General features: G+C 47.0%; 2 protein-coding genes across 3 annotated transcripts in view; both read right to left on the reverse strand.

The window, feature by feature from the left end:
* Positions 1 to 1768: 1768 nt before the first annotated feature.
* On the reverse strand, positions 1769 to 72760 carry LOC144000371 (uncharacterized). 2 transcript variants are annotated; one of them, XM_077494171.1, is made up of 12 exons: positions 72629 to 72760; positions 66040 to 66305; positions 56459 to 56644; positions 54631 to 54719; positions 47250 to 47628; positions 38121 to 38294; positions 31154 to 31804; positions 24887 to 25063; positions 20620 to 20690; positions 10343 to 10700; positions 6592 to 6768; positions 1769 to 2920 (listed from the first exon to the last, which is right to left on the reverse strand). In XM_077494171.1, the coding sequence occupies exons 1-12, from the start codon at positions 72661 to 72663 to the stop codon at positions 2127 to 2129; spliced, it is 3357 nt and encodes a 1118-aa protein (XP_077350297.1). In that variant the 5' UTR covers positions 72664 to 72760; the 3' UTR covers positions 1769 to 2126. The 2 variants fall into 2 exon arrangements, with proteins under 2 accessions (XP_077350297.1, XP_077350296.1); XM_077494170.1 differs by having other exon boundaries at positions 66040 to 66308.
* A 19079-nt stretch (positions 72761 to 91839) lies between these two features.
* The window catches only part of LOC144000372 (uncharacterized), a 55110-nt gene continuing 2770 nt past the window's right edge, over positions 91840 to 144179 (reverse strand). Inside the window, exons 2-4 of the mRNA XM_077494172.1 lie at positions 101404 to 101527; positions 97865 to 97938; positions 91840 to 96363 (exon numbers count right to left, since the gene is read on the reverse strand). Of these exons, the coding sequence (XP_077350298.1) occupies positions 95831 to 96363; positions 97865 to 97938; positions 101404 to 101527 (731 nt within the window). The 3' untranslated portion in view covers positions 91840 to 95830. The remainder of the gene's footprint in view (positions 96364 to 97864; positions 97939 to 101403; positions 101528 to 144179) is intronic.

Below are 144179 nucleotides of genomic sequence, written 5' to 3' on the forward strand. Positions count from 1 at the left end.
TCACCGATCCGTGCAAGGGGTCGATCCTGACCCCTTATCACATGATCAGCTGTCAGCCAATGACAGCTGATCATGTGATATAACGGAGCCGGTAATCGGCTAGTATTCCTCCTCGCGCTGACAGCGCGAGGAGAAAAAAAAAAAGCCGATCACCGGCGGCCGTGATCGGGACATCAGTCCCGATCACGGCCAGCAATTCAAGCGACCATCTGCCCCCTGCCAGTGCCCACCTGCCCCCCGCAGTGCCATCCTGAATAAAAGTAAGTGCCCCCCGGCAGTGCCACCCAGCAGTGCCCATAGTGCCACCCAGCAGTGCCCACAGTGCCACCCAGCAGTGCCCACAGTGCCACCCAGCAGTGCCACCCACAGTGCCACCCACAGTGCCCACAATCTGCCTCAAAGGTGCTGCACCCCAGTGCCTCCCATCCGTGCCCAGCAGTGCCTCCCATCCGTGCCCAGCAGTGTCGCCCATCAGTGCCCAGCAGTGCCACCTATCAGAGCCACCTATCAGTGCCACCTATCAGTGGTACCTATCAGTGCCCATCCGTGCCACCCATCCGTGCCATCTTTTTAGAACAAACTATTAAAACATGATTTTTTTTTTTTTATTTATTTTTTTTTTTTTGTTTGTTTAGCAAAAAATAAAACTCCCACAGTGCCATACATCAGTACCCACAGTGCCATACATCAGTGCCCACAGGGCCACCTATCAGTGCCCACAATCTGCCTCAAAAACATTGCTTCACCTCAGTGCCACATATCCGTGCCCATCAGTGTCATCTACCAGTGCCCATCAGTGCCGCCCATCAGTGCCCAGCAGTGCCACCTATCAGAGCCACCTATCAGAGCCACCTATCAGTGCCCATCAGTCCCATCTATCAGTGCCCCTTAGTGCCACCCATCAGTGCTGTCTTATCTGTGCCTATCCGTGCCACCTTATCTGTGCCTATTAGTGTCGCCTTAACTGTGCCTATCAGTGCCCACCAGTGCCGCCTATCAGTGCCCACCAGTGCCGCCTCATCAGCGCATTTCAATGAAGGAGAAAAATTACCTGTTTGCAAAATTTTATAACAAACTATTAAACATAATTTTTTTATTTTTTTTTATTTTGCATCTTTTTTTGTTTGTTTAGCAAAAAATAAATCTCCCAGCTGTAATTAAATACCACCAAAAGAAAGCTCTATTTGTGGGAAAAAAATGATAAAAATTTCATTTGGGTACAGTGTTGTATGCCCGCGCAATTGTCATTCAAAGTGCATCAGCGCTGAAAGCTGAAAATTGGTCTGGGACTGAGGGGGGTTTAAGTGCCCAGTAAGCAAGTGGTTAAAGAACAAAAATAGGCTTTAGTAGCCCTTTAAGGGGATCCTGCTGCTTTTCTCATCAGAAAACTGAGAGAGCACCGGGTGATTACAATGAACCAGGCCCTTCCATTCAGAATCAGTCTGCATAAACAGACAACTATTTCTTCAGAAGGAGACTGTTTGTTTGTTTTTGTTATTTTGCTAAAGAAAAGTGGAGTTATTGTTTAACTGCAGCATAAAAAAATAAGCTCTCCTGTCTGTCTTACAGGACCGTACTGAAATAGGAAGAAATTCTGGACAGCCACACTCCAAAAATTGCCTCTTATTCAAGAAACAGGACCAAAAGATACAAGCCACAGCAGAACGGATGGATGAACTGACGCGTTTCACACTACAAACATCGCTTATAGCTATGATTAAGCACTGTTTGTAGTATGAAACGCATCGGTTCATATGTCCGTTCTGCTGTGGCATGTATTTTTCGATCCTGTTTCTTGAATAAAAGGCAATTTGTTGAGTGCGGCTGTCCAGAATTTCTTCCTATTTCATTGCTGTATGCATTGCCAGCACCTGTGGCTTCTAAACTGGAGAAGAGGTTTCATTTTCGGCTGACCTACCTGAAGCGGTGGTATTCCCTTCCCTACAGGGCTGTACTGTGTAACTGAGTTTTTTTTTTAAATATTAGGACTGGATGGACATAGAGTATAGACAAACACTTTGTAATTAAAACTGCCCCCCCCCCCCCGTATGGGCATTTTATTTGGGTGTTTGGTTGGAGTTCAGAGCCTGGATGGTGAGGACCCATCACATCTACTGTACTCTTCACTATTCCTGGCATTTGCATCTACTAGGAAAATTTTGACAACTCTTTATCTCCTCACTCTGCCTCTGTAATTTGCGATCCTTCTCATTTATAATGTCCTGAATTTTGGTTAGTAGCTCATTCAAATCTTCTGTTTTCTGCAGATGTTCTTTCAAATGATGTCCTTTCTCTGGAAATCTCTCGTGTCCTTGAGGTGGAGTCTCATGGCCATGTCCCCCTTCCTCTCCCTCCTGGGGTAATACATTCATTCCTATTTCTTCCCCTTTGGTTTCTCGCCATTGTAGCAAATTCTCTCTCTCCCCTGTCTCCTCCCCATGCCCATCAATGTTTCCTTCTTCCCTCTGGATTATGTTCTTCATCTTTTCTACTGACCAAGTCAATAAACGGAGTGAGTTCTCTAGTTCTTTGATCTCCTTCTCTTCTTGGGAAAGTGCGACTTGTCTTGGTTCTCGGTTTTCCTGCTGCGAATCGTTCCTTTTCTTGTTGGGGGCACTGAGCAAGTCAGGAGAGGGAGCTTCTGCAATCGAACGTGTTTCGTCCATGGAATTGGTTCTCTCACTGGACAATGTCCTGGATCTCTTAGGTTGCGGTTCTGCGGTATCACTGTTCTGGGATGTAATCTGACCGTCAACAGATCCTGAACAGGAAGGTGAAGAATTCTCGGTGGACACTTGATCTGATGTTATTCTGTTCTCAAAAACCTCAACACAATATCCGCGAGTTTTCACTGAGGATTCCCTTTCTCTGGAAGGTGCTGCTTGATGCTCTGTGTCTTGGCCGTTGTGTTTGGCTTGACCTGAATAAAAAGAAGGAAGAAAGATGGAAGATTAGATCTATCTATCTAGCTATGCTTTTATTCTCAACAGTCATTAAATCATTGCTCAGTCCATCTGGTGCAGTTACCTGAAATTCGTTTTTTTATTACAAATCGTCACATGTCAATTGAAATCAGACTTGCAGTGGGTGTGGCACTGTGTAAACTGATGGGCAGGAGCCGGATGTATCAAATTAGACCCGTGTTTTGCCCATGCAAGGAAAATCAACAGACTTTATTTATTTTTGTCATCTCCAGCAGAACAAACTCACCTTTCACTCTGAAGCTTCTCTAAGCCCTTGTACACACGGGCCGGACATTCTGACAACCAAATCCGTTGGATTTTGTCCGACGGATTTTGTCGGAAACTGTTGCATACACACGGTCAGACAAAGTTGTCGGAAAATCCGATCGTTCAGAACGTGATGACGTTATTTCGTTACGACGGGACTACGTTCAGGCTAGTAGCCAATAGCTCTGGTCTAGGAATTTGATCTGAGCATGCGTGGCACTTTGTCCAATCGGAATTCTCTACAAACGATCAGACAAAGTCCAAGTGGACCATGTTGTCGGAAAAGTTTATAGCCCTGCTCTAAAACTTTGTTGGTCGGATATTCCGAAGGAAACAGTCCAGTGGAGCCCACACAGGGTCGGATTATCCGACAACGTGGTCAGATCAGACATTTTCCGTCCTTGTGAATGTCCGACCGTGTGTACAAGGGCTAATACTGAGTATAATTCCCCTGTGGAAGGACACGTGACCCTGTGTCGACACGCGTAGGGGAGGGGCGAGGATGGTGAAGGGACCCTTACGAGGATAAAGTAGTCTGTGGGAAGATAGCGGTGTATGTGGCTTTGGGGGAACATGTAACACTCACGTCTGTTAGATTCTGGTGCACTGGAAGCACCAGCACTATGTGAGCACTCAATTTTTAACCAGTTCCCGACCAGCGCACGCCGATGTACGTCGGCAGAATGGCACGGGCAGGCATATCGGCATACAGATACGTCCATTTTTATATGCCGCCCTGCCATCGCGTACGTGCCGCCAGCGGCACGCTCTTGTGCCGGTCGGGACCGCCGTGAGTCCAGTTGAGGGTCCCGCGGACTCGATCGCCACGGGGATACCTGTGATCGTCTCATGGGAGGCTGAATGGGGAGATGCCATTATAAACAGCATCTCCCCGTTCTGCCTAGCAACAAGTGACGCTGATCTCTGCTCCATGTGATTGGAGCAGAGATCAGTGTTCACTAACACAAAACCTAGCCCCCCACAGTTAGTAACACACCCCACAAGGAATACTTAACCCCTACACTGCCACCCACTGGTTAACCTCTTCACTGCCAGTGTCATTTACACAGGAATCACTGCATTTATATAGCACTGATTGCTGTATAAATGACAATGGTCTCAAAAATGTGTCAAAAATGTCCGATGTGTCCGCCATAAAGTCGCAGTCACAATAAAAATCACTGATCGCCGCCATTACTAGTAAAAAAAAAATAATAATAAAAAAAATGGCATAAAACTATCCCCTATTTTGTAAACACTATAACTTTTGCGCAAACCAATCAATAATCGCTTATTGCGATTTTTTTTACCAAAAATATGTAGAAGAATACGTATCGGCCTAAACTGAGGGAAAAAAATGTTTTTTTTATATATTTTTGGGGGATATTTATTATAACAAAAAGTAAAAAATAATATGTTTTTTTTCAAAATTGTCGCTCAATTTTTGTTTATAGTGCAAAAAATAAAAACCGCAGAGGTGATCAAATACCACCAAAAGAAAGCTCTATTTGTGGAGAAAAAAAATACGTCAATTTTGTTTGGGAGCCACATCACACGACCGCGCAATTGTCAGTTCAAGCGACGCAGTGCCGAATCGCAAAAAGTGCTCTGGTCTTTGGCCAGCAAAATGGTCCGGGGCTGAAAGTAGTTAATACATGTATAAATAAAGTCATTGTTTAATGATACAAGCACTATTGTAGCCTTTCTTTACCCATATGTACCCTGATATTATCTACTGACGGGAAAGCTACTTTATGGAAGAGTACAGGATTCTGGAGATCTAGATCAACTTGATTTAGCCCTGGAGAGGCTAACAAGTGCTGTTTGACCAGTGGCGGCCCGTAATGCGGGGCTCAGGGGCCTAATCCATGCACCCGGCCCCCTAATCTACATGCGGGATGCCGGATTAGAGGCTCTAATAGGCTTCAAAAAAGGGGTGGAATGGGCCCCCCGGCCCACCCAGTTGTGTTACAATAACAAATTAGGCTCAAGACGTGGGTCCTGAGACCACTCACCCGACTGACCGAGAGGAGAAGCAATCCTATTGGCCGCCGAGGAATAGGAGAAGCAGGGGAAGCCGCCGTAAGCCACCAGGAGGAGGAGACGCTGACTAGCGAAGGCGCTGCCTGCGACCTAGATGGGGTAAGTGCAGGGCTGACCGACCAACAGGTGGGGTGGGCGGTGCCTGTGACCTCAACCGACCGGGGGGGGTGGCCGTGGGGCTGGGTGTGTTTGACCAAGCTTAATTGTGAGGTCACACAGGTCGAGGTGAGGATACATCTACCAGGGGAGGGGGAGGGGGAGCACCAGTGGGGTGGTACATCATTTGGTTTTTGCAGTACAAATGGAGGAATTGGATCAAGAAGTCCTCATTTTCGTGATTCGTTGATGGGCTCACGTCACACAAGGATTATACTGTATTTCCTTTTTTTAACACCAATAACTGCATGTTTTTTTTTTTTTTTGCTCAGTAAATTGATATTATATTGATATCATATAAGCTGTCACTATTGATTTAGCATTTTGTTATCTATTCAGATTTATGTATTGATTGGTAAGCACATCGCTGCCCTTATATTGATTTGTTTTTATCACATACACATGTATACGGGATTGTGACTAATGAGACAAGGGGGAAAAAAAAAACAACACATTTCTTACCCACTTAAGGACCGGGGGGGTTTGCCTTCCTCTGGATCAGCTGTGGGTATAGAATTGGGTATATGGGATTGTATGATATACTTTAAATAAGTTAATAAATTAATAAAATATTTTTTTAATGGTTGAACTGGATACTGGACCTGGTTATATAAATAATTAGCTGCTGGATTGCTGTAGCAAAATGGATCCTGCTTTTCAGGGGGGGGGGGGGGGGGGGTCGTCCTGCTCTGGATCAGCTGTGGGTATAGAATTGATTTTATGGGATTGTATGTTATATTTTATTTCATTTATTTATTTTTTTTTATTTTTTTTAATGGTTGAACTGGATACTGGATCTGGTTATATAAATAATTAGCTGCTGGATTGCTTTAGCAAATTGAATCTTTCTTTTTTGGGGGGGGGGGGGGGGGGTGGTTTCGCCTTCCTCTGGATCAGCTGTGGGTATAGGATCGGGTATATGGGATTGTATGATATTTTTTATTTATTTTTTTATTTTTTTTTAATGGTTGAACTGGATACTGGATCTGGTTTCGCCTTCCTCTGGATCAGCTGTGGGAATAGGATTGGGTATATGGGATTGTATGATATTTTTTATTTTATTTATTTATTTTTTTATGGTTGAACTGGATGGACTTGTGTCTTTTTTCAACCTGACTAACTATGTAACTAACTATATAAGCGATTACATCTGAAAACTCACTTCTCTGTATGATTTCTCTTATTGCCTCCAGTCTCCCCACGCATTTCTCTTCTTCTGTGAATAGAAACAAATCCTTGGCATAGGTAGGAATACTGGGCTGATTTTCCAGTATCTCTTCCTTCTCTTCAGGCTTGTTGCTCTTCAAGTCATCCGCTACCACAACCACGTTTTCTCTTCCTGGAATAGAGAACAAAACGCGTTTCATTATATTTAGAAAGACGTAAAAAAAAAAACCCCAAAGTTATTAGCACGGATCTCAATTTAAAGTATAAAAGGAACACCTGGTCTGGGACCCCGAAGCGTTCTGGCCCTGGGATCGCACTAATGCCGCGTTCACACGCGATCGGACATTTCCAACAACAAAATCCATGTTTTTTTTTCCCAACAGATGTTGGCTCAAATTTCCGAACGTTAAGAACGCGGTGACGTACAACGAGCCGAAAAGATTGAAGTTCAATGGCCGGTGCGGCTCTTCTGCTTGATTCTGAGCATGCGTGGAATTTTGTGCGTCGGAATTGTCTACACATGATCGGAATTTCCGACAACGGATTTTGTTGTCTGAAAATTTGGAATCCAAATCTCAAATTTTGTTTGTCGGAAATTCCGACCAGGAAAATATCTGATGGAGCCTACACATGGTCGGAATTTACGACAACAAGATCCCATCGAACATTTGTTGTCGGAAATTCCGACCATGTGTGTACATGGAATAATGTTAGGCTAAAGAAAGGTAAAAACAAGGCATTCGATATTATATATCATTTTTAAGTGGGGTCAGTCAAATTAACGCCGGTCATAGTACCTGTGGTTTGGCAGCTCTCAACAAAACATGGACTCTCATTGGGGAGAGGCTGACCCACATTTGATAAATTCCCCATATATGCAGTCTAAAAGAGCGTGCCAAACAAATGTCCAAGAGTCTAAAATCTTTTAATGATGAAATTAGTTCACAGCAGGAAAACACAAAACATCCAACATATTTGGATGGGGGGGGGGGGGTCAAAATATCACCTTCTCTGAGCTGGCCACTCACTCAGCTGTCGGCTAATTGCCAGCTCCTTTCTTTCCACAATTACTCAGCTGTTGATGTTATACTGCTCTTAAGTCCTGCCTACTTAAAGCGGAGTTCCACCCTAAAGTGGAACTTCCGCTCATTGAAACCCTCCCCCCCTCCGGTGTCACAGTTGGCACCTTTCAGGGGGGAGGGGGTGCAGATACCTGTATAAGACAGAGCCATAAGCCTCTTCCTGTCCTGCCGCACTGTCTTCTGGGGGACACATGGGTCCCAGAGACAGTGCGGAGCATTCTCATTGCGCTACACGGCTCGCGCATGCGCAATAGGGAACAGGGAAGTGAAGCCGCAATGCTTCACTTCCTGATTCCCTCACCTAGAATGGGGGCGGCAGCAGCCGAGAGCCGAGCAATTGATCGCCCTCGGCTGCCGACATCGCTGGACTCCAGGAAAGGCGAGTGTCCATTTATTAAAAGTCAGCAGCTGTAGTATTTGTAGCTGCTGGCTTTTAATAAAAAAGTTTCGGGTGGACTCCCTCTTTAAGCCGTCCAGTCCAGAGGATCTCTGCCTTCGCCTTGGTCACATCCCAGAAACTATCTTCTGTGATCCTGTTCAAGACTTGCTTTGCTGACATCCATTCTGGCTCCAGATCCTGCTTGCTGTTCCACTATATTGATCCCTGACTTCTGGCTTGGGTGACTATTCATTCCGGTTACTGAACTCTGGCTGTTTTGACTACGTTTGTTTTTTTTATTTTTATTATTAAACAAGTGTGATTTAACTGTACTTCTGTCTCGGCCTGATTTCATGGTTTCTGACACATAGAGACTCAAGCTGTTCTTAATCCTTTACACCAGTGGTCTCCAAACTTGCTTGCCTTTATCCAGCCCTTGGGGCACTATTACTCCAAATGCCACCAACAATGGGGCATAATTCTTCCCTCTAATATCAAAGATGGGGCACTGTTCACTCAAACTGTCAGATCATCGCTTCCAGGTTTCCACAGTCCAGAGCCAATCAAAGCCGATCTGGGTAATGTTTGTCTCTCCAATCAGTCAGCGCATTCGCAGGCTGGTCGTTTTTGGTCTCCCAGTGGGACGGGAGAGCCGGGGAGAAAGTAGCGGAAGGCAGCAGGTTCCCTCCCACTGCTTATAAAAGCAATTCGGAGGCTAGTTAGCTGCTAGGTTTGCTTTTACAAGAGAGCTGACTGACGGCTCTAAAAAAAACAGCATTGGGGTGATACCTACAGCTGTAGGCATCAACCCAGTATAACCACCCAAAGTCCAACAACATATGGGTACGGGTCCGGATGTGTGTATATGTATGTATAATAAATATATATATATATATATATATATATATATATATATATATATATGTGCAGTAAAACCTTGGATTGAGAGTAACTTGGTTTGAGGGCGTTTTGCAAGACAAGCAACATTTTTAAATAATTTTTTACTTGATATACAAGCGATGTCTTGATATACAAGTAGCGTCATGTCACAACTGAGTATAAAAGAGAAGAGAGGCGCCACTAAGTGTAGAAATCTGGATACATTTATTGAAGGTACCACATTTAGCAACTCACATGGTTGATGATTAAAAAGTATGCAGGCATCCGGGTTAAAGCTGTCCACATAGACCATCCTCCGCACCACCATCAGTGTCATCCCTTCTACGCTGCGCTCCACGAGCGGTTCAAGGCTCACTTTCAGATCACTGTACTGCAGGGTAGTCTTCCCGGTCACGATTGCAGACTGACAGCAGTGAGAGCCGCCGCGGGGATGGTCTATGCGGACAGCTTTACCCCGGATGCCTGCACACTTAGATGTGCCTGTTTTAATTATCAACCATGTGAGTTACCAAATGTTGTACCTTCATGAAATGTAACCATATTGCTACACTTAGAGGCGCCTCTCTCCTCTTTTATACTCTGTAGCGCATGCTGGATTTTGCTTCTAATGCCCCATACACAGGATCGGACATTCCACCAGCAAAAGTCCGATGAGAGCTTTTGGTCGGAAAGTGCGACCGTGTGTGTACGCTCCATCTGACTTTTGCTGGCGGAATTCCAGCCAGCAAAAGATTGAGAGCAGGTTCTCTATTTTTCGGTCGGAAAAAGTTTCGATCGGAAATCCCAATCTTCTGTACCAATTCCTACGCATGCTCGGAAACAATTCCACGCATGCTCGGAAACAATTCCACGCATGCTCGGAAGCATTGAACCTCATTTTAGCTCGTCGTAGTGTTGTACATCACCGCGTTCTTGATGGTCGAAAGTTCCGAGGACGTTTGTGTGACTGTGTGTAGGCAAGACAAGCTTGAGCGGAATTCTGTCGGAAAAACCATCCAAGATTTTTCAGAGGGAAAATCCGTTCGTGTGTGCGGGGCATAATCCCCTTGTGGAGGCTTCCATTTGTGGATGGACTTTTTACGGTTACACATCGCTATAATCTTTTTATACGGACTATAAACTGAAGGACCTATGAAGAAATGGGCGTGGAGCGAAGCAACTGAGATTCCATGATTTCTTATGGGGAAATTCGCTTTGATATACGAGCGCTTTGGATTACAAGCATGTTTCCCGGGAACGAATTATGCTCCCAATCCAAGGATTTACTGTATAAATCAATACTTTAGCCCTACTATAATGAATGGTAGGTCTTTAAGGTTGGATAAGCATGAGGGACTCGGTGGTAAGAACATCCTTAACATTTTGCTAAGATAATGAGCACTCACCCAGGGAATGTGACATGTTCCGGAGCTCGCCGTCATACAGGGAGTTTGCGACGTCGGTGATGTTGAGTCTTCCATGCTTTAGCGTGTGATACAGAATACCAAACTGGCACGTTTCCAGTCCTGAACTGAACGTCTTATAATCATTGGTTATGCAGACCGCTTTGATGTCAAGCGATCTCCTGCGGTCCGGTGCCTTCAGCCTGTCAAGAAGCCAGGTGTAATTACTTTCGGCGCACCTGGAGAAGATGCCGATCCGGTATGGTCTACTCGGTTTGCCTGATGTAGAGCCAGCTGCAGGAGGCCCCGTACATTCCCATTTATTATTCTTTTTTGTGCCAATATTCTCAGAATCACCTGACTTGATACAAGAAAAAAAAAATAAGTTGAAGCTTTTTTTTAACCACTTAAAGAGGAAGTAAACCCTGATGGGTGTTACTTCCTCTTTGATTCCCTGCAAAGGCAAAGCATAATGGACTACTATGCATCGCATCGCATCGCATAGTAGTCCATTATGTGTCACTTACCTGACACAGGAGCCAGCGAAGTCACCGCTGTCCCCTGTAGTCCGGCGCATCCATCTTCTCGGTGGGGTCTCGCAGCTCCGCCGCTGTCATTCAGCGAAGCGGCGATGATGTCACTCCCACGCATGCGCACGGGAGCCGACACGCGCGGCAGCTCAGTGCGCCTGCGCGCCGCAGTCTACGGCGCATGCGCCGTAGACAGCGGTGCCTGTCTTCGGGCAAATATCTCCTAAACCGTATAGGTTTAGGAGATATTTCTTGGAGATATTTCTTGGACCTACAGGTAAGCCTTAATCTAGGCTTACCTGTAGGTCAAAGTGGTTTGTAAGGGTTTACAACCACTTTAAGGACCAGGCCTCTTTTTCAGACTCGGTGTTTACATGTTTAAAACAGTTTTTTGGGGTTTTTTTTGCGAAAAAATTACTTAGAACCCCCAAACATTATATATTGTTTATTTGTTTTTCTAACACCCTAGGGAATAAAATGGTGGTCATTGCAATACTTTTTTTCACACCGTATTTACGCAGCAGTCTAATGCCCTTATACACACGGTCGGACATTCCGACCACAAAATCCGTCAGATTTTTTCCAACGGATTTTGTCCGAAACTGGTGTTGCATACACACACAGTCGGACAAAGTTGTCGGAAAATCTGATCATTCAAAACATGGTGACGTTCATTGCGTTACGACAGGACTACGTAGAGGCTAGTAGCCAATAGCTTTGGTCTCGTAATTTGATCTGAGCATGCGTGGCACTTTGTTCGGTCGGAATTCTCTACAAACAATCAGAAAAAGTCCGATTGGATTTTTTTTTGTCAGAAAATTTTTGATCCCGCTCTCAAATTTTTTCCCGGCAGAATTTCCGACAGAAAAAGTCAGACAGAGCCCACACATGATCGGATTTTCCGACAATATAATCCGATCGGATCTTCTCCGTCGGAATTTACGACCGTGTGTACAGGGCATTACAAGCGCACTTTTTTTCGGAACAAAATTCACTTTTTTCTGAATAAAAAAATAAGACAGCAGTAAAATTAGCCCAATTTTTTTTTTTATATTGTGAAAGATAATGTTACGCCATGTAAATTGATACCCGACATGTCACGCTTCAAAGTTGTCGTGAAATGGCGTCAAACTTTTACCCTCAAAAATCTCCATAAGCGACATTTAAAAAATTCTTTGTGTTTGCCCTTGTACACACGGTCGGAGATTTCGACAACCAAATCTGTCGGATTTTGTCCGAAACTGTTACATACACACGGTCGGACAAAGTTGTCGAAAAATCCGATCTTTCAGAACGTGATGACGTAATTTCGTTGCAATGGGACTACGTTCAGGCTAGTAGCCAATAGCTTTGATGTAGGAATTTGATCTGAGCATGCGTGGCACTTTGTCTGATCAAAATTCTCTACACATAATCGGAGTATGTCCGAACGGAGCATTTTGTCGGAAAATATTTCCAACAAGTTGGAAAATTGGGTCCGATGGATATTCAGACGGAAACAGTCCGATGCAGACCACACACAGTCGGATTATCCGACAACACGGTCCGATAGGACACATTCCGTCGGAATCTCCGACCATGTGTACAAGAGCTTACAGAGGAGCTAGAATTATTGCTCTCGCTCTACTGATCGCGGCGATACCTCACATGTGTGGTTTGACAACCGTTTTCATATGTGGGCGCTATTCACGTATGCGTTCGCTTCTGCGTGCAAGCTCGTCGGGACGGGGTGTTTTTTTTTTCTTATTTATTTTACTTTATTTTATTTATTTTTACACTGTTTTTTTTTTTTTTTTTTTTAATTGGATCACTTTTATTCCTATTACAAGGAATGTAAACATGCCTTGTAATAGAAAAAAGCATGACAGGTTCTCTTAAATATGAGATCTGGGGGGTCAAAAAAGTCCTCACATTTCATATTTGGACTTAAATGCAAAAAGAAAAAAAAAATTTCATTTGCAAAAAAATCACATTGAAAAAATGTGCCTTTAAGAGGTATGGTGCGGAACTGATGTTTTGGCTATGGTACGGAGATGGGTGGGGGGACATCTTAGCCTCACTCGTCTCCATACCACAGACATGACAGGTCCCGATCGCCTCCGCCGCTACCGACGGCTCCGGTAAGTGGCAGGAGGGGGGGTGGCATCTCTCCCGCCTCCGATAACGGTGATTTTGCGGTGAACCCGCCACAGAGACCACCGTTATCGTACACACGACCGGCACCTGAAGAGACAGATATCTCGGTTGTGGCAGCAGCTGCTTCCGTTACTGAGATATCCCTCTTCAAAAAAATGGACGTACATCGGCGTGCGCCGGTCGTAAAGTAGTTAAAAAAAAAAACAATTTAATAAGTTTTAATGTGCAAAAACAAAATATAATATCCAATCGTTTGGTCAAATATAAAAGATGATGTTCAGTTGAGTAAAGACAAACCAAACGTGTCACGCTTTAAAATTGCGCCAAGCGACTGTGCCTAAAAATCTCCATAGGCGACGCGTTAAAGTTTAGAGTTACGCAGGAGGTCCGGTGCTGGAATTATTGCTCTGGCCAGTGATTAGGGATGAGCCGAACACCCCCCCGGTTCGGTTCGCACCAGAACTTTCGAACGGACCCCAAATTCGTACGAACGTTAGAACCCCATTGAAGTCTATGGGACTCGAACGTTCGAAATTAAAAGTGGTAATTTTAACGGCTAATATACAAGATGCTGTCCTAAAAAGGGTTTGGGGACCTGACTCCTGCCCCAGGTGACATGGGTCAATGCAAATAAAAGTTTTAAAAACGGCCGTTTTGGCGGGAGCACTGATTTTAATGACGATTAAAGTGGAAAAAAAAGTGAAATACTCCTTTAAATATGGTGCCTGGGGGGTGTCTGTAGTATGCCTGTGAAGTGCCACGTGTTTCCCGTGTTTAGAACAGTCCCTGCACAAAATGACATTAAATGGAAATAACGTCATTTAAAACTGCTTGCGGTTTTAATGTTATATCTGCTTCCTGCAATATGGTTGAAAATCATTGAGAAAAATGGCATGGGTAGCCCTCCCTGCCCATTACCAGCCCCTTTAGGTCTTGTACGCATATTAAGGGGAACCCCATACCCATATTAAAAAAAGGAAATGCGTGTGGCCCCCAGGCCCTATATACTCAGAACAGCAGTATACAGGCGGTGCAAACAAGACAGGGACTGTGTAGGTTTGTTGTGTTAAGTTGAATCTGTTTGTAATTTTCAACTGGTACATTTTTAAAGTGTAGCTCCAGTCAAAAAAAAAAAAAAATTTAAGCTTTTTGGAAAACATAGGGAAGGGTTATCACCCCTGTATAATTTGTTTTGTCGTCCATATTTTTTCATCTCACTTGCTGTTGTCTCCTTGCGTTTGCAAGTAGGAGATGTTTGTAAGTTGGATGTTTGAAAGTAGGGGCCTGCCCTATATGCTCTGCAGAAATGGCGGAACAAGGTGTTGGTTTTGCCACAACATTGTAAGCCCTCAAAGTGACTCTTGGTGGGCGCTGGAGCGCCCTGCTGTGAACGATTATATCAAGAATTGTAATTACATGCCATTGTTGAACAGTGGTAGAAAAATTGACCTTTGGTGGTTGTGGTGCTGGTGCCACAACACTATAAGTCCTCACAGTTACTCTGGGTGGGCACAGGAACGGGCCCTCCTGTGAAATATTATATCAAGAATTGTAATTACATGTCCCTGTTAAACAGGGGCAGAAAAATTGGGCCTTAGGCACTGGTGCTGGTGCCACCACACTGCAACCTCTCCCATATACTCTAGTTTTATTGCAGGAATTAGACCTGCTGCAAAGCATTGCATCAAAAATTGTACTTAAATGCCCCTGTTAAACAGGGGCAGAAAAATTGGGCTGATGGCATCACCCAGAAACAGAAATGTTCTTCCAACATATCAGCGGAGGAGGAAGAGGATAGACAATCAACATAACAGGACAGTCACTCAGCATCAGCATAGGCAGTCTTGAAGGGATGTGGTATTTCAAAAAAAATTATTCGGTTACATCAGCTTCAGGTGCTTGGTAGCTGTGGGTGATCCAAGACTGATTCATCTTGATGAAGGTCAGTCGATCAACTGATTCGTTGGACAGGCGCACCCTGTGATCGGTAACAAAGCCACCAGCAGCACTGAAGGTACATTCCGAAAGAACGCTGGATGCAGGACAGGCCAGTAGCTCAATTGCATACTGTGCAAGCTCTGGCCAGTGATCCATCCTCAAGACCCAGTAAGCCAGAGGATTTTCGGTGGGAAAGGTGTCAAAATCTGACCTTACCCCTAGGTATTCCTGCACCATGTAAATCAGACGCTGGCGATGGGTGCTGGAACCGATCATACCTTGGGGCTGCGGACTAAAAAATTGTCTGAAAGCATCAGTCAGAGGGCCACCTTCTCGACCGCTCCTTCTGACCGATGCCTCAGCAACACGTCGTCCAGGACCAGGAGTTTGTAACCTCCCAGTCTCTGGGAACGCGTCGCACAGACCTTTCTGCAAGGCCTCCCGGAGATGTCTCATTCTCTGCTCTTTCTGCGACGGCAAGATAAGGTCGGCAACCTTACCCTTGTACCGTGGATCAAGGAGAGTGGCCAGCCAGTAATGGTCCCTCTCCTTGATCCGAAGAATACGAGGATCCTTCCGCAGGCTTTGCAGGATCAGGAAGGCCATGCAGCGTAGGTTAGCTGAGGCATTCGGTCCGGAGTCCTCTGGGTCACTAAGGACAACATGATCTGCAGCTACCTCCTCCCAGCCACGTACAAGTCCACGTGTTACTTGGGACTGTAAATCATCTCTACAAGACTGCTGCTGCTGATGCTGAGTGCCAGCCTCCACCTCCATGCTGACACAATCATCCTCCTCCTCCTCCTCTTCCTCCTCATCCTCTTCCTGTGTGATGGGTGGCACAGCAGGAACACTGTCTGGATAAAGGGGGCCTTGAGAGGCAAGGAAGTCCTCCTCTTCCTGCCTCTGTTCTGCCTCAAGTGCCCTGTCCATTATTCCACGCAGCGTATGCTCCAAGAGGTGGACAAGAGGTACAGTGTCACTGATGCATGCACTGTCACTGCTCACCATCCTTGTGGCCTCCTCAAACGGTGACAGGACAGTGCATGCATCCCTGATCATGCCCCACTGGCGTGGTGAGAAAAATCCGAGCTCCCCTGACCCTGTCCTGGTGCCGTAGTCGCACAGATACTCATTGATGGCCCTCTGCTGCGTGTGCAGCCGCTGCAGCATGGCCAATGTTGAGTTCCATCTGGTGGGCATGTCACATATAAGGCGGTTCTTGGGCAGGTTCAACTCCTTTTGGAGCTCAGCCAGCCGAGCACAGGCATTAAATGATCGGCGGAAATGCACACAGACTTTCCTGGCCTGCTTCAGGACATCCTGTAAGCCTGGTTACCTGCCCAAGAACCGCTGCACCACCAGGTTAAGGACGTGAGCTACACAGGGCACATGGGTCAGTTTTCCCTGTCGGAGGGCGGAGAGGAGGTTGGTGCCATTGTCGCAAACCACCATTCCTGGCTTAAGCTGGCGTGGCGTCAACCACCTCTCGGCCTGCCCCTGCAGAGCTGACAAAACATCCGCCCCAGTGTGGCTCCTGTCCCCAAAATAAACCAGCGCAAGCACGGCATGGCATCGTTTTGCCTGCGTACTTGCGTAGCCCCTGGAAAGCCTACGGAGCACCGCTGGTTCTGAGGACAGAGCACTGGAAGAGGCCATGGAGGAAGAAGAAGAGGAGGGGGTGGAGGAGAGAGGTGTGTCACAACCAATAGTAGCATTTTGGAGGCGTGGTGGCGGAACAACCTCCAACACTACTGCACCTTGTCCTGCATCCTTCCCAGCTTCCAGAAGAGTGACCCAAGAGTGAAAGACAGGTAACGTCCCTGTCCATGCCTGCTGGACCATGAGTCAGCGGTAATATGCACCTTACCGCTGACCGCCCTGTCCAGCGAGGAAAGGACATTGCCTTCCACATGCCGGTAGAGAGCTGGAATCGCCTTCCGTGAGAAAAAGTGGCGTTTGGGGACCTGCCACTGAGGAACCGCACATTGTACAAACTCACGGAAGGGGGCCGAGTCTACCAACTGAAAAGGCAGTAGTTGAAGTGCTAGCAATTTAGCCAAGCTAGCATTCAACCGCTGGGCATGTGGATGGCTGGGAGTAAACTTCTTTCGCCAGTCCAGCAGCTGGGGCAGGGACATTTGCCTGCTATAATCGGACGTGGGTGTACTGCTAGCAGAGTGCTCGGAAGCACTTGGCTGTGACACACCTAATTCTACACCTTTATTCCTTTCAGAGCAGGTTTCAGAGAGGACTGAAGGTCTAGTGGGGTTGGAGATGCCAGCTGATGAGGAGCAAGGAGAGGTCCGCTTTGTTCTTTGGTGTGGGTCTTTGAGGTACGCTTGCCAACGAGCTGCATGGCAGGTCAACATATGTCTGGTCAAGCATGTGGTGCCCAAGCGGCTGAAGTTTTGGCCACGTGAGATACGCTTGAGACATATGTTGAAAATAGCAGCGGTGCGATCTGATGCACTCGTCTCAAATAAGGCCCACACCAAAGAACTTTTAGCATAACGTGCAGAGGCAGCGCCCTGCACAGGCGGAGCTCTGCGGTGTGATTCAGTCGGTGTGCTGCCCCTAAGCTGGCCCCCGGAGGGCATCCTGCCTCGTTGGACATGTGCCTCCTCCTCCTCCTCCTCCTCTCTCCTACCAGGCACCCACGTGGAGTCAGTGCCCTCATCATCCCCTCCATCTTCATCGCTGTAGCAAACCTGGCAGTATGCTGCAGCTTGTGGAACATGACTGCCAGATTGCTGTCCTTCTTGAGCATCCCCTCTCTCTGCATTCACGCTACTGCCTTCCTCTAGCTGAGTATCATCATCAGAGCCCACCAAACACTGGGCATCCTCCTGGAGCATGTACCCAACACTGTGCTCAAAGAGTTCAGGAGACTCCTCAGGAGGACGTGGTGGGTCTAGGGAAGGAGTCACTGATGATGACATTGAGAGGAGGGAAGGCGATGCGTTGGCAGCTGCTTTGCTAGTACCCTGAGACTGGGTGAGAGAGGATGAGGAGGATGAAGAGGGCTTGGTCATCCACTCTACCAAGTCGTTGGCATGTTGCGGCTCAACATGTCCAGCTGCCGAAAAGAAGGACAAGCGTGTCCCATGGCCACGTGCTGATGACAATGCACCGCGTCCACGACCAGCACTGTTGTCTCTAGACACAGAGCCTGCTTGCCCTCTTTTATCGGCTCGCACCTGTCTGCCTCTCCTTGCTGGCCTTCCAGACATGGTAATGGCCTGAAGGGAGTTGGGTAAAAAAGCAGTTGGGTAGTGTATATTGTGCTAGAGGCACACAACACCCACTAACTCCTGCAGATGCCTTTATTATAGAACACCAGAGATAAAGGGGTATATACAGATGTATACTGTGCTGTGCTGGAGGCACACACAACTTCCAATAATTCCTGCAGATGGCAATTGGGCTCAAATAGAGAACAGCTATGTAGGTGGATATAGTGGTGTGTACTGGGTACAGAGCACGCAGACAGCACGCATCTCCTAACACTACTGACTGCAAGCTCTATTATAAAAGATAGATCACTAGCTATATAGGTGAGGTGAATATAGCGGTGTATACTGCGGTCAGGGCTCGCAGACAACAACCACTACACAACAGCAAGATCGAAAATCGTCCGAAAACGATCTGTGTATACTGTGTTGAAGGTACACAGAACATCCACTGCTTCAGACGCCAACACACTACACAAGGCCGCCGCGCTGGCGGCCTTATATAGTGTGGGGCGTGCACTACACAGCCTGAACTATGATTGGCCACAGGCATCCTGCCTGTGGCCAATCATGGCTCTCCTCGCTGCTGGCGCTGTGATTGGCCAAGCATGCGGGGTCACAGTGCATGCTTGGCCAATCATGAGCCAGCAATGCACTGTGCCATCGCAGTGCATTGTGGGCCGTGAGCGCCACATGAATTTGGCGCGAACGGACCAAAACGTTCGGACTTCGCCAAACGGGCGAACAGCCGATGTTCGAGTCGAACGTATGTGGCCATCTTGGAGGTGTGTTTGGGGTGGTTATCATGTTGGAATACTGCCCTGCGGCCCAGTCTCTGAAGGGAGGGGATCATGCTCTGCTTCAGTATGTCACAGTACATGTTGGCATTCATGGTCCCCTCAATGATCTGTAGCCCCCCAGTGCCGGCAGCACTCATGCAGCCCCAGACCATGACACTCCCACCACCATGCCTGACTGTAGACAAGACACACTTGTCTTTGTCCTCCTCACCTGGTTGCCGCCACACACGCTTGTCACCATCTGACCCAAATAAGTTTATCTTGGTCTCATCAGACCACAGGACATGGTTCCAGTAATCCATCTCCTTAGTCTGCTTGTCTTCAGCAAACTGTTTGCGGGATTTCTTCTGCATCATCTTTAGAAGAGGCTTCCTTCTGGGATGACAGCCATACAGACCAATTTGATGCAGTGTGCGGCGTATGGTCTGATCACTGACAGGCTGACCCCCCACCCCTACAACCTCTGCAGAAATGCTGGCAGCACTCATACATCTATTTCCTAAAGACAAACTCCAGATATGACGCTGATCACGTGACCTCAACTCCTTTGGTCGAACATGACGAGGCCTGTTCAGAGTGGAACCTGTCCTGTTAAACTGCTGTATGGTCTTTGCAGCTCAGTTTCAGGGTCTTGGCAATCTTCTTATAGCCTAGGCCATCTTTATGTAGAGCAGTATTGAGTTTTTTAGATCCTCAGAGAGTTCTTTGCCACGAGGCGCCATGTTGAACTTCCAGTGACCAGTATGAGAGAGTGAGAGCGATAACGCCAAATTTAACACACCTGCTCCCCATTCACACCTGAGACCTTGTAACGCTAACAAGTCACATGACACTGGGGAGGGAAAATGGCTAATTGGGCCCAATTTGGACATTTTCACTAAGCCCTTGTACACACGGTTGGAGAATCTGTCGGAATGAGTCTTATCGGACCACGTCGTCAGATAATCCGACTGTGTGTGGTATGCATTGGACTGATTCCGTCCAAATCTCCGTCCGACCCAATTTTCCAACATGTTGGAAATATTCCCCAACCAACTGGGCCGGACGGACCTAATCCGATCATGTGTAGAGCATTTTGATCGGACAAAGTGCCACGCATGCTCAGATCAAATTCCTACATCAAAGCTATTGGCTACTAGCCTGAGCGTAGTCCCATCGTAATGAAATTACGTAATCACGTTCTGAATGATCGGATTTTTCGACAACTTGGCCAGACCGTGTGTATGCAACAGTTTCGGACACAATCCGTCAGACTAAATCCGACGGGCAAAATCCGACGGATTTGGTTGGCAAAATCTTCGACCGTGTGTACGTGGGCTTAGGGCTGTACTGGCTTTTGTTGCCAGAGGTTTAGACATTAATGGCTGCGTGTTGAGTTATTTTGAGGGGACAGGAAATTTACACTGTTATACAAGCTGTACACTCACTACTTTACATTGTAGACAAGTGTCATTTCTTCAGTGTTGTCACATGAAAAGATAGAAGAAAAGATTTACAAAAATGTGATTGATGGGGTGTACTTACTTTTGTGAAATACTGTATATAAAAAAAAAAAAAATTAAATAAAAGAAAGATAAAAATGGCTGCAATATTCATGCGGTTCACACTCATTATAAATGAAAAGGATGAAGTCCGATACATACAGATCTGGATCCTGTTGAAGTTATAGAAAAAATTCCTCCAGAGCTTTCCTCCCGTTGAGATCTCCTCACACCTAATGTGGACAAACAGATCGATCAACAACACGACCACCTCAACAAACAAATAAAAATTGGACGATTTCTATGATGTTAAAGTTTAACCACTTCAGGTTGGGGATGAATTTGAGCGGAGACTGAGGCCGCGTACACACGCGCGGACTGTTCACTCAACTAAGTTCCTCAAACAGTTTGAGAAACAGTCCGCTCAAAATTTGCATGAACGGACTTGACCACACACGACGAACGAACAGTCCACTGAAACCTTGCGCGATGACGTATACAGCACGTACGACGGGACGAGAAATTCGACGTCCAATACACTGCAATGCAACCTTCGCCTTGAAAATCCTTTCTGAGCATGCGCGCAACTTAGTTTGTCGAACAAGCCTACACACGAGGGGACTGTCCGCTGAAACCAAGTTTCGGCGGACACTCTAACGGAAATTCCGAAAAACTTGGTTCAGCAGACTGTTCGCTGAAACTGTCCGCTGAAGCCCACACACGAGCGGACTGTCCGCCGAAACACTGTTCAGCGGACTAAGTTGGGCGAACAGTCCGCCCGTGTGTACGCGGCCTGAGAGCCAGGCCTTCTCGCCCAACATCGGTGCCTGACCTCACAAATGCTCTTCTGGAAGAATGGTCAAACATTCCCATAGACACCCTCCTAAACCTTGTGGACGGCCTTCCCAGAAGAGTTGAAGCTGTTATAGCGGCAAAGGGCCAACTCCACATTGAAGCCTACGGACTAAGACTGGGAGGCTTGTAAAGGCAGGTGTCCCAATACATTTGGTAATATAGTGCATATGTGTATATATGAATTCTCAACCAGGCAGGTTGAGGGGCTCCAGGGAATTTGCTTATTTGGGAGGAAACTGGCTTTTCAGTTTCCTCATTATTTGAGAAAATCCTTTTTGGGACCTGGAGGCCGGGGATTTCGCAGCGATCCGGGTGGGATCAAATCCCCAGTCCTGGGTCCTGATTTTGTGAGCCACCAGCACACTGACTGGGCTATTTGTAGACACCTGACCATGGTTCTGGGCTCCACCATCCCGAGGAGTCAAGGCTTGCAAGGGAGAAGCCAGAGAGTGCCAGGTGTGCACTGTGAAAGCCAGAGACACAAGCCTGAGGTCGCTGACAGAAGTCAGGAGGGCTCCATGTGAGAGCCTGAGCAGCGGTGCTGCTGCTAAAGAGAGCCAGGTGGCTTGGTATTCTTGCGTGCAATGTTGCATGTGTAAGCCAGGAGGCTGAACAGGGCCGGGACAAGGGGTGGGCAGGAGGTGCAGCTGCCCTGGGCACTGTGGTATTATGTGAGGGGGGGGGCACCACAAGGAAATTGTGGGAGGGGATTTGTGTTGGAAAGGGGGAATTGGGGGGCAGCAGGGAGTATTGTTCTAGGAGGGGAAATTTGGAGGTATTCTAAAATGTAGGTGAAGGAGGAACAGAGGGAAGACGATTTTGTGCTAGGAGGGATGATTGGGGCGCTTTGTGCTAGAAAGGGGGGGGGGGGGGGTTTGCAGTGGGGTTATTGGGAGGGGCAATTTTAGAGGTAGATAATTTGTGCTAGGAGGAGTGATTTTTTTTGGGGGGAGGCACTTGAATTGGGGGGATTTGGGGGATGGGGGTTAAGATTTGTGCTGGGAGGGGGATTTCAGCAGGGGAGCAGATTTGCACTGGGGGGGTGAAAAAGATTAGTGCTCAATTTGTTTGTTTTTTTGTTTTGGGGGGATTTTTGATGACACATAATGCTCATGCACCTTGGGGCTGGGGGAAGCAGTTTGGCATGTTTGCCCCGGGCTCTGGGTGACCTTGTCCCGACACTGAGGCTGAATATCCTTTTATTTGGCGCTGATGGTGAAAACCCCCTGCGAGGGAAAAAAGTTTTGTTTTAATTTCTGGAACTTTGTTTGATCTTCTTTAACCACTTCCCGCCCGGCCTATAACAGAATGATGGGTGGGAAGTGGTTCTGTTATCCTGACTGGGCATCATATGACGTCCAGCAGGATAACATGCCGGCGCGCGACCCCGGGGGCACGCAGCGTTCGTGAGCGCGGCGTGTCGGTTTGACACCCCACATCTCCGATCGTGATAAGAAGCCTCTGTCAGAGGCTTCTTACCACGTGATCAGCTGTGACCAATCACAGCTGATCATCGCGAGAACCAGGAAGTGCCGATAAACGCCATTTCTCGGTTCTCGCTGACAGGGAGAGCCAATCGGTGGCTCTCCCTGTCAGAGGGGGGGGTCTGTGCTGACAATCAATACTTTGATTATCAGCACAGCCACCCACAAAGTGCCAATTGGTGCCCAGTCCGTGCCCCATCACAACCCCCTGCCAGTGCCCAATAAAGTGACAATCAGTGCCCACCACGGTGCAAATCAGTGCCCACCATAGTGCCAGTGTCCATCACAGTGCCAATCAATGCCCAGCATTAACACCTGTCATGACATGTGAAGGACCTAACCCACAGTCACTTCAGCCACCCGTTAAACATAATATTTAACCCCTCCAAAACCCCCACAAATGACATGACGAGATTTTGGAGTAAATGGCCTTGACGGCCTTTTATTAACAACTAACTAAATAACATTTTAAATAACTCTTAACCAACTTTTATATACTATTAGGGTCTTTTGAGGGAAACACCCACCACTGGTCACTGCGCCAAACTTCTTTTAACTTTAGGCCTCCGGTCGCAAGCCCCCGGACCTGGAGACGGTACTCAACTTTCGCAGTGACCTACCTTTTACCCCTTCCTGGTTAACCCCTCGTTAACCGGAAGGTACCTGATCACCCCCATCCACAGATGGGTACCACCCATGTTAACCCCATCCCACAGATGGGTACCAACCATGTTAACCCCCATCCCACAGATGGGTACCAACCATGTTAACCCCCATCCCACATATGGGTACCAACCATGTTAACCCCCATCCCACAGATGGGTACCAACCATGTTAACCCCCATCCCACAGATGGGTACCAACCATGTTAACCCCCATCCCACATATGGGTACCAACCATGTTAACCCCCATCCCACAGATGGGTACCAACCATGTTAACCCCATACCACAGATGGGTACCAACCATGTTATATCTGCATATAACATCCATATTCTCCTCCTCCAAAGCCCCAACCACTGCACAAGCTGTCCTTACTGCCCCTATTATAATTAACTATACTCGGGAGGGCGGGTGGGAATCTTCTCCTCCGCCGCTCACTAATGACGTCACTCCCCTTCCTTCCTCATAGCTTCCTGACTTGAGCGCCTCCCCTTCTTCGGCCACTCCCCCTTTCTTAAAGGGGACAACTTTTTCTCTGGAAAGCATGACTGTGCTTGTCCACACCTGTCATGCCGTCCCTACGCCAATCCTTTCCTCTCCTTCTGCTCCGGGACTCTCTGTACCTGCCAAATCAGTGCTGCCCATCAGTGCTATCTATTAGTGTCCATCAATGTCACCTGTCAGTGCCAATCAGTGCCGCCTATCAATAGCAATCAGTGCCACCTGTCAGTGCTGCCTGTCAGTACTCAATGCCACCTGTCAGTGCCCTTCAGTGCCATCTGTCAGTGCCCATCAGTGGCACCTATCAGTGCCCATCAGTGCTGCATATCAGTGCCGACTATCAGTGCCCATCAATTCCACATATCAGTCCCTCCTCATCAGTGCCCACCAGTGTCACCTTATCAGTGCCCATCAGTGTCACCTTATCAGTGCCCACCAGTGTCACCTTATCAGTGCCCACCAGTGTCACCTTATCAGTGCCCATCAGTGTCACCTTATCAGTGCCCTTCAGTGAAGGACAAAACAAAATGTTATAACAGAAACTAAAGAAAAACTTTTTCTTTCCAAAAATTTCAGTCTTTTTTAGTTTGTTGAGCAAAAAATAAAAACCTCAGAGGTGATCGAATACCACCGAAAGGAAAATCTATTTGTGGGAACAAAATTATAAAAATTTAGTTTGGGTACAGTGTAGCACGACCGCGCAATTGTCATTCAAAATGCTACAGCGCTGAAAGCTCAAAATTGTCCTGGGCATGAAGGGGCAAAAGTGCCCGGTATTGACATGGTTAATAAAAGTAGGCCAGCAGGCCCTGAAAAGGAAATATTTGTGTGGACTGTTCTCGCTGGCGGGGGGCGCTACACTTCAGTTAACCCCAAACCTTACACTGGTTATATAAACCATACGGGCGATTCTATCAGAAGACTCACTTCTCTGTATAATGTCTTTTATTGTCTCCAGACTCCTCCGGCATTTCTCATGTTGTGTGAATAGGAACAAATCCTTGGCATCGGTATGAATTCTGGGCTGCTCTCTCAGTATCCTCTCCTTATCTCCAGTCTCGTTGCTCTTCAAGTCGTCAACTACCACAATCACGTTTTCTCTTCCTGGAATAGAGAACAAAGTAGGTTTTATTATACTCACAAGGGAATAGAAAAGAAAGTCATTAGCATGCAGCTCAGTTTTAAACCAAATAAAACACCTGGTCTGGGATATTGAATCGTTTTAGCGAGGGGTAGGGATGAGCCGAACACCCCCCCCCCCCCCCCCCCCCCGGTTTGGTTCGCACCAGAACATTCGAACGGACTGAAAATTCCTACCCTATTGAAGTCTATGGGACCCAAAGGTTGGAAATGAGCACTTTTGATTTCGAAAGGATAATATGCAAGTTATGCAACAGACAACACCAGCAATAAGGGGTATCTTCAGGTGTATATTGTGCTGGGCTGGAGGCACACAACACCCACTTTAACTCCTGCAGATGCCTTTATTATAGAACACCAGCAATAAAGGGTAGATACAGGTGTATACTGCACTGGAGGCACACAACACCCACTAACTCCTGCAGATGGCTGTATTAGAGAACACCAGCAATAAATGGTAGATACAGGTGTATACTGTGCTGGAGGCACACAACACCCACTAACTCCTGCAGATGGCTGTATTAGAGAACAACAGCAATAAAGGGTAGATACAGGTGTATACTGTGCTGGAGGCACACAACACCCACAAACTCCTGCAGATGCCTGTATTAGAGAACACCAGCAATAAAGGGTAGATACAGGTGTATACTGCGCTAGAGACACACAACACCCACAAACTCCTGCAGATGCCTGTATTAGAGAACACCAGCAATAAAGGGTAGATACAGGTGTATACTGCACTGGAGGCACACAACACCCACTAACTCCTGCAGATGCCTGTATTAGAGAACACCAGCAATAAAGGGTAGATACAGGTGTATACTGCACTGGAAGCACACAACACCAACTAACTCCTGCAGATGGCTGTATTAGAGAACACTAGCAATAAAGGGTAGATACAGGTGTATACTGTGCTGGAGGCACACAACACCCACTAACTCCTGCAGATGGCTGTATTAGAGAACAACAGCAATAAAGGGTAGATACAGGTGTATACTGCACTGGAGGCACACAGCACCCACTAAATCCTGCAGATGGCTGAGAAAAGAACACACTGTCCCTGCCTATCTAGCTCTTTCCCTGCACGCCAACACACTACACAAGGCCACCGCGCTGGCAGCCTTGTATAGTGTGGGGCGTGTACTAAACCCCCTGAGCTATAATTAGCCACAGGCACCCTGCCTGTGGCCAATTATGGCTCTCCTCGCTGCCGGTGCTGTGATTGGCCAAGCATGCGGGGTCATAGTGCATGCTTGGCCAATCACTAGCTAGCAATGCACTGCGATGGCGCAGTGCATTGTGGGCCGTTCGTTCCACACAACTTTGGTGTGAACGGTCCACAAAGATCTGAATTCGCCAAACAGACGAACAGCCGATGTTCCAGTCGAACATGCAGGGCCGTCTTTAATATTGATTGGACCCTGGGCAAAAGTTTTCTTGGGCCCCTCCATGCAATTTCACTCTCCACCTGCTCTGAGACATACAATAAATAGCAGCTAGACTTAAAATCAGTTTACTGTATCAGATTAGGCAGAAATTGTGATTGGTTGCCAGAGGTTACAGCATATCAATACTGCTTACTGACTGGTTGCTAGAGGTTACAGCACATCATCTCCTCACTGCAGGGGAGCATGTTATACATATGTATGCCGCCTTTATTTACATATCAATGCTGCCAGCCACAGTTATTTACATATGAATTCCAGTTATTTACATGTAAACACAGGGTCTGCATCTGAACACAACAATAGGGCAGAGCTGGGCAGTACTATTAGCAGCAATTCACGCTGAGATATCAGGACACAGCACAGAACTAAAACTTCAAGGGACAAGGGAATTTAAACTGGGATAGTTGGCAAGTATGAGGCAGCTGCTATGGGCCCCACAACAATGACAGGGCCCAGGGCAGCTGCCCCTTTTGCCCTGCCTTAAAGACGGCCCTGCGAACATGCATTCGAATCGAACACCGAGCTCATCCCTAGCGAGGGGATGTAACAGATGTTGGCCTAAAGAAAGGTGGGGACGGGTCGCCGGAAATTACATTTTTAGTTGCTCATTCAGATTGTTACTGTACACAATAGCTCTGGTTTATCAGCTCTCCACAAAAGAGAAACACCCATTGGGAAGAGGGGAGGGGGGGGGGGGGGGGTAACCCAGAGTTGGGAATCACCATATATGCGGTTTTAAATAGAGTGTCCGTCAAGAGCATGTATTTGTGTAAAGCTCTTGTTCCTTGGCAGCTACTGGTCTCAGTCCAGCATACTGGTTTTGGCTGAGCTGCTCCCTGTCTGACTGTTCACCTGTAGGGTGATTGTTGTAGACACATTCTCTGGTTGGAGACCAAACCTGTTTTAAGCTTACCAAGTCCTAAAGCCTCGTACACACGATCAGACTTTTCTGACAACAAAACCGTGGAATTTTGCTCAAAGGGTGTTGGCTCCAACTTGTCTTGCATACACACGGTCACACAAATGTTGACCACCAATTACGAACGTAGTGACGTACAAGACGTACGTGATATCTCCATTACGAACACTAGTTTTACAAGACTGAGCACTTGCGGCTCGTCCTTGCTTTCCGAGCATGCATGTTTGTACTTTGGACTTTTGTCCAACGGACTTATGTACACATGATCGTAAAGTCTGACAACACACATTTGTTGGCGGAAAATTTGTGAGCATGCCAACATTTGTTGGCGGAAAGTCCGACAACAAATGTCCAATGGAGCATACACATGGTCGGATTTACCGCCAATGGGCTCACATCCAACATTTCCCATTGGAAAATCCAATCGTTTGTACGCCCCATTAGTGTCATGCTTGTAATAGTGTCTGCAACACATGTTTCAAGCTCCTTGTTTACCTGCCTCGTTCCCGTACCTTGGTCTATAACTTCACTTGATCCCCACCCTGCCTTCTAATTTGAATTTCCATGTTATCAGCCTCAGATTGGACTTTGGAATACCCTCTGAACTCTGCTTGCCTTTTGACCGCAGATTTGACCCTAATTATCCTCCAAATATTGAACCCTGACTGTCACTGAACCACTCTGCCAGGCTGCCAACCGCAAGTACTTATCTGCTGTGCTTAGATCGCACCTGCCCCGGCTTGGTAGCTGGAACTGGACCACATGGCACCAAGCCAGGGTGCCCCCATCAAGATACAGCTTCCTCCACTCTGTAACCAGATATTATAACTGAATATTGCATCCAAAAACTAGAGGGCACTAGCTTAGGTGCAAACTAGAACTGACTTTATTGTAAATTCACACAGAATTTATACCACACAAAATCAGGTAAGAGCTTGATCACATTATCCTAAACAATGCAAACTGTAAACAGTAATATCAGTACACCTGTAATTGGGAGCAGACCACTGTAATATGAAGTAGCAGACTTTATCTCCACCACTGCAGGCTACTCCTGGTCCCCTCTAGTGCTCGGCTCAGGTTATCTGCATCACACTCTTGAGCTCTGAAGGAGAGCATTGTGGAATTTGTAGTCTTCTGCACAGCTATGATCCTTTGCAAACTACATCTAGCAGCAAGCCACCCTCTCCAGGGGAGAATTACGAGAGAAGATATAAAGGAGTCTCCCAGCAGACCCGCACTCTCTTCTTTTTGGGATCCATTGCGTGAGCACCAGTCAGGGCCGTCTTTAATATTGATTGGACCCTGGGCAAAAATTTTCTTGGGGCCCCTCCCCCCATGCAGTTTCGCTCTCCACCTGCTCTGACACCTGAGACAGACAATAAATAGCAGCTAGTAGCTCTGGTTGCCAGAGGTTACAGTGTATCATTACCGCTCACTGACTGGTTGCCAGTGGTTACAATGTATCATTATCGCTCACTGACTGGTCGCCAAAGGTACAGCACATATTACGGCTCACTGATTAGTTGCTAGAGGTTACAGCACATGATTTTTGCTTGTTGATTGGTTGCTAGAGATTACTGTGGATATGACCTCAGGGGGGCATTATATACATATCAATGCTGCCGTCCACCTCTATTTACATATGAATTCCGGTAATTTACATGTAAATCATCTGTACACCACAATAGGGCAGAGCTTTAGTAGCAGCAATTCACACTGAGATATCAGGACATAGTACGGGACTAAAACTTCAAGGGACAAGGGGATTTAAACCAGGATATTTGGCAAGTGTGAGGCAGCTGCTTTGGGCCCCACAACAATGACAAGGCCCCGGGCAGCTGCCCCTTTTGCCCTGCCTTAAAAACGGCCCTGGCACCAGTCCCGCAGCCCAGCTGTGGGAGTTGCAGTCTACTTCAGCGCCAGGTGCCACCTCTGTTCCTGCCCAAGAGGACCTACTGCACATCGCCACGCCAGAGACCTTCTGTGCCCCTTGCTGACATTTGGGGGACAGCACAGTGGGTGACAGCGCAGGACAATGAATCCACAACTGACTGAACCATCGCATCCAGCTCCCTGCTGGATGGTGAACAGACGATGCATCGATGTGAACGTCAGCTGTCCTCAGGACCTGATGAGCGGACTCATGCCCAAATCCTCCCCTGCCTGCTAGTAACATAATACACTTGGACACTTTGCCATACCTAACATTTCCCCTGCTGATTATTGTACCCTTGTGTTATCCTCTGAGGATTCCATGTTCACATCCTGAGCTCCAACGCTGCTGGAGAAGACAGACCTCAGGCCTAATATTTTGACTACTACTCTTCTAGCCTTTGAAGGGAAGGTTGACTGGTTTTTACAGATTCAAGGTGTTCTTCAACCTTCACACCATTGTGAATTAACTCTAAGCCCTTGTACACACGGTCGGAGATTCCGACAACCAAACCCATCGGAGTAATTCCGACGGATTACTTCCGGAAGAGGTCAGGAAGTCATGTTGCATACACACGGTTGGACTAAGTTGTCGGAAAATCCGATTGTACATAACGTGATGACGTTATTTCGTTACGACGGGACTACGCTCAGGCAAGTAGCCAATAGCTTTGGTCTAGGAATTTGATCTGAGCATGCGTGGCACTTTGTCCGTCAGAGTAGGCTACACATGATCGGAGTATGTCCGATTGGAGCATTTTGTCTGAAAATTTTACCGGCAAGTTGGAAAACTTGGTCCGTCGGATATTCCGATGGAAACAGTCTGATGGAGACCACACACAGTCGGAATATCCGACAAAATGGTCCGATAGGACACATTCCGACGGAATCTCCAACCGTGTGTACAAGGGCTAATGATGTAATCTTAAGAGTCCTACCAAATGCAAACCTAAACCTTGATGAAGGAGGGGTTTGCCTGACCCCTGACCCTTGACCCCCTGACCCTGAAATACATTGACTATTTTGTGTTTCCCTGCTGTGGACTAATTTTCCTATCATGATTCTGGAGTCTTGGACCTTTGTGCGCTTGGCTCTCTCATTAGACTGTATATACTGATGGTAGAATTTCATAAAGGGACCATCCTTTGCACATAAACATTTTTACTCGGTGTCCTCCCTTCTCATTTGATTGACAGCGGGATTTAGTAAAACAATTGGCTGATAAAAGAGCACAAGAGAGAGGATCAGAGAGGGATAAAATCAACCTATTACACGTTGGGTTTCAAACAAAAAAATGAAGGAAGTCCCTATGGAGAACTTCCAGCGAGGGCATGATTATATCACTTCCTTCAGATGGTAGCACCACCATCATCACTTCCCTCTAAAACGTAGAAACATGGCCTATGGATAATATGAAATATGGGTAATAAAATGGTAACATAGATTAGCAAGTATTATTATTATTATTATTATTATACAGGATTTATATAGGGCCGATATTTTACAACATTAGGGTAGACATTACAATACAATACAATTCAAGACAGGGGGAATCAGAGGGCCCTGCTCGTTAGAGCTTACAAATATGGAAGCATGCACAATTTTGAACTTGCAATTGTAGAGTGTTGGCATTAAAAAATATGTACACTTTATTTCTGCTATAATGACCTGCGGATTTTGAAGGTTGGACAGACATGAGGGACCCAGAGGTGAAAACACACTTAAATCTTTGCTAGGATAATGAGCACTCACCAAGGAGATTTGACATGTCCTGGAGCTCTTCATTGTACAAGGAATGTGCGACGTCAGTGATGTTGAGTCTTCCATGCTTTTTTGTGTGATACAGAATGGCGAACCGGCAGGTTTGCAGTCCTGAACGGAATGTTTTATAATCATTAGTTATGTAGACTGACTTGATCTCAAGCGATCTCATGCGACCATCTGCCTTCAGACTGCTGATAAGCCATGCGTAATTACTTTCTGCCGACCTCGAGAAGATACCGATCTGATATGAAGGAGGTGGTGACTGACTTGGCTTAATTAGTGTGGTAATCCATGCAAATTGCCCTTTACCATTCTTTACGATGTCACTATTTTCCATATCACCTGACTTGGAAAATCTTGGCTGATCATGTTTTTGTTCTATGGAATTGGTTTGCCCTCTGGTCAATAATTTCTCGGGTCTCTTGGATTCTGGTCCTGTATTATAGCTTTCCTGAGATTTTGTCTTATGGCTAAAAGACCCTGAATGGGAAGGTGAGGGGTCCCAGGTGTGCCCTTGGTCTGGTGTTATTCTGTTCTCATGCCCATCAACAGAATATCCAGGATTTTTATTGGAAGATTCCCTTTCTCTGGAAGGTCCTGCTTGATGTTCTATGTCTGGGCCATTGTGTTTGGCTTGACCTGAATAAAAAGAAAGAAGAAAGGTGGAAAAATTAATTAACTCTATCTATAATTTAATTCTCTTATGTCCTTCAAAAGTCATGAAATCATTGGTTAGTCCATCTGGTGCAAATTAATCAGAAGAATTGGCTGCAAACCATTGTAAAGTTGCTTAAATAATTTTATTCCATCACCGCTCCAGATGAAGGCAACATTTCAACACAATACACAGAGTAACTGCTGTTATGTTTGTAGCACTGACCCCCGAAGGAGCTGCTGGTTTTATTTGGGCCTACCGTTACCTCACCTGCTCTCCTCTCCGTCTCAGGGGTCCCGTTGGAAAGTAGCCCAAATGATGTTGAATCTGACACTAATGCCGCGTACACACGACCGGACTTTTTGACAGCAAAGGTCCGACGGAACGAGTCCGTCGGACAATTCGATCTTGTGTGGGCTCCATCAAACCTTTGCTTGCCAAAAATCCGGCGGACTTTAGAAATAGAACATGTTTTAAATGTTTCCACCGGAACTCCACCGGGCCGAGAAATCCGTTCGTGTGTATGCTAGTCGGACGGATAAAAACCGACGCTAGGGCAGCTATTGGCTACTGGCTATGAACTTCCTTATTCTAGTCCGGTCGTATGTCATCACTTTCAAATCCATTGGACTTTGGTGTGATTGTGTGTGGCCAAGTCCGTTCATTCGGAAAGTCCGTCAGAACTCCGCCGAAAGTCTGTCGGAAAGACCGCCGGACCTAGTCCCTCGGAAAGTCTGGTCATGTGTACACGGCATTAGTCCTTTTTTTAACATTTATTCAGGATAAGCACAAAAGTCCTTCAATAGGGGGTCAGAGGATAAAGGGGGAGTTCAGGCACCTGGTAAATGCGGATTAGAGGTATCGGTCAGATCCAGAGGTCAAACAGCTCCACAGACTGGATCCAGCAATCACCGGATAGGCCCCTCTCACTTGACCTAGCAGCCGATGAGATGCTCAACAAAGTCTCTGCCACAGACTTGTGAATTAAACTTAAAAAATCTTGAGAGTTTAGATGAACTACCATACAGTACCAGATTCTTTCAGCTGACCCGGCGAAACTGTATGGGTGTTGATCTGGGTTGCATCCTCTAAATGAGTTTCCAGACTCCTCCAGAGACACCAGCCTTGCGCTCAGTCCTCTACCAGAAAAGTCATCCCCTGGATCCTCCAGTTTTCTTGGCTTCTCCCTGCAGGCAAGACAGCACAGGACCACCCCTGGATCAGTAGGGCCCAAGACTTTTCTGGGCCTACTCTCTCAGTTGCAGAGCCTAGGACCAGCCAGCCCCGAGGCGCAGGACCATGTTTCCAGACTCCTCCAGAGACACCAGCCTTGCGCTCAGTCCTCTACCAGAAAAGTCCTCCCCTGGATCCTCAGTTTTCTTGGCTTCTCAGTGCAGGCAAGACAGTGCAGGACCACCCCTGGATCAGTAGGGCCCAAGACTTTTCTGGGCCTACTCTCTCAGTTGCAGAGCCTCAGACCAGCCAGCCCCGAGGAGCAGGACCATGCGACACAGACCCCAGGCCAGGAGGGCCATGAGGTCGGGATAGCGGGCCCCGCAAAAGAACCACCAAAAATGGTGTCGGTACCTTAAATACCCTCTCCCAGAATGCACAGCAGGGAAGACACTCCCACTGAGCTATTGCTGAGCAAGAGGTGGTATTCAATACATTCAGCCTGCTGCATTTCCATAGCGGCGGTGACAGCGACATCTATGGTCAAGTGGGAACGAGTGCAGCCCAGCTGGACTGGTACGGAAAGCCAGAACATTTAGGAAAAATTAGCCTGAGCCAACTGCAGCTTCAGACAACTAAATTTGAAAAAATAATAGCGTCTGCCCATTAGGAGCAGGGAGCTATATGCTGATGTGCTGTCTTCATTTAGAGCGGTGATGGAATAAAATGGTTTAAGCAGCTTTACAGGGCAGTGCAGTCAATTTTTCTTATTCTGCGTGGCTGTGGCAAGCCAAAGCGAGCAGTCTAGACACGTGCAATGCGTTTCGGTCCCAATACAAATTTGGATGAATTTTTGGTTATTCTAAAATCCGGGTGTATGTAATGAAATAGTACCGAATTTAGACAAAATCAATAAAAATTTGCTTTGGTTATTCATTTTCTAATGAATTCTAATTTTTCAGAAAGATTAGAATTCAGATTGGTTGAAAAACGATCGACCGATTAAAATTCTATGTAAAGATAAAGAATGCCAGCATTTGCCCGGCAATAAAAAAAGTAAAAAAAAATACAGCGTAGGGTCCACCCAGTCATGTGATGTCAGAAGGGGGTGATGTAACCCCGGTGGCCCCGCCCCTTGCCTATATAATAACTGTCAAAGTGCAGAGTGGGCAGATGGCAGGAGGTCTCCCAGGAGCGTTTATTTTTTCAATTTTTTCAGGTCCAGTGGCTGTCGTGATTGATGCTGGATTTACATTGAGTAATACTATTTTTTTTATTTTTGAATAAAGGATTTGTTAGAAAAATTTTTTGCTGTGGTTCTTACTTTTTGACACTTTTTTGGTGAATGGATAGAGGTACGGTGTACCCGATACCCATTCACATGGGGGGGGGAGGCAGGGATCTGGGGGCCTCCTTGTTAAAAGGGGGCTTCCCGGAGTCTGATACCCCCCCCGCCCACAGTCCCAGACAGCCACAGTCCAGGGTTCAACATGGGGACAAGGTGCTTTGGGGTGGGGGGAGGCAGAGAGACCAAAGAACAATCTAGGGGTTTCTTTTTGTTTTCTGTTTTTTATTGGTAACAATGACCTTGGATAGGAGCATTGGATACCCCAACAAACTGTAAAACTGAAAAACTTGAGGATTCCTCAACATCTGGCTGCACTGCGCAAAAATAAATGTCCCACTGGATTTCTATGCTGTTGCTGACCTGTACTCCTATCCAGAGTTAAAAGCTGCAGACAGTCACTATTCTTCAGCACCTGGATCATCTTCCACAGGACAGCTGGACTCTTTCCCATCAACTTCCTCCTGGCTTTTTCTGGTGAGCTTCTCCAAACCTTGATCTCTGGACATGGATTTGCAAATAGGCCCCCTAGATAAACCTACCTGAGACCTCTGTGTCTTCCAGAAGACTTCCTCTAGGATCCTGCATCAAGAACAGAGCCCCTGCACTGGCTCCTCCTGCACAACTGGACCCAGGAACCCCGTATCTTGCTAGATCAGGCCTTAGACTATTTATGGTCTTACTCACCACCTACTGGCACACCGCCCGAGTCCCATATTTAGGCTGCATGTGTGACGGACTGGGGTTTATATGGTCACAAAACAGACACCCCAAAGCAAAGTACATATTCATTTTTTTTTTTATATCTCCCTTCTATTCTATTAATAACCAGTAGATGGCAGAGAAGGTACACAAACAGAGTCTATATAAGGCCACACACCATGTGACTGGAAATTAAACTACTTCCAGCCATAAAGTCAGTGGTCATATCTCATGCTGTTTGTGTGATTCTTTGCAGGTATGTACTCTAAATCGTTCCTAATCTGTATTAACCTGTGATAGAAAGATTCCTAAACATCTTGAGCAGATGCAGAAAAAGTCTCAGCAGATTTTATGCTATAGTTTTGCTGTAATTAGAAGTGTAGAACAGCATGTGTCAGAAACAAGTGAAAAGTGCATAAGAACATGAAAATACTGCATTAGTCAGAACAAATGTCTATGATAAGCACTAAACCTTTCTAAATAGGTATATTTAAACCTGATTTATTGAAAATGGCATAGATTTATAGAAGCACATGTTTTCTGTTATTTAATATAGAAAAACCTATTGTATGTAAAGCTTATGTATTGCATCATACAGACATGCAATGTGCACCATCTAGTGGTTAAAAAAGAATACTACCATGATAATATTTGTATTAAAGCAATACATTGCCAGTATGATTATTGCACACTTAAAGTGTACCAGAGAGATAAAGATAATTATCTATAACACTGAATAACAGGGATATATATGTTATTAAAATATAGTAATGTTCATTGTTATAACTACGTTTTAAAATACTTTAGTTAAAATCGGTATTATATATATTGTTAATGGTTATAAACATGTGACTATAAAATGTAAAAGATGTATTGTTATGTAAAATTAAACTACTTCCAGCCATAAAGTCAGTGGTCATATCTCATGCTGTTTGTGTGATTCTTTGCAGTCCACGCCAAGCTGATCACCTTATCTCATTGCGTCTACAATCATCGGCTCTCTTAATTCACATTTTGAGGCCGGTAACACATGCCCTATACTTCATCCCACTATGTTTCTAGAATCCTCTAGAAGAAGAGTGTCAAATGGGCGGCCCTCCACCTGTTGCAGAACTACAAGTTCCATCATGCCTCTACCTCTGGGAGTCATGCTTGTAATGGTTAGCCCTGCAATGCCTCATGGGACATGTAATTGGCAACAGCTGGAGGGTTGCAGTTGGACACCTGTACTCTAAAAGAAGGGGAGGCAACAGAGCAGCAGCCTGTGTGAAACAATGAGCAGCCCTAAGTAATCAACCCCTACTCTACTGATTACAGGGGAGCCAAACTAAAGGGATTGTAAAGTGAATTTTTTTTTTTTTTAAATAACAAACGTTATACTTACCTCCACTGTGCAGCTCATTTTGCACAGAGTGGCCCCGAACCTGCTCTTCTGGGGTCCCTCGGCGGCTGTCTCTGTTTCCTCCCGCAGGTGCTTCTCACGTTCATGTGAGCTCCCTCGCATGGTGAGAAGCATCTGCGGGCACGCTCCCGTGATACAGCCGGCGACTATAGCCGCTCGCTGTATCACACGGCCCCGCCCCCGGCGCTCCACGTCAGTGGATGTGATTGACAGCAGCGCGAGCCAATGGCTGCGCTGCTTTCCATCCATCCACTCCAGCCAATCAGCGGCCAGGCTGAACGGTGGAAAGGATGTCGAGGGCGAGCGCAGGACTTTCGATGGGTGAGGTAAGTAGAATGGGGGGGCTGGGGGCGCCGACACTGTCAGATGTTTTTTCACCTTAATGCATAGAATGCATTAAGGTGAAAAAACATTTACCTTTACAACCCCTTAAGTTTACCTAGCAGCCTACTCTACACTAGGAGGGTGCTACATAATAGACATGTGCCAATTAGTTTAGTCCCGAATTCATGGTTTACCAAATTTCAGCAAATTAATTAATTCCAAAATTTCATCATTTACGGATTTTCGAATTTCAGACTTTTGAAATGTTCTGATTTCCAAGTTTCGAATTCCAAATTTTCAAAGTTTCGGAAATTTAAATTTTGAAGATTCGGAAATTTCCAAAATTTTAAATTTCCAAAATGTTAAATTTATGAAATTTAACAGAAATTTAGAATTTATGAAATTACAGATTTTCCTAAAATTTTCGATATTACGAAACTCAGAAATAAGAATGAAAATCTGAAGAGAATCTGAGAGAACAAAAACCCCAAAATTTGAAAACCCGAAAATCTGAAATAATAACTAACTGATAATAACTTAACTATTGCTAACTATTAAATTATAGGTAATTTCCTTTCAAAATTTGGTTGTTAGTGAACTTAACAAATACAAATTTTTTCAAAGTTACAAATTATCCAATATAACAAATGCCGCAGCTAAATGAATGTAATGTAACAAATTAATAATAATAAAAACGTTATTATCAATATTTATTATTAATTTGTTCCGTTCCATTTGTTTATATGCAACATTCGTTAGTCAATAACTTCAGATAAATTTGTATTCGTTACGTTCACTAACAGCCAAATTTGAAAGGAAATTCCAATACCTATAATTTAATAGTTAGTTATTAGTTAGGTATTATTTCAAATTTTCAGACTTTGCTTTTTTAAATTGACGGGTTTTAATTTTTATTTTCGGATTTTCAAATTTTTGGATTTTTTAATTCCGAATTTTCTAAAAAATCGGAAATGAGAAAATTGGGAAACTTGTAAATTCAAAAATTTGGATTTTCAAATTCCAGAATTTCCGAATTTACCAAATTCCGAAAAAAAAAAAAATGAATGAAATAAAAATGAAAACAAATACATTTTTCAGCAGTGCACATGTCTACTACATAACATATGTAAAAATATCCCCAAAATATAAAGAACAATTTACAAAGCAAAATGCGAAAGTTGTTTTTATTTTCAAGCAACAATTGTAAATCTTGCATCGTAATCGCTCCTGCTGAAAATGCTGCATTCATCCCTATTGTTCCCATTATCATAGAGTAGAGCAGGTGAGATATTCTGGTAGTAGGATGGAGGACACTGTATATAAACAGTATGAATGATTTTATGTTAGAACTTACGTTTCTGTATCATTTCTTTTATTGTCTTTAGACTGTCTGTGTATTTCTTGTTTTCTGTAAATAGGAACAAATCCTTGGCATAGGTATATATACTGGGCTGGCGTGTCAGTATATGTTCCTTATCTGCAGACTCGCCGCTCAGGTCATCAGCTACCACAATCACGTTTTCTCTTCCTGGAATAGAGAAAAAAAATTTGATTTCATTATATTTATAAGGAAATAACAAACAAAAACAAAGTCATTAGCATGCAAGCTCAATTTTAATCAAAATGGAACACCTGGTCTGGGAGCTCCGGCGGGTCATAAAGGAAAGGGAAAGGCACCTCTAAGTGCAGTGGATACGAAATTTATTACATGTACAATGGGATTAAAAACACTTACCAGATAGGACGAGGTCATAGGCATATAATAATTAGTCCTAATACGGAACACTGTAGTCATTGCCTGTCTGGGGGGGGGGGAGAGAGAGAGAGAGAGAGCCGTTCTACAGCTGTCCGAGTCCCTGGTGACATGGATTGGTGAGGAGGTGAAGATGTGATGAGGTGGCCCGGGTTCTGGAACCAAGATGGAAAGGCCGCTGTAACATCAGGTGAAGGTGTGGTTGGCGGCGCATGCTCTGAAACGCGTTACCACCCACCACCTTCACCTGATGTTACAGCGGCCATTCCATCTTGGTTCCTGAACCCGGGCCACCTCATCACATCTTCACCTCCTCACCAATCCATGTCACCAGAGACTCGGACAGCTGCAGAACGGCTTTCTCTCCCCCAGACAAGCGAGGATTACAGCGATCCGCAGGAGGATCAATCACTATATGCCTATGACCTCTTACTTTCTTGTAAGTGTTTTTAATCCGATTGTACCTGTAATAAATCTTTTAACCACTTCACTTAGAGGCGCCCTTCTCTTTCTGTTATGACCCTGCAGAGCTGCTTCTTCACTAAAAAGTGCTGCCTTCAGTGCCATCACTAGTGATGGGCGAACAGTTCGCCCGGCGGTCGTTTTGCGGCGAATTTCAGCTGTTCGCGGTCCGCCCGTTCGGCGGACTATTGGCCCTGTTCGCCCAGCGGACTTCCGTGTTTTTACTGTGTAAAGGAACTTTGACCTGATGACACATCCATCATGGGGTACAGGACAGCCAATTGAGACATGACAGCACATGGACACTTGGACATTCCCCCTAACTTATAAATACACCCGATCCGGTGGCCATTTTACATTCTTTCTTCTGTCACTATAGGGAGAGGTTGCTGTTTGGAGCAGGGAGAGATAAATCGCTAGCTATTTGGTACACAAAAGTTCTTTTCAGGACTGGTATAGGTGTTAGGTGTATATAGGTTTGCTGTGCTACTGATTGTTGCAGCAGCCTGAGTGTCTTTTGTCAGTTTAGAGAAAGGGACAGGGCGCTGTATGCTGCTGTTGTAGGGACAGCCAGATTAGTCATCATCATTAGCTGTTACTATCAGGTCCACAAAAGTGCTATCCCAGTAACCAGTTATTGTTCCAGTAGCCTCTGTTTTGCCATTTTATATAGGGACAGGCAGGAAGCAGTGTGTCAGGCAGTGAGGGTCAGTTTAAACAGTAGCTGTTACTATTAGTTCCACAAAGGTTCTTTTCAGGACTGGTATCAGTGGTATGGTAATAGGCTTATATAGAAAGAATATTATACTTGACTGCTGCCCTTCTGCTGCAGTCTGCTAATCAGTCACAACTCACTTGTTCCACAAAGCTCTTTATCAGGACTGGTAACTTGGTCTGTGTAGGGTGCTACAGTACATAGGGTTGAGTGAGGTACAGTCTGCCATTCTATAAGGACTGGTATCGGTCCACAATACATAGGGTTGAGGTGCACTACTGCTGACCGCTGCCCTATACTGCAGCAGTCCTTCATCGGTATAGGGACTGACGTACAGTCTGCTAATCAGTCACACACAACCTACTTGGTCCACAAAGGTCCTTATAAGGACTGGTAACTTGGTGTAGGGTGCTACAGTACATAGGGTTGAGTGAGGTACAGTCTGCTATTCTATAAGGACTGGTATCGGTCCACAATACATAGGGTTGAGGTGCACTACTGCTAACCGCTGCCCTATACTGCAGCAGTCCTTCAGCAGTATAGGGACTGATGTACAGTCTGCTAATCAGTCACACACAACCTACTTGGTCCACAAAGGTCCTTATAAGGACTGGTAACTTGGTGTAGGGTGCTACAGTACATAGGGTTGAGTGAGGTACAGTCTGCTATTCTATAAGGACTGGTATCGGTCCACAATACATAGGGTTGAGGTGCACTACTGCTAACCGCTGCCCTATACTGCAGCAGTCCTTCAGCAGTATAGGGACTGATGTACAGTCTGCTAATCAGTCACACACAACCTACTTGGTCCACAAAGGTCCTTATAAGGACTGGTAACTTGGTGTAGGGTGCTACAGTACATAGGGTTGAGTGAGGTACAGTCTGCTATTCTATAAGGACTGGTATCGGTCCACAATACATAGGGTTGAGGTGCACTAATGCTAACCGCTGCCCTATACTGCAGCAGTCCTTCAGCAGTATAGGGACTGACGTACAGTCTGCTAATCACTCACAACCAACCTACTTGGTCCACAAAAGTCCTTATAAGGAATGGTAAGGTATATAGGGTGCTACAGTACATAGGGTTGAGTGAGGTACAGTCTGCTATTCTATAAGGACTGGTATTGGTCCACAATACATAGGGTTGAGGTGCACTACTGCTGACCGCTGCCCTATACTGCAGCAGTCCTTCAGCAGTATAGGGACTGATGTACAGTCTGCTAATCAGTCACACACAACCTACTTGGTCCACAAAAGTCCTTATAAGGACTGGTAAGGTATATAGGGTGCTACAGTATATAGGGTTGAGTGAGGTACAGTCTGCTATTTTATAAGGACTGGTATCGGTCCACAATACATAGGGTTGAGGTGCACTACTGCTGACCGCTGCCCTATATTGCAGCAGTCCTTCATCGGTATAGGGACTGAGAGTTTTGTCACAGGGTCATTTAAAAAATGACAGGCAGAGGAAGAGGCAGGCCCTTCCGCAGGGGTGGTAGGGGTAGGGCAGGAGCAACAGGCTTGAGCCAAAGTGGGAAGTTGCAGAAGGTGCGTTCAATTACTTTAAAGGACGCACCAGACTTGGTTGAGTGGCTCAGTCAGCCTTACTCTTCTGCACCCTTCTCATCCTCTCGATCTGCACCCTCTTCTTCACTCTCTGCTATGTGCACCCCCAAAGACACTACCACCAACAACACCACCACCAGCACATACCTTCCGCTTGAGTCACAGGAATTATTTTCCGATCCATATCAAGAGGACATTTCTGATGCGCAGCCACTCTTGGTATTGGATCAGGAAGAGGAGGTAGCAACAACCGCTACTCAGCAGTCTGACGACAGTACCCAGATCAGCCCAAGGAGGAGGTTGGTCCCCGGTGGTGCTGCCTACTCCAAGATCTCTACTTATAGCGGTGGGGAAGGTGACGTTGATGATGACGTGTCTAGTGATGTCACGTGCCCACAAGAGAGGAAGAGGAGGGGAGTTCAGAGGGAGATATGGACCAGCAGATAGGGAGGAGAAGCAGGAATAACTTACACTGCACAGGAGGGACAAAGCAGACTGCAAATGTATCAGGAGCGAGTCATCGACCATGTACGGTCACATCTGGCGCTCCCAGGACACCGGCACATGGCTCCGCAGTGTGGGCTTTTTTTAACGTGTCCGCTGCTGACAATAGCGTTGCCATCTGCAATCTTTGCAGTCAACGCATTAGTCGCGGTAAGCCCAACACTCACCTAGGGACGACCGCCTTAAGAAGGCACATGAGCAGCCATCACCGAGCCGAGTGGGAGCAATGGAACACACAAAGCCACACTGCAGGCTCTCACCGTCCAGCCTCGTCTTCTACTTCTCCTTCTCCTCTCTCCTCACAATTGTCCTCCACTCCACCTTCCATCACGCCAAGCTCACGTTTTTCTGCAAAAAGGCAGGCTTCCGTGGGCCTAATGTTCGAGCGTAAAAAAATTATGACGCCGGATAACCCTCTTGCCCAACGGTTGATGGCTGGCTTGTCAGAACTCATAGCCCGCCAACTACTTCCATATAAACTGGTGGACTCGGAGGCCTTTCGCAAATTTGTGGCCATTGGAGCACCACAATGGAAGGTCCCAGGAAGGAAGTATTTCTCAGAGAAGGGCATCCCAGAGCTATATGACCATGTTCAGCGGCAAGTGAATGTATCTCTGGCACACAGTTTTGGTGCCAAGATACATCAAGATACATCTGACTACAGACACGTGGTCTAGCAAACACGGGCAGGGAAGGTATATCACTTTTACTGCCCACTGGGTGAACCTTCTGACGGCCGTCAAGCATGTAACCCGTGGCACCCGTGTAGATTTGGTTTTACCACCACGGATTGCATGCAGGCCTGACTCTTCTTCTCTTCCTCCTCCTACTCCATCCTCCTCCCTCTCCTCCTCAGCTGATTCCTCCTTTTCCGCTGCTAGCGTCTCTTCCGCTGCACAGCCCAAGCTCCCCAGAACCTATTCCACATGCCAGGTGAGACATTGCCATGCCGTGCTGTGTCTGTTGTGCCTGGAAGCCAAGAGCCACACTGGCCCGGCACTCCTTTCAGCTTTGCGTTCACAGGCTAAGACCGCTCAATTTGACAGTTGGTAAAGTGGTGTGTGACAACGGTGCCAATCTGCTTAGCGCATTGAAACAGGGCAAAATCATGCACGTGCCATGCATGGCACACGTCTTAAACTTGGTCATGCAGCGATTCCTTGTCAAATACCCTGGGGTCCAGGACATCTTGCGGCAGGCAAGGAAAATCTTGGCCCATTTCAGAAGATCTTACACGGCCATGGCTCGCCTTGCTGACATTCAGCGGCGACACAATCTGCCGGTCAGACGTCTTATTTGCGATTGCCCCACGCGATGGAACTCAACCTTCTATATGCTTGATAGGCTGCTCCAGCAGAAACGTGCAGTTAATCTCTACCTGTATGAACTCTGCGGCAGAAACGGTTCTGGGTAGCTGGGGTTTTTTTCACCGCGCCAGTGGCTACTCATGCGCGACGCATGCAGACTTCTGCGGCCATTTGAGGAGATCACCAAACTGGTCAGTCGCAGCCATGGCGCCATCAGTGACATGGTACCTTATGCCTTCTTTATGGAGCGTGCATTGCGTCGTGTCATTGATCAAGCTGTGGAGGAGCAGGAGCGGGAAGATGAGGAAGTCGCAATGCTGGATGAATTCCCAGGGGGGGCTACTCTATCTGAGACAAGTGAACAACAGGAGTCTGAAGAGGAGTCAGAGGAGGATGGTGCCGGGGCGGATGAGGAGGAGCAAGAAGAGCATGCTTTAAACCTTTCTGGGATCCCTGTTGTGCGTGGATGGGGAGAGGAGAATGAAGAGGACGACATTATCCTGGATGATGAGCAGGAGCCAGGCCACCACACCGCTTCCAGTTTAGTGCAAATGGGGGCCTTCATGCTCCAGTGTTTTAATAGGGACCCCCGTATAAAAAGCATAAGGATCAAGGATCAGTACTGGGTGGCAACGTACTTAGACCTCCGGTACAAACACAAAATGGCGGAAATGTTACCGCCGTCACAGAGGGCTGTCAGAATGCAGCACTTCCAGGCCTTGCTTCGAGAAATGCTGCATTCTGCCTTTGCGTGCGCTGGCAGAGGAGCAATTCCCACTCCCAGAGAAGGAGTTGCGGGTACCAATCCAACAGCACCTGCAAGAAGAGGCCGGTTTGAAGATGTGTTGGTGACTTCGGATATGAGGTCATTCTTTCAGCCGACCCATCGACAGGTGTCACCCGGATCCAGCATCAGGGAACGCCTAGACCGTCCGGTGTCCGACTACATCGGGTTAACGGCCGATGTGGACGCTCTGAGGAGTGATGAACCCCTGGACTACTGGGTGGGCAGGCTTGACCTCTGGCCAGAGCTTGCCCAATTTGCAAACGAACTGTTGGCTTGCCCCTCATCCAGTGTCCTGTCCGAAAGGACGTTCAGCGCAGCAGGGGGGATCGTGACCGATAAGCGTACTCGCCTAGCTCACGACAGTGTTAACTACTTCACATTTCTAAAAATGAATGAGGCATGGATCTCAGAGGAATTCAATACATGTGACCAGTAGACCATGTATATGTCTATAAACAATTTTTTTAATCAAGCACACAGACCTTCTTTCTTCATTTGGCTCACTTCCTTGTCCCAAAAAAGCACACCGTACTATATGCCCCTACCCTCCTCTTTGAAGAGGTTGAGCGGTGTCATATTTCTACTGGGGCTGCTTATTATGAGGGGCTCACACCATCCCTATGCTATGCTGACATCCTCCTGGGCCTGCTTATTATGAGGGGCTCACACCATCCCTGTGCTGTGCTGACTTCCTCCTGGGGCTGCTTATTATGAGGGGCTCACACCATCCCTGTGCTGTGCTGACTTACTCCTGGGGCTGCTTATTATGAGGGGCTCACACCATCCCTGTGCTGTGCTGACATCCTCCTGGGACTGCTTATTATGAGGGGCTCACACCATCCCTGTGCTATGCTGACATCCTCCTGGGCCTGCTAATTATGAGGGGCTCACACCATCCCTGTGCTATGCTCATTATGAGGGGCTCCCACCATCCCTGTGCTATGCTGACTTCCTCCTGGGGCTGATTACGGTGAAGGTGTCAGTGCTGTATATCACGGTGCTGATGTCAGTGCTCTCTGTCACGGTGCTGCTGTCAGTGCTGTATATCACGGTGCTGGTGTGAGTGCTTTATGTCACAGTGCTGATGTCAGTGCTCTCTATCACGGTGCTGCTGTCAGTGCTGTATATCACGGTGCTGGTGTGAGTGCTTTATGTCACGGTGCTGATGTCAGTGCTCTCTATCACGGTGCTGTTGTCAGATGACTCTATCACGGTGCAGGTGTCATTGCTGTATGTCATGTTGCTGGTGATCATCTCCTGCTCCCTCTTCTTTGCCTACCCTGGTCCCTGACCTTCCGTCTCCTCCATTGCCTTCATGCGCTCCACAGTCCTGAATTGTCACAACAATTTCCCATATAAAAAAAGAATGCTTGTAGTTGTCGATCCCAGATTCACCTCATACATGTGTTGTGTCATTGGCCATGTGGTGGGACTATGTTTGCACAGCTAATAATTATTTTGTGGCTGAAAATTTGACCTATAGGTTTGCGAAGTTCGCCTCCCATTGAAGTCAATGGGGCCCGCCGCGAACGTTACGGTTCGCGAACTATCGGCCGCGTTCGCGGTCCGCGTTCGCGAAACGTCCCGTCGGAAGTTCGTCCATCACTAGCCATCACTCCACCAATACTAAAGACCGGATACCCAGCCTCACCAGAGCACCCTCAACTCTCCACCGCTACTAAGGACCCAATACCCAGCCTCACCAGAGCGCTCTCATCTCTCCACCGCTACTAAGGACCCGATACCCAGCCTCACAAGAGCACCCTCATCTCTCCACCGCTACTAAGGACCAGATACCCAACCTCCCTCAGAGTGCCCTCATCTCTCCACTGCTACTAAGGACCAGATACCCAGCCTCACCAGAGCAGCCTCATCTCTCCAAAGCTACTAAGGACCCGATACCCAGCCTCACAAGAGCACCCTCATCTCTCCACCGCTACTAAGGACCAGATACCCAGCCTCCCTCAGAGTGCCCTCATCTCTCCACCGCTACTAAGGACCAGATACCCAGTCTCCCTCAGAGTGCCCTCATCTCTCCACCGCTACTAAGGACCAGATACCCAGCCTCACCAGAGCGCCCTCATCTCTCCACCACTACTAAGGACCAGATACCCAACCTCCCTCAGAGTGCCCTCATCTCTCCACTGCTACTAAGGACCAGATACCCAGCCTCACCAGAGCACCCTCATCTCTCCACCGCTACTAAGGACTGTATACCCAGCCTCTCTCAGAGCGCCCTCATCTCCCCACTGCTACTAAGGACTGGATACCCAGCCTCACCAGAGCGCCCTCATCTCACCACCGCTACTAAGGACCAGATGCCCAGCCTCACCAGAGCGCCCTCATCTCTCCACCGCTACTAAGTACCAGATACACAGCCTCACCAGAGTGCCCTCATCTCTCCGCTGCTACTAAGAACCAGAAACCCAGCCTCACCAGAGCGCCTTCATCTGTCCAACGCTACTAAGGACCAGATACCCAGCCTTATCAGAGTGCCCTCATCTCTCCACTGCTACTAAGGACCAGATACCCAGCCTCACCAGAGTGCTCTCATCTCTCCACTGCTACTAAGGCCCGGATACCCAGCCTCACCAGAGTGCCCTCATCTCTCCACTGCTACTAAGGACCGGATACCTAGCCTCACCAGAGTGCCCTCATCTCTCCATTGCTACTAAGGACCAGATACCCAGCCTCACCAGAGTGCCCTCATCTCTCCACCGCTACTAAGGATCGGATACCCAGCCTCACCAGAGTGCCCTCATCTCTCCACCGCTACTAAGTACCAGATACACAGCCTCACCAGAGTGCCCTCATCTCTCCACCGCTACTAAGGACCAGATACCCAGCCTTATCAGAGTGCCCTCATCTCTCCACTGCTACTAAGGACCAGATACCCAGCCTCACCAGAGTGCTCTCATCTCTCCACTGCTACTAAGGCCCGGATACCCAGCCTCACCAGAGTGCCCTCATCTCTCCACTGCTACTAAGGACCGGATACCTAGCCTCACCAGAGTGCCCTCATCTCTCCATTGCTACTAAGGACCAGATACCCAGCCTCACCAGAGTGCCCTCATTTCTCCACCGCTACTAAGGATCGGATACCCAGCCTCACCAGAGTGCCCTCATCTCTCCACTGCTACTAAGGACCAGATACCCAGCCTCACCAGAGCGCCCTTATCTCTCCCTCTTTTCAAAAGGTAACACAGATTACCAAGTATGGAAGCATGAACAATTCTGTTTTAATCAATTAATTAATCAATTTTAGATTGTTGGCATAAAAACATATACACACTTTAGTTCTGCTATAATGACTGGTGGATCTTAAGGGTTGGACAGACATGGCGGACTCAGAGGTGAAAACACAATTTTTTAGGATAATGAGCACTCACCGAGGTCCTTTGACATGTGCCGGAGCTCTTTGTCATACAAGGAATCTGTGACATCAGTAATGTTGAGTTGTCCATGCTTTTTTGTGTGATACAGAATGGCAAACTGGCATGTTTCCAGTCCTGAACAGAACGTTTTATAATCATTAGTTATGTAGACTGATTTGATGACAAGCGATCTCCTGAGATCATTGTTCAGACTATTGATAAGCCATCTGTAGTTACTTTCTGCCGACCTCGAGAAGATGCCGATCTGATATGGAGACTGACTTAGCTTCAAAAATGGAAATGAGTTACGTTTACCAATTGTGGAATCAGGGTCACAACGTGTGCGTTCCCCTGTACCATTGTTTTTGGAGTCGCTATTCCCAGTATCACCTGACTTAATAAAAGAAAAAAAATGTTGTTATTGTCTGAATAGTATAAATGGATACATTTATTAAATGATCTTCTTACTATCGGCTCGAGGAATAATTGATATCAGTGTGAAAGCAGCATGATGACTTCATTGTCCTACACCATAAAGTGGACCTGAACTCAAAAAATAATATAACAAACAGACACCAGAGGGTACAAAGCTAAACGTCAAATTAATAGTGCATTTAATAAAGACAATGGTCACTCACCATTCTGAAAGATTAGGGAGTATGTAGTAAGACAGTGATGGCGAACCTTGGCACCCCAGATGTTTTGGAACTACATTTCCCATGATGCTCATGCACTCTGCAGTGTAGTGGAGCATCATGGGCAGAGGCGGCTCTCTAATTAGGCAAATTAGGCGATTGCCTAAGGCCCCGCAGTCTCAAGGGCCTCGCAATCGACTAATTTGCCTGTGATCAATGCGGTGGCAGCAAGTGCGGGGATCGGGACAGTAGAGTCCTCTAGGTGGCGCAGCGTCTGGATGACAGACGGCATGAGGGCGGCATGTCCATGTGGGACCCTCACCTGAGCTTCTCTCTTGTGCCGCTCACCAGACCTCTCCTCCGCACCTGCCTCCTATTTGGTTCTGGAGTTGGGGGGGGGGGGGGGTTGCTGAAAAACCACCCAGCTGGATAGTCCCACCATGAGTGTGAAGAGGGAGGAACTCTTATGCTGCCGACCAGAGGAAAGGTGAGTGCCCATGCCGTGCAGCCTTCCCTGTGTGCCTGAATAGGAGGAGCGGTGGGGAGACTGCACATAGATAGTGGAATTGATTTTTCCATATTACTCCATACAGCCGCTGAATGTCTGCAGGGAGGAGAGGTGATCATTCAGCGGTTGCATGGAGGAATATGGAAAAATCAATTCCACTATCTATGTGCAGTCTCCCCACCGCTCCTATCTAACTTTTTCTGCATCCCCCGTACTCTCCGGCCCCTCCTTGTACTCCCTGGCTCTGCCCCTCTGTGCGCTCCCTGGCCCCGCCCCTCCTGCTCTCCAGTCCCTCCGTGTGCTCACTGGCTCCGCCCCTTCTTGTACTCCCTTTCTCCACGCATACTGCTCTTCAGCCCCTCCCTTTGCTCCCTGGCTCCACCCCTCCTGCTCTCCAGCCCATTCTTGTCCTCCCTGGCTCCACCCCCATTTCGCCAGCACCCCCTGCTCTCCAATTCTTTCTGCCTCCCCTCTCAAGCTCCCCCCCAGCACTCTTCACCCCCCACCCTTAGCACTATCTGGCCCCCAGCACTCCCCGCCCCCCACCCCCCAGCAATCTTTGGCCCCCACCCCCTATCACTCTCTGGCCCCCAGCACTCTCTGCCCCCACCCCCAGTAATCTCTGGCCCCCACCCCCAGCACTCTCTGGCCCCCAGCACTCTCCGCCCCCACCCCCCAGTACTCTCTGGCCCCCCACCCCCCTGCAATCTCTGGCCCCCACCCCCCAGCACTCTCTGGCCCCCAGCACTCCCTTCCCCCACCCCCAGTAATCTCTGGCCCCCACCCCCAGCACTCTCTGGCCCCCAGCACTCTCTGCCCCCCACCCCCCAGTACTCTCTGGCCCCCAGCACTCTCCGCCCCCCACCCCCAAGCATTATCTGGCCCCCAGCACTCTCCGTCCCCCACCCAAAGCATTCTCTGGAGCCCAGCACTCTCCACCCCCCACCCTGAGCATTCTCTGGCCCCCAGCACTCTCTGCCCCCCAGCATTCTCTGGCCCCCAGCACTCTCCGCCCCCCACCCCTCAGCACTCTCCGGTCCCCACGCCCCAGCACTCTCCGGTCCCCACCCCCCAGCACTCTCCGGTCCCCACCCCCTAGCACTCTACAGCTTCTCCCTGCTCTTTGCCCCCCCAGGGGCTACAGACAGGGACAGATCTCTAGATCTCTCTCACCCCCTTTCCCTCACCCCCCCCTCTTTCTCACTTCCCCCTCTCTCTTATCCCCTCTCTCCCCCTCTATCTTTCTCTCCCTCCCCCCTCTCTCTTACCCCTCTCCCTCCCCCCCTCTTTCTCTTACCCCCCTCTCCCTCCCCCTCTCTCACCACACTCCTCTCTCACCACACTCCTCTCTCTTACCCCTTCCCAAAACTCTCTCTCTCCCTTACCCCTTCCCACCCCTCTCTCTCTCCCTTCCCTCCCTCTCTACCTTCTCTCCCTTCTCTCCCTTCCCTCCCTTCTCTACCTGCCCTCCCTTCTCTACCTTCTCTCCCTCTCTCCCTTCCCTCGCTCTCTCCCCTCCCTCGCTCTCTCCCCTCCCTCGCTCTCTCCCCTCGCTCTCTCCCCTCCTTCTCTCCCTTCCCTCCCTCTCTACCTTCCCTCCCTTCTCTCCCTCCCACTCTCCCTTTCTTCCCTCCCTCTCTCCCTTGCCTCCCTCTCTCCCTCTGCTTCCCTCCCTCTCTCCTCTCTCTGCCTTCCTCCCCTTCCCTCTCTTCTCCCTTGCTTCCCTCTCTATCTACCTTCCCTCCCTCTCTCCCTACCTTCCCTCCCTCTCTACCTTCCTTCCTTCCCTCCCTCTCTCCCTTCCTTCCCTCTCTCCCTTCCTTCCCTCTCTCCCTTCCCTCCCTCTCTTCCCTCCCTCTCTCCCTTGCCTCCCTCTCGCCTCTCTTCCCTCCCTCCCTCTCTCCTCCCCCTCTCTCTCTCTCTCCTCCCTCTCTCTCCCCCTCCCCCCTCTCCTCTTTCCACCACTCTCTCCCCTTTTGTGCACCCTTTATCTACCCCGCTCTCACCCCCCTCTCACTCACAATGTCTTGCTCGCCTCCCCCTCTCTCTCTTTCCCACCCCCTATCTCTCACAATTTCTCTCTTCCCCTCCCCTCTCTCTCCTCTCCTCTCTGTCTCCCTTCCCCACTCTTGCTCCCCCTGCACTGTGCTGGGATCCCCCCGCTCTACTTCCTCTGCGGATATGGAATGGCTCAGTGACATCTCCTCCCCATTCTCCCAAGACACAGGAAATTCTTAGAGGGGTTGCCACCTTGGTGGGCCCCAGATGTTTTAATGGCTGCATATGTCTGATGGGTGAGGAGGGTGCCCTGGAAGTGGTGCAGATGAACTGTTTGCTAGATCTGTGCATCTTTTTGCAGCCATTTTTATTGCTTGAATTTTTTTCCCATTATGGGCGTGATTGGGGCCTCATGTGTAAGTTTTGCCTAAGGCCTCACAAATCCTAGAGCCGCCTCTGAATGGGAAATGTAGTTCCAAAACATCTGGAGTGCCAAGGTTCACCATCACTGTAGTAAGACCATGAGGGTCAGCTTTGACGTCTCCTTCACTGTTCACCTTCAGGTCAAGTTATGGCTTGACAACAAACCCATAGGATTCGAAACATGTAGCCACGCCCCCTCATCTTCTCCCGCCATGTGACATAATTTGCCGTGTTCCCCCGCTGTCATCCAGATCTATTCATGTTGGCTTGAGAAGCTTCTGGCATTGATTCTCCCCCACATCTTGACGGTAAAAGTGACCACAAAGCCAACCCTCACTAACTTACTACATGCTCTCTCTTTCCCTAGGTTTGTAAGTGACCATTTGTCTTCTATTTTATGTGTATAATGTTTTATTGAAAATAGGTTTTCAAAAATCAACAATAAAAGGTATTCAAGTGATGAAAGACATGTTGTATATGTATATGATTAAGCTCACTATTGAGTAAGCGACAAGTGTGGTAGGGAAACATATATGAGTAAGTACAATTCAGAAAAGAATTATGGATTAGGCAACAAAAGTGAGGGTTGAAACTCAAGAATGTCAAGTGCAAGGTCTCAGTACTTAGCTGAATTCTAGGATTTCATCTCCTTTGTAAAAAGCGAAGGCACACCATGAGGTGCATGACATCTTCTGGACTTATCTCCATTATACATATCTGACAGGTTCATAGTTCTCCAGGAAGACGAAGATGCATCCTTTGGATCTCTGCATGCTCAACTGTAGAGTTGCTGTAGCGGCTATGCCTGCCCCTTCCCGCATCCTGCCCAGTCACAGAAGCCTTGATATTACATGAACACATTTTCAAAATACAAAGGCTTCTGTGAATGGGCAGCATAGGGGAGGGATGGGCAGAGCTGCTGTGTGTCTGCTTCTCTCCTCTCAGATCCTGTAGTGTCTTTCAAGAGATGTCCAGAAGACGTCCAGGATATGTCTTGTACCTCGTTGAACTTAACTCATAGGGGTTAATGTACTAAAGGCAAATAGACTGTGCACTTTGCAAAGTGTAGTTGCTTCAGAGCTTAGTAAATGAGGAAGAGCTCTGTTGACTTCCATCATCCAATCATATGCAAGCAAAAATGCATTTTTTTTATATTTCCCTTGCACGTGATTGGATATCCTTTACAAGTTGAACCTTTACCTCATTTAATAAGCTCTGAAGCAACTGCACTTGCCTTTAGTAAATCAACCCCATAGTGTGCCTTCACCTTTTACAAAGTGGCTGAATTCCTGGAATTCAGCCTTAACATGTCATGTTTGTTGTCTTATCTGTTTTTGTTGTTCAATCAATAATGGGGAAAGGATAAGCTGCACAAATATTGGTGACTAGTTATTTCCTTCTGTCTACATTTAGAGCACAGCTTCCTCTATATGGGTCATCATTAAAACCCCATCCAGTCACTCAAACACCCCATTATCCTTTAACTCCACAGTATGGGAACAGAAAAAGACTGCTGTGATTACCGTATTTATCGGTGTATAACACGCACTTTTTCCCCCTTAAAATCAGGGGAAAATCGTGGGTGAGTGTTATATGCCGATCCCACGCGATCCCCAGCTGATTGTAAGTGGAGGAGCGAGCCGCCGACATACACATAGCCGAGTGTCACGCCCAGACCCACCCTATGATGGACATAACACAGGGACTGGGCGTGACGGTGAGCGGAGCCGAGTCTAGCCGAGTACACTCGGCTATGATCTTGGCGGCTCTCGGCTACTCTCGGCTACGCAATCCCACCATTGGACCTGTGTTATGTCCATCATAGGGCGGGACTGCGAGAAGAGCCAAGAGACGTCGAGAGCCACCGAGCGCCGCTGAGATACACAGGACATCCAGCTCTGTATCTCGGCGGTGCCATTTTTAAACAGGAACGCTGCAATGACACTGGAGCAATGACATTGGAGAAAGGCTACACTGACAAGGCTGCACTGACAAGGCTGCACTGACAAGGCTACACTGACAAGGCTGCACTGACAAGGCTGCACTGACAAGGCTGCAAATGACACTGACAAGGCTGCATTGATGGGCATTTAAATGTAAGTTTTTTTCCTTAAACCTCCCTCCTAAAAGTTTTTTTTTCCTTTTAAATTCCCTCCTAAACTTGGTGTGCGTGTTATACGCCAGCGCGTGTTATACGCCGATAAATACGGTACATCCCTAACCTAATTGGCTAAAACATTCTATTTGCCTGTTTGGTGGATTGTTACGTGGAATGCAAGCTACAAACTTCCCCCCCTCGTTGCTTGCACATCTTATGTGTGAACTTTGCCATGTTGTATATTGTGTACGGATTATTGTTCGTTTCCAATTGTGGAGCAAAACTCCATACCCCTCAATTCAACCCATGGAGCAACAAAAATTTCAAAGATGTTAAAGTGTCAAAAAAACAAAAACAAAACAAAAAACATCTTTAGTGTATCTCTACAATACATGCTGTGACGGGACAGGGCCACATCGCATTGTAGAAAGAGGCTGGAGGCACCCGGGGTTCTTATCCATACAGGGTGAGGGGAGGCATGTCTCATAGGGAGGAAAGGGGATTAGTAAATCCTGGAGCTCCTTAGAGACTTGGGGGGTGAAGTCTCCAATGTTGTGCCAGTAGCTAGCATTTTGATTGGTCAAATGTGAAAGAGCCCTTATGCAATAGTTTAGGACTACCCCCCCCCCCCCCCCCCCCCATGACCCTTGAGAGATTAGTAAATGCAGTGTCCTCTGGGATTAGTCAATCCCGGTATTGTTTCCTGGAGCTTGGAGGCTTCTAAGAGACTTGAGAAGGATGAAGTCTTCAATCTTGGGTCTGCCAGTATCCAGCACTTTAATTGGGCAGTAGAGTACAGCCCTGGAGTGCTGATGGGGCACTATTCCTCCCACTGACACCAATGATGGGGCACTATTCCTCTCACTGACACCAAATGATGGGGCACTATTCCTCCCACTGACACAAATGATGGGACACTATTCCTCCCACTGATACCAATTATGGGGCACTATTTCTCCCACTGATATCAATGATGAGGCACTATTGCTCCCAATGACACCAATGATGGGGCACTATTCCTTCCACTGACACCAAGGATGGGGCACTATTCCTCCCACTGATATCAGTGATGGGGCACTATTCCTCCCACCGACACCAATGATGGGACACTATTCCTCCCACTGACACCAATGATAGGGCACTATTCCTCCCAATGATATCAACAATAGGGCACTAATCCTCCCACTGACACAGATGATGGGCACTGTTCCTCCCACTGATACCAATTATGGGGCACTATTCCTCCCACTAATAACAAAGATGAAGCACTGTCCTGCCCCTTTAAAGTCTCAAGAACAGTAAACTGGCCCTTTTGCTTAGAAAGTTTGGAGACTTCTGGTTTAGATAAACAGACTTGGCACCATCTTGGCATGAACGGTGATTTGTTTAAGCCCTCATTCACATCTGTGCACGGGAAGAACATGCATACAATTGCACACGTTCCTGCAGTTCATACAAATGCCATCCTTAAGGACACCCCAAAATGAATTGGCTTCCCGAACACGCTGCACCAAATGCATGGAAAAACATGCATACAAACGCACATGGGAGAACCCAGGATAATGTAGAAACAGAAATAATGTCTTTCTGTACTGAATGGGGCCTGATGGTATTTAGCAGGAATCGGTAGCACTGATGGCAAGCCTTAAAGGTTTGCGCAATTTCTGCCTTTCATCGCCATACACTTTATTCTTATTATCTTCATAAAAGAAAAGGGTGACGTCTCATACATACAGATCTGGAAAACATTGAAGATAGAGAAGGTAGAGAAGGTAGAGAGGAAAGGAATCCACTGCTCTCCTTCTTCTGAGATGTCTTCACACCTAATGTGGATAAAACACAAAGATATCACCAACATGACAGTCTCAACAAACAACAAAAACTGGACAATGTACACCCCCATCAACACGCTACTGAGCTACAATGGCTATATCCGTGTCTACTCACGGCTCTGCAGAGCATACTGAAAACCTGGACTTTTCTCGTCTACCCCTAGGGTTACAGCTATCACAGAGGAACCGAAAATCGCTTCTATATCTTGAAAAGCTGGACACCATTAATCAAAATGTTATCAAGGAAGGAGGTGGTATGGTTGAACAATGGAATGGGCCTACATGCCAATAAATCTAAAGAGAACTCCCCCCTTACGGGACTTTAATTGCCCAAATGACAAAAACGTCAAAATAAAGTGTGGAAAAGTTATACAAAATCAATTGAAATATAAAACAATGAAAGTGGCTAATAACATCAAAAGTCAACATGAATAACAAGGGAACATTGGAATATGAAGGCTCTAGAGCGGTCACAGGACTACCAAGATGGCAGTCACCATGGTAGAACATCCAGATGGCACCAGATCTCTAGAGCGGTCACAGGACTACCGTGATGGGAGTCACCATGGTAGAACATCCAGATGGCACCAGATCTCTAGAGCGGTCACAGGACTACCGTGATGGGAGTCACCATGGTAGAACATCCAGACAGCACCAGATCTCTAGAGCGGTCACAGGACTACCGTGATGGGAGTCACCATGGTAGAACATCCAGACGGCACCAGATCTCTAGAGCGGTCACAGGACTACCGTGATGGGAGTCACCATGGTAGAACATCCAGACAGCACCAGATCTCTAGAGCGGTCACAGGGCTACCGTGATGGGAGTCACCATGGTAGAACATCCAGACGGCACCAGATCTCTAGAGCGGTCACAGGACTACCGTGATGGGAGTCACCATGGCAAACCATCCAGACGGCACCCTAGAAGTGGGTGTGGTCTCCATGTTCTGCCATGGTGACTCCCATCACGGTAGTCCTGTGACCGCTCTAGAGATCTGGTGCCGTCTGGATGTTCTGCCATGATGACTCCTATCACGGTAGTCCTGTGACTGCTCTAGAGCCTTCATGTTCCAATGTTCCCTTGTTATCCATGTTGGCTTTTGATGTTATTAGCCACTTTCATTGTTTTATATTTCAATCCATTTTGTATAACTTTTTCACACTTTATTTTGACGTTTTTTCATTTGGGCCAATAAAGTCCCACAAGGTGGAGTTCTCTCCATATTCTTTTTTCAAAATTTTGGACAAGTAAGGTGGTAAGGTGGCAGGTCCTCCAGTAGCAAGGGGGCAAGGGGGGGGGGGGGTCGCTCCCTCCCGAGCTGTCCATCTCCCATAGCAACCGGGATCAGACTCTCTGTCGGGTCCAGGGCATTAATGAGCGTGCTCCGCATGCAAGGTACCCCCGTTAGCAAGGGCACAGATGACCCCGCCCACTAGTTGAATGAGAACTTTTATATACAAGATGGAAGGATCTACTAGGTGATGTCATTGGTCATACATGGACATGATCATATATGGTAAAGGACGTCACTGACACTTGTCCTCGGACTGAACCCTTAGCTCATCCCCACTGAACAACCTGGAATTTTTATCACTTATTATAAGAAATATTCCGACTAGAAAATCTCTGCCATTATGGAGCTGGACAAAACAACCATGTGAAGATAGCTTCAGTTTTCGTCAGTCAGCTCCATTATTTGTTCAGCACACTGAAATATACATTTTACCTTCTGAAAGAGCTGTACAAAATTCTGTTAGTTTCTTTCTTGCTGTTTCAGATTTATTTTTTTCAGGAATGAGGATGAGATGAGAGGACAGGCGGTCCAGGGATGTCTGTGTCCTCAGGATTCTCCTTCTCTCTTCTTCACTGATATCATCCATATCATCCAACAGAACCACCACCTTCTCTTTGCCTAGAGGAACACAGCACAAGGGGATGTTAGTCCAGAATTTCAGTGCTGAACACAACAAAGCATGTCCAAAAAATATCCTGGACCTCAGATCTATCTCTATTTCTAATCCTATAATGCCGCGTACACACGGCTGGATTTTCCAATGGGAAATGTTGGATGTGAGCAATGTTGCCGAAAAGCCCGACCGTGTGCACGCTGCTCCATCGAACATTTGCTGTCGGACTTTCTGCCAACAAATGTTTGCTATCAAATTTTCTGCCAACAAAACTTTTTTTGTCAGAATTTCAAGCAGAAGGAGCCGCACCGGCTACTGAACTTCCTTTTTCTCGGCTGGTCGTAAGGCTTGTATGGCACCCAGGGCAGGACTTACCATTGGGCTTGACTGGGCTCAAGCCCATGGGCCCCGCTCAATAGGGGGCCCTGCTGAGATACATAGCAAAGTGTACTCGGCTCGGCTGCACCCACAGTCATGCCCAGTCCTGCCCTATGATGGACATAACACAGGGAATGGGCATGACTGTGAGCCAAGCCAAGTACACTCGGCTACTCTTGGCTCCGCTCGGGACTGCGAGAGGACCTGGAAGCCACCGAGAGGATCCAAGAGCCACGAGAGCCGCCGAGAGGACCCGAGAGCCATTTTTAAACTTCAAGGCTGCAATGACATTGGGGCAAGAATGCAGATGGATGGGCAAGGCTGCAGATGGACACTGACAAGGCTGCATTGATGAGCATTTAAATGTAAGTTTTTTCCTTAAACTTCCCTCCTAAAAGTTTTTTCCTTAAAATTCCCTCCTAAACTTGGGGTGCGTGTTATACACCGATAAATACGTTAATATATAGAAGGTAGGGCCCGAAAATTACTCAAGCCCAGGGGCCTCCACCACCCTAAGTCCTGCCCTGATGGCACCGCGTTCCCGTGGCCAACATTTTTGTAACCATGTGTATGCAAGACAAATTGGAGCCAACACCCTTCGAACAAAAATCCACGGTTCTGTTGGCGCAAAGTCCAATCGTGTGTACGCGGCATAACTGACCTTTATCCCTCACCAGAATCCATACTTCCTGCGCCTAGACCTTATGCCTTGTGCTGCCACCATTCTACCCCAGTTGACTATTGACCCCTGACTAGCTGAACTGCCATTAACAAGATTGAACCATATAGTCATAAAAGAAAAGATGAGGCTGAAGTTGTGAAGAAGGTGAAGTAGGCAGTTCAACTTCACCCACTCTGCCTCAGTATACTTAGATCAATGACCAGAGGACCGGTCCATCACCGGTTGTTGTCCAGGTGTATAGACCCAGAGCAGGTAAATTGTAAGTTGACAATAGACTATTCCACCAACAAAAATGCACAAACTTTGCAGCCAATGAGGGCCCTGATGGTCAGCCAGAACTAATTTACTATACATGGTAATGCCTTACTAACAGTCAGTAATGTGATGGCTGGATGCATGTGTGCCATCCCTGGGTGTGTCCTGTGTTGTCTATGTAGGGATCTGTCTCTGTTCTTCACCCAAACCCCAACATTTAATCTTACCCTTAAAATAAACCTTTGCCACTTAATACAATCCTTATGTTAGCCTTCAACCCAACTCAAACACCTAACTCTGACCAAAGACCCAGGAGAGGGGAAAAGAAAGGGGAAGAGAGAACCGGAGGAGACAAGAGGAGGAGAGAATGAGAGATAAGATTTGGGAAAGGGGGGCGTGGCTTGCCGGCTTGTGCTGATGGCTGACTGATTCCTCTGCTCCGCAGGAACCCAGCCATAGCGACAGTTTAAACGAATACTGAGAGAGGGAAAAACACCCACGGACCATCCGAAGGCTCCTCACAGCAAGCGAACATGCTTAAACGACGAAAAAGATCCTCTTTGCCTAAAAAACTCACGGACTATTTCCCCTCACCTGAAGCGCTGAGCAGCCAAAATGGCGGCGGCGGCGGCCGAGATTCCTCAGCGCGGTCCTCCTCCTCACAGACGCCTCAGAGCTCACTGCTGCCTTCGGGACCTCAGAGTCTCCATACCGCACAGGGTGAGTGTTCCCCACCTAACTCTCCCACAACCTCCAGCCCTGCTAAATCCAGGCTCAGGACGGAAGAGCCATTACAACCCCCCTCAGCTCCCAGCCTGTCCTCCCTCCCCTCACTGCAACAGGCCTCAGTGTTAGAGACTTTCCCTGCCTCAGATCAACCTCTGTCTGAAAGCACCATGAAGAACATGCTGCTATCTCTGAGGCAGACACTGTACTCTGATATATCCTCAGCAGTCTCATCCCTTTCTATTGTAGTGCAGCAACATGATAATGCTATCACACATATAGAGAATAAATTGGGAGACATGCTTACTGCACATAATGATTTGGTTGACGGATTTGCAGACCATGAAGATGAACTACAAGCAATCAACCTTAAAATCGCAGATTTGGAAGATCGTTCCAGAAGGAACAATATTAAATTCCGCAATGTCCCAGAATCGATCCAACAATCCGAGCTCATACAATTTATACAATCTATGATGCAGGCTCTTCTACCTGACCTGACTGCCCGAGATCTGGAAATTGACAGAGCGCACAGAATCCCCAAGCCATCACATCTTCCTGACTCCACTCCTAGGGATGTATTGGCGCGCATCCACTTTTTTTCTGTCAAAGACAGAATCCTAAACGCAGCCAAACGAGCAACGAATCTTCCTGACCCCTTCACTAACATTGCATTGTATGCAGATCTCTCTAAAGCAACGATGGATAATCGCAGACAGCTGGCGACCATCACAAAAGCACTTCGAAATCATAATATACCCTATAAATGGGGCTTCCCTACTAAGCTTCTTATCACGCACCAAAACAAAACCCATGCAGTGCGTACCCTCCCTATGGGGCTTTCTCTCCTGAAACAATGGCGTATCATCCCAGAAGACTTGCCGATCCCCTATGCCCAAATGCCGACTCTTATGGAAACCGGAGGAGACCCTTCTGATGGACATCCAGCGTAAAGTTACCCCTCTCTACTAAACAATTATGGCTGGCTAACTGCAGCATTCCTATCCAGCACCTGCCTGCCTGTTCAGAGATCCCTGTCCCACGTTGTGGACATAAGATCTCTCTACCCCACTTTTTTTTTGCAGTAGTGTCTGCACATTGAGCTCAGACCCTTTTTTTTGTTACTGGGCTCTCATTTTTTAACCCCTATCCCTCATTCATACCTAGCACCAGTTACCCTTCTTTCACTTCCCCTAACAAGTTACATCAGGCACCTAGCACTATAAAGTACAGCGTATTCCTCACATAGCCGGATTGGCAATAACAGCCCAACATATTTTACTACTCCACACTTCTTTACAATACTAAGCATGGCTTTCAAACTAGTCTCTATCAACGCTAGGGGCCTAAACTCCCCACAAAAAAGATCTGCACTCATTAAAGAGGCTACCAACCAAAAGGCTGACATCCTCTTAGTACAAGAGACTCATTTTGCTGCTGCAAAATCGCCTACACTCAAGATGAAAAATTATGACCATATTATCTTAGCCTCAGGACCGAAGAAGAGAAATGGTGTCCTCACTGCTATACGAAACACTGTACAGTTTACGCTACATCAATCAATTGTCGATCCACAAGGCAGATTCCTAATTATCATCTGTGACATTAACCAAATTACCTACACCCTGGTAAATGTATACGGTCCAAATACACATCAACTACGATTCCATAACCGATTGTATAAAAAAGTCACGCAAATTCGGAAGGGGAGGCTCCTCATAGGCGGAGACTTTAACATTATTGGGGATTCCTCTCTGGACACTACCTCCACGCCTAAAACCCAACGCTCCACCCTAAATCCCTTTCTTCATGCAAACGATCTTTATGATCCTTGGAGGTGCCAACACAGCAATGAACGGGACTTCTCCTACTTCTCCTCATCCCAACTTTCCTATTCCAGAATTGACTTCTTTGTTGTTGATAGACTCACTTTGCAAGATATAACGAAATCTGAGATTGGCAGTATCACATGGTCGGACCACGCACCTGTCTCCCTCTTTGTGGGAAACTGTAGACTTAAAACTGCTCGATTGTGGAGACTTGACTCTTCTCTCCTCTCGGATCCCAAGGTTATTCAACTTCTCACTACTGAACACCAACTGTATTTCCAAGCCAATGATCAACCGCATACTGATAAGTTTGTACTGTGGTCAGCCTATAAAGCTTACATGCGTGGCATCCTAATTAAGCTACATAGTAATGTTAAATACCAGAGGTCAAAGCAAGTTGACGAGGTCCTCCGTCACATTGCTCTCCTAGAACATCAAAACAAACAGAAACCCTCCCAAAAATTGACTAATGAGCTCCTAGAACAGAGGCAGAAACTCCGATCTCTTTTACTTTCCAAATTTGAGCACAACCTCAAATTTACCAAAGCCAAATACTACGCCTTAGGCAATAAAGCTGGTGCTCTACTAGCCAGACAGGTCAAAGCCCAACGCCTTAAAAATAAGATAAGTTCCCTCAGGCACCCTTCCTCCGACACACTCTTGACAAATCCTCAGGATATAGCTAATGCCTTTAGCGACTATTACTCTTCGCTTTACAACTTGTCTGACGATGTAGATACCCCTCAACCAAATGACCAAATTATCCAAAATTTTCTATCCTCACTGGATCTTCCGACTATAAATAGCCACCAACTAGAGGAGCTCTCCCGTCCATTCTCCTTAGATGAAACCCTAAAGGCCATCAACTCTCTTCCGCTTCACAAATCTCCGGGTGAAGACGGATACACTAATGAATTCTATAAATCTTTTGCCTCCATTATTGCTCCCCATCTTACGGACCTCTTCAACTTTGCTGCCACCTCTGGTTCTCTACCGGTAGATATGCTGCGTTCCACCATCACCACTATCCCCAAACCGGAAAAAGACCACACCTCCACAAAAAATTACAGACCTATCTCTCTCCTCAACACCGATATAAAATTATTTGCTAAAATTATTGCTTCCAGACTTGTAGATTATCTTCCCGACCTTGTACACCCTGATCAAGTTGGCTTTATGCCAGACAGACAAGCCCCGGACGCCACTAGACGGGTTCTTAACCTGATTCACCAAGTCACCCAAACTCGAACGCCTTCTCTGTTGTTGTCACTAGACGCAGAGAAGGCGTTCGACAGGGTACATTGGGGCTTCCTCAGAGAAGTACTAGCCAAATTTGGCATCACAGGATGGTTCCAAGCGGCCATACTCTCATTATACTCAAACCCTTCAGCCAGAGTACTGACTAATGGTACTCTTTCTAATCCCTTTAAGATTTCTAATGGTACTCGCCAAGGATGCCCGCTCTCCCCTCTCATCTTTGCCCTAATAATGGAACCCCTTGCGGCAAAGATTAGAGCAGACAAACGCATCTCCGGAATTATACATAAAGACACTGAACATAAAATCAGCCTCTTTGCTGATGATGTCATTTTAATGGTCACGAACCCTACTATCTCCATGCCTGCAATCCAAGACATCATTAGCCAATTTAGCTCGGCCTCCTTTTACAAACTTAATGCTTCTAAATCCTTAATCCTTCCACTTAATCTCTCACATGGACAACAATCTCTCTTAGAGAGTAATCTCCCCTACTCCTGGACTAAAAGCTCCCTCCCATATCTCGGAATAAATTTGGCCCCTACTCTGTCCCAACTCTATGACCTTAATTATCGTGCCTTCCAAAAACGGCTACCCCAAATATTGAATCAACTGCGCACAACTGGTCTCTCCAAACTTGGTCGTATAGCATCCTTTAAAATGCTTATTCTCCCTAAACTACTTTATCTTTTTAGGACCGTAATATCACCAATACCCCAATCCTTCTTCACCTCCATTCAAAAACAAATCTCCAGATTTGTATGGGACAATAAACCACCTAGATGTGCCCAATATATCCTAACTAGACATCACAGAAAAGGAGGGACCAGCCTTCCTAATATTCAGAACTATTATTACGCCTCCATTTTAGACCAACTATACTATTGGTGGCACCCAAATCCTAATAAGGCTTGGTCTGTTTTAGAATCCTTGTCATTCCATCCTAATACTTTGCATGAATCTCTGATCGCTATTTCGGCAGGCTTCCCTCTTCTTTCAACTCATAAATCCCCAGCCATAATGGCCTCTTTAACAGTCTGGAAAAAAGTCACCCAGATGAAAATCTTAGATCAACCATGTCACCTACTACAAATTCCACTTAGATCGATACTGTCACAAATACCTAACATAAATTTAAGCAACTGGTTGAAACGTAAAATATCTACTCTATCAGATCTATACCACACTAACCACAATTTGAAAACCTTCACTACTCTCCAAAATGAATTTGGCCTTCCCGACGATGAAACCTTCACATATATTAGGATCTCACACCTCCTTCGCCAAGCCAACTTTTCTACAGTACTGACTTTCCCTGAGAAATTCCACAACTTTTACACCAATTCAACATACCCTAAACGCGGTATTTCATTGATGTACTCTACTTTGAATGATAATCGGCCTTACTCGCAAATACCGTCTCTATCCAGATGGATGGACGAACTAAACACTAAGGTCACACCTGACATGTGGACACGTGCCTTTAGATACACTTACACAGCCTCCCGCTGCTCTAATCATTGGGAATCATATCAAAAAACACTCCATAGATGGTATCTCACACCTTATCGTCTCTCTAAATTCTTCCCTGATCATCCTTCTACCTGTTGGAGATCATGTGGAAGTACCGGTACCATAGCGCACATTCTATGGTTCTGCAAATCTTTGAGCTCCTTCTGGAAACAAATTTTTGCCTTGATATCCAACCTGTCACAAATCCCTACACTCCCCGAGCCATCATTGGCTCTTCTACACCTCGGCGTTGACAAATTTCCAACACATACACGAGTTGTGATTATCCACCTACTCCTTGCAGCGAAATTGAACATAACTAAACTTTGGAAAGCCTCTTCTTCTCCTTCTCTCACACACACAATTGCAGACCTAAACTTTCAATGTGAGATGGAAAAGATAATAGCTCGAAAACAATTAAGTATGAAAAAGTTTTTTTCTGACTGGCGTATTTGGCTTTCACACCCGAAATGTACGGTAACTGCATAATTTTAGATCTTACTTGCTATTCCTTATAAATATTATTGTCCGACTGATGTACTTTCCTTTGTAACCATTCCTCCCTGATGTATCCATTATATTTCCTAACTGGTGCTCTCCTACCTGTACTCTTTCCCCCTTTCCCCCCGACTGGAGATATTATATTTATACTCTCTTGTTCTAATGCCTATACCAAATTCTATTTTAACTAGTTTGCATAATTGACTAGCTATGTGTTACTTTACTCTACTGTATATGATCTGTATTTGTTTTCTCTAGTCGGAACATCTGTTAAGCTGTTACAATTGTTTATCTTGTTTCAAATACTGAAAATCAATAAAGAAATATTGAAAAGAAAGATTTGGGAAAGGGAGAGGAGGGTTGGAGAGAGGAGAATTAAAAAAAAAATGGAGAGCAGGAGAGGGAAGGGTGTGTGGTGAGGGAAGGATAGGTAATGAGAGAAAAGAAGGAGAAGGAACTAGAGAGAAGAGGAGAACATGGGAAGGAGGCAGGGCCGTCTTTAATATTAATTGGGCCCTGGGCAAAAAATTTTTTAGGGCCCCCCCCCCCCATGCAATTTCACTCTCCACTTTCTCTGAGACATACAATAAATAGCAGCTAGACTTAAAATCAGTTTACTGTATTAGATCAGGCAGCAATTGCGATTAGTTGCCAGAGGTTACAGCATATCATTACTGCTTACTGACTGGTTGCTAGAGGTTACAGCACTCCTTAAGGCTCACTAATTAGTTGCTAGAGGTTACAGCACATGATTTCTGCTTGTTGATTGGCTGCTAGAGATTACTGTACAGTAATACCGCTCACTGGATGCTATTGGTTACAGCACATCATCTCCTCACTGCACGGGGGCATGATATACATATGAATGCTGCCTTTATTTACATATCAATGCTGTTGGCCTCAGCTATTTACATATGCATGTCACTGCTATTTACATATGAATGCTGGTTATTTACATGTAAACACAGGGTCTGCAGGTGAGTCATCTGTACACAACAATAGGGCAGAGCTGGGCAGCATTAGTAGCAGCACTTCACACTGAGATATCAGGACACAGCACAGGATTAAAGCTTCAAGGGACAAGGGAATGTAAACTGGGATAGTTGGCAAGTATGGGGCAGCTGCTTTGGGCCCCACAACAATGACAGGGCCCAGGGCAGCTGCCCCTTTTGCCCTGCCTTAAAGACGGAAGGAGGGGTGGCGAGGGAGGGTTACGGGAGAGGGTGGTGAGATGAGAGAAGAAGGGAGGAGAGAGGAAGGTAAAGAAGAGCAAGGAAGGAGAGAAGAGGATGGAAGAGAAGAGGAAGGGAAAAAGAGAAGAGGAAAGGAGAGAAGGAAAGAATGAGAGATAATAGATGGGAAGGGGAAAGAAGGGAAGGAGAGGAGGATAAAAAAGGGAAAGGAAATAAGGGAAGGGTGTGTGGTGAGGAAAGGATAGGTAATGAGAGAAAAGAAGGAGAAGGAACTAGAGAGAAGAGGAGAACATGGGAAGGAGGGGTGGCGAGGGAGGGTTACGGGAGAGGGGGGGTGAGATGAGAGAAGAAGAAGGGAGGAGAGAGGAAGTTAAAGAAGACCAAGGAAGGAGAAAAGAGGATGGAAGAGAAGAGTAAGGGAAAAAGAGAAGAGGAAAGGAGAGAAGGAAAGAATGAGAGATAATAGATGGGAAGGGGAAAGAAGGGAAGGAGAGGAGGATAAAAAAGGGAAAGGAAAAAAGGGAAGGGTGTGTGGTGAGGGAAAAAGAGGTAAAGATGGAAAAGAAAAAGAATGAACTAGAGAGAAGAGGAGAGCATGGGAAGAAGGGGACGGGGGGGGGGGTTAGGAGATGAGAAGAGAAGAAGGAAGGAGAGGAGACAGAAAGAAGATGATAAGAAAAGGAAGTGAGAGGAGGGGAAGAGTGGAGAGAAGAATAGAGAGGAGACTGACCAAAACAGACCCAACCCCAATCAAAAACCTAGAAGAAGAGAAAAATGGGAGGGGGGGGTGGAGGGCCGGAGATAAAAAGGAGTAGATGGGAGATAATTAGAGATAACAGGTGGGAATGGATGAGGAGGGAAAGAAGAGAGACAGGGGATGGAAGGGCAATGGGCAAAAAAAAAATACATTGGATAATCGGGGTAAAGCAAGACCTCCTCCTGTGTGTTTTTGGGTCAGTGATGGGAAATACTGGTTGTCCAGCTTTTTCGGAATGAGCAGTCAGCAGTGGCAATCTCCATGTTTTTCTTAGGAAATTTGACCACTTTGTACAAGTTGTGTCCCTTACCCAGTTTATTATTCAAATATTGAAGTTCTTCTTCATATAAAGCTCCCTCCACATCGGTGATATTAACCCGTCCGTGCTGTTTGGTGTGATAGAGAATGACGGCAGAACACGCATTCACGATCTCCTTCCAGTCATCTCTGTTGTCGTTGGTGATGGGAAGATGTACCACGTCAACGTGATCAGGATATTCCCTCGTGATGAAGTCCTGTAACCATCGAAAGCTATTCTCAGGCACCCTGGTGGTGATCCCCACCACATGCTTCATCCTGCTGTACCGTAAATGTATTTTATTATTACTGACAGAGCATATTCCAGAATACACAGTGTTTTACAAACCATAGAAAGCAGATTAGACGACATACAAGAAATTCCCCATTATAGTCCTGGTGAGATTCCAGAGCTGCTGGACAGCAATTCTAGCCGTAGATTGTTCCATAACAAAAAGATTGTTAATATTGATTCTGATGTATTATAAAATCAGGCACATAATATTCTCTTCTCTTATTTACATAGATGCTGCTTATTGCTGTTTTAAAGGGAAAAATAACTTCAATTTGTTTTATTAACCACTTGACCACCGGGCACTTAACCCCCCTTAATAACCAGACCAATTTTCAGTTTTCGGTGCTCTCACATTTTGAATGACAATTACTCAGTCATGCAACATTGTACCTATTTGAAATTTTTGTACTTTTTTTCACAAAAAAAAGAGCTTTCTTCTGGTGGTATTTAATCACCGCTGTTTTTTTTTTTTTTTTTTGCGCTATAAAAGAAAAAAGACCAAAAAATTCTGTAAAAAAATAATTTTTCTTTGTTTCTGTTATAAAATTTTGCAAATTAGTAATTGTTAATTAACATTAAGCTGGGGAGGGAAGGCTCATTGATGGAGGTGGGGAGGAAAGGGTCGCTGATGGGGGGTGGAGGGAATGCTTATTGATGGAGGTGGGGTGGGAAGGCTCATTGATGGGGGGTGGAGGGAATGCTTATTGACGGAGGTGGGGCGGGTAGCTCATTGATGGAGGTGGGGGGGGTAGCTCATTGATGGAGGTGGGGGGGTAGGCTCATTAAAGAAGGTGGGGAAGGAAAGGCTCATTGATGGAGGTGGAGAGGGAAGGCTCATTGATGGAGGTGGAGAGGGAAGGCTCATTGATGGAGGTGGGGAGGGAATGCTCATTGATGAGGATGGGGAGAAAAGGCTTGTTGATGTAGGTGGGGGAGTGGGAAGACTCATCGATGGCAGTGGGATGGAAGGCTCATTGATGGAGCTGGGGAGGGAAGGTTCATTGATGAGGGTGGGGCGAAGACTCATTGATGGAGGTGGAGAGGGAAGGCTCATTGATGGAGGTGGGGAGGGAAGGTTCATTGATGGAGGTGGGGGAGAGGGAAGGCTCACTGATGAGGATGGGTAGAAAAGGCTTGTTGATGGAGGTGGGGGAGAGGGAAGCCTCATCGATGGTGGTGGGATTGAAAGCTCATTGATGGAGGTTGGGGGGAGGCTCATTGATGGAGGTGGGGAAGGAAAGCTCATTGATGGAGCTGGGGAGGGAAAGCTCATTGATGAGGGTGGGGGGAAGACTCATTGATGGAGGTGGAAAGGGAAGGCTCATTGATGGCTCTGGGGAGGGAAGGATCATTGATGAGGGTGGGGGGAAGACTCATTGATGGAGGTGGAGAGGGAAGGCTCATTGATGGCGGTGGGGAGGGAAGGTTCTTTGATGAGGGTGGGGAGAGAAGGTTCATTGATGGAGGTGGGGGAGTGGGAAGGCTCATTGATGGAGGTGGGGAGGGAAGGCTCATTCATGGAGATGGGGAGGGAAGGCTCATTCATGGAGATGGGGAGGGAGGGCTATTTGATGAAAGTTGAGAGGGAAGGCTCATTGATGGAAGATATGGTGGAGTCTCATTGATGGAGGTGGGGGAGGGAAGGCTCATTCTTATTATACAGGATTTATATTGCGCCAATAGTTTATGCAGAGCTTTACAATATAAAGGGGGGCAATACAATTACAATACAGTTCAATACAGAAGGAATAGAAGGGCCCTGCTCATGGAGCTTACAATCTAAAAGCAGGGGGAGGATGGTACAAAAGGTAATAGCTGCAGGGGATGATCTGATGGAGGTGACTCGTGTACAGTTCTTAGATGGAGGTGGAGGTGGGGTAGACTTCCCTGAATAAGTGAGTTATCAGGAATCACCTAAAGGCGGACAGGGTAGGGGCTGACTGGACATACTGGGGCTGGGAGTTCCAGAGAATGGGAGAGGCTCTGGAGAAGTCCAGGTGAGCAAGTGAGGAGGTAACAAGGGAGCTAGAAAGCAGGTAGTCCTGGGAGCAGCAGAGAGGGCTCTTTGGCAATATCTGCAGATGAGGTTGGTGATGTAGCTGGGGGGGATGTTTTGGATGGCTTTGTACGTTGTGGTTAGTATTTGGAAATTTTTATGGTGGGGGAGGGGAAGCCAATGAAGGAATTGGCAGAGAGGAGCAGCAGTCATGGATCGGTTAGTGAGGTGTATTAGACTAGCAGCAGCAGCATTCATAATAGACTGAAGGGGGGAGGAGCCTGTATAAAGTTTGGCTACTGAGGAGGGCGCTGCAGTAGTCAAGGCAGGAAATAACCAAGGAGTGAATACGTTGTTTCGTGGTGTTGTTAGTCAGGAAGGGGAAAATTCTGGAAATGTTGCGGAGTTTAAGGCGGCAAGAAGTAGCCAGTGATTGGATGTGGGGGTTGTAGGAGAGGTCAGAGTTTAGAATTACACCCAGCACCCTGACCTGTGGGGAGGGTCCAATGGTTGTGCCGTTGATCTCATTGGTAAAGTAACATGGAGGGGATCGGGGAGGAGTAAATATTACAAGTTCAGCTTTAGACAGATTGAGTTTGAGGAAATGATGTGACATCCATAACGAGATGATGCTCAGTAAGTGTGTGATATGTGAGGAGATTGATGGGGTGAGTTGAGGCGTTGAGAGACATATCTGAGTGTCATGACAGTAGAGGTGGTATTGGAAACCATGGAAGGTTATCAGCTGGCCCAAATATAGAGAGAGAATAGGAGGGGCCCAAGGACGGAACCTTGGGGTACCCCAACAGAGAGAGGAAGAGGAGAGGAGCAGATGTTGTTGTATGTGACACTGAAAGTTTGCTGACATAGGTAGGAGGAGAATCAGCAAAGAGCAGAATAACAGAGGCCAAGGGAAGTGGAGTTCTTTTTTTTTTTTGTAAAATATAAAATATGATGTTACGTCGAGTAAATAGATACCAAACATGCCACACTTTAACCACTTGCCGTCCGCACTATAGCCGAATGACAACCAGAGCATGAGGAGAAAGAAAAAATGGTCATCGGCTTATGTTCAAGGGACATCGGTCCCGAAGAGGAAGGAGGCACATCTTCCTCCTCTGTGCACACCAGTACCAGTGCCACCTTCCAGTGCCCACAGTGCCACCTATCAATGCCCACCAGTGGTGCCAATCAGTGCCACTTAGCAGTGCTGCCTATCAGTGTAACCGATCAATGCCTATTATTGCCACCCATCACTGCCACCCATCAGTGCCGCCTCATCAGCGTACATCAATGAAGGAGAAAAATTACCGGTTTGCAAAATGTTATAACAAAATCTAAAAAAGATATATATATATATATATATATATTTTTTTTTTTTTTTTTAACAAAAAATAAAAACCGCAGAGGTGATCAAATACCACCAAAAGAAATCTCTATTTGTGGGAACAAAATGATAAAAATGATCCAAATTTATTTTGGGTACAGTGTTGTATGACCGCTGTTCTGCACATATTTTTCATAGTAATATGTGCTATGTGCTGTTACCGATTATACTGCAATGTTAGCTTCACGTTGCTGCCATCTAGTGGTCAGAGTTAGTTATTATTTTGCCACAGCTTGACAGGAAGTGGTATTTTCTTCACAGTGAAAGGTAGTAACCTTTAACCTGGAAATGTATTTCCTTCATTTCATGATTGGTCCTTGATCCAAGCCGACTGCACGCTGTACAGCTCTTATCTATTCCTGGACTAATGGTGGAATTGTCTGCGAGTGCTTTCACTGATAGTGAGGCTGCTGTATAATGTTGTAATGTACTGACACATATGATTGTTTATGCTCATGTTGTAGTTTTACAACGTTATTCTTAAAAAAAAAGAATACATACAGATCTGATGTCTCACGTTTCTTGACTTCTGAATTATTGTTAAGCTGTCTGACTAGTGTTATACAACAGTTCAATAATGCGAAGCAGAACAACCGCGCAATTGTCATTCAAAGTGCAACAGCGCTGAAAGCTGAAAATGGGTCTGGACAGGAGGGGGGGGGGGGGGGGGTTTAAGTGTCCGGTAAGCAAGTGGTTAAAATTTGTGCACACACACCCATTGCAACAAACCATGTAGTATATAAATGCTGTGTAAATTGATGGCGCTATATAAGTACCTAAAATGAATACATATAATTAAATAAATATATTATATGTATCCTTCATGCTTCAAAATATTTTAAAATTGTATTTAGTATAAAAACAAAAGTGTTTTGAAAATAAATAAATAATTCTTTCAGTTATTTTCTATACTTTTTTATTTTTTTTATGTCGTTGTGATATTTAGGAGTTTGATTGCAATCCAATGTTGCTGTCTGCAATACAGATAATAGCAATGAGGGGGTCTCATTGGGATTTAACTCTGATTTCAGGATCATCTCTCTCTATTAGTTTTAGCATTTAGTAAGGATCAGTTCACACCACAGAAACGCAGTCCGGGTGCGTTCCGGGTGCTTTTCTACATCTGCTTTTTTGATGTGTTTTTGATGCAGTCCAGTGCATCCCCCCCTCCCCCTTTTTTTTCCTTAACCTTAAATAAGAACATGGGTGTTCCAGTGCCTTTTTGGTGCGTTTAGGCGCGTTCCAGTGATTTTTATTTTCAATGCTTTTTACAGCGTTACAGTACGGTCCAGCGCAGGAAAAATGCAGCATGTTCTACCATTTTTTTTGGAAGTGGAATGCACTGGTGTGAACCATGCCATTGAAAACCATATAACCTACTTTCCATGCATTTTTGATGCAGAAAAAAAAAAACGCACTGGACTGCACGTGGTGTGAACTGGCCCTACATAAGTGTGTTGCAGTGCGTTTTTGGTGCATTTAGGTTCATTCGGTGTGTTTTTGATGCATTTTATAGTGTTCCAGTACAGTCCAGGATAGAAAAAAATGCAGCATGTTCTACTATTTTTTTTTTTTGGGGAAGTGGAACGCACTGGTGTGAACTATTCCATAACCATATAACCTACTTTCCATGTGTTTTTGATGCAGAAAAAAAAACGCACTGGACTGCATGTGGTGTGAACTGGCCCTACATAAGTGTGTTGCAGTGCGTTTTTGGTTAATTTAGGTGCACCAAACTCGGGTGATCACCGATCCGAGTAAGGGGCCGGTCCCAGCCCCTTACCATGTGATCAGCTGTCAGCCAATGACAGCTGATCACATGATCAGAACAAAAGCTCGGTGATCGTTTTGTTTTTCTCCTCACGCTGACGGCGGAGGAGAAAAAAAAAAAGCCGATCACCGGCTCATCTTAAAGGGACATCGGTCCCGAAATGGAAGAGGCAATTATGCCTCAAAAATTGAACCACCTATCAATGCCCACCAGTGGTGCCAATCAGCGCCACCTAGAAGTGCTGCTGATCAGTATAACTGATCAGTGCCCATCACTGCCACCTCATCAGCGTACATCAGTGACGGACAAAAATTACCTGTTTTAAAATTTTATAACAAAATAATTTTTTTTTTTTTTTTTATTCTGTCTTTTTAAATTTTTTAACAAAAAATGAAAATTGCACAGGTGATCAAATACCACCAAAAGCTCTATTTGGGGTAAAAAAAGTGATAAAAAATTTCATGTGGGTACAGTGTTGTATGACCGCGCAATTGTCGTTCAGAGTGTGACACCGCTGAAAGCTGAAAATTGGTCTGGGCATGAGGGGGGTTTAAGTGCCCGGTAAGCAAGAGGTTAAATAGATCAAAAACTTGTATTGAAAAAGGCAAAATGCATCTGCAACCTGCATCCTGCATGAGTCTGAAAGTAGAGAGTGTCACATCTGGTGCAGATGATGCACGTCAGCCAATCGGCTTTCAACTTCAGTTTGATCAATGAAGCTTTGACAATAAAACCTGGAAGCTGATTGGTTTCTAGGAAGAGCTGCACCCGATTTTACACTCTCCATTTCTAGTAAATCCCCCCCCCCCCAATATAACAATGATTTGGACTCTTCCGGGGAGAGTGATGTTTCTTTATACATTCAGCAATCTGCTGGAGCTCCTTTCCCGGGGAACGATCGGCATTAAATACAACCAATCAGCACCCAGCTGGAGGAAGCCCACATCTACTGGGACTGAGGAGTTCATGTGATTGTCTGTCTGTTTTTTCTTTTCTGGGGGGAAGTAAAATTGTGGCCTTTAGTCGGAGTTGCTGACAGTACAAGAAATTCCCACTGACAATGTGTACAGGCCTGATCAGAGTTCTCCCCTCCCCCTCTCCCCCTCCCCCTCCTCTATATACAGTTATACAGAGAGCAGATACAATGTCTTACCTTTGAGTAATCTGTGACCAAAGGTTCCAACTCATCTCTGTCTGGATGATCTGTCAGTCTGTGTCCTTCTGTCCGTCTCCTCGTATTGTTCTGTCTGTCTTCTGTACGGATCTCTTCCTCCACTTACTTTCACTTTTACTTTAGTTTCAAATTCTGCGTCATGTCTGCCCCTCCCCCATAGAAGGGTGTGGAGTGTCAGTATGATAACGCTCACTGACACTGTAATGAAGGTGTACGCAACTTTATATTATTATATCATTGTATTATTATATCATTGTATTATTGTATTATTATATCATTGTATCATTGTATCATTGTATTATTATATCATTGTATCATTGTATCATTGTATTATTATATCATTGTATCATTGTATTATTGTATCATTGTATTATTGTATCATTGTATCATTGTATCATTGTATTATTGTATCATTGTATTATTATATAATTGTATTATTATATCATTGTATTATTGTATTATTATATCATTGTATTATTATATCATTGTATCATTGTATTATTGTATTATTGTATTATTATATCATTGTATTATTATATCATTGTATCATTGTATTATTGTATTATTATATCATTGTATCATTGTATTATTATATCATTGTATTATTATATCATTGTATTATTGTATTATTATATCATTGTATCATTGTATTATTGTATTATTGTATCATTGTATTATTATATCATTGTATTATTGTATTATTATATCATTGTATCATTGTATTATTGTATTATTATATCATTGTATTATTATATCATTGTATTATTGTATTATTATATCATTGTATCATTGTATTATTATATCATTGTATTATTATATCATTGTATTATTGTATTATTATATCATTGTATCATTGTATTATTGTATTATTGTATCATTGTATTATTATATCATTGTATTATTGTATTATTATATCATTGTATCATTGTATTATTGTATTATTATATCATTGTATTATTATATCATTGTATTATTATATCATTGTATTATTGTATTATTGTATCATTGTATTATTGTATTATTGTATTATTATATCATTGTATTATTATATCATTGTATCATTGTATTATTGTATTATTATATCATTGTATTATTGTATTATTATATCATTGTATCATTGTATTATTATATCATTGTATTATTATATCATTGTATTATTGTATTATTATATCATTGTATTATTGTATTATTGTATTATTATATCATTGTATTATTATATCATTGTATCATTGTATTATTGTATTATTATATCATTGTATTATTGTATTATTATATCATTGTATCATTGTATTATTATATCATTGTATTATTGTATTATTATATCATTGTATCATTGTATTATTGTATTATTGTATCATTGTATCATTGTATCATTGTATTATTGTATCATTGTATTATTATATCATTGTATCATTGTATTATTGTATCATTGTATCATTGTATCATTGTATTATTGTATCATTATATCATTGTATCATTGTATCATTGTATTATTGTATCATTGTATTATTATATCATTGTATTATTATATCATTGTATTATTATATCATTGTATCATTGTATCATTGTATTATTGTATCATTGTATCATTGTATTATTGTATCATTGTATCATTGTATTATTGTATCATTGTATCATTGTATCATTGTATTATTATATCATTGTATTATTATATCATTGTATTATTGTATCATTGTATCATTGTATCATTGTATTATTGTATCATTGTATCATTGTATCATTGTATTATTGTATCATTGTATTATTGTATTATTGTATTATTATATCATTGTATTATTGTATTATTATATCATTGTATTATTATATCATTGTATCATTGTATTATTATATCATTGTATTATTGTATTATTATATCATTGTATTATTGTATTATTATATCATTGTATTATTATATCATTGTATCATTGTATTATTATATCATTGTATCATTGTATTATTGTATTATTGTATTATTATATCATTGTATTATTGTATTATTGTATCATTGTATTATTGTATTATTATATCATTGTATTATTATATCATTGTATCATTGTATTATTATATCATTGTATCATTGTATTATTGTATCATTGTATTATTATATCATTGTATCATTGTATTATTGTATCATTGTATCATTGTATCATTGTATTATTATATCATTGTATCATTGTATTATTGTATTATTGTATCATTGTATCATTGTATTATTGTATCATTGTATCATTGTATCATTGTATCATTGTACCATTGTATTATTATATCGTATTATTATATTATTGTATCATTATATTTTTGTATCATTATATCATTGTATCACTGTATTCTTGTATCATTGATATTATTACATCATTGTATTATTATATTGTATCATTATATTATTGTATTATTATATAATTGTATCATTATTATATCGTCATATCATTGTATCGTTATTTATTTGATTATATCATTGAATTCTTATATCATCCTATCATTGTATCATTATTTTATTGTAATAGGCCCCTTTCACACAAGCTTTCTGATAAGGTCTTCCTGTCCCCTTCTCTGGTGGACCTGATTGGACTCTCCATTCACCCCATGCAGTGGCAGATGCTGCCATCCACCGCTATCTGATCCAATCCTATCTGTGAAATCCAGATGGATGGTGGTCCTATTTACCATCCGTCTGGAGTATCGGATGGGAATGAGAGGAGAACACGGGAAGCGTCACATAAGTGTCTAGAGTGTTCTTGCTATTAAAATCTGTCTACAACAGTTCACTGTCATCCTCCCCGGACACATTGCCCCTCCCCCTCACTACACACAGAATCAGATCTCGTTCCCTACAACCCTGGCAAACAGACAATACCAGAAGCCTCAAAAAACGTAGGCTCCCGAGCTGCTCCCATCCTTTGCAACTCTCTACCCCAAACTGACTATCGCCTAATCTACCCATCTTTAATGCCTTACAACCCTTCTCTTTAACCACTTTAGCCCTGGAAGGATTTAACTCCTTAATGACCAGACCATTTTTTGCGATACCGCACTGCGTCGCTTTAACTGACAATTTTGCGGTCATGCAATGCTGTACCCAAACAAAACTGACATCCTTTCTTTCCCACAAATAGAGATTTCTTTTGGTGGTATTTGATCAGTTTTTTTTTTGCACTATAAACAAAAAAAGAGCGACAATTTTGCTTGCTTCTACATGTTTCGCTCTGGTTCGGCTTCATCAGGACATTTTAAGTACCAGGGGCCTAACTGTTTTAAAGGAGAAAATGACAAATCACATAAATGTGCAAACTAAAACAAAAGCATTTACATTTTCAATGATTGGCCTGCAAGTTCACTCTCACCACTACCGAATGGTGGCCATCCCATGCCTAGAGTGTGAACTTAGCCTAAGGGCCTGTTCACACCAGAACTTGTGTAGGAACCTGCGTCCTGTGCACATTTCCCACACAATGTTCAAACTGCTTTGGGTGTGCGATCTGCTACAGGTGTCAATTTATTCCTAACAACATCCGAAACATGGATCATAAAAACAGTGTTTGCCTGCACCAGATCACAGCTAGGATAGAGCAGGGGTGGGGCTGAACTGCGCTCTGTGTGTGAATGAAAATGTAGAACAGTGACTCGAATGCACAGCGAAAAAAGACAGATTGAAACAGTTCAGGCTCAAGCTGGCTGTTCAACGTGATAACGTCACAAGTTATGCTCCACTGACGCGTTTCCCCATAGAAGGCATCGACTGGGAACGGATCTCCGTTTTTCTTTGGAACATACTACACCATAAAGCCTTCCTCTGTTCTCTCAGCATTGGGGCCATTTGATATTTTTGTTGGGGGGGGGGGTCGGCTGTCAGTTAGGCTGTACAGGGCCCCGTGATTTCTAACAGCAGCCCTGATCAGTGTACTCTGATGGTGAGGAAGGCTCCTCACTGTCAGAATACAAAAGCACAGCAGGGAGGATTCTACCATTCACCTAGATTTTTTTTTGGGGGGGTGGCAAACAACCACTTCTGGCACTTACCCCATCTAGGTTGCAGGCTCCTATGGGTGGTGGGCAGCGGCCAGGCTGTGGGCTCCTATGGATAGGTTGTGAGATCCTACAGGCGGTGGGCAGTATGCAGGTTGCCGGGTCCTACGGGCGGGTTGCAGGCTCCTACAGGTGGCGGGCAGTGTGCAAGTTGCCGGGTCCTACGGGTGGGTTGCATGTTCCTACAGGCGGCGGGCAGTATGCAGGTTGCGGGCTCCTTCGGACAGGTTGCAGGCTCCTACAGGTGGCGCGCAGTGTGCAAGTTGCCGGGTCCTACGGGTGGGTTGCAGGTTCCTACAGGTGGCGGGCAGTATGCAGGTTGCGGGCTCCTTCGGACGGGTTGCAGGCTCCTACAGGTGGCGGTCGGTGTGCAAGTTGCCGGGTCCTATGGGTGGGTTGCAGGTTCCTACAGGCGGCGGGCACCATGCAGGTTGCAGGCTCCTATGGGCAGGTTATGGGCTCCTACAGGCAGCGTGCAGGTTGGGGGCTCCTACAGACGGGTTGCGGGCTCCTACAGGCAGCGGGTAGCGTGCAGGTGGCAGGCTCCTACAGATGAGTTGTGGGATCGTACAGGCAGGCTCCTACAGGCGGCGGGCAGTGTGCAGGTTGCCGGGTCCTACGGGCGGGTTGCAGGTTCCTACAGGCGGCGGGCAGCATGCAGGTTGCAGGCTAGTACGGGCAGGTTGTGGGTTCCTACAGGCGGCGGGCAGCGTTAAGGTTGTGGGCTCCTATGGGCAGGTTATGGGCTCCTACAGGCGGCGGGCAGCGTTCAGGTTGTGGGCTCCTATGGGCAGGTTATGGGCTCCTACAGGCGGCGGGCAGCGTGTAGGTTGCAGGCTCCTACAGATGAGTTATGGGATCGTACAGACAGTGGGCAGGTTGCGGGCTCCAAAAGTGGCGGGGCGGCGGGTGGGTTGCAGGTTTCTACAGACGGGTTGTGGGATTGTACAGGCAGCGGGTGGGTTGGGGGCTCCTTTCGGGCAGGGCAGTGGCTCCTGTGTCTTCTCCTCCTCTTCTGCGTCATTGTGGCTTCCGCCGTACGACTCCTCCCTCCTTCTCCTAGGCATCCAATAGAATATTGAATATCAAGATTGGTTTTCTCAAGCATAGCCTTTCCAACCATTATGCCCTGAAACAAAACTGTAATCCTGAAGACACCACCTTTTGGGGTATTGACAAAAGTTCTGGCCATTGGAGGGGGAGTAATATGGTTAGGGGGTTCTCCAGGTTATAAACCAGGTGGATCTATCAAGCCCAAACCTTCACTCCTTTTGGAATGTATGTTGAATGGGATAGCAACTCCTTTATTAATAATAGTTTTAGATTTTAATTTTATTTATTTACATTTTTCATTTTACTTTTTTGTATTGTAATCGCATTACCATCTAGAGAAGTGTCTGATAGACATGTGTTATTGTCTCTGCATAGCGACTGGTTTCTATTTTAGTTAAAAAAAAAAAAAAAGTCCTATTTTCTCTGTATTAACCACTTCAGCCTCGGACCAATAAACACCTTAAGGACCAGAGGTCTTTTTACAATTTCGCACTGCACTGCTTTAACTGGTAATTGCGCGATCATGCAATATTGCACCCAAACGAAATTTGCGTCCTTTTCTTCCCACAAATAGAGCTTTCTTTTGATGGTATTTGATTGCCTCTGCGATTTTTATTTTTTGCGATATAAATGGAAAAAGAGCGAAAATTTTGAAAAAAAATGATATTTTCTTCTTTTTGTTATAAGAAAAATCGAATAAACTAAATTTTAGTTATACATTGAGGGCAAAATTTATTCAGCCACATGTCTTTAGTAAAAAAAATGTCAATAAGCGTATATTTTTTGGTTTGCGCAAAAGTTATAGCGTCTACAAACTAGAGTACATTTTCTGGAATTTACACAGCTTTTAATTTATGACTGCCTATCTCATTTCTTGAGGTGCTAAAATGGCAGGGCAGTACAAACCCCCCCCAAATGACCCCATTTTGGAAAGTAGACACCCCAAGGAAACTGCTGATGGGTATGTTGAGCCCATTGAATATTTATTTTTTTTGTCCTAAGGGATTGAATAATGACTAAAAAAAATAAAAAATAAAAAATGTACAAAAAGTTGTCACTAAATGATATATTGCTCACACATGCCATGGTTATATGTGGAATTGCACCCCAAAATATATTCCGCTACTTCTCCCGAGTACGGGGATACCACATGTGTGGGACTTTTTGGGAGTCTAGTCGCGCACGGCATCCCGAAAACCAATCACCACCTTCAGGATTTCTAAGGGTGCAAATTTTTGATTTCACCCCTCACTACCTATCACAGTTTCGAAGGCCATAAAAAGCCAAAATAGCACAAAACCCCCCAAAATGACCCCATTTTGGAAAGTAGACACCCCAAGCTATTTACTGAGAGGCATGTTGAGTCCATGGAATATTTTAGATTTTGCCACAAGTTGCGGGAATATTACAAACTTTTTTTTTTTTGCACAAAGTTGTCACTAAATGATATATTGCTCACACATGCTATGGGCATATGTGAAATGACACCCCAAAATACATTCTGCTGCTTCTCCTGAGTACAGGGATACCACATGTGTGGGACTTTTTGGGAGCCTAGCCGCGTACGGGACCCCGAAATCCAAGCACCGCCTTCAGGATTTCTAAGGGCATAATTTTTTTATTTTACTCCTCACTACCTATCACTACCTATCACAGTTTTGACGGCCATAAAATGCCAAGATGGCACAAAACCCCCCCAAATGACCCCATTTTGGAAAGTAGACACCCCAAGGAAACTGCTGATGGGTATGTTGAGCCCATTGAATATTTATTTTTTTTGTCCTAAGGGATTGAATAATGACTAAAAAAAAAAAAAAAAAAAAAATGTACAAAAAGTTGTCACTAAATGATATATTGCTCACACATGCCATGGTTATATGTGGAATTGCACCCCAAAATATATTCAGCTACTTCTCCCGAGTATGGGGATACCACATGTGTGGGACTTTTTGGGAGTCTAGTCGCGTACGGCACCCCAAAAACCAATCACCACCTTCAGGATTTCTAAGGGTGCAAAGGCCATAAAATGCCAAAATAGCACAAAACCCCCCCAAATTACCCCATTTTGGAAAGTAGACACCCCAAGCTATTTACTGAGAGTCATGTTGTCTGAACGAAAAAAAAGAGATTGATCGGTGGGTATGCCCACCATTAGATACCTCCCTTCATCCACCCACTTCTAATGATGGACATACATGCACCATTTATATATGCCGAAGCATGGGGGCATCCTCCCGCAAAAAAGTTATGCCGCGTACATACGTTCAAACTTTTCCATGGGCAAGCCCCCTGTCGGAATTTTGACCGTATGTACGCGGCATTAGGAGCAAAATCACTCCTCCACCCCTTATGCCCCCATGCTTCGGCATATATGCTCTTTTTTAACTGTGGTGGTGAAATCACCGCCTACAGCACTGGAGTCACGGCTTTATGTATCGTGGGAGCAAACGCTGTTGCTGTCAAGATAAATAAATCCGCGCTGCAGCTGAATGGCGTACCTGCTAAGCAAATTATGGTTAACGTTAAAACAAAGTAACATCCCAGTAAAACCTTACCATACCATACCTGCAAAGCAATTGCCAAAAAAAACTGTAAAAAATAAAACATTTTTTAACACAACCTGTGCCTAAAATATATATATGCCGAAGCATGGGGGCATCCTCCCGCAAAAAAGTTATGCCGCGTACATACGTTCAAACTTTTCCACGGGCAAGCCCTCCGTCGGAATTTTGACCGCTGTTGCTGTCAAGATAAATAAATCCACGCTGCAGCTGAATGGCGTACCTGAAAACATGAAAAATGGTTAACAATAACACAGTAAACAGTAAAGTATAAAAAATTTGAGAGAAGAGAGAGAGAGAGAGAGAGAGAGAGAGAGAGAGAACAATAAAACGACAACTATTTTTGGTTTTTATATTTTATATTTTTTTTGGTTTTTTTATTTTACTTTTTTTTTTTTTTTTTTTATACACTTTTTTTTGAACTGTAAACTGTAACTGTAACGGTTCGGGTCTCTCAAAATGCAATGGCATCTTGGGAGACCCTGTGTAAGTGTGCCTAGCCTGTGAAATGCTGTACCCTACGCTAATACTTCACTAGTGTGTGGTAGCGTTCAAAACACTCACCCTGACAAAGACCAGGATTGCCAGGACAGCGTGGACAATAAGAACGGGTGTCACGCCTATATCCGCGCTTGCTACAGACACAACATCTTTTTTGGGGGGCTCGTTGGGTAGGGGTACTCGGGAGGACATAAGAATAATGCCTCTCATACAGCCGGCTTACTGCATTTGGTTGGGAATGGTGAGGTACAGAACCGTCTGGAAACAGAAGCTCTGTGACAACCTCTCTTTGGAAGAAAAGAAAGGTTAATGTTCCGCCTGAAGCTTTGTATAGCACAAAAGCATTCAGCAAAGCCAATTGAAATAAGTAAGCAGACACTTTTTTGTACCAGCGTCTGGTCTTACGGGAAGTTAGATACAGCGCTAACATCTGGTCATTGAGGTCCACCCCTCCCATATTTTTGTTATATTCGTGGACACAGAGGGGTTTCTCCACAATACCAGTCGCCGTAGAAATTTGGACCGTCGTGTCTGCATGAAGGGAGGTAAGAACGAAAACATTCTTATTATGCCTCCACTTCATAGCGAGCAAATTATTACACCGATAGCAGGCTCTCTCCCCCAGCCTAAGACGGGAATCTACAAGCCGCTGGGGAAAGCCCTGGCGATTAGGTCGCACGGTGCCACATGCTCCAATCTGATGATCAAATAAATGACTAAACAGTGGCACGCTGGTGTAATAGTTGTCCACGTACAAGTGGTACCCCTTTCCGAATAAGGGTGACACCAATTTCCACACTATCTTGCCAGCGCTTCCTATGTAATCAGGGCAGTTCTCCGGCTCTACGTAACTATCTTTACCCTCATAAACCATAAAGCTCCATGCATAGCCTGTGGCCCTGTCACAGCACTTATAGAGCTTGACCCCGTATCTGGTACGCTTGTTGGGAATGTACTGTTTGAATGACAAGCGACCAGTAAACTTAACCAGGGACTCATCAACGCAGACAACTTTTTGGGGAGTAAACAAGTCTGCAAAACGTTGGTTGAAGTGGTTTATGAGGGGCCGAATTTTGTAGAGCCGATCGTATTCAGGGTCTCCACGTGGACGACAAAGTTCATTGTCACTGAAGTGCAAGAACCGCAAGATCTGCTCATATCGTGCCCTGGGCATGGAGTTAGAGAACAGGGGCATGTGGTCAGCCGGATGCGTGGACCAATAAGCCCGCATCCGCATAAATTTATGTGTGCCCATGTTGAGGGAAAGGCCCAGAAACGACTTAAATTCGGAAACCGTAACTGGTTTCCAATCTCTGGCAAGAGACGGCAACTGGGGATTAGCGGCGATGCGTTGACCAGCATATAAATTGGTTTGGTCCACAATAGATCTATAGAGATCTTCCGTGAAATACAGAGAATAAAAATCGAGTGGCGTAAAATCATCTGTATCCACCTGAATACCGGGTTGGGCAGTGAATGGGGGAAGTACGGGTTCTGCAGAAGTGGTGGGGACCCAATTGGGATAGGCGAATTCTGCAGGAAGGGCACTATGGGTATGACGGGCCTGTCTTTGTCTTCTTCTTCTTGGTGGCAGCGGGACACTACTTGTGCTTGCCACCTCGCCAGCTTGAACTGCACTTATGGGACTCGCCACGTCACCACGTGATACTGCAGTGCTGGATGTACGCCCAGGGTGTACTAGGCCGCTGGTGCTTGCCAGTTCACCAAAAGGATGAGCGGCGCTAGTACTGGCTCTATACTCCATACGAGGGACTTGCGGTTCCTGCACCTCAACAACATCAGAAAATCGGGGTCGGGTACGCCTGACAATAGCAGGGACCTCTTCTTCGTCGTCAGAGCTATCTGACATGGAGGCGCTGTCCTCTACAGGTTCGTATTCTGAGCCTGATTCTGACAGATCAGTGTCTTCCTCTTCACTATCTGTCATGCTCAGAAACGTGTAGGCCTCTTCACTAGTGTACCTTCGCTTTGCCATTTTGGGCTCTAAATTTAGGGGTACAGTAGTGAGACTCACAGGTAAAAAAGCACCTAGCCTGTCAGCGACTGTATAAAACGCTACCAAAAAAAAACTGTTAGCGATCGCAGGGATCAGGCCTGACTCTGCGAACGCTGCAGTTATGTGTGTTGTGTTTTGTAAGTGACAGTGATCGATTGATACTGCACTTGGGTGGGCTGGGCTGGGCTGGGCTGGGCAGAGGGGCAAAACGCAGGTGCTAGCAGGTATCTGGGCTGATCCTGCTAACAATGCATTTTTTTAGAACCCTAAATTGCTGGGCACGCTAGTATAGATCTGATCAGATCAGATATTGATCTGTTCGGATACTATACCACTAAGGGAGGTGTATGCTTTGCGCGTGGGTGTTAGCGGTGCTGGCACTAACCTAGCACTGCCTGGGGCGACGCAGACCCTTTCTGACCCTAAAACCAAATTTATATCACCCGCCGGGTGATCAGGGGGTTAAACCTTTATTAGGTAATAAATGGCGGGTGCCCTGATGCTATAAAAAGCGAACTACCAAACCAGCGTCACCCGTAACACTTATACGGTGATCACTGGTGAAAGGGTTAACTAAGGGCAATCAGGGGTTAAAACCTTTATTGGGTATTTATATGGGGGTACCTGAAGCTTTATAAAAAGCTGACGGGGAACCTAAATAACTAAATAACTAACTGGCTAACCAGCGTCACCAGTGACACTTATGCAGCGATCGCTGGTGAAAGGGTTAACTCTAGGGGCAATCAAAGGGTTAAAACCTTTATTAGGTTATATATCGGGGTACCTAACGGTATAAAAACCTGGCGTTGAACCTAAAAAAAAACTAGCTTCCTAGCGGGACCAGTGACACTATTGCAGCGATCAGAAAAACGATCGCTTAGTGACACTGGTAAAAGAGGGTGAAAGGGTTAACTGGGAGGGCAATCAAGGGGTTAAACCTTTATTAGGGGGGGGTAGGGGGCTACCCTGGACCTAAAGGGGCCTAACACTAGCTGCCCTGACACTTTTTACAGTCACAACTGACACTAAATGTAGTGATCAATAAATAAATGAACACTGCATTAGTGACACTGTGACTGGGGGGGGGCAGGGGGCCGATCGGGGGGGTGATCGGGGGGTGACTGGGGTGAAATGTGTGCCTGTGTGTACCTATGTGTCAGTGGACTGTTGGTGCACTTACTTGGACGTCTTCACTCCTCGCTGTCCGGTTCAAAAAGACCGCCACGAGGAGTGTGACATCACTTCCTCCTCCTGTGTTTACATTTTCACAGGGGAGGAAGTTCGTCACTGGCCAGGAGCGATCGAGAGGGGATGGGCGGAAACCAACGGCCATCCCCTCATCGCCGATCGCTCCGGCACCGAAAGGGACCGCCGTATCTAGCGGGAGGGGGTCCGATCGGACCCCCCACCCGCTAGAAGGCATTCACGTACATTTACGTGATTATGCCTGCCTGTGCCATTGTGTTGACGTACATTGGCAATACGGCGGTCCTGAAGTGGTTAAGATAGTCTCTATTATTTGTGGATGTAATGTTGTGTTTCCACCACAAGATGTCGCCGCTTCCTATTTTCTCAGTGTACTGTAAATACTGATATTAATCTTTTTATCGATATTTTTTTATACTCTATTTTGTTAATTTTATCAGTAGGTATTTGTTGTGCTTTTTCTATTTCCGGAATGCAATGTAATTCCAGTCTGTGAAGCGCATCTGATTTCCGGTATTTTGGTTGGTCCGTCCCCTATAAATAAGTCCCTTCACACGCCCTAACCACGCCCCTGATGACGCATTCTTAAGTCGAAGCGTCGGGTGGAGCTAAGGACGTATGACGCGGGTCGCTGACCAGAGACACAGCAGCCATCTTGTCGGTTTCTACATGCTTGGCGGTTCTTTCAATTATGTGAGAGCACCGACTTTTTTATTTAATAAATCTTTTATCTGGATGTCTGCACAATGAGCGTTTTTAATTTTTTTATGTATTCATGTGGATGCTGGAGCTTGAAGTTTTAAACTGAATTGAACTGATTGAAGCAGCTCTTGGGTTCCTTTTGATCATTGGGAGAGGAATAGGTTAAAGTGTCAGTGGAGTGGATCAATCGGTGCAGAGGGACTGCTGGGGCCATTAATCAGTACTTCAGAGACTGGGCCGCAGGGCAGTATTCCAACATGATAACCACCCCAAACACACCTCCAAGACCACCACTGCCTTCCTAAAGAAGCTGAGGGTGAAGGTGATGGACTGGCCAAGCATGTCTCCAGACCTAAACCCTATTGAGCATCTGTGGGGCATCCTCAAACGGAAGGTGGAGGAGCGCAAGGTCTCCAACATCCACCAGCTCTGTGATGTCATCATGGGGGAGGGGAAGAGAACTTCAGTGGTGACCTGTGAAGCTCTGCTGACCTCCATGCCCAAGAGGGTGAAGGCAGTGCTGGAAAATAATGGTGGCCACACAAAATATTGACACTTTGGGCCCAATTCGGACATTTTCACTTAGGGGTGTACTGACTTTTGTTGCCAGCGGTTTAGACATTAATGGCTGTGTGTTGAGTTATTTTGAGGGGACAGGAAATTTACACTGTTATACAAGCTGTACACTCACTACTTTACGTGTTATTTCTTCCGTCTTGTCACATGAAAAGATTTACACAAAATGTGAGGGGTGTACTCACTTTTGTGAGATACTGTACATTGTGTGTACCCTACACATTGACGGTAAGGGTCAGTTGATTTGGGTGTTGGTGGCGGCTATTTTATCCGCTTTATCCGATTCTTGATGAAGATCCTTGATTCAATTGTCTTCTCGTTTTTTTGTGGTTGTAAACCCTTACAGAATACCTTGACCTACAGGTAAGCCTAGATTAAGGCTTACCTGTAGGTCTAAGGCCGCGTACACACGGGCGGATTGTCTGCCCAACTAAGTACGGCAGACAGTCTGACAGACTGTCCGCCGTACTTTTTAATGAACGGACTTGACCACACACGACGAACGAACAGTCCGCTGAAAAGTTGCGCGATGACGTGTACAGCACATACGACGGGATGAAAAATACGACGTCCAATACACTGCAATGCAACTTTCGGCCGTGTAAATCCTTTCTGAGCATGCGCCATACTTAGTCCGTCCAACATGCCTACTCACGAGCGGACTGTCCGCTGAAACCAAGTCTGGACGGACAAAATTACGGAAATTCCGTAAGAATTTGTTCGTCAGACAGTCCGCTCAAACAGTCCGCTGAAGCCCACACACGAGCGGATTGTCCGCTGAACTTTGTTTCAGCGGACTTAGTTGGGCAGACAGTCCGCCCGTGTGTACGCGGCCTTAGAAATATCTCCTAAACCTACACGGTTAAAGCGGGAGTTCCGCCATTTTTTTTTTTAAAAGCCAGCAGATACAAATACTGCAGCTGCTGACTTTTAAAATATGGACACTTACCCGCCCAGCGCGCCCGCGATGTCGCCACCCGAAGCCGATCTCTCAATCGTCTCTCGGGTGCTGCTGCCGCAATAAGGATGGTCCCCGCTGTCTCTGGGATCCGTGTGTTTCCCAGAAGACAGTGGGGGGACCTGCGGAAAGGGGCGTAGATTCTGCGGAAAGGGGCGTAGATTCTGCAGATATCTAGGCCGGAAGTGGATTCAGATACCTGTACTGTACAGGTACCTACACCCCCCTCCCCCCTGAAAGGTGCCAATTGTGGCACCGGAGGGGGGGAGGGTTCCAATGAGCGGAAGTTCCACTTTGGTGTGGAGCTCCACTTTAAGGAGATATTTTCCAAAAACCGAGCAGCGATATCTATGACCAATGAGTGCCGTAGACAACGGCGCAGGCGCACTGAGCACATTGAACGCCCGAAGATGCCGTCAATGACGGCTCCCGCGTGCTTGCGCCGGAGTGACATCATCGTGGCTTCAGCCAGTCACAGCGCCAGAGCTGCTATACCCGGAAGACACTCGGGGTATCATGGCGGAAACGGTGGAGGTGGCCGAGGATTGCTGTGGGGGCTTCCATCTCAGGTAAATAATTCATAATGAGCTAGTATGCTATACATACTAGCTCATTATGCCTTTGCCTTGGGTGTCATATTTTTTTTGGGGGGGGGGGGACTTTACTTCCTCTTTAAGTGCTACACCTTTCTATTTTTTTACCTGTCCTTTCAGCCAATCGGGTGATTGGTCTCACGGCCTGTTTCCTGAATGGCCGGGATAAGGATCAGTGTGGCGATAGTGAATATTCATTTGCTATTGTCACACAACTGGGTGGGATTGGGAGGCAGTGCTCTGCGCCCCAAGCCTACCCTTTTTTTGAAGCCTATTAGAGCCTCAGGCTCTAATCACGTGCTTCAAATAAACAATCCATGCGTTCGACGCCCTGTATGTAGATCAGGGGGCCATACGCTTGGATGGGGGGGGGGGCGACGCCCATGCGCCCCTAATGGATGGGCAGTCGCTGTTCAGCTTGCTGGCTGAAAGAGAAAAACTGAATGACCAGCTTAACTCTGAGGCTCCATTCACACCGGTGATTGAGATTACCGCAAATTTGATTCTTGTTGCGGCTTTCAGTGGCTGACAGCCCCGTTCACTATAACGGCACGTCTCTGGTGGCTTCAGCTATCCTCACAGCCAGTGATTACCGCAGATAGGCTGTGCAGAGAGATGCAAATAGCTTTGGCCACCAGCGTCGTTGTAGGTAACGGACTGGCGACCACACTTAGCCACTGCGAGCCACAATGGGAACCAAAAGTTTCACTGCAATTTGCACTGGTCTTATTAGCTGCTGTGAAAGTAGCCTAAATATTCCTAGAGCCATCCCCCGCCGCTTTCCTATCCAGCATTTTTATCCAGTCTGGTCCAGTCATGTGATCTTACAGTTCTGGCTCACCTGTTCCAGAGAGCAGCTGCTGCAGGGTAGGGAAGGGAGTTCTAACAATGGCTGGGATGTGGAAGCCTATGGGCAGTGGCGTCGGGAGGGGGGGGGGCTGGGGGGATGGAGCCCCGAATGGGTCCCCAAAAAGCCCTGGGTCTCAGGTTTGCACCATTCTATTGTTAGCCCCGAGCACCGACTGATCTGATCGCGAGTGCTGCCGAGTGACATAGCAGGTCCCGCCTTTTGGAGCCTGCAGCGCCTATGATGGACGTCCCACTTGTCCAATGCCGGAAACGCGGGATGTGTGACCTCCATCATAGGCGATGTAGGTTCCAGGAGGCGGGAATTAAAATGCGTCCGCCACGCCACTTCTCTGTGAGATCCTCGCTCGTCACTCGGGTGGGCAACTCTCCTCTCCTCCTCTGGCTGCCTGCTGTGATGATGATGGGCACTGCACACTGCACACCACAGCTGAGCTGAGCTGAGCTGCTGCAGGACACATGAAGTCTGTCACCTGGTCAGGTAGGTCAGTGTATGTATGTCACTACCGTCAGCGTATGTGTGTCAGGTAGGTAGGTTAGTGTATGTCAGGTAGGTAGGTTAGTGTATGTATGGCAGGTAGGTAGGTCAGTGTATGTCAGGTAGGTAGGTCAGTGCATGTATGTCAGTGCAATGGTCAGTGTGTCAGGCAGGTGAGTTTAGTGGTCAGCATTGATGGGCAAAGGTAAGCCAGGCAGCAATTGAGCTTACCCCCCACAACACAACCCCACTGCCCAGCCAAAAAACCCAGCGCCACTACCATGCCCCCCCATGGATTTTGGACTGAAGCCCCTGGTCTTTTTGCCACCTAGCAATGCCCCTGCCTATGGGTGACATCACTGTTTCCAGAACCCCCACATTTGTCAAATGCTCCTTTACACAGGGGAGCTGGAGCCTACATAGTAACATAGTTACATATTTAGTAAGGTTGAATAAAGACACCAGTCCAACCTGAGTGAGTGTCTACAATTGTCCCTATCCCTGTACATTGCACACTCACATCGGTCCCTATCCTCAAGGTTCCAACAATACAAGGTCCCCATTCATATACTAGGTCCAATTTTGGACAGAAGACAATTAACCTACCTGCATGTCTTTGGAGTGTGGGAGGAAACCGGTGTACCCGGAGGAAACCCACACAGCCACAGGGAGAACATGCAAACTCCAGGCAGGTAGTGTCATGGTTGGGATTCAAACCAGCGACCCTTTTTACTGCTAGGTGAGAGTGCTAACCACTACACCACTGTGCCGTCCAGCTTCTGGATCATGTGATTAGACCGGAATAAAAAAGGTAAGTACACATCCCTTTTTTTGCAGGGTATTCAGGAGAGGTAGGAGGAAGGGGTAGGAAATATTTATAAGAATAATTCAATGTAAGCTTTACTGCCTGTTTAAATTCACACCAGTAGTGGTCCACAGTAAAAAAAAACACATCATCAATAAACCGTGGCCATGTTAGATCTCATGTTAGTGTGTAAAAGTAAACCTAGTAGGATGGCTGTACCCGGCTTATAACAGACTGCTGTAAAAAGTAAAAGCTTTCTCCCTAGTGGTCTACTAACCACTTCCCACCTGCAGTATAGTAAAATGATGACGATATCATATGATAGCGCCCCAGAACCGCCACTCTCACACGCCCATGGGGGTACGTGGTGCAGCGGTTGCGCCGTGTTCCTAGGACACAGCGCAACCCTGATCTCGGTAAAGAGCCAATGATGCGACTCTTTAACCATGTGATCGGCTGTGTCCAATCAGAGCCGGTCGCATGTAAACAAGGAAGTGCCGTTTATTGGCTCTCCTCAGCTCCCCACAGTGTGGGGAGAGGAGAGCTGATTAGACATGTGCACTGCCAAAAAATGTGTTTGTTTTTGATTTATTTGTTTTTTGTTTCTTTCGGAAATTCCAAAATTCTAAAAGATTGAAAATTCAAAAAATTCGTAAATTTGTAAATTAAAAAATTTGAAATTTTGTTTGATTGTTCAAACACCTGTTATATGTCTCATGCTTTGTATGAAAACTTTGTTCAATAAAACTCTTATGGAATAAAAAAATATAGAAATTTTGGAATTCAGAAATTCAAAACTTCAGAATTTTGAAAATTAGTTTCATTTGTTTTTTGTTTTGTTTTTGGAAATTCAAAAATTAGAAAAAGTTGAAAATTCAAAAAATTCATAAATTTGTAAATTCGTAAATTGGAAAATTCATATATTTGATATTTCAGAATTCGGAAATATGTGAATTAGTAAATTCAAAAATTTGTAAATTCGTCATTTTCAAAAATTTGAGATTTCAGAATTCAGAAATTCGGAATTTCAAAAATGTGAAAATTCGGAAATCCAAAAATTCTACATTCTGAAAATAAGAAAGGAAAATCCAAAAATTAGAAAGAACGAATATCCAAATATCCAAAAATTAGAAAAAATAACTAACTAACTATCTAATAATAACTATTCAATTATAGGTATTGGAATTTCCTATCAAATTTGGCTGTTAATGAATGTAACAAATACAAATTTATCTGAAGTTACGAATTATATGAAATAAAGAATGTTGTATATAAACAAATGGAACAAAACAAAATAATAAATATTAAATTATTATTATGATTGTTATTTATTATTATTAATTTGTTACATTCCATTCTAAATGAGATGTGGCATTCGTTATTACGGATAAGTCGTCATTTCTGATAAATTTTTATTTGTTATGTTCACTAACAGCCAAATTTGACAGGAAAATCCAACACCCATACTTTAATAGTTAGTAATAGTTAAATCATTATTACTTAGTTATTATTTCAAATTTTCGAGTTTTAGTTTTTTTTTAAATTTTCATATTTTTGTTCCTTTTTTCTGAGTTTCGTTCTTTTGAATTTTCAGATTTTAATTCTTATTTTTGGATTTACGAATTTACAAATTTTTGAACTACCGGACCTTCAAATTTCCCAATTTCCAAATTTACAATTTCCAAATTTTCCAATTTGAGAATTTTCGGATTTTCGAATTTTCATATTTGCGACCGTTGAATTTCTGAAATTTTTAATTTTGGCATTTCCGAATTTTGGATTTTTCAAATTTACAAATATTCTGAAAAATTCGGAATTTCGGAAATTTCCAAATTAACAAATTTGTCTACATTCGTTAAAAAACAAACAAAACCAATTGCACATGTCTAGAGACGATCAGCGGCATCTCGTCACAGGGGAGACCTGTACAGATCATCAGTGCCCGCTCATCAGTGCCACCCATCAGTGCCCATTAGTGCTGCCCATCAGTGCCGCCTATCCATGCCACCTGTCAGTGCCCATCAGATTTGCTTATTAGTACTCATTAGTGCCACATATCAGTGAGACCTTTTAGTGCCCATCAGTGTGGCATATTAGTGCCTCCTCATCAGTGCCACCTAATCAGAGAGATGCAGCCTATCAGTGCCCATCAGTGCAGAAGAAAACCATGCTTATTTTCAAATTTAACTGACAGAAACTAAGAAAAACCTTTGTATTTGTGTGAAAAAAATGATAAAAATGTCATATGGTTGCAGTATTGCATGACCGTGTAATTGTGAGACAGCACTGAAAGCTGAAAAATGGCCTGGGCGGGAGGGGGTTGAAAGTGCCCAGTAGACAAGTGGTTAATCATTCTACTGACAGTGTTCTGTTGTGCCTCTTCGATAAGAGAATGTACCTGTTGGTCCTTCAGAAATCCAGTACCATCCAGTATTCTCTGCAATGGTATTTCCTGAAGTGGGATCAGCCATTCCTAATTCATGTCTGGGGTCTACAGACCACCCCCTAATGTTCAGAGATAAGGAGAGGAGGAGATGTTCTGTAATCCTACCCTAGGCTGACAACACTCTTGAGTTGTAGATGCCGTGTCCTACATGAATGTTGTCACCCTAGGACAGCAAATGTGTTACTGGCAAGATTACCGGGTGAAGAATAAAGATAAAACACCCTAAAAAATGCAGGAAAACTAATGCAGCCACCACATCTAAAGACTGGTATTCTGCAATAGATGACTTTTGTTGTGGGGTTTGGATATCCTTTAAGTCTTCTCATCGGAGACACATGTCCGATTTTTGTGACCCATCTTCATGGAAGGCTCAGGAGGGATCAGAGTCGGGTTGCATTCAGAGATGAGAGACCATAAAAGTTTATTTTCATCAGCAAAGATCACTTTTCACATCAACTATTTTCAACCTATTTTCAACCTAATACACGTCTCTACAAATCACACCAGACATAATAAAAAATACTTTTTCACATCAACTATTTACAGCTTAATGAAGACATAACATGAATTAAATAAAGAACGCACCACAATACATGACGACGCATCAATACTTTAGGTCAATCAACCAACAACAACCAATGGGATTTCACTTTGTTCTGCCAAAAACTGTCCCTCCATCAGATAGTGTCCGCCCCGTACTGCGCAGGTGCAGTGCTTGTGCGGTACGGAGGACAAGGAGATGCCGAAAGTCTCCGAAGAAGAACGGCGCCTGCTCACTGAGTCCAGGTTGAAGCCCCACCATCCAAGTGGACATACGGTAGCACATAGTAACACTTCGCTTGCCACGCTTCGGGCACGGCCTCGCTTGGCTCAGCTATTTTTTATTCTAACTCTACTTGTCCACTTGGATGGTTGGGCTTGAACCTGGACTCACTGGCAAGGCGCCGTTCATCTTCAGAGGTGTTCGGCGTCTCCTTGTCCTCCGTACTGCGCGAGCGCAGTACAGGGGCGGACACTATCCGATGGGGGACAGAATTCGACACATCACCGGCTCAGTGACAGGTGAAATCTTATTGGTTGGTTTGTGTTACTCCACTGCAGATAATATTTTGCTTTTGTAAGTACACCTTGAAAAGTTTATTGTACAACAGAGCTTGCAATCTAAATAGCAGAGGCACACGTCAATCACAGTAGGCGTGACAGGTCAGAAGAGAAGACCTATCATGCCTACAACATGCGTCACATTCTACATATAAAGAATATATACATAAGAAGAAGACTTGAATAAAGTTGAAATTTTCCCCGCCCAGCCCCCGGCATTTTTTTTTTTACTTGGCTATTATGCCCAGGGGTGGGAAGGTCTGCCTGATTACACAATGACTTTGATTGTCTGTCACAGTGATTATTTTCACCAGCACACCACGGATCGCCAAATACCTCCAAATCTTTATCGAAGAACGATCACAGAAGACACAGTGCAACGTTCCAGAGCTGCTCAGGACCCCTTCCTCAGGCGTGTGATAAATGTGTACATCAGTGCAACAGTATTTAAAGCGCTCTCCACCAATCAAAGAAGTTGTTATTTAATTGGTGGAGAGAACTTTGTTCTTTAATTGGAGGAGAGAACTTTGTTCTTTAATTGGTGGAGAGAACTTTGTTCTTTAATTGGTGGAGAGAACTTTGATTTTTAATTGGTGGAGAGAATGTTGTTCTTTATTGGTGGAGAGAACTTTGTTCTTTGACTGGTGGAGAGAACATCGTTCTTTAATTGGTGGAGAGAAATGTGTTCTTTGCTTGGTGGAGAAAACTTTGATTTTTAATTGGTGGAGAGAAATTTGTTCTTTGAATGGTGGAAATAACTTTGTTCAGTAATTGGTGGAGAGTACTTTGTTCTTTGACTGGTGGAGAAAACGTTGTTCTTTGACTGGTGGAGAAAACTTTGTTCTTTGACTGGTGTCGAGAACTTTGTTCTTTAATTGGTGGAGAGAAATTTGTTCTTTGACTGGTGGAGAGAACTTTGATTTTTAATTGGTGGAGAGAATGTTGTTCTTTAATTGGTGTAGAGAACTTTGTTCTTTAATTGCTGGAGAGAACTTTGTTCTTTAATTTGGTGGAGAGAACTTTGTTCTTTAATTTGGTGGAGAGAACTTTGTTCTTTAATTTGGTAGAGAGAAATTTGTTCTTTAATTGGTGGAGAGAACTTTGTTCTTTAATTGGTGGAGAGAACTTTGTTCTTTGATTGGTGGAGACCACTTTAAACACTGTTGCACCGATGTACACATTTATCACATGCCTGATGAAGAGGTCCTAAGCGTCTCGGAAATGTTGCACTGTCTTCTGTGATCATTCTTCAATACAGATTTGGACGTATTTGACGATCCGTGGTGTGCTGGTGAAGCATTGATCTGTGATGCCTCCTCTCCAGTCCCAGCTGGTAATTTCTGCAGCACCCATTACTCCTAAAGCCTTATCCATGAAAGTGTGCGATGAGAATATCAATACTACTGGTTGTCAAGGTGGTCATCTGATTGAGAGCCTGCCCCACCGGCTCCCCATCATTACTGGAGACCGGAGCTGTCTTTGAAACTTTCCTAGTCGTGGACACTTGTGTGCAGCATATAGGCATTAAAACCCACCCTCTGCGCATATGCAATACATGGGTGGCAAGAGGTTACCTTGTAAGTCACCTAAAAAAATAAAAAATCGAAATGCCATTTTTCCTGTCTGGTGGCACTTTTTTTTTCTACTATCTGTTCCAGTTTAGTTCTGCGCCATCCGCCAGGCTCTTTGTGACTGAACTAATGGCCAAGTCCAGTAGAAGGGGTCCCTGGTGCACTTGATTGCTGCACTTCCCTTATCCCTATATATTTACATACATTTTTTCTTATGCACTTTTTTGAATCTGAGATTGGAAGATATATACTGTATTTGCACTTGCACTTTTTTTGTACATCTATGAATTTTGGACTGTTTTTTTTTTCCACTGTTTGGACTACATATATGTATTTAATTATTTATAAATTTTTGTTATTTATGACTGTTTTGAGTCAGCGCCACTGCTCTGCCCCCAGCCACTACCATTTGCTGTTACTTCCGAGTCCACCCTTGTCCCTCTTGGCCATTGAGTGGACGTCTGATGATGAAACCCCTACACACAAACATAGGAGTTATACTGACATCCGGTTCCATTCTCCGCATCTTACAGATGCCAGAAAGGAGCCATGGTGCATGCTGCCTTGTGTATACACCGTGCAGCATACACAAAAAAAATAATATAAACTGCTAGAAGTAAGAAGCAGGGGGGCGTGGCTTGGCACCGAATGGAGATGGCCGCCTGATCCTCTGGCTCTGTCCACCGGAGGTTCTGCCGCCTGCTTACAGGAGCAAACATTAGCGAAAATATGGTGAAGCAGAAAGGGAAGTCACCGCAGTCACGGTCCCGCTCCCCGAGAGGCACGGATCAACCACCCGAGCGCAACCTCCGGGAAATTTTCCAGGTCCGATCACGCGAGGCCGCGGCCTCATCTCAGGCCTACTCGGGACACCGCTCCTCCAGCCTCAGCCCGTCGCACAGGAGAGAAACTCAGCGCACAGAGAGCCCCACCGCTGCCCGCCCGCTGAATATGCAAGACCTAAGGGCGGTAGCAGCAGATATTAAAGAGTCCCTAACAGCAGTGATAGCTGACCTCAGGAGGGACATCCAGTCACTACATGTGCGGATAGGGGACCTGGAAGACACAACGGTCCGCCATGACACCACTATGCAGCAACTGCAACATGCTTCACAAACCCACAGCAGCCAGCTCAGAGATCTCCACAGACATATGGAAGATTTGGACAACCGTGGACGTCGCCATAATCTCCGGGTAAGAGGCATCCCTGAATCTGTTGCTCAAGCCCACCTATCACAAGTAACAGTACAGATCTTTAATGACTTGTTGGGAAGGCCCCCTGAAACCCCCATAGAATGTGAATGGCTGCATAGAGCGCTCAAACCCAGGGGTAGGGACACCGACCCCCCCCCCAGGGATGTGATCTGCTGTTGACAAGCTTCAGACTGAAAGAAGACATACTGAGAAGGACCAGAGATAGTCGTAACCTGAATTACCAGGGGGCAGAGATCAAAATATTCCAGGATCTATCCCCCATAACCCTTCAAAATAGGAGAGACCTGCGTCCACTCATGGACATCCTCCGCAATAAAGGGATCCAATACTGCTGGAAGTTCCCCTTCTGCTGATCGGCTTCATCTGCAGGAAGAAGTAAGAAGCAGAAGACCGCATGTCTCTTCTGACATAAAAACTCTGATTTCTAGCAGTATTTTCATTATTTTTACCTTTACTTTCACTTTACTAGTAATTAATTGTGTGTGCTATGTCATCAGCCTGAAAACGTTTATTGTAAGTTGCAATCATTCTTTTTAGCTTTCTCAAGTTTCCTCTGATACTCCTTCATCTCTGCCTCAAATCTCTGAGCATCGCTCCTCCTAAGAGCTTCAAAGTTCTCCTGTATCCTCTTCATCTCCTCATCGAAGTACCTTTTGTCCTCTTGTCTTTGAGCTTCTGATCGGAATTTTAGACTTTCCAGCCGCTTGGCTAGGTAGGTGTGTTCGGCTTGTGTCTTCTGGTCTCGCTCGCCCCGATGGCTCTTCATCTCCCGTTCATAGATAAATTTTAGAACAAACTGCTTGCGCTCCTTAAACCCTTGCACCGGATCCCACACTTGCTCCACCTTGAACTGAGCCTCTTTGATGATTTCATGGAAAAACTTTAGCACGTCCTCGTGCCTCCCTCTGGTTTTGAAGTGATCCTCGGGGGTGTAGTTTTCAAGGGTGAAAATCCTTTCCGCACCCATGTCCTGAAATTTCCTTTCGATTCTCGACATTCCTCCGTGTGTCTTGTGTGTCAGGACTATGAAAGGGAAAATTCCTGTGTAGAAAAGCATAACAACTCCCATTACTTATTTCTTCACGTATACAATTTCACTGTCACTTCACTGTTCTCACATCAATTCTCATATAGAGTCCTTTAGAATTCTGCCAGGCCTCCACACCCAAATTGCTTGTGCCAGATTAATGTACCCATCAGATACATCAATAAGTCATAGGCCGGCATACGGAAGTGTCTATACTGGACATTGCTTTCTTAGCGTGCTTCTTCCCCGGTCACTGTTCCCATTACACGGATATGGCCAAAGAGTTTTGTAGTGAAGTTGGTGGAGCCCGATGGGTAACTGAAAGACTAGTTTCCTGTAAGGTAGGCCTGCTTTCGATTGAAAGCACATGGCAGTAACCATCTATTCGCCAACTCACAAAAAAAACCCCAATTACCTCACAACTGATCCCGACGGTAATGCCGCTTACACACGAGCGGATTTTCCATCAGAAAATTCTTGGGTGGTTTTTCAGACGGAATTCCGCTCAAGCTTGGCTTGTATACACACGGGTCACACAAACGTTTTCGGAACTTTCGACCGCCAAGAATGCGGTGACGTACAACACTACAATGAGCCGAGAAAATTCAGTTCAATGCTTCCGAGCATGCGTCCAATTGTTTCCGAGCATGCGTCCAATTGTTTCCGAGCATGCGTAGGAATTTTTTGCGTCGGAATTGCTACAGATGATCGGAATTTCCAATCGGAATGTTTTCTGACCGAAAAATTTACAATATGCTCTCAATCTTTTACTGGCTGGAATTCGTCCAGCAAAAGTCCGATGGAGACTACACATGGTCTCAAAGCTCTCATCGGTCTTTTGCTGGTGGAATTTGCAATCATGTGTAAGACTAGCAAAATTACAGCTCCCCTAGATGTCATCAGCTATATAAGGTAAGGGGAAGGGACAGCGCTTACATCATTGACCATAATTGAGCAATGTCAATTAGCCCAATTATGTATCGCAAGCGTCCACAGACTGTATATGAAATATGACCAGGGAAGCATGCTCATCAGAGAAAAATACGAATTGGCTAGTTGGAAAATTTGCACCCAAGCCTCACAAGTTCTAACCCATTGGTCTCTAAACTGCGGTGCAGGAGTCGGATGTGGCCCTTTGCATGTCTTTACCTGGCCCTCGGGGTACCATTCCACCAACTGACACCAATAATGGGGCACCATTCCTCCCACAAATACCATCAATAGGGGACTATTCCTCCCCCTGACACCAACGGTGGAGCATGATTCCTTCCACGGACACCACTGATGGGTCACTATCCCTCCCATTCATACCAACAATGGGGTACTGTTCCTTCCATTAAAACCAACGATACAGCATTGTCTAGGCCCAGTGGCCACAGTCTGGCCCCCCTTAGAGCTTGAAGGACAGTAAATTGACCCTTTGTTTAGAAAGTCGGGAGACCCCTGTTCTAACCAATCAAATAATAATCTACAACTGTGATAATTATATTATGTGTCAGGAATTTAAAGGAGTACCTGTTAGCATCTTGGCTGTGTCCAGCAATTGCTTTAAATCTTCAATATCTGAATCATAAATCCCCATCTTTAGGCTGAGTACAAAGAAAGATCAATAAGAAGTAAAAAAGAACGATTACAGCTGCAATCTTCAATGTCCATCATCATCACCTATATTGTCTGCCATTAAAGTGTATCTCTGGAGAAAAGGTTTTTGTCCACTAGTTTTGGATAGAGCGGGGAAGGGTTAGATCCTCTGTCTATTACTGTCTGTGTCCCTACTAGGATGGATCACCTTCTCTATTTGCATTAGTGAAGAATGTCATCAAGACCAAACGTTTTGGGAAATCCCACTTTCTAGAGTTGTCCCCGAAACAAGAGGTGAGGGAAAATCTTCCAATGGGGACATCTATTCCAGGGACATCTATTTAATGAACCCGTCTGGGGGGTGGCTGTTGATTGAGTGAAATGCGTCATAAAGTCCTAAACTGAATTGTTAGTAAGTATGCTCCTAATTAGGGATGAGCCGAACACCCCCCGGTTCGGTTCGCACCAGAACTTGCGAACGACCCCCGCGTTCGGTACGAACGTTAGAACCCCATTGAAGTCTATGGGACTCGAACGTTCGAATTGGAAAGTGCTCATTTTAATGGCTAATATGCAAGATAGTGTCCTAAAAAGGGTTTGGCGACCTGCCTCCTGCCTCAGGGGACATGGGTCACTGCAAAAAAAAGTTTTAAAAACTACCGTTTTGGCGGGAGCACTGATTTTAATGACGATTAAAGTGAAAAAAAAAAAGTGAAATATTCCTTTAAATATGGTGCCTGCGGGGTGTCTGTAGTATGCCTGTGAAGTGCCACGTGTTTCCCGTGTTTAGAACAGTCCCTGCACAAAATGACATTAAACGGAAATAACACCATTTAAAACTGCTTGCGGTTTTAATGTTATATCTGGTTCCTGCAATATGGTTGAAAATCATTGAGAAACATGGCATGGGTAGCCCTCCCTGCCCATTACCAGCCTATTTGGGTCTTGTACGCATATTAAGGGGAACCCCGTACCCATATTAAAAAAAGGAAATGCGTGTGGCCCCCAGGCCCTATATACTCAGAACAGCAGTATACAGGCGGTGCAAACAAGACAGGGACTGTGTAGGTTTGTTGTGTTAAGTTGAATCTGTTTGTCATTTTCAACCAGTACATTTTTAAAGTGTAGCTCCAGTCAAAAAAACTATCTTTAAGCTTTTTGGAAAACATAGGGAAGGTTTATCACCCCTGTATAATTTGTTTTGTCGTCCATCTTTTTTCATCTCACTTGCTGCTGTCTCCTTGCGTTTGCAAGTAGGAGATGTTTGTAAGTTGGATGTTTGAAAGTAGGGGCCTGCCCTATATTATAGCGGTATGTACTGGGTACAGAGCACGCAGACAGCACGCACTCCTAACACTACTGACTGCAAGCTCTATTATTAACCACTTGTTAGCCCAATGTTTGCATAAAGTGAAAGATGAAGTTATGCTGAGTAAATAGATATCAAACATGTCACTCTTCAAAATTGCACATGCCCGTGGAATGGCGCCAAACGTCGCTACTTAAAAAATCCCCATAGGCGACGCTTTAAATATTTTTTTACTGGTTACATGTTTTGAGTTGCAGAGGAGGTCTAGGACTAGAATTATTGCTCTCGCTCTAACATTCTCGGCGATACCTCACATGTGTGGCACATGCGAGCACATGGGGACATGGGCGCTTTAATTTTTATTTTATTTTTTTATTGTTCATTTTACTTTATTTATTTTAGTTTGACATTTTTTTTCCCAAAAATATATTTTTGATCACTTTTATTCCTATTACAAGAAATGTAAACATCCCTTGTAATAGGAATATGGGGTGACAGGTCCTCTTTACAGTGAAATCTGGGGGGTCAATATGACCCCACATCTCACCTCTAGGCTGGGAAGCCTGAAATAAAAAATAAAAAAAAGATTCTGGCTTTGATCGTACTGGCGAGTTGGTAGAAGCACCGGAGGGCGGTGAGGGGTGGGGGGCGTCTATGGCTGGGTATTTCAGGGTATCACCGAGTATGGCTGGGTATCTCTGAGTATGGCTGGGTATGGCAATTTATGGCAGGGTATTACAGAGTATTGGCGGGGTATTGGCGGGGTACTACAGAGTAATAGCAGGGTACTGCACTGCAGAGTAATGGCAGGGTACTGCACTGCAGAGTAATGGCGGGGTACTGCACTGCAGAGTAATGGCGGGGTACTGCACTGCAGAGTAATGGCGGGGTACTGCAGAGTAATGGCGGGGTACTGCACTGCAGAGTAATGGCAGGGTACTGCACTGCAGAGTAATGGCGGGGTACTGCACTGCAGAGTAATGGCGGGGTACTACAGAGTAATGGCAGGGTACTGCACTGCAGAGTAATGGCAGGGTACTGCACTGCAGAGTAATGGCGGGGTACTGCACTGCAGAGTAATGGTGGGGTACTGCAGAGTAATGGCGGGGTACTGCAGAGTAATGGCAGGGTACTGCAGAGTATGCACTGGTATTGCAGAGTATTGGCAGGGAATTGAGGGGTTAAATTCGGTGAGCAGCGATGTGGGCACTGCAGATGCAGCCCACATCGCTGCTGACACCGATCTCTTTCCCCTCCACTGTACCGATCGGTACAGAAAGGGGAGGTAGGAACAGGCGTCATAACATGACGCCGGTTTGTTTCCAAGTGATCACTCCGTCATTTGACGGAGCAATCACGTGGTAAACGGCCGCTATGAGCGGCCGTTTACCGTGATGCGCCGGGTCCTATGGACCCGGCGGTCACGGATGCTCTCGAGTGCGCACACCTCGGGGCACGCGAGAGCAGAATTCAGGGAGGCCGTTAATTAACGGCCTCTCTGAGTTAAACAACCGCCCTGAAGCCGTTAATCGGCAATGGGCAGTTGTTAAGTGGTTAAAGCTAGATCACTAGCTATATAGGTGAGGTGAATATAGTGGTGTATACTGCAGTCAGGGCACAGACAACAACCACTACACAGCAGCAAGATAGGAAATCAGCCAAAAACGATTGGTGTGTACTGTGTTGAAGGTACACAGAACACCCACTGCTTCAGATGCAAAGTAACACACTACAGGAGGCCGCCTTAAAGGCGGCCTTATATAGTGTGGGGCGTGCACTACACAGCCTGAGCTATGATTGGCCACAGGCAGGATGCCTGTGGCCAATCATGGCTCTCCTCGCTGCCGGCGCTGCGATTGGCCAAGCATGCGGGGTCACAGTGCATGCTTGGCCAATCATCGGGCAGCAATGCACTGCGCCAACGCAGTGCATTGTGGTCCGCGCGCGCGTCACTCGAATTTTGACGCGAACGGCCAAAACGTTCGGAATTCGTCGAACGGCCGAACGGCCAATGTTCGAGTCGAACGTACGTTCGACTCGAACACGAAGCTCATCCCTACTCCTAATGCATATGAATGCCAGGGTCTGATTGCTATTGGGTAAGGTAATGTAATAAACGTAATGTAATACAATATTGTACAAGGATTGTATAGAGGTCTTTTACCTGTAGAGGAAAATAGGGAAGATGAAGTCTGATTTCTGGATTTCAGTTTCGGCATCCACAATTCTGTCTACAAGCCGAAAGCCCTTGCTCCATTCAACTTCTTGATCCAAGGGGAGCAAGTTGGCTGCAAAGAAGAGAGAGATTGAAAAAGGGAAAGTGATAATAATTAGATTTCCTTGCAAAGGTATGATCCTCAGCCATTGCCACAATAATGAGATGTCCCTGTAGTAGTTTGTGTCTCTGACCCTCCCACAATTATGAGATTCCCTGCAATAGTTTGTGTATCTGCCCCTCCCACAATGGGGAGATTTCCCTGCAGTAGCTTGTGAGTCTGCCCTTCTCACAATGGTGAGATTTCCTGTAATAGTTTGTGTCTCTGCCCCTCCCACAATGGTGAAATTTCCTGCAATTGTTTGTGTCTCTGCCCCTCCCACAATGATGAGATTTCCTGCAGTAGTTTGTGTTTCTGCCCCTCCCACAATGATGAGATTTCCTGCAGTAGTTTGTGTCTCTGCCCCTCCCACAATGATGAGATTTCCTTCAGTAGTTTGTGTCTCTGCCCCTCCCACAATGATGAGATTTCCTGCAGTAGTTTGTGTCTCTGCCCCTCCCACAATGTTTAGATTTCCTGCAGTAGTTTGTGTCTCTGACCCTCCCACAATGGGGAGATTTCCTGCAGTAGTTTGTATCTCTGCCCCTCCCACAATGTTGAGATTTCCTGCAGTAGTTTGTGTCTCTGCCCCTCCCACAATGATGAGATTTCCTGCAGTAGTTTGTGACTCCGCCCCTCCCACAATGGGTAGATTTCCTGCAGTAGTTTGTGTCTCTGCCCCTCCCACAATGATGATATTTCCTGCAGTAGTTTGTGTCTCTGCCCCTCCCACAATAGGGAGATTTCCTGCAGTAATTTGTGTCTCTGTCCCTCCCACAATGGGGAGATTTCCTGCAGTAGTTTGTGTCTCTGCCCCTCCCACAATGGGGAGATTTCCTGCAGTAGTTTGTGTCTCTGCCCCTCCCACAATGGTGAGATTTCCCTGCAGTAGTTTGTGTCTCTGCCCCTCCAACAATGATGAGATTTCCTGCAGTAGTTTGTGTCTTTGCCCCTCCCACAATGATGAGATTTAATGCAGTAGTTTGTGTCCTTGTCCCTCCCACAATGGGAAGATTTCCCTGCAGTAGTTTGTGTCTCTGTCCCTCCCACAATGGGGAGATTTCCTGCAGTAGTTTGTGTCCCTGTCCCTCCCACAATGGTGGCAATTTCCTGCAGTAGTTTGTGTCTCTGCCCATCCCACAATGATGAGATTTCCCTGCAGTAGTTTGTGTCTCTGCCTCTCCCACAATGGGGAGATTCCCCTGCAGTAGTTTGTGTCTCTGCCCCTCCCACAATGGGGAGATTTCCTGCAGTAGTTTGTGTCTCTGCTCCTCCCACAATGGGGAGATTTCCTGCAGTAGTTTGTGTCTCTGCCCCTCCCACAATGGGGCGATTTCCTGCAGTAGTTTGTGTCTCTGCCCCTCCCACAATGGTGAGATTTCCCTGCAGTAATTTGTGTCTCTGCCCCTCCAAAAATGATGAGATTTCCTGCAGTAGTTTGTGTCTTTGCCCCTCCCACAATGATGAGATTTAATGCAGTAGTTTGTGTCCTTGTCCCTCCCACAATGGGAAAATTTCCCTGCAGTAGTTTGTGTCTCTGCCCCTCCCACAATGATGAGATTTCCCTGCAGTAGTTTGTGTCTCTGCCCCTCCCACAATGAGGAGATTCCCCTGCAGTAGTTTGTGTCTCTGCCCCTCCCACAATGGGGAGATTTCCTGCAGTAGTTTGTGTCTCTGCTCCTCCCACAATGGGGAGATTTCCTGCAGTAGTTTGTGTCTCTGCCCCTCCCACAATGGTGACATTCCCTGCAGTAGTTTGTGTCTCTGCCCCTCCCACAATGGGGAGATTTCCTGCAGTAGTTTGTGTCTCTGCTCCTCCCACAATGGGGAGATTTCCTGCAGTAGTTTGTGTCTCTGCCCCTCCCACAATGGTGACATTCCCTGCAGTAGTTTGTGTCTCTGCCCCTTCCACAATGATGAGATTTCCTGCAGTAGTTTGTGTCTCTGCCCCTCCCACAGTGATGAGATTTAATGCAGTAGTTTGTGTCCTTGTCCCTCCCACAATGGGAAGATTTCCCAGAAGTAGTTTGTGTCTCTGTCCCTCCCACAATGGTGTTGATTTCCTGCAGTAGTTTGTGTCTCTGCCCCTCCCACATGGGGAGATTTCCTGCAGTAGTTTGTGTCTCTGCTCCTCCCACAATGGTGACATTCCCTGCAGTAGTTTGTGTCTCTGTCCCTCCCACAATGGTGAGATTTCGCTGCAGTCATTTCTGCCTCTGCCCCTCCTACAATGATGAGATTTCCCAAAGTAGTTTGTGTGTTTGCCCCTCCCACAGTGATGACATTCCCTGCAGTAGTTTGTGTCTATGCCCCTCCCACAATGTTGTTGATTTCCTGCAGTAGTTTGTGTCTCTGCCCCTCCCACAATGGGGAGATTTCCTGCAGTAGTTTGTGTCTCTGCCCCTCCCACAATGGGGAGATTTCCCTGCAGTAGTTTGTGTCTCTGCCCCTCCCACAATGGTGTTGATTTCCTGCAGTAGTTTGTGTCTCTGCCCCTCCCACAATGGGGAGATTTCCTGCAGTAGTTTGTGTCTTTGCCCCTCCCACAATGATGAGATTTAATGCAGTAGTTTGTGTCCTTGTCCCTCCCACAATGGAAAAATTTCCCTGCAGTAGTTTGTGTCTCTGCCCCTCCCACAATGATGAGATTTCCCTGCAGTAGTTTGTGTCTCTGCCCCTCCCACAATGAGGAGATTCCCCTGCAGTAGTTTGTGTCTCTGCCCCTCCCACAATGGGGAGATTTCCTGCAGTAGTTTGTGTCTCTGCTCCTCCCACAATGGGGAGATTTCCTGCAGTAGTTTGTGTCTCTGCCCCTCCCACAATGGTGACATTTCCTGCAGTAGTATGTGTCTCTGCCCCTCCCACAATGATGAGATTTCCTGCAGTAGTTTGTGTCTCTGCCTCTCCCACAATGATGAGATTTACCTGCAGTAGTTTGTGTCTCTGCCCCTCCCACAATGGTGAGATTCTCTGCAGTAGTTTGTGTCTCTGCCCCTCCCACAATGATGAGATTTCCTGCAGTAGTTTGTGTTTCTGCCCCTCCCACAATGATGAGATTTCCTGCAGTAGTTTATGTTTCTGCCCCTCCCACAATGGTGAGATTTCCCTTCAGTAGTTTGTGTCTCTGCCCCTCCCACAATGGTGAGATTTCCCTGCAGTAGTTTGTGTCTCTGCCCCTTCCCCAATGGTGAGATTCCCTGCGGTACTTTGTGTCTCTGCCCCTCCCACAATGATGAGATTTACCTGCAGTAGTTTGTGTCTCTGCTCCTCCCACAATGGTGAGATTCCCTGCAGTAGTTTGTGTCTCTGCCCCTCCCACAATAGGGACATTTCCTACAGTAGTTTATGTCTCTGCCCCTCCCACAATGGTGAGATTTCCCTGCAGTAGTTTGTGTCTCTGCCCCTCCCACAATGGTGAGATTCCCTGCAGTAGTTTGTGTCTCTGCCCCTCCCACAATGGTGAGATTCTCTGCAGTAGTTTGTGTCTCTGCCCCTCCCACAATGATGAGATTTCCTGCAGTAGTTTGTGTTTCTGCCCCTCCCACAATGATGAGATTTCCTGCAGTAGTTTGTGTCTCTGCCCCTCCCACAATGATGAGATTTCCTTCAGTAGTTTGTGTCTCTGCCCCTCCCACAATGATGAGATTTCCTGCAGTAGTTTGTGTCTCTGCCCCTCCCACAATGTTTAGATTTCCTGCAGTAGTTTGTGTCTCTGACCCTCCCACAATGGGGAGATTTCCTGCAGTAGTTTGTATCTCTGCCCCTCCCACAATGTTGAGATTTCCTGCAGTAGTTTGTGTCTCTGCCCATCCCACAATGATGAGATTTCCTGCAGTAGTTTGTGTCTCCGCCCCTCCCACAATGGGTAGATTTCCTGCAGTAGTTTGTGTCTCTGCCCCTCCCACAATGGGGAGATTTCCTGCAGTAATTTGTGTCTCTGTCCCTCCCACAATGGGGAGATTTCCTGCAGTAGTTTGTGTCTCTGCCCCTCCCACAATGGGGAGATTTCCTGCAGTAGTTTGTGTCTTTGCCCCTCCCAGAATTATGAGATTTAATGCAGTAGTTTGTGTCCTTGTCCCTCCCACAATGGGAAGATTTCCCTGCAGTAGTTTGTGTCTCTGTCCCTTCCACAATGGGGAGATTTCCTGCAGTAGTTTGTGTCTTTGCCCCTCCCACAATGGGGAGATTTCCTGCAGTAGTTTGTGTCCCTGTCCCTCCCACAATGGTGGCAATTTCCTGCAGTAGTTTGTGTCTCTGCCCCTCCCACAATGATGAGATTTCCCTGCAGTAGTTTGTGTCTCTGCCTCTCCCACAATGGGGAGATTCCCCTGCAGTAGTTTGTGTCTCTGTCCCTTCCACAATGGGGAGATTTCCTGCAGTAGTTTGTGTCTTTGCCCCTCCCACAATGGGGAGATTTCCTGCAGTAGTTTGTGTCCCTGTCCCTCCCACAATGGTGGCAATTTCCTGCAGTAGTTTGTGTCTCTGCCCCTCCCACAATGATGAGATTTCCCTGCAGTAGTTTGTGTCTCTGCCTCTCCCACAATGGGGAGATTCCCCTGCAGTAGTTTGTGTCTCTGCCCCTCCCACAATGGGGAGATTTCCTGCAGTAGTTTGTGTCTCTGCTCCTCCCACAATGGGGAGATTTCCTGCAGTAGTTTGTGTCTCTGCCCCTCCCACAATGGGGAGATTTCCATGCTGTAGTTTGTGTCTCTGCCCCTCCCACAATGGTGAGATTTCCCTGCAGTAATTTGTGTCTCTGCCCCTCCAACAATGATGAGATTTCCTGCAGTAGTTTGTGTCTTTGCCCCTCCCACAATGATGAGATTTAATGCAGTAGTTTGTGTCCTTGTCCCTCCCACAATGGGAAAATTTCCCTGCAGTAGTTTGTGTCTCTGCCCCTCCCACAATGATGAGATTTCCCTGCAGTAGTTTGTGTCTCTGCCCCTCCCACAATGGGGAGATTCCCCTGCAGTAGTTTGTGTCTCTGCCCCTCCCACAATGGGGAGATTTCCTGCAGTAGTTTGTGTCTCTGCTCCTCCCACAATGGGGAGATTTCCTGCAGTAGTTTGTGTCTCTGCCCCTCCCACAATGGTGACATTCCCTGCAGTAGTTTGTGTCTCTGCCCCTCCCACAATGGGGAGATTTCCTGCAGTAGTTTGTGTCTCTGCTCCTCCCACAATGGGGAGATTTCCTGCAGTAGTTTGTGTCTCTGCCCCTCCCACAATGGTGACATTCCCTGCAGTAGTTTGTGTCTCTGCCCCTTCCACAATGATGAGATTTCCTGCAGTAGTTTGTGTCTCTGCCCCTCCCACAATGATGAGATTTAATGCAGTAGTTTGTGTCCTTGTCCCTCCCACAATGGGAAGATTTCCCAGCAGTAGTTTGTGTCTCTGTCCCTCCCACAATGGTGTTGATTTCCTGCAGTAGTTTGTGTCTCTGCCCCTCCCACATGGGGAGATTTCCTGCAGTAGTTTGTGTCTCTGCCCCTCCCACAATGGTGACATTCCCTGCAGTAGTTTGTGTCTCTGTCCCGACCACAATGGGGAGATTTCGCTGCATTCATTTCTGCCTCTGCCCCTCCTACAATGATGAGATTTCCCAAAGTAGTTTGTGTGTTTGCCCCTCCCACAGTGGTGACATTCCCTGCAGTAGTTTGTGTCTATGCCCCTCCCACAATGTTGTTGATTTCCTGCAGTAGTTTGTGTCTCTGCCCCTCCCACAATGGGGAGATTTCCTGCAGTAGTTTGTGTCTCTGCCCCTCCCACAATGATTAGATTTCCTGCAGTAGTTTGTGTCTCTGTCCCTTCCACAATGGGGAGATTTCCTGCAGTAGTTTGTGTCTTTGCCCCTCCCACAATGGGGAGATTTCCTGCAGTAGTTTGTGTCCCTGTCCCTCCCACAATGGTGGCAATTTCCTGCAGTAGTTTGTGTCTCTGCCTCTCCCACAATGGGGAGATTCCCCTGCAGTAGTTTGTGTCTCTGTCCCTTCCACAATGGGGAGATTTCCTGCAGTAGTTTGTGTCTTTGCCCCTCCCACAATGGGGAGATTTCCTGCAGTAGTTTGTGTCCCTGTTCCTCCCACAATGGTGGCAATTTCCTGCAGTAGTTTGTGTCTCTGCCCCTCCCACAATGATGAGATTTCCCTGCAGTAGTTTGTGTCTCTGCCTCTCCCACAATGGGGAGATTCCCCTGCAGTAGTTTGTGTCTCTGCCCCTCCCACAATGGGGAGATTTCCTGCAGTAGTTTGTGTCTCTGCTCCTCCCACAATGGGGAGATTTCCTGCAGTAGTTTGTGTCTCTGCCCCTCCCACAATGGGGAGATTTCCATGCTGTAGTTTGTGTCTCTGCCCCTCCCACAATGGTGAGATTTCCCTGCAGTAATTTGTGTCTCTGCCCCTCCAACAATGATGAGATTTCCTGCAGTAGTTTGTGTCTTTGCCCCTCCCACAATGATGAGATTTAATGCAGTAGTTTGTGTCCTTGTCCCTCCCACAATGGGAAAATTTCCCTGCAGTAGTTTGTGTCTCTGCCCCTCCCACAATGATGAGATTTCCCTGCAGTAGTTTGTGTCTCTGCCCCTCCCACAATGGGGAGATTCCCCTGCAGTAGTTTGTGTCTCTGCCCCTCCCACAATGGGGAGATTTCCTGCAGTAGTTTGTGTCTCTGCTCCTCCCACAATGGGGAGATTTCCTGCAGTAGTTTGTGTCTCTGCCCCTCCCACAATGGTGACATTCCCTGCAGTAGTTTGTGTCTCTGCCCCTCCCACAATAGGGAGATTTCCTGCAGTAGTTTGTGTCTCTGCTCCTCCCACAATGGGGAGATTTCCTGCAGTAGTTTGTGTCTCTGCCCCTCCCACAATGGTGACATTCCCTGCAGTAGTTTGTGTCTCTGCCCCTTCCACAATGATGAGATTTCCTGCAGTAGTTTGTGTCTCTGCCCCTCCCACAATGATGAGATTTAATGCAGTAGTTTGTGTCCTTGTCCCTCCCACAATGGGAAGATTTCCCAGCAGTAGTTTGTGTCTCTGTCCCTCCCACAATGGTGTTGATTTCCTGCAGTAGTTTGTGTCTCTGCCCCTCCCACATGGGGAGATTTCCTGCAGTAGTTTGTGTCTCTGCCCCTCCCACAATGGTGACATTCCCTGCAGTAGTTTGTGTCTCTGTCCCTCCCACAATGGGGAGATTTCGTTTGCAGTCATTTCTGCCTCTGCCCCTCCTACAATGATGAGATTTCCCAAAGTAGTTTGTGTGTTTGCCCCTCCCACAGTGGTGACATTCCCTGCAGTAGTTTGTGTCTATGCCCCTCCCACAATGTTGTTGATTTCCTGCAGTAGTTTGTGTCTCTGCCCCTCCCACAATGGGGAGATTTCCTGCAGTAGTTTGTGTCTCTGCCCCTCCCACAATGATTAGATTTCCTGCAGTAGTTTGTGTCTATGCCCCTCCCACAATGGGGAGATTTCCCTGCAGTAGTTTGTGTCTATGCCCCTCCCACAATGTTGTTGATTTCCTGCAGTAGTTTGTGTCTCTGCCCCTCCCACAATGGGGAGATTTCCTGCAGTAGTTTGTGTCTCTGCCCCTCCCACAATGATTAGATTTCCCTTCAGTAGTTTGTGTCTCTGCCCCTCCCACAATGGGGAGATTTCCTGCAGTAGTTTGTGTCTCTGCCCCTCCCACAATGGGGAGATTTCCTGCAGTAGTTTGTGTCTCTGCCCCTCCCACAATGGTGAGATTCCCTGTGGTAGTTTCTGCCTCTGCCCCTCCCACAATGATGAGATTTCCTGCAGTAGTTTGTGTCTCTGCCCCTCCCACAATGGGGAGATTTCCCTGCAGTAGTTTGTGTCTCTGCCCCTCCCACAATGGTGTTGATTTCCTGCAGTAGTTTGTGTCTCTGCCCCTCCCACAATGGGGAAATTTCCTGCAGTAGTTTGTGTCTCTGCTCCTCCCACAATGGGGAGATTTCCTGCAGTAGTTTGTGTCTCTGCCCCTCCCACAATGGTGACATTCCCTGCAGTAGTTTGTGTCTCTGCCCCTTCCACAATGATGAGATTTCCTGCAGTAGTTTGTGTCTCTGCCCCTCCCACAATGATGAGATTTAATGCAGTAGTTTGTGTCCTTGTCCCTCCCACAATGGGAAGATTTCCCAGCAGTAGTTTGTGTCTCTGTCCCTCCCACAATGGTGTTGATTTCCTGCAGTAGTTTGTATCTCTGCCCCTCCCACATGGGGAGATTTCCTGCAGTAGTTTGTGTCTCTGCCCCTCCCACAATGGTGACATTCCCTGCAGTAGTTTGTGTCTCTGTCCCTCCCACAATGGGGAGATTTCGTTGCAGTCATTTCTGCCTCTGCCCCTCCTACAATGATGAGATTTCCCAAAGTAGTTTGTGTGTTTGCCCCTCCCACAGTGGTGACATTCCCTGCAGTAGTTTGTGTCTATGCCCCTCCCACAATGTTGTTGATTTCCTGCAGTAGTTTGTGTCTCTGCCCCTCCCACAATGGGGAGATTTCCTGCAGTAGTTTGTGTCTCTGCCCCTCCCACAATGATTAGATTTCCTGCAGTAGTTTGTGTCTATGCCCCTCCCACAATGGGGAGATTTCCCTGCAGTAGTTTGTGTCTATGCCCCTCCCACAATGTTGTTGATTTCCTGCAGTAGTTTGTGTCTCTGCCCCTCCCACAATGGGGAGATTTCCTGCAGTAGTTTGTGTCTCTGCCCCTCCCACAATGATTAGATTTCCTGCAGTAGTTTGTGTCTCTGCCCCTCCCACAATGGGGAGATTTCCTGCAGTAGTTTGTGTCTCTGCCCCTCCCACAATGGGGAGATTTCCTGCAGTAGTTTGTGTCTCTGCCCCTCCCACAATGGTGAGATTCCCTGCGGTAGTTTCTGCCTCTGCCCCTCCCACAATGATGAGATTTCCTGCAGTAGTTTGTGTCTCTGCCCCTCCCACAATGGGGAGATTTCCCTGCAGTAGTTTGTGTCTCTGCCCCTCCCACAATGGTGTTGATTTCCTGCAGTAGTTTGTGTCTCTGCCCCTCCCACAATGGGGAGATTTCCTGCAGTAGTTTGTGTCTCTGCCCCTCCCACAATGGTGTTGATTTCCTCCAGTAGTTTGTGTCTCTGCCCCTCCCACAATGGGGAGATTTCCTGCAGTAGTTTGTGTCTCTGCCCCTCCCACAATGATTAGATTTCCTGCAGTAGTTTGTGTCTCTGCCCCTCCCACAATGGGGAGATTTCCCTGCAGTAGTTTGTGTCTATGCCCCTCCCACAATGTTGTTGATTTCCTCCAGTAGTTTGTGTCTCCGCCCCTCCCACAATGGTGTTGATTTCCTGCAGTAGTTTGTGTCTCTGCCTCTCCCACAATGATGAGATTTCCCTGCAGTAGTTTGTGTCTCTGCCCCTCCCACAATGATGAGATTTCCTGCAGTAGTTTGTGTCTCTGCCTCTCCCACAATGATGAGATTTCCCTGCAGTAGTTTGTGTCTCTGCCCCTCCCACAATGGTGAGATTTCCCTTCAGTAGTTTGTGTCTCTGCCCCTCCCACAATGGTGAGATGTCGCTGCAGTAGTTTGTGTCTCTGCCCCTTCCCCAATGGTGAGATTCCCTGCAGTACTTTGTGTCTCTGCCCCTCCCACAATGATGAGATTTACCTGCAGTAGTTTGTGTCTCTGCTCCTCCCACAATGGTGAGATTCCCTGCAGTAGTTTGTGTCTCTGCCCCTCCCACAATAGGGACATTTCCTACAGTAGTTTATGTCTCTGCCCCTCCCACAATGGTGAGATTTCCCTTCAGTAGTTTGTGTCTCTGCCCCTCCCACAATGATGAGATTTCCCTTCAGTAGTTTGTGTCTCTGCCCCTCCCACAATGGTGAGATTTCCCTGCAGTAGTTTGTGTCTCTGCCCCTTCCCCAATGGTGAGATTCCCTGCGGTACTTTGTGTCTCTGCCCCTCCCACAATGATGAGATTTACCTGCAGTAGTTTGTGTCTCTGCTCCAGCCACAATGGTGAGATTCCCTGCAGTAGTTTGTGTCTCTGCCCCTCCCACAATAGGGACATTTCCTACAGTAGTTTATGTCTCTGCCCCTCCCACAATGGTGAGATTTCCCTGCAGTAGTTTGTGTCTCTGCCCCTCCCAAAATGGTGAGATTCCCTGCAGTAGTTTGTGTCTCTGCCCCTCCCACAATGATGAGATTTCCCTGCAGTAGTTTGTGTCTCTGCTCCTCCCACAATGGTGAGATTTCCCTGCAGTAGTTTGTGTCTCTGCCCCTCTCACAATGATGAGATTTCCTGCAGTAGTTTGTGTTCCTGTCCCTCCCACAATGGTGAGATTTTCCTGCAGTAGTTTGTGTCTCTGCCCCTCCCACAATGGTGAGATTTCCTGCAGTAGTTTGTGTCTCTGCCCCTCCCACAATGGGGAGATTTCCTGCAGTAGTTTGTGTCTCTGCCCCTCCCACAATGGTGAGATTCCCTGCAGTAATTTCTGCCTCTGCCCCTCCCACAATGATGAGATTTCCTGCAGTAGTTTGTGTCTCTGCCCCTCCCACAATGGGGAGATTTCCCTGCAGTAGTTTGTGTCTCTGCCCCTCCCACAATGGTGTTGATTCCCTTCAGTAGTTTGTGTCTCTGCCCCTCCCACAATAGGGACATTTCCTACAGTAGTTTATGTCTCTGCCCCTCCCACAATGGTGAGATTTCCCTGCAGTAGTTTGTGTCTCTGCCCCTCCCAAAATGGTGAGATTCCCTGCAGTAGTTTGTGTCTCTGCCCCTCCCAGAATGCGGAGATTCCCCTGCAGTAGTTTGTGTCTCTGCCCCTCCCACAATGGGGAGATTTCCTGCAGTAGTTTGTGTCTCTGCTCCTCCCACAATGGGGAGATTTCCTGCAGTAGTTTGTGTCTCTGCCCCTCCCACAATGGTGACATTCCCTGCAGTAGTTTGTGTCTCTGCCCCTCCCACAATGGGGAGATTTCCTGCAGTAGTTTGTGTCTCTGCTCCTCCCACAATGGGGAGATTTCCTGCAGTAGTTTGTGTCTCTGCCCCTCCCACAATGGTGACATTCCCTGCAGTAGTTTGTGTCTCTGCCCCTTCCACAATGATGAGATTTCCTGCAGTAGTTTGTGTCTCTGCCCCTCCCACAGTGATGAGATTTAATGCAGTAGTTTGTGTCCTTGTCCCTCCCACAATGGGAAGATTTCCCAGAAGTAGTTTGTGTCTCTGTCCCTCCCACAATGGTGTTGATTTCCTGCAGTAGTTTGTGTCTCTGCCCCTCCCACATGGGGAGATTTCCTGCAGTAGTTTGTGTCTCTGCCCCTCCCACAATGGTGACATTCCCTGCAGTAGTTTGTGTCTCTGTCCCTCCCACAATGGTGAGATTTCGCTGCAGTCATTTCTGCCTCTGCCCCTCCTACAATGATGAGATTTCCCAAAGTAGTTTGTGTGTTTGCCCCTCCCACAGTGGTGACATTCCCTGCAGTAGTTTGTGTCTATGCCCCTCCCACAATGTTGTTGATTTCCTGCAGTAGTTTGTGTCTCTGCCCCTCCCACAATGGGGAGATTTCCTGCAGTAGTTTGTGTCTCTGCCCCTCCCACAATGGGGAGATTTCCCTGCAGTAGTTTGTGTCTCTGCCCCTCCCACAATGGGGAGATTTCCTGCAGTAGTTTGTGTCTCTGCCCCTCCCACAATGGGGAGATTTCCTGCAGTAGTTTGTGTCTCTGCCCCTCCCACAATGGTGAGATTCCCTGCGGTAGTTTCTGCCTCTGCCCCTCCCACAATGATGAGATTTCCTGCAGTAGTTTGTGTCTCTGCCCCTCCCACAATGGGGAGATTTCCCTGCAGTAGTTTGTGTCTCTGCCCCTCCCACAATGGTGTTGATTTCCTGCAGTAGTTTGTGTCTCTGCCCCTCCCACAATGGGGAGATTTCCTGCAGTAGTTTGTGTCTCTGCCCCTCCCACAATGGTGTTGATTTCCTCCAGTAGTTTGTGTCTCTGCCCCTCCCACAATGGGGAGATTTCCTGCAGTAGTTTGTGTCTCTGCCCCTCCCACAATGATTAGATTTCCTGCAGTAGTTTGTGTCTCTGCCCCTCCCACAATGGGGAGATTTCCCTGCAGTAGTTTGTGTCTATGCCCCTCCCACAATGTTGTTGATTTCCTCCAGTAGTTTGTGTCTCCGCCCCTCCCACAATGGTGTTGATTTCCTGCAGTAGTTTGTGTCTCTGCCTCTCCCACAATGATGAGATTTCCCTGCAGTAGTTTGTGTCTCTGCCCCTCCCACAATGATGAGATTTCCTGCAGTAGTTTGTGTCTCTGCCTCTCCCACAATGATGAGATTTCCCTGCAGTAGTTTGTGTCTCTGCCCCTCCCACAATGGTGAGATTTCCCTTCAGTAGTTTGTGTCTCTGCCCCTCCCACAATGGTGAGATGTCGCTGCAGTAGTTTGTGTCTCTGCCCCTTCCCCAATGGTGAGATTCCCTGCAGTACTTTGTGTCTCTGCCCCTCCCACAATGATGAGATTTACCTGCAGTAGTTTGTGTCTCTGCTCCTCCCACAATGGTGAGATTCCCTGCAGTAGTTTGTGTCTCTGCCCCTCCCACAATAGGGACATTTCCTACAGTAGTTTATGTCTCTGCCCCTCCCACAATGGTGAGATTTCCCTTCAGTAGTTTGTGTCTCTGCCCCTCCCACAATGATGAGATTTCCCTTCAGTAGTTTGTGTCTCTGCCCCTCCCACAATGGTGAGATTTCCCTGCAGTAGTTTGTGTCTCTGCCCCTTCCCCAATGGTGAGATTCCCTGCGGTACTTTGTGTCTCTGCCCCTCCCACAATGATGAGATTTACCTGCAGTAGTTTGTGTCTCTGCTCCAGCCACAATGGTGAGATTCCCTGCAGTAGTTTGTGTCTCTGCCCCTCCCACAATAGGGACATTTCCTACAGTAGTTTATGTCTCTGCCCCTCCCACAATGGTGAGATTTCCCTGCAGTAGTTTGTGTCTCTGCCCCTCCCAAAATGGTGAGATTCCCTGCAGTAGTTTGTGTCTCTGCCCCTCCCACAATGATGAGATTTCCCTGCAGTAGTTTGTGTCTCTGCTCCTCCCACAATGGTGAGATTTCCCTGCAGTAGTTTGTGTCTCTGCCCCTCTCACAATGATGAGATTTCCTGCAGTAGTTTGTGTTCCTGTCCCTCCCACAATGGTGAGATTTTCCTGCAGTAGTTTGTGTCTCTGCCCCTCCCACAATGGTGAGATTTCCTGCAGTAGTTTGTGTCTCTGCCCCTCCCACAATGGGGAGATTTCCTGCAGTAGTTTGTGTCTCTGCCCCTCCCACAATGGTGAGATTCCCTGCAGTAATTTCTGCCTCTGCCCCTCCCACAATGATGAGATTTCCTGCAGTAGTTTGTGTCTCTGCCCCTCCCACAATGGGGAGATTTCCCTGCAGTAGTTTGTGTCTCTGCCCCTCCCACAATGGTGTTGATTCCCTTCAGTAGTTTGTGTCTCTGCCCCTCCCACAATAGGGACATTTCCTACAGTAGTTTATGTCTCTGCCCCTCCCACAATGGTGAGATTTCCCTGCAGTAGTTTGTGTCTCTGCCCCTCCCAAAATGGTGAGATTCCCTGCAGTAGTTTGTGTCTCTGCCCCTCCCAGAATGCGGAGATTCCCCTGCAGTAGTTTGTGTCTCTGCCCCTCCCACAATGGGGAGATTTCCTGCAGTAGTTTGTGTCTCTGCTCCTCCCACAATGGGGAGATTTCCTGCAGTAGTTTGTGTCTCTGCCCCTCCCACAATGGTGACATTCCCTGCAGTAGTTTGTGTCTCTGCCCCTCCCACAATGGGGAGATTTCCTGCAGTAGTTTGTGTCTCTGCTCCTCCCACAATGGGGAGATTTCCTGCAGTAGTTTGTGTCTCTGCCCCTCCCACAATGGTGACATTCCCTGCAGTAGTTTGTGTCTCTGCCCCTTCCACAATGATGAGATTTCCTGCAGTAGTTTGTGTCTCTGCCCCTCCCACAGTGATGAGATTTAATGCAGTAGTTTGTGTCCTTGTCCCTCCCACAATGGGAAGATTTCCCAGAAGTAGTTTGTGTCTCTGTCCCTCCCACAATGGTGTTGATTTCCTGCAGTAGTTTGTGTCTCTGCCCCTCCCACATGGGGAGATTTCCTGCAGTAGTTTGTGTCTCTGCCCCTCCCACAATGGTGACATTCCCTGCAGTAGTTTGTGTCTCTGTCCCTCCCACAATGGTGAGATTTCGCTGCAGTCATTTCTGCCTCTGCCCCTCCTACAATGATGAGATTTCCCAAAGTAGTTTGTGTGTTTGCCCCTCCCACAGTGGTGACATTCCCTGCAGTAGTTTGTGTCTATGCCCCTCCCACAATGTTGTTGATTTCCTGCAGTAGTTTGTGTCTCTGCCCCTCCCACAATGGGGAGATTTCCTGCAGTAGTTTGTGTCTCTGCCCCTCCCACAATGGGGAGATTTCCCTGCAGTAGTTTGTGTCTCTGCCCCTCCCACAATGGTGTTGATTTCCTGCAGTAGTTTGTGTCTCTGCCCCTCCCACAATGGGGAGATTTCCTGCAGTAGTTTGTGTCTTTGCCCCTCCCACAATGATGAGATTTAATGCAGTAGTTTGTGTCCTTGTCCCTCCCACAATGGGAAAATTTCCCTGCAGTAGTTTGTGTCTCTGCCCCTCCCACAATGATGAGATTTCCCTGCAGTAGTTTGTGTCTCTGCCCCTCCCACAATGAGGAGATTCCCCTGCAGTAGTTTGTGTCTCTGCCCCTCCCACAATGGGGAGATTTCCTGCAGTAGTTTGTGTCTCTGCTCCTCCCACAATGGGGAGATTTCCTGCAGTAGTTTGTGTCTCTGCCCCTCCCACAATGGTGACATTTCTTGCAGTAGTATGTGTCTCTGCCCCTCCCACAATGATGAGATTTCCTGCAGTAGTTTGTGTCTCTGCCTCTCCCACAATGATGAGATTTACCTGCAGTAGTTTGTGTCTCTGCTCCTCCCACAATGGTGAGATTCCCTGCAGTAGTTTGTGTCTCTGCCCCTCCCACAATAGGGACATTTCCTACAGTAGTTTATGTTTCTGCCCCTCCCACAATGGTGAGATTTCCCTTCAGTAGTTTGTGTCTCTGCCCCTCCCACAATGGTGAGATTTCCCTGCAGTAGTTTGTGTCTCTGCCCCTTCCCCAATGGTGAGATTCCCTGCGGTACTTTGTGTCTCTGCCCCTCCCACAATGATGAGATTTACCTGCAGTAGTTTGTGTCTCTGCTCCTCCCACAATGGTGAGATTCCCTGCAGTAGTTTGTGTCTCTGCCCCTCCCACAATAGGGACATTTCCTACAGTAGTTTATGTCTCTGCCCCTCCCACAATGGTGAGATTTCCCTGCAGTAGTTTGTGTCTCTGCCCCTCCCACAATGGTGAGATTCCCTGCAGTAGTTTGTGTCTCTGCCCCTCCCACAATGGTGAGATTCTCTGCAGTAGTTTGTGTCTCTGCCCCTCCCACAATGATGAGATTTCCTGCAGTAGTTTGTGTTTCTGCCCCTCCCATAATGATGAGATTTCCTGCAGTAGTTTGTGTCTCTGCCCCTCCCACAATGATGAGATTTCCTTCAGTAGTTTGTGTCTCTGCCCCTCCCACAATGATGAGATTTCCTGCAGTAGTTTGTGTCTCTGCCCCTCCCACAATGTTTAGATTTCCTGCAGTAGTTTGTGTCTCTGACCCTCCCACAATGGGGAGATTTCCTGCAGTAGTTTGTATCTCTGCCCCTCCCACAATGTTGAGATTTACTGCAGTAGTTTGTGTCTCTGCCCCTCCCACAATGATGAGATTTCCTGCAGTAGTTTGTGTCTCCGCCCCTCCCACAATGGGTAGATTTCCTGCAGTAGTTTGTGTCTCTGCCCCTCCCACAATGATGATATTTCCTGCAGTAGTTTGTGTCTCTGCCCCTCCCACAATGGGGAGATTTCCTGCAGTAATTTGTGTCTCTGTCCCTCCCACAATGGGGAGATTTCCTGCAGTAGTTTGTGTCTCTGCCCCTCCCACAATGGGGAGATTTCCTGCAGTAGTTTGTGTCTCTGCCCCTCCCACAATGGTGAGATTTCCCTGCAGTAGTTTGTGTCTCTGCCCCTCCAACAATGATGAGATTTCCTGCAGTAGTTTGTGTCTTTGCCCCTCCCACAATTATGAGATTTAATGCAGTAGTTTGTGTCCTTGTCCCTCCCACAATGGGAAGATTTCCCTGCAGTAGTTTGTGTCTCTGTCCCTTCCACAATGGGGAGATTTCCTGCAGTAGTTTGTGTCTTTGCCCCTCCCACAATGGGGAGATTTCCTGCAGTAGTTTGTGTCCCTGTCCCTCCCACAATGGTGGCAATTTCCTGCAGTAGTTTGTGTCTCTGCCCCTCCCACAATGATGAGATTTCCCTGCAGTAGTTTGTGTCTCTGCCTCTCCCACAATGGGGAGATTCCCCTGCAGTAGTTTTTGTCTCTGTCACTTCCACAATGGGGAGATTTCCTGCAGTAGTTTGTGTCTTTGCCCCTCCCACAATGGGGAGATTTCCTGCAGTAGTTTGTGTCCCTGTCCCTCCCACAATGGTGGCAATTTCCTGCAGTAGTTTGTGTCTCTGCCCCTCCCACAATGATGAGATTTCCCTGCAGTAGTTTGTGTCTCTGCCTCTCCCACAATGGGGAGATTCCCCTGCAGTAGTTTGTGTCTCTGCCCCTCCCACAATGGGGAGATTTCCTGCAGTAGTTTGTGTCTCTGCTCCTCCCACAATGGGGAGATTTCCTGCAGTAGTTTGTGTCTCTGCCCCTCCCACAATGGGGAGATTTCCTACAGTAGTTTATGTCTCTGCCCCTCCCACAATGGTGAGATTTCCCTGCAGTAGTTTGTGTCTCTGCCCCTCCCAAAATGGTGAGATTCCCTGCAGTAGTTTGTGTCTCTGCCCCTCCCACAATGATGAGATTTCCCTGCAGTAGTTTGTGTCTCTGCTCCTCCCACAATGGTGAGATTTCCCTGCAGTAGTTTGTGTCTCTGCCCCTCTCACAATGATGAGATTTCCTGCAGTAGTTTGTGTTCCTGTCCCTCCCACAATGGTGAGATTTTCCTGCAGTAGTTTGTGTCTCTGCCCCTCCCACAATGGTGAGATTTCCTGCAGTAGTTTGTGTCTCTGCCCCTCCCACAATGGGGAGATTTCCTGCAGTAGTTTGTGTCTCTGCCCCTCCCAAAATGGTGAGATTCCCTGCAGTAGTTTGTGTCTCTGCCCCTCCCAGAATGAGGAGATTCCCCTGCAGTAGTTTGTGTCTCTGCCCCTCCCACAATGGGGAGATTTCCTGCAGTAGTTTGTGTCTCTGCTCCTCCCACAATGGGGAGATTTCCTGCAGTAGTTTGTGTCTCTGCCCCTCCCACAATGGTGACATTCCCTGCAGTAGTTTGTGTCTCTGCCCCTCCCACAATGGGGAGATTTCCTGCAGTAGTTTGTGTCTCTGCTCCTCCCACAATGGGGAGATTTCCTGCAGTAGTTTGTGTCTCTGCCCCTCCCACAATGGTGACATTCCCTGCAGTAGTTTGTGTCTCTGCCCCTTCCACAATGATGAGATTTCCTGCAGTAGTTTGTGTCTCTGCCCCTCCCACAGTGATGAGATTTAATGCAGTAGTTTGTGTCCTTGTCCCTCCCACAATGGGAAGATTTCCCAGAAGTAGTTTGTGTCTCTGTCCCTCCCACAATGGTGTTGATTTCCTGCAGTAGTTTGTGTCTCTGCCCCTCCCACATGGGGAGATTTCCTGCAGTAGTTTGTGTCTCTGCCCCTCCCACAATGGTGACATTCCCTGCAGTAGTTTGTGTCTCTGTCCCTCCCACAATGGTGAGATTTCGCTGCAGTCATTTCTGCATCTGCCCCTCCTACAATGATGAGATTTCCCAAAGTAGTTTGTGTGTTTGCCCCTCCCACAGTGGTGACATTCCCTGCAGTAGTTTGTGTCTATGCCCCTCCCACAATGTTGTTGATTTCCTGCAGTAGTTTGTGTCTCTGCCCCTCCCACAATGGGGAGATTTCCTGCAGTAGTTTGTGTCTCTGCCCCTCCCACAATGGGGAGATTTCCCTGCAGTAGTTTGTGTCTCTGCCCCTCCCACAATGGTGTTGATTTCCTGCAGTAGTTTGTGTCTCTACCCCTCCCACAATGGGGAGATTTCCTGCAGTAGTTTGTGTCTTTGCCCCTCCCACAATGATGAGATTTAATGCAGTAGTTTGTGTCCTTGTCCCTCCCACAATGGGAAAATTTCCCTGCAGTAGTTTGTGTCTCTGCCCCTCCCACAATGGGTAGATTTCCTGCAGTAGTTTGTGTCTCTGCCCCTCCCACAATGATGATATTTCCTGCAGTAGTTTGTGTCTCTGCCCCTCCCACAATGGGGAGATTTCCTGCAGTAATTTGTGTCTCTGTCCCTCCCACAATGGGGAGATTTCCTGCAGTAGTTTGTGTCTCTGCCCCTCCCACAATGGGGAGATTTCCTGCAGTAGTTTGTGTCTCTGCCCCTCCCACAATGGTGAGATTTCCCTGCAGTAGTTTGTGTCTCTGCCCCTCCAACAATGATGAGATTTCCTGCAGTAGTTTGTGTCTTTGCCCCTCCCACAATTATGAGATTTAATGCAGTAGTTTGTGTCCTTGTCCCTCCCACAATGGGAAGATTTCCCTGCAGTAGTTTGTGTCTCTGTCCCTTCCACAATGGGGAGATTTCCTGCAGTAGTTTGTGTCTTTGCCCCTCCCACAATGGGGAGATTTCCTGCAGTAGTTTGTGTCCCTGTCCCTCCCACAATGGTGGCAATTTCCTGCAGTAGTTTGTGTCTCTGCCCCTCCCACAATGATGAGATTTCCCTGCAGTAGTTTGTGTCTCTGCCTCTCCCACAATGGGGAGATTCCCCTGCAGTAGTTTTTGTCTCTGTCCCTTCCACAATGGGGAGATTTCCTGCAGTAGTTTGTGTCTTTGCCCCTCCCACAATGGGGAGATTTCCTGCAGTAGTTTGTGTCCCTGTCCCTCCCACAATGGTGGCAATTTCCTGCAGTAGTTTGTGTCTCTGCCCCTCCCACAATGATGAGATTTCCCTGCAGTAGTTTGTGTCTCTGCCTCTCCCACAATGGGGAGATTCCCCTGCAGTAGTTTGTGTCTCTGCCCCTCCCACAATGGGGAGATTTCCTGCAGTAGTTTGTGTCTCTGCTCCTCCCACAATGGGGAGATTTCCTGCAGTAGTTTGTGTCTCTGCCCCTCCCACAATGGGGAGATTTCCTACAGTAGTTTATGTCTCTGCCCCTCCCACAATGGTGAGATTTCCCTGCAGTAGTTTGTGTCTCTGCCCCTCCCAAAATGGTGAGATTCCCTGCAGTAGTTTGTGTCTCTGCCCCTCCCACAATGATGAGATTTCCCTGCAGTAGTTTGTGTCTCTGCTCCTCCCACAATGGTGAGATTTCCCTGCAGTAGTTTGTGTCTCTGCCCCTCTCACAATGATGAGATTTCCTGCAGTAGTCTGTGTTCCTGTCCCTCCCACAATGGTGAGATTTTCCTGCAGTAGTTTGTGTCTCTGCCCCTCCCACAATGGTGAGATTTCCTGCAGTAGTTTGTGTCTCTGCCCCTCCCACAATGGGGAGATTTCCTGCAGTAGTTTGTGTCTCTGCCCCTCCCAAAATGGTGAGATTCCCTGCAGTAGTTTGTGTCTCTGCCCCTCCCAGAATGAGGAGATTCCCCTGCAGTAGTTTGTGTCTCTGCCCCTCCCACAATGGGGAGATTTCCTGCAGTAGTTTGTGTCTCTGCTCCTCCCACAATGGGGAGATTTCCTGCAGTAGTTTGTGTCTCTGCCCCTCCCACAATGGTGACATTCCCTGCAGTAGTTTGTGTCTCTGCCCCTCCCACAATGGGGAGATTTCCTGCAGTAGTTTGTGTCTCTGCTCCTCCCACAATGGGGAGATTTCCTGCAGTAGTTTGTGTCTCTGCCCCTCCCACAATGGTGACATTCCCTGCAGTAGTTTGTGTCTCTGCCCCTTCCACAATGATGAGATTTCCTGCAGTAGTTTGTGTCTCTGCCCCTCCCACAGTGATGAGATTTAATGCAGTAGTTTGTGTCCTTGTCCCTCCCACAATGGGAAGATTTCCCAGAAGTAGTTTGTGTCTCTGTCCCTCCCACAATGGTGTTGATTTCCTGCAGTAGTTTGTGTCTCTGCCCCTCCCACATGGGGAGATTTCCTGCAGTAGTTTGTGTCTCTGCCCCTCCCACAATGGTGACATTCCCTGCAGTAGTTTGTGTCTCTGTCCCTCCCACAATGGTGAGATTTCGCTGCAGTCATTTCTGCCTCTGCCCCTCCTACAATGATGAGATTTCCCAAAGTAGTTTGTGTGTTTGCCCCTCCCACAGTGGTGACATTCCCTGCAGTAGTTTGTGTCTATGCCCCTCCCACAATGTTGTTGATTTCCTGCAGTAGTTTGTGTCTCTGCCCCTCCCACAATGGGGAGATTTCCTGCAGTAGTTTGTGTCTCTGCCCCTCCCACAATGGGGAGATTTCCCTGCAGTAGTTTGTGTCTCTGCCCCTCCCACAATGGTGTTGATTTCCTGCAGTAGTTTGTGTCTCTACCCCTCCCACAATGGGGAGATTTCCTGCAGTAGTTTGTGTCTTTGCCCCTCCCACAATGATGAGATTTAATGCAGTAGTTTGTGTCCTTGTCCCTCCCACAATGGGAAAATTTCCCTGCAGTAGTTTGTGTCTCTGCCCCTCCCACAATGATGAGATTTCCCTGCAGTAGTTTGTGTCTCTGCCCCTCCCACAATGAGGAGATTCCCCTGCAGTAGTTTGTGTCTCTGCCCCTCCCACAATGGGGAGATTTCCTGCAGTAGTTTGTGTCTCTGCTCCTCCCACAATGGGGAGATTTCCTGCAGTAGTTTGTGTCTCTGCCCCTCCCACAATGGTGACATTTCTTGCAGTAGTATGTGTCTCTGCCCCTCCCACAATGATGAGATTTCCTGCAGTAGTTTGTGTCTCTGCCTCTCCCACAATGATGAGATTTACCTGCAGTAGTTTGTGTCTCTGCTCCTCCCACAATGGTGAGATTCCCTGCAGTAGTTTGTGTCTCTGCCCCTCCCACAATAGGGACATTTCCTACAGTAGTTTATGTTTCTGCCCCTCCCACAATGGTGAGATTTCCCTTCAGTAGTTTGTGTCTCTGCCCCTCCCACAATGGTGAGATTTCCCTGCAGTAGTTTGTGTCTCTGCCCCTTCCCCAATGGTGAGATTCCCTGCGGTACTTTGTGTCTCTGCCCCTCCCACAATGATGAGATTTACCTGCAGTAGTTTGTGTCTCTGCTCCTCCCACAATGGTGAGATTCCCTGCAGTAGTTTGTGTCTCTGCCCCTCCCACAATAGGGACATTTCCTACAGTAGTTTATGTCTCTGCCCCTCAAACAATGGTGAGATTTCCCTGCAGTAGTTTGTGTCTCTGCCCCTCCCACAATGGTGAGATTCCCTGCAGTAGTTTGTGTCTCTGCCCCTCCCACAATGGTGAAATTCTCTGCAGTAGTTTGTGTCTCTGCCCCTCCCACAATGATGAGATTTCCTGCAGTAGTTTGTGTTTCTGCCCCTCCCACAATGATGAGATTTCCTGCAGTAGTTTGTGTCTCTGCCCCTCCCACAATGATGAGATTTCCTTCAGTAGTTTGTGTCTCTGCCCCTCCCACAATGATGAGATTTCCTGCAGTAGTTTGTGTCTCTGCCCCTCCCACAATGTTTAGATTTCCTGCAGTAGTTTGTGTCTCTGACCCTCCCACAATGGGGAGATTTCCTGCAGTAGTTTGTATCTCTGCCCCTCCCACAATGTTGAGATTTCCTGCAGTAGTTTGTGTCTCTGCCCCTCCCACAATGATGAGATTTCCTGCAGTAGTTTGTGTCTCCGCCCCTCCCACAATGGGTAGATTTCCTGCAGTAGTTTGTGTCTCTGCCCCTCCCACAATGATGATATTTCCTGCAGTAGTTTGTGTCTCTGCCCCTCCCACAATGGGGAGATTTCCTGCAGTAATTTGTGTCTCTGTCCCTCCCACAATGGGGAGATTTCCTGCAGTAGTTTGTGTCTCTGCCCCTCCCACAATGGGGAGATTTCCTGCAGTAGTTTGTGTCTCTGCCCCTCCCACAATGGTGAGATTTCCCTGCAGTAGTTTGTGTCTCTGCCCCTCCAACAATGATGAGATTTCCTGCAGTAGTTTGTGTCTTTGCCCCTCCCACAATTATGAGATTTAATGCAGTAGTTTGTGTCCTTGTCCCTCCCACAATGGGAAGATTTCCCTGCAGTAGTTTGTGTCTCTGTCCCTTCCACAATGGGGAGATTTCCTGCAGTAGTTTGTGTCTTTGCCCCTCCCACAATGGGGAGATTTCCTGCAGTAGTTTGTGTCCCTGTCCCTCCCACAATGGTGGCAATTTCCTGCAGTAGTTTGTGTCTCTGCCCCTCCCACAATGATGAGATTTCCCTGCAGTAGTTTGTGTCTCTGCCTCTCCCACAATGGGGAGATTCCCCTGCAGTAGTTTTTGTCTCTGTCCCTTCCACAATGGGGAGATTTCCTGCAGTAGTTTGTGTCTTTGCCCCTCCCACAATGGGGAGATTTCCTGCAGTAGTTTGTGTCCCTGTCCCTCCCACAATGGTGGCAATTTCCTGCAGTAGTTTGTGTCTCTGCCCCTCCCACAATGATGAGATTTCCCTGCAGTAGTTTGTGTCTCTGCCTCTCCCACAATGGGGAGATTCCCCTGCAGTAGTTTGTGTCTCTGCCCCTCCCACAATGGGGAGATTTCCTGCAGTAGTTTGTGTCTCTGCTCCTCCCACAATGGGGAGATTTCCTGCAGTAGTTTGTGTCTCTGCCCCTCCCACAATGGGGAGATTTCCATGCTGTAGTTTGTGTCTCTGCCCCTCCCACAATGGTGAGATTTCCCTGCAGTAATTTGTGTCTCTGCCCCTCCAACAATGATGAGATTTCCTGCAGTAGTTTGTGTCTTTGCCCCTCCCACAATGATGAGATTTAATGCAGTAGTTTGTGTCCTTGTCCCTCCCACAATGGGGAGATTCCCCTGCAGTAGTTTGTGTCTCTGCCCCTCCCACAATGGGGAGATTTCCTGCAGTAGTTTGTGTCTCTGCTCCTCCCACAATGGGGAGATTTCCTGCAGTAGTTTGTGTCTCTGCCCCTCCCACAATGGTGACATTCCCTGCAGTAGTTTGTGTCTCTGCCCCTCCCACAATGGGGAGATTTCCTGCAGTAGTTTGTGTCTCTGCTCCTCCCACAATGGGGAGATTTCCTGCAGTAGTTTGTGTCTCTGCCCCTCCCACAATGGTGACATTCCCTGCAGTAGTTTGTGTCTCTGCCCCTTCCACAATGATGAGATTTCCTGCAGTAGTTTGTGTCTCTGCCCCTCCCACAATGATGAGATTTAATGCAGTAGTTTGTGTCCTTGTCCCTCCCACAATGGGAAGATTTCCCAGCAGTAGTTTGTGTCTCTGTCCCTCCCACAATGGTGTTGATTTCCTGCAGTAGTTTGTGTCTCTGCCCCTCCCACATGGGGAGATTTCCTGCAGTAGTTTGTGTCTCTGCCCCTCCCACAATGGTGACATTCCCTGCAGTAGTTTGTGTCTCTGTCCCTCCCACAATGGGGAGATTTCGCTGCAGTCATTTCTGCCTCTGCCCCTCCTACAATGATGAGATTTCCCAAAGTAGTTTGTGTGTTTGCCCCTCCCACAGTGGTGACATTCCCTGCAGTAGTTTGTGTCTATGCCCCTCCCACAATGTTGTTGATTTCCTGCAGTAGTTTGTGTCTCTGCCCCTCCCACAATGATTAGATTTCCTGCAGTAGTTTGTGTCTCTGTCCCTTCCACAATGGGGAGATTTCCTGCAGTAGTTTGTGTCTCTGCCCCTCCCACAATGATTAGATTTCCTGCAGTAGTTTGTGTCTCTGTCCCTTCCACAATGGGGAGATTTCCTGCAGTAGTTTGTGTCTTTGCCCCTCCCACAATGGGGAGATTTCCTGCAGTAGTTTGTGTCTCTGCCCCTCCCACAATGATGAGATTTCCCTGCAGTAGTTTGTGTCTCTGCCTCTCCCACAATGGGGAGATTCCCCTGCAGTAGTTTGTGTCTCTGCCCCTCCCACAATGGGGAGATTTCCTGCAGTAGTTTGTGTCTCTGCTCCTCCCACAATGGGGAGATTTCCTGCAGTAGTTTGTGTCTCTGCCCCTCCCACAATGGGGAGATTTCCATGCTGTAGTTTGTGTCTCTGCCCCTCCCACAATGGTGAGATTTCCCTGCAGTAATTTGTGTCTCTGCCCCTCCAACAATGATGAGATTTCCTGCAGTAGTTTGTGTCTTTGCCCCTCCCACAATGATGAGATTTAATGCAGTAGTTTGTGTCCTTGTCCCTCCCACAATGGGAAAATTTCCCTGCAGTAGTTTGTGTCTCTGCCCCTCCCACAATGATGAGATTTCCCTGCAGTAGTTTGTGTCTCTGCCCCTCCCACAATGGGGAGATTCCCCTGCAGTAGTTTGTGTCTCTGCCCCTCCCACAATGGGGAGATTTCCTGCAGTAGTTTGTGTCTCTGCTCCTCCCACAATGGGGAGATTTCCTGCAGTAGTTTGTGTCTCTGCCCCTCCCACAATGGTGACATTCCCTGCAGTAGTTTGTGTCTCTGCCCCTCCCACAATAGGGAGATTTCCTGCAGTAGTTTGTGTCTCTGCTCCTCCCACAATGGGGAGATTTCCTGCAGTAGTTTGTGTCTCTGCCCCTCCCACAATGGTGACATTCCCTGCAGTAGTTTGTGTCTCTGCCCCTTCCACAATGATGAGATTTCCTGCAGTAGTTTGTGTCTCTGCCCCTCCCACAATGATGAGATTTAATGCAGTAGTTTGTGTCCTTGTCCCTCCCACAATGGGAAGATTTCCCAGCAGTAGTTTGTGTCTCTGTCCCTCCCACAATGGTTTTGATTTCCTGCAGTAGTTTGTGTCTCTGCCCCTCCCACATGGGGAGATTTCCTGCAGTAGTTTGTGTCTCTGCCCCTCCCACAATGGTGACATTCCCTGCAGTAGTTTGTGTCTCTGTCCCTCCCACAATGGGGAGATTTCGCTGCAGTCATTTCTGCCTCTGCCCCTCCTACAATGATGAGATTTCCCAAAGTAGTTTGTGTGTTTGCCCCTCCCACAGTGGTGACATTCCCTGCAGTAGTTTGTGTCTATGCCCCTCCCACAATGTTGTTGATTTCCTGCAGTAGTTTGTGTCTCTGCCCCTCCCACAATGGGGAGATTTCCTGCAGTAGTTTGTGTCTCTGCCCCTCCCACAATGATTAGATTTCCTGCAGTAGTTTGTGTCTATGCCCCTCCCACAATGGGGAGATTTCCCTGCAGTAGTTTGTGTCTATGCCCCTCCCACAATTTTGTTGATTTCCTGCAGTAGTTTGTGTCTCTGCCCCTCCCACAATGGGGAGATTTCCTGCAGTAGTTTGTGTCTCTGCCCCTCCCACAATGATTAGATTTCCTGCAGTAGTTTGTGTCTCTGCCCCTCCCACAATGGGGAGATTTCCTGCAGTAGTTTGTGTCTCTGCCCCTCCCACAATGGGGAGATTTCCTGCAGTAGTTTGTGTCTCTGCCCCTCCCACAATGGTGAGATTCCCTGCGGTAGTTTCTGCCTCTGCCCCTCCCACAATGGGGAGATTTCCTGCAGTAGTTTGTGTCTCTGCCCCTCCCACAATGGGAGATTTCCCTGCAGTAGTTTGTGTCTCTGCCCCTCCCACAATGGTGTTGATTTCCTGCAGTAGTTTGTGTCTCTGCCCCTCCCACAATGGGGAGATTTCCTGCAGTAGTTTGTGTCTCTGCCCCTCCCACAATGGTGTTGATTTCCTCCAGTAGTTTGTGTCTCTGCCCCTCCCACAATGGGGAGATTTCCTGCAGTAGTTTGTGTCTCTGCCCCTCCCACAATGATTAGATATCCTGCAGTAGTTTGTGTCTCTGCCCCTCCCACAATGGGGAGATTTCCCTGCAGTAGTTTGTGTCTATGCCCCTCCCACAATGTTGTTGATTTCCTCCAGTAGTTTGTGTCTCCGCCCCTCCCACAATGGTGTTGATTTCCTGCAGTAGTATGTGTCTCTGCCCCTCCCACAATGATGAGATTTCCTGCAGTAGTTTGTGTCTCTGCCTCTCCCACAATGATGAGGTTTCCCTGCAGTAGTTTGTGTCTCTGCCCCTCCCACAATGGTGAGATTTCCCTTCAGTAGTTTGTGTCTCTGCCCCTCCCACAATAGGGACATTTCCTACAGTAGTTTATGTCTCTGCCCCTCCCACAATGGTGAGATTTCCCTGCAGTAGTTTGTGTCTCTGCCCCTCCCAAAATGGTGAGATTCCCTGCAGTAGTTTGTGTCTCTGCCCCTCCCACAATGATGAGATTTCCCTGCAGTAGTTTGTGTCTCTGCTCCTCCCACAATGGTGAGATTTCCCTGCAGTAGTTTGTGTCTCTGCCCCTCCCACAATGGTGAGATTTCCTGCAGTAGTTTGTGTCTCTGCCCCTCCCACAATGGGGAGATTTCCTGCAGTAGTTTGTGTCTCTGCCCCTCCCACAATGATGAGATTTCCTGCAGTAGTTTGTGTTCCTGTCCCTCCCACAATGGTGAGATTTTCCTGCAGTAGTTTGTGTCTCTGCCCCTCCCACAATGGTGTTGATTTCCTCCAGTAGTTTGTGTCTCTGCCCCTCCCACAATAATGAGATTTCCTGCAGTAGTTTGTGTCTCCGCCCCTCCCACAATGGTATTGATTTCCTGCAGTAGTTTGTGCCTCTGCCCCTCCCACAATGATGAGATTTCCTGCAGTAGGTTGTGTCCCTGCCCCTCCCACAATGGGGAGATTTCCTGCAGTAGTTTGTGTCTCTGCCCCTCCCACAATGGTGTTGATTTCCTCCAGTAGTTTGTATCTCTGCCCCTCCCACAATGATGAGATTTCCTGCAGTAGTTTGTGTCTCCGCCCCTCCCACAATGGTGTTGATTTCCTGCAGTAGTATGTGTCTCTGCCCCTCCCACAATGATGAGATTTCCTTCAGTAGTTTGTGTCTCTGCCCCTCCCACAATGATGAGATTTCCCTGCAGTAGTTTGTGTCTCTGCCCCTCCCACAATGGTGAGATTTCCCTTCAGTAGTTTGTGTCTCTGCCCCTCCCACAATGGTGAGATGTCGCTGCAGTAGTTTGTGTCTCTGCCCCTTCCCCAATGGTGAGATTCCCTGCAGTACTTTGTGTCTCTGCCCCTCCCACAATGATGAGATTTACCTGCAGTAGTTTGTGTCTCTGCTCCTCCCACAATGGTGAGATTTTCCTGCAGTAGTTTGTGTCTCTGCCCCTCCCACAATGGTGTTGATTTCCTCCAGTAGTTTGTGTCTCTGCCCCTCCCACAATAATGAGATTTCCTGCAGTAGTTTGTGTCTCCGCCCCTCCCACAATGGTATTGATTTCCTGCAGTAGTTTGTGCCTCTGCCCCTCCCACAATGATGAGATTTCCTGCAGTAGGTTGTGTCCCTGCCCCTCCCACAATGGGGAGATTTCCCAGCAGTAGTTTGTGTCTCTGCCCCTCCCACAATGGTGTTGATTTCCTCCAGTAGTTTGTATCTCTGCCCCTCCCACAATGATGAGATTTCCTGCAGTAGTTTGTGTCTCCGCCCCTCCCACAATGGTGTTGATTTCCTGCAGTAGTATGTGTCTCTGCCCCTCCCACAATGATGAGATTTCCTGCAGTAGTTTGTGTCTCTGCCCCTCCCACAATGATGAGATTTCCCTGCAGTAGTTTGTGTCTCTGCCCCTCCCACAATGGTGAGATTTCCCTTCAGTAGTTTGTGTCTCTGCCCCTCCCACAATGGTGAGATGTCGCTGCAGTAGTTTGTGTCTCTGCCCCTTCCCCAATGGTGAGATTCCCTGCAGTACTTTGTGTCTCTGCCCCTCCCACAATGATGAGATTTACCTGCAGTAGTTTGTGTCTCTGCTCCTCCCACAATGGTGAGATTCCCTGCAGTAGTTTGTGTCTCTGCCCCTCCCACAATAGGGACATTTCCTACAGTAGTTTATGTCCCTGCCCCTCCCACAATGGTGAGATTTCCCTTCAGTAGTTTGTGTCTCTGCCCCTCCCACAATGGTGAGATTTCCCTGCAGTAGTTTGTGTCTCTGCCCCTTCCCCAATGGTGAGATTCCCTGTGGTACTTTGTGTCTCTGCCCCTCCCACAATGATGAGATTTACCTGCAGTAGTTTGTGTCTCTGCTCCTCCCACAATGGTGAGATTCCCTGCAGTAGTTTGTGTCTCTGCCCCTCCCACAATAGGGACATTTCCTACAGTAGTTTATGTCTCTGCCCCTCCCACAATGGTGAGATTTCCCTGCAGTAGTTTGTGTCTCTGCCCCTCCCAAAATGGTGAGATTCCCTGCAGTAGTTTGTGTCTCTGCCCCTCCCACAATGATGAGATTTCCCTGCAGTAGTTTGTGTCTCTGCTCCTCCCACAATGGTGAGATTTCCCTGCAGTAGTTTGTGTCTCTGCCCCTCTCACAATGATGAGATTTCCTGCAGTAGTTATTGTTCCTGTCCCTCCCACAATGGTGAGATTTTCCTGCAGTAGTTTGTGTCTCTGCCCCTCCCACAATGGTGAGATTTCCTGCAGTAGTTTGTGTCTCTGCCCCTCCCACAATGGGGAGATTTCCTGCAGTAGTTTGTGTCTCTGCCCCTCCCACAATGGTGAGATTCCCTGCAGTAATTTCTGCCTCTGCCCCTCCCACAATGATGAGATTTCCTGCAGTAGTTTGTGTCTCTGCCCCTCCCACAATGGGGAGATTTCCCTGCAGTAGTTTGTGTCTCTGCCCCTCCCAAAATGGTGTTGATTCCCTTCAGTAGTTTGTGTCTCTGCCCCTCCCACAATAGGGACATTTCCTACAGTAGTTTATGTCTCTGCCCCTCCCACAATGGTGAGATTTCCCTGCAGTAGTTTGTGTCTCTGCCCCTCCCAAAATGGTGAGATTCCCTGCAGTAGTTTGTGTCTCTGCCCCTCCCACAATGATGAGATTTCCCTGCAGTAGTTTGTGTCTCTGCTCCTCCCACAATGGTGAGATTTCCCTGCAGTAGTTTGTGTCTCTGCCCCTCTCACAATAATGAGATTTCCTGCAGTAGTTTGTGTCTCCGCCCCTCCCACAATGGTGTTGATTTCCTGCAGTAGTTTGTGCCTCTGCCCCTCCCACAATGATGAGATTTCCTGCAGTAGGTTGTGTCCCTGCCCCTCCCACAATGGGGAGATTTCCTGCAGTAGTTTGTGTCTCTGCCCCTCCCACAATGGTGTTGATTTCCTCCAGTAGTTTGTATCTCTGCCCCTCCCACAATGATGAGATTTCCTGCAGTAGTTTGTGTCTCCGCCCCTCCCACAATGGTGTTGATTTCCTGCAGTAGTATGTGTCTCTGCCCCTCCCACAATGATGAGATTTCCTGCAGTAGTTTGTGTCTCTGCCCCTCCCACAATGATGAGATTTCCCTGCAGTAGTTTGTGTCTCTGCCCCTCCCACAATGGTGAGATTTCCCTTCAGTAGTTTGTGTCTCTGCCCCTCCCACAATGGTGAGATGTCGCTGCAGTAGTTTGTGTCTCTGCCCCTTCCCCAATGGTGAGATTCCCTGCAGTACTTTGTGTCTCTGCCCCTCCCACAATGATGAGATTTACCTGCAGTAGTTTGTGTCTCTGCTCCTCCCACAATGGTGAGATTCCCTGCAGTAGTTTGTGTCTCTGCCCCTCCCACAATAGGGACATTTCCTACAGTAGTTTATGTCCCTGCCCCTCCCACAATGGTGAGATTTCCCTTCAGTAGTTTGTGTCTCTGCCCCTCCCACAATGGTGAGATTTCCCTGCAGTAGTTTGTGTCTCTGCCCCTTCCCCAATGGTGAGATTCCCTGTGGTACTTTGTGTCTCTGCCCCTCCCACAATGATGAGATTTACCTGCAGTAGTTTGTGTCTCTGCTCCTCCCACAATGGTGAGATTCCCTGCAGTAGTTTGTGTCTCTGCCCCTCCCACAATAGGGACATTTCCTACAGTAGTTTATGTCTCTGCCCCTCCCACAATGGTGAGATTTCCCTGCAGTAGTTTGTGTCTCTGCCCCTCCCAAAATGGTGAGATTCCCTGCAGTAGTTTGTGTCTCTGCCCCTCCCACAATGATGAGATTTCCCTGCAGTAGTTTGTGTCTCTGCTCCTCCCACAATGGTGAGATTTCCCTGCAGTAGTTTGTGTCTCTGCCCCTCTCACAATGATGAGATTTCCTGCAGTAGTTATTGTTCCTGTCCCTCCCACAATGGTGAGATTTTCCTGCAGTAGTTTGTGTCTCTGCCCCTCCCACAATGGTGAGATTTCCTGCAGTAGTTTGTGTCTCTGCCCCTCCCACAATGGGGAGATTTCCTGCAGTAGTTTGTGTCTCTGCCCCTCCCACAATGGTGAGATTCCCTGCAGTAATTTCTGCCTCTGCCCCTCCCACAATGATGAGATTTCCTGCAGTAGTTTGTGTCTCTGCCCCTCCCACAATGGGGAGATTTCCCTGCAGTAGTTTGTGTCTCTGCCCCTCCCAAAATGGTGTTGATTCCCTTCAGTAGTTTGTGTCTCTGCCCCTCCCACAATAGGGACATTTCCTACAGTAGTTTATGTCTCTGCCCCTCCCACAATGGTGAGATTTCCCTGCAGTAGTTTGTGTCTCTGCCCCTCCCAAAATGGTGAGATTCCCTGCAGTAGTTTGTGTCTCTGCCCCTCCCACAATGATGAGATTTCCCTGCAGTAGTTTGTGTCTCTGCTCCTCCCACAATGGTGAGATTTCCCTGCAGTAGTTTGTGTCTCTGCCCCTCTCACAATAATGAGATTTCCTGCAGTAGTTTGTGTCTCCGCCCCTCCCACAATGGTGTTGATTTCCTGCAGTAGTTTGTGCCTCTGCCCCTCCCACAATGATGAGATTTTCTGCAGTAGTTTGTGTCTCTGCCCCTCCCACAATGGGGAGATTTCCTGCAGTAGTTTGTGTCTCTGCCCCTCCCACAATGGTGTTGATTTCCTCCAGTAGTTTGTATCTCTGCCCATCCCACAATGATGAGATTTCCTGCAGTAGTTTGTGTCTCCGCCCCTCTCACAATGGTGTTGATTTCCTGCAGTAGTTTGTATCTCTGCCCCTCCCACAATGATGAGATTTCCTGCAGTAGTTTGTGTCTCCGCCCCTCTCACAATGGTGTTGATTTCCTGCAGTAGTTTGTGTCTCTGCCCCTCCCACAATGATGAGATTTCCTGCAGTAGTGTGTGTCTCTGCCCCTCCCACAATGATGAGTTTTCCCTGCAGTAGTTTGTGTCTCTGCCCCTCCCACAATGGTGAGATTTCCCTGCAGTACTTTGTGTCTCTGCCCCTTCCACAATGATGAGATTTCCTGCAGTAGTTTGTGTCTCTGCCCCTCCCACAATGATGAGATTTCCTGCAGTAGTTTGTGTCTCTGCCCCTCCCACAATGGTGAGATTTCCTGCAGTAGTTTGTGTCTCTGCCCCTCCCACAATGATGAGATTTCCTGCAGTAGTTTGTGTCTCTGCCCCTCCCACAATGATGAGATTTCCTGCAGTAGTTTGTGTCTCTGCCCCTCCCACTATGATGAGATTTCCTGCAGTAGTTTTTGTCTCTGCCCTCCCACAATGGTGAGATTTCCGGCAGTAGTTTGTGTCTCTGCCCCTCCCACAATGATGAGATTTCCTGCAGTAGTTTGTGTCTCTGCCCCTCCCACAATGATGAGATTTCCCTGCAGTAGTTTGTGTCTCTGCTCCTCCCACAATGGTGAGATTTCCCTGCAGTAGTTTGTGTCTCTGCCCCTCCCACAATGGTGAGATTTCCTGCAGTAGTTTGTGTCTCTGCCCCTCCCACAATGGGGAGATTTCCTGCAGTAGTTTGTGTCTCTGCCCCTCCCACAATGATGAGATTTCCTGCAGTAGTTTGTGTTCCTGTCCCTCCCACAATGGTGAGATTTTCCTGCAGTAGTTTGTGTCTCTGCCCCTCCCACAATGGTGAGATTTCCTGCAGTAGTTTGTGTCTCTGCCCCTCCCACAATGGGGAGATTTCCTGCAGTAGTTTGTGTCTCTGCCCCTCCCACAATGGTGAGATTCCCTGCAGTAGTTTCTGCCTCTGCCCCTCCCACAAGGATGAGATTTCCTGCAGTTGTTTGTGTCTCTGCCCCTCCCACAATGGGGAGATTTCCTGCAGTAGTTTGTGTCTCTGCCCCTCCCACAATGGTGTTGATTTCCTCCAGTAGTTTGTGTCTCTGCCCCTCCCACAATAATGAGATTTCCTGCAGTAGTTTGTGTCTCCGCCCCTCCCACAATGGTATTGATTTCCTGCAGTAGTTTGTGCCTCTGCCCCTCCCACAATGATGAGATTTCCTGCAGTAGGTTGTGTCCCTGCCCCTCCCACAATGGGGAGATTTCCTGCAGTAGTTTGTGTCTCTGCCCCTCCCACAATGGTGTTGATTTCCTCCAGTAGTTTGTATCTCTGCCCCTCCCACAATGATGAGATTTCCTGCAGTAGTTTGTGTCTCCGCCCCTCACACAATGGTGTTGATTTCCTGCAGTAGTATGTGTCTCTGCCCCTCCCACAATGATGAGATTTCCTGCAGTAGTTTGTGTCTCTGCCCCTCCCACAATGATGAGATTTCCCTGCAGTAGTTTGTGTCTCTGCCCCTCCCACAATGGTGAGATTTCCCTTCAGTAGTTTGTGTCTCTGCCCCTCCCACAATGGTGAGATGTCGCTGCAGTAGTTTGTGTCTCTGCCCCTTCCCCAATGGTGAGATTCCCTGCAGTACTTTGTGTCTCTGCCCCTCCCACAATGATGAGATTTACCTGCAGTAGTTTGTGTCTCTGCTCCTCCCACAATGGTGAGATTCCCTGCAGTAGTTTGTGTCTCTGCCCCTCCCACAATAGGGACATTTCCTACAGTAGTTTATGTCCCTGCCCCTCCCACAATGGTGAGATTTCCCTTCAGTAGTTTGTGTCTCTGCCCCTCCCACAATGGTGAGATTTCCCTGCAGTAGTTTGTGTCTCTGCCCCTTCCCCAATGGTGAGATTCCCTGTGGTACTTTGTGTCTCTGCCCCTCCCACAATGATGAGATTTACCTGCAGTAGTTTGTGTCTCTGCTCCTCCCACAATGGTGAGATTCCCTGCAGTAGTTTGTGTCTCTGCCCCTCCCACAATAGGGACATTTCCTACAGTAGTTTATGTCTCTGCCCCTCCCACAATGGTGAGATTTCCCTGCAGTAGTTTGTGTCTCTGCCCCTCCCAAAATGGTGAGATTCCCTGCAGTAGTTTGTGTCTCTGCCCCTCCCACAATGATGAGATTTCCCTGCAGTAGTTTGTGTCTCTGCTCCTCCCACAATGGTGAGATTTCCCTGCAGTAGTTTGTGTCTCTGCCCCTCTCACAATGATGAGATTTCCTGCAGTAGTTATTGTTCCTGTCCCTCCCACAATGGTGAGATTTTCCTGCAGTAGTTTGTGTCTCTGCCCCTCCCACAATGGTGAGATTTCCTGCAGTAGTTTGTGTCTCTGCCCCTCCCACAATGGGGAGATTTCCTGCAGTAGTTTGTGTCTCTTCCCCTCCCACAATGGTGAGATTCCCTGCAGTAATTTCTGCCTCTGCCCCTCCCACAATGATGAGATTTCCTGCAGTAGTTTGTGTCTCTGCCCCTCCCACAATGGGGAGATTTCCCTGCAGTAGTTTGTGTCTCTGCCCCTCCCAAAATGGTGTTGATTCCCTTCAGTAGTTTGTGTCTCTGCCCCTCCCACAATAGGGACATTTCCTACAGTAGTTTATGTCTCTGCCCCTCCCACAATGGTGAGATTTCCCTGCAGTAGTTTGTGTCTCTGCCCCTCCCAAAATGGTGAGATTCCCTGCAGTAGTTTGTGTCTCTGCCCCTCCCACAATGATGAGATTTCCCTGCAGTAGTTTGTGTCTCTGCTCCTCCCACAATGGTGAGATTTCCCTGCAGTAGTTTGTGTCTCTGCCCCTTTCACAATAATGAGATTTCCTGCAGTAGTTTGTGTCTCCGCCCCTCCCACAATGGTGTTGATTTCCTGCAGTAGTTTGTGCCTCTGCCCCTCCCACAATGATGAGATTTTCTGCAGTAGTTTGTGTCTCTGCCCCTCCCACAATGGGGAGATTTCCTGCAGTAGTTTGTGTCTCTGCCCCTCCCACAATGGTGTTTATTTCCTCCAGTAGTTTGTATCTCTGCCCCTCCCACAATGATGAGATTTCCTGCAGTAGTTTGTGTCTCCGCCCCTCTCACAATGGTGTTGATTTCCTGCAGTAGTTTGTGTCTCTGCCCCTCCCACAATGATGAGATTTCCTGCAGTAGTGTGTGTCTCTGCCCCTCCCACAATGATGAGTTTTCCCTGCAGTAGTTTGTGTCTCTGCCCCTCCCACAATGGTGAGATTTCCCTGCAGTACTTTGTGTCTCTGCCCCTTCCACAATGATGAGATTTCCTGCAGTAGTTTGTGTCTCTGCCCCTCCCACAATGATGAGATTTCCTGCAGTAGTTTGTGTCTCTGCCCCTCCCACAATGGTGAGATTTCCTGCAGTAGTTTGTGTCTCTGCCCCTCCCACAATGATGAGATTTCCTGCAGTAGTTTGTGTCTCTGCCCCTCCCACAATGATGAGATTTCCTGCAGTAGTTTGTGTCTCTGCCCCTCCCACTATGATGAGATTTCCTGCAGTAGTTTGTGTCTCTGCCCCTCCAACAATGATGAGATTTCCTGCAGTAGTTTGTGTCTTTGCCCCTCCCACAATTATGAGATTTAATGCAGTAGTTTGTGTCCTTGTCCCTCCCACAATGGGAAGATTTCCCTGCAGTAGTTTGTGTCTCTGCCCCTCCCACAATGATGAGATTTTCTGCAGTAGTTTGTGTCTCTGCCCCTCCCACAATGGGGAGATTTCCTGCAGTAGTTTGTGTCTCTGCCCCTCCCACAATGGTGTTGATTTCCTCCAGTAGTTTGTATCTCTGCCCCTCCCACAATGATGAGATTTCCTGCAGTAGTTTGTGTCTCCGCCCCTCTCACAATGGTGTTGATTTCCTGCAGTAGTTTGTATCTCTGCCCCTCCCACAATGATGAGATTTCCTGCAGTAGTTTGTGTCTCCGCCCCTCTCACAATGGTGTTGATTTCCTGCAGTAGTTTGTGTCTCTGCCCCTCCCACAATGATGAGATTTCCTGCAGTAGTGTGTGTCTCTGCCCCTCCCACAATGATGAGTTTTCCCTGCAGTAGTTTGTGTCTCTGCCCCTCCCACAATGGTGAGATTTCCCTGCAGTACTTTGTGTCTCTGCCCCTTCCACAATGATGAGATTTCCTGCAGTAGTTTGTGTCTCTGCCCCTCCCACAATGATGAGATTTCCTGCAGTAGTTTGTGTCTCTGCCCCTCCCACAATGGTGAGATTTCCTGCAGTAGTTTGTGTCTCTGCCCCTCCCACAATGATGAGATTTCCTGCAGTAGTTTGTGTCTCTGCCCCTCCCACAATGATGAGATTTCCTGCAGTAGTTTGTGTCTCTGCCCCTCCCACTATGATGAGATTTCCTGCAGTAGTTTTTGTCTCTGCCCTCCCACAATGGTGAGATTTCCGGCAGTAGTTTGTGTCTCTGCCCCTCCCACAATGATGAGATTTCCTGCAGTAGTTTGTGTCTCTGCCCCTCCCACAATGATGAGATTTCCCTGCAGTAGTTTGTGTCTCTGCTCCTCCCACAATGGTGAGATTTCCCTGCAGTAGTTTGTGTCTCTGCCCCTCCCACAATGGTGAGATTTCCTGCAGTAGTTTGTGTCTCTGCCCCTCCCACAATGGGGAGATTTCCTGCAGTAGTTTGTGTCTCTGCCCCTCCCACAATGATGAGATTTCCTGCAGTAGTTTGTGTTCCTGTCCCTCCCACAATGGTGAGATTTTCCTGCAGTAGTTTGTGTCTCTGCCCCTCCCACAATGGTGAGATTTCCTGCAGTAGTTTGTGTCTCTGCCCCTCCCACAATGGGGAGATTTCCTGCAGTAGTTTGTGTCTCTGCCCCTCCCACAATGGTGAGATTCCCTGCAGTAGTTTCTGCCTCTGCCCCTCCCACAAGGATGAGATTTCCTGCAGTTGTTTGTGTCTCTGCCCCTCCCACAATGGGGAGATTTCCTGCAGTAGTTTGTGTCTCTGCCCCTCCCACAATGGTGTTGATTTCCTCCAGTAGTTTGTGTCTCTGCCCCTCCCACAATAATGAGATTTCCTGCAGTAGTTTGTGTCTCCGCCCCTCCCACAATGGTATTGATTTCCTGCAGTAGTTTGTGCCTCTGCCCCTCCCACAATGATGAGATTTCCTGCAGTAGGTTGTGTCCCTGCCCCTCCCACAATGGGGAGATTTCCTGCAGTAGTTTGTGTCTCTGCCCCTCCCACAATGGTGTTGATTTCCTCCAGTAGTTTGTATCTCTGCCCCTCCCACAATGATGAGATTTCCTGCAGTAGTTTGTGTCTCCGCCCCTCACACAATGGTGTTGATTTCCTGCAGTAGTATGTGTCTCTGCCCCTCCCACAATGATGAGATTTCCTGCAGTAGTTTGTGTCTCTGCCCCTCCCACAATGATGAGATTTCCCTGCAGTAGTTTGTGTCTCTGCCCCTCCCACAATGGTGAGATTTCCCTTCAGTAGTTTGTGTCTCTGCCCCTCCCACAATGGTGAGATGTCGCTGCAGTAGTTTGTGTCTCTGCCCCTTCCCCAATGGTGAGATTCCCTGCAGTACTTTGTGTCTCTGCCCCTCCCACAATGATGAGATTTACCTGCAGTAGTTTGTGTCTCTGCTCCTCCCACAATGGTGAGATTCCCTGCAGTAGTTTGTGTCTCTGCCCCTCCCACAATAGGGACATTTCCTACAGTAGTTTATGTCCCTGCCCCTCCCACAATGGTGAGATTTCCCTTCAGTAGTTTGTGTCTCTGCCCCTCCCACAATGGTGAGATTTCCCTGCAGTAGTTTGTGTCTCTGCCCCTTCCCCAATGGTGAGATTCCCTGTGGTACTTTGTGTCTCTGCCCCTCCCACAATGATGAGATTTACCTGCAGTAGTTTGTGTCTCTGCTCCTCCCACAATGGTGAGATTCCCTGCAGTAGTTTGTGTCTCTGCCCCTCCCACAATAGGGACATTTCCTACAGTAGTTTATGTCTCTGCCCCTCCCACAATGGTGAGATTTCCCTGCAGTAGTTTGTGTCTCTGCCCCTCCCAAAATGGTGAGATTCCCTGCAGTAGTTTGTGTCTCTGCCCCTCCCACAATGATGAGATTTCCCTGCAGTAGTTTGTGTCTCTGCTCCTCCCACAATGGTGAGATTTCCCTGCAGTAGTTTGTGTCTCTGCCCCTCTCACAATGATGAGATTTCCTGCAGTAGTTATTGTTCCTGTCCCTCCCACAATGGTGAGATTTTCCTGCAGTAGTTTGTGTCTCTGCCCCTCCCACAATGGTGAGATTTCCTGCAGTAGTTTGTGTCTCTGCCCCTCCCACAATGGGGAGATTTCCTGCAGTAGTTTGTGTCTCTGCCCCTCCCACAATGGTGAGATTCCCTGCAGTAATTTCTGCCTCTGCCCCTCCCACAATGATGAGATTTCCTGCAGTAGTTTGTGTCTCTGCCCCTCCCACAATGGGGAGATTTCCCTGCAGTAGTTTGTGTCTCTGCCCCTCCCAAAATGGTGTTGATTCCCTTCAGTAGTTTGTGTCTCTGCCCCTCCCACAATAGGGACATTTCCTACAGTAGTTTATGTCTCTGCCCCTCCCACAATGGTGAGATTTCCCTGCAGTAGTTTGTGTCTCTGCCCCTCCCAAAATGGTGAGATTCCCTGCAGTAGTTTGTGTCTCTGCCCCTCCCACAATGATGAGATTTCCCTGCAGTAGTTTGTGTCTCTGCTCCTCCCACAATGGTGAGATTTCCCTGCAGTAGTTTGTGTCTCTGCCCCTTTCACAATAATGAGATTTCCTGCAGTAGTTTGTGTCTCCGCCCCTCCCACAATGGTGTTGATTTCCTGCAGTAGTTTGTGCCTCTGCCCCTCCCACAATGATGAGATTTTCTGCAGTAGTTTGTGTCTCTGCCCCTCCCACAATGGGGAGATTTCCTGCAGTAGTTTGTGTCTCTGCCCCTCCCACAATGGTGTTGATTTCCTCCAGTAGTTTGTATCTCTGCCCCTCCCACAATGATGAGATTTCCTGCAGTAGTTTGTGTCTCCGCCCCTCACACAATGGTGTTGATTTCCTGCAGTAGTATGTGTCTCTGCCCCTCCCACAATGATGAGATTTCCTGCAGTAGTTTGTGTCTCTGCCCCTCCCACAATGATGAGATTTCCCTGCAGTAGTTTGTGTCTCTGCCCCTCCCACAATGGTGAGATTTCCCTTCAGTAGTTTGTGTCTCTGCCCCTCCCACAATGGTGAGATGTCGCTGCAGTAGTTTGTGTCTCTGCCCCTTCCCCAATGGTGAGATTCCCTGCAGTACTTTGTGTCTCTGCCCCTCCCACAATGATGAGATTTACCTGCAGTAGTTTGTGTCTCTGCTCCTCCCACAATGGTGAGATTCCCTGCAGTAGTTTGTGTCTCTGCCCCTCCCACAATAGGGACATTTCCTACAGTAGTTTATGTCCCTGCCCCTCCCACAATGGTGAGATTTCCCTTCAGTAGTTTGTGTCTCTGCCCCTCCCACAATGGTGAGATTTCCCTGCAGTAGTTTGTGTCTCTGCCCCTTCCCCAATGGTGAGATTCCCTGTGGTACTTTGTGTCTCTGCCCCTCCCACAATGATGAGATTTACCTGCAGTAGTTTGTGTCTCTGCTCCTCCCACAATGGTGAGATTCCCTGCAGTAGTTTGTGTCTCTGCCCCTCCCACAATAGGGACATTTCCTACAGTAGTTTATGTCTCTGCCCCTCCCACAATGGTGAGATTTCCCTGCAGTAGTTTGTGTCTCTGCCCCTCCCAAAATGGTGAGATTCCCTGCAGTAGTTTGTGTCTCTGCCCCTCCCACAATGATGAGATTTCCCTGCAGTAGTTTGTGTCTCTGCTCCTCCCACAATGGTGAGATTTCCCTGCAGTAGTTTGTGTCTCTGCCCCTCTCACAATGATGAGATTTCCTGCAGTAGTTATTGTTCCTGTCCCTCCCACAATGGTGAGATTTTCCTGCAGTTGTTTGTGTCTCTGCCCCTCCCACAATGGTGAGATTTCCTGCAGTAGTTTGTGTCTCTGCCCCTCCCACAATGGGGAGATTTCCTGCAGTAGTTTGTGTCTCTGCCCCTCCCACAATGGTGAGATTCCCTGCAGTAATTTCTGCCTCTGCCCCTCCCACAATGATGAGATTTCCTGCAGTAGTTTGTGTCTCTGCCCCTCCCACAATGGGGAGATTTCCCTGCAGTAGTTTGTGTCTCTGCCCCTCCCAAAATGGTGTTGATTCCCTTCAGTAGTTTGTGTCTCTGCCCCTCCCACAATAGGGACATTTCCTACAGTAGTTTATGTCTCTGCCCCTCCCACAATGGTGAGATTTCCCTGCAGTAGTTTGTGTCTCTGCCCCTCCCAAAATGGTGAGATTCCCTGCAGTAGTTTGTGTCTCTGCCCCTCCCACAATGATGAGATTTCCCTGCAGTAGTTTGTGTCTCTGCTCCTCCCACAATGGTGAGATTTCCCTGCAGTAGTTTGTGTCTCTGCCCCTTTCACAATAATGAGATTTCCTGCAGTAGTTTGTGTCTCCGCCCCTCCCACAATGGTGTTGATTTCCTGCAGTAGTTTGTGCCTCTGCCCCTCCCACAATGATGAGATTTTCTGCAGTAGTTTGTGTCTCTGCCCCTCCCACAATGGGGAGATTTCCTGCAGTAGTTTGTGTCTCTGCCCCTCCCACAATGGTGTTTATTTCCTCCAGTAGTTTGTATCTCTGCCCCTCCCACAATGATGAGATTTCCTGCAGTAGTTTGTGTCTCCGCCCCTCTCACAATGGTGTTGATTTCCTGCAGTAGTTTGTGTCTCTGCCCCTCCCACAATGATGAGATTTCCTGCAGTAGTGTGTGTCTCTGCCCCTCCCACAATGATGAGTTTTCCCTGCAGTAGTTTGTGTCTCTGCCCCTCCCACAATGGTGAGATTTCCCTGCAGTACTTTGTGTCTCTGCCCCTTCCACAATGATGAGATTTCCTGCAGTAGTTTGTGTCTCTGCCCCTCCCACAATGATGAGATTTCCTGCAGTAGTTTGTGTCTCTGCCCCTCCCACAATGGTGAGATTTCCTGCAGTAGTTTGTGTCTCTGCCCCTCCCACAATGATGAGATTTCCTGCAGTAGTTTGTGTCTCTGCCCCTCCCACAATGATGAGATTTCCTGCAGTAGTTTGTGTCTCTGCCCCTCCCACTATGATGAGATTTCCTGCAGTAGTTTTTGTCTCTGCCCTCCCACAATGGTGAGATTTCCGGCAGTAGTTTGTGTCTCTGCCCCTCCCACAATGATGAGATTTCCTGCAGTAGTTTGTGTCTCTGCCCCTCCCACAATGATGAGATTTCTTGCAGTAGTTTGTGTCTCTGCCCCTCCCACTATGATGAGATTTCCTGCAGTAGTTTGTGTCTCTGCCCTCCCACAATGATGAGATTTCCCTGTAGTAGTTTGTGTCTCTGCCCCTCCCACAATGGTGAGATTTCCTGCAGTAGTTTGTGTCTCTGCCCTCCCACAATGGTGAGATTCCCTGCAGTAGTTTGTGTCTCTGCCCCTCCCACAATGATGAGATTTGCCTGCAGTAGTTTGTGTCTCTGCCCCTTCCACAATGGTGAGATTCCCTGCAGTAGTTTGTGTCTCTGCCCCTCCCACAATGGGGAGATTTTCCTGCAGTAGTTTGTGTCTCTGCCCCTCCCACAATGGTGTTGATTTCCTGCAGTAGTTTGTGTCTCTGCCCCTCCCACAATGGGGAGATTTCCTGCAGTAGTTTGTGTCTCTGCCCCTCCCACAATGGTGAGATTCCCTGCAGTAGTTTGTGTCTCTGCCCCTCCCACAATGGGGAGATTTCGCTGCAGTAGTTTGTGTCTCTGCCCCTCCCACAATGGTGTTGATTTCCTGCAGTAGTTTGTGTCTCTGTCCCTCCCACAATGGGGAGATTTCCTGCAGTAGTTTGTGTCTCTGCCCCTCCCACAATGGTGAGATTCCCTGCAGTAGTTTCTGCCTCTGCCCCTCCCACAATGATTAGATTTCCTGCAGTAGTTTGTGTCTCTGCCCCTCCCACAATGATCAGATTCCCTGCAGTAGTTTGTGTCTCCGCCCCTCCCACAATGGGGAGATTTCCCTGCAGTAGTTTGTGTCTCTGCCCCTCCCACAATGGTGTTGATTTCCTGCAGTAGTTTGTGTCTCTGCCCCTCCCACAATGGGGAGATTTCCTGCAGTAGTTTGTGTCTCTGCCCCTCCCACAATGGTGAGATTCCCTGCAGTAGTTTCTGCCTCTGCCCCTCCCACAATGATGAGATTTCATGCAGTAGTTTGTGTCTCTGCCCCTCCCACAATGATTAGATTTCCTGCAGTAGTTTGTGTCTCTGCCCCTCCCACAATGGTGTTGATTTCCTGCAGTAGTTTGTGTCTCTGTCCCTCCCACAATGGGGAGATTTCCTGCAGTAGTTTGTGTCTCTGCCCCTCCCACAATGGTGAGATTCCCTGCAGTAGTTTCTGCCTCTGCCCCTCCCACAATGATGAGATTTCCTGCAGTAGTTTGTGTCTCCGCCCCTCCCACTATGGGGAGATTTCCTGCAGTAGTTTCTGCCTCTGCCCCTCCCACAATGATTAGATTTCCTGCAGTAGTTTGTGTCTCTGCCCCTCCCACAATGATCAGATTCCCTGCAATAGTTTGTGTCTCTGCCCCTCCCACAATGGGGAGATTTCGCTGCCGTCGTTTCTGCCTCTGCCCCTCCCACAATGGGGAGATTTCCTGCAGTAGTTTGTGTCTCTGCCCCTCCCACAATGATCAGATTCCCTGCAGTAGTTTGTGCCTCTGCCCCTCCCACAATGATCAGATTTTCTGCAGTAGTTTGTGTCTCTGCCCCTCCCACAATGGGGAGATTTCCTGCAGTAGTTTGTGTCTCTGCCCCTCCCACAATGGGAAGATTGCCTGCAGTAGTTTGTGTCTCTGCTCTTCCAACTAAACTATAAAAAATGATGTCACCCTCCCAGGTGGAAACCACCCCCCATCCCCAGAGAATTTTCTTTTTTTTCCTTCAGTGGGTGCAGCAAATCAATGTAAAGAAACGTTTCGTTTTCCAAACATTTCTTCTTAAAGAGGAGCTCCGGGTTCCTTCAGAAAAAAAATGAAATTCAGCAGCTTCAAATATTGTACCCATTGACTTTAAATATTAAGAGACTTACCTGTCCCAGGGATCCAGCGGTGTCCTCACCCGAGCCAATTTCTAATGGGCAATCGGGTGTGTGTGCCGCCATCTTGTCTAAGGGTCTCCTACTGCACATGTGTGAGGCGTGCTGTGCTTTGTGAATGGCTGAAAAAGGGAGGGGGGTAGGAGGAGGAGGAGGGGGTCGTGGCGAACTGAACTGGAAGTGGGAGTGGGCATAACCAGGTACCCGCTCCCCCAAAAAGTGCCAAATGTG

Source organism: Lithobates pipiens, unplaced genomic scaffold (assembly GCF_037356315.1).
Source record: "Lithobates pipiens isolate NorthernLeopardFrog02 unplaced genomic scaffold, aLitPip1_a1.2 Scaffold_22, whole genome shotgun sequence".
Taxonomy (NCBI): Eukaryota; Metazoa; Chordata; class Amphibia; order Anura; family Ranidae; genus Lithobates; species Lithobates pipiens.

Excerpts from the sequence above, each read along its gene's own strand:
- LOC144000371 (XM_077494170.1), bottom strand. The coding sequence starts at position 72,663 with ATGAGTTGGAACCTTTGGTCACAGATTACTCAAAG. Across the intron at positions 54,720-56,458 it reads TTGTACAGCTCTTTCAGAAG|GTGTGAAGACATCTCAGAAG; the intron begins GTAAAATGTATA and ends TATCCACATTAG. Across the intron at positions 31,805-38,120 it reads AAAAGAAATGATACAGAAAC|GTCAAGCCAAACACAATGGC; the intron begins GTAAGTTCTAAC and ends CTTTTTATTCAG.